Genomic DNA, 118564 nt, shown 5'->3' on the forward strand with positions numbered 1-118564 from the left:
GTATTTCGTTTAACCATTGTTAAAGGATGCTCATCATGGGGGTACTCACGTTTTCCGTTCGTGTTTCACTATTAAAATTATAACAGAAGTAAAAAAATGAAGTAATCATTTTAAAACAGTAGGTAACGCATCAAGGGCTATTCACTCAAATTTTCTGTACGCCTGTCAAGTACAGTACGATGTGGCTACTATTACGAGCCCAAACCTAGGGTCGCCTTGTTCTTTCCTGCGCCACCATCGAAGAACCTTTTACGTATTTTTCCCCTTTCTTCGTTACTTTTGTAAATTATCTATTTTGTGAGCTGAGCAATTATTTAAATTATTTCAAATTATGACGAACACCCTGAATAAAGCTTATCAAGGAATCATACAATGCAACTTCAGTGTTTAATGACGGGACGTCAGTAACAACACGAATTCAAAATGATATTTCTTTCTCCGAGGATTGCGACTTCTGAAAATACACTTCCATTGAATTTTTAAGTTTCTTTTTGTCTTTTTCTTTCTCTCTTTATAAATTGCCATAATGTTTTTGGGTAACGGGTTTTTCAACATTAGGCTGCCGTTACATCTCACCTGGCTTTTCCATGGTGTCAGTGACGTTATGTTTTGGTAGAGAAAGAGGGGGAAATATATTTTTGGGTTTTTCATTTTCTCAATTTTTGAAAACTAGCTTATTACGGGCCCCTCAGATATCCGGGCCCTAGGCAATTGCCTAACTTGCCTAGTGGTTAATCCGGCCCTGGCGCCATCTAGTTTTAGTATCAAGAACTAAAGAGCAATTTTATAAAAATTGGGGATGTTTTAATTTTTCTGTGCTTTATAAAATAAATGAAAACTAAATCATGAATTTTAAGTTTCTATCTCCTCTAGAAGTACCTTAGAATTTTGATGATCGGTGAGTGAGAGAGTGACAAAATAAGGTAAATTTCACCTGCGATATTTCGAAAAGTATATAGGGTAGGAACTTGAAATTTCGAAACTATCGCTAGGATTGACAGTCCTCGCGGCAAGCCAAATTTCAGACTTTTATTTATACCCATCCAATGCCTACGAGATAGATAGCCTGAGCACCCTGCTCATAAAATATATATTTTCTGATATTTTAATTCGCCCGCTTAGGCCAACAGAGGCGCTCTTATGTGTCACTATTTTATATTTGAAATATTTTCGCGGCATAACGGACTCTCCATCGTCTGCTTCAGCGGGGCACGGACGAAAATCACGAGATGAGTTGTGTTGGCTCGAAATTTTAGGTAAGCTAAAGAAAATTACAAATTGTATAAATAATATCGAATATCTTTAAAATAACTATAATTTTAATCACGATTTCATTAAACGCGTTATTAAGTGGTTTTCTAGTTGTTTGGCTTTGACAACTTTATTATAGCCAAGGCCTAGCAATTTAAATTATCAGAGGCTGATGCTAAAGGCAGTATATTTATTTCTTATTTCAGTGTAATTTTCTGCAAATTTCTTAGATCTGGAATATTATTAAAATATATTAGTTAAAAATGGTCAAATGCATCGTGCCAGCTTGCAATGAATGTAATCGAAAGAAGAAAAAGAGAGGACTAGACGAAAGTCACGAAAATGAAAATGTTAGTTTTCACTCTTTTCCGAGCGATAAAGAGTTGAGATACAAATGGATTTGTTCTATATACGGGATTACAGTAGATGAGGATACAATAATTTATGAAAAACTAATAAATAATGATACCAGAATTTGCAGCAAACATTTTAAAAACACTGATTTCAGTGTATCCTGTCCAAAGAAAAGAAGGTTATTGCCATTTGCGGTTCCAGTAATTTTGAACGAAACTGAAAGCTCACCAGCCATGGTTGCGAAAAAACGTAATCGCTGTGACTCAACACCATTATCACCAATTGCAAATTGTCAATTAAATAAATTTTATGGTGCTAGGAGAAATCTAAGTGCCGCTCTCATCACATGCTCCATCAATTGTACAACTGAAAATTTTGACGTATCCCTGGATGACAAAAATAAACACTATCGCGAGAAAGTTATTCTTAACTCTACTCCAGATGTTACAAATGAAATTCAAGTTACTAATCGAAACATTTTCACATCAAGTCTAATCTTGCCATACAATGTACCACCAATGCCAAATTTTGACATATCTCTGGATGAAGAAAATCATCACTCTCCCAAAGCTGTTCCTAATGAAGAGGATGTATTTGTTCTCAAATCAAATATGATTGATGTTCCTAACAAAGATGAGATTCCTGTTTGCAATCAAGATCTGATTGATGTTCCTAATGAAGATGAAATTCATGTTTTCAAGCAAGATCTGATTAATTTTCCTATTGAAGATAAAAGAAATGTTCCTATTGAAGATAAAAGAAATGTTCCTATTGAAGATAAAAGAAATGTTCCTATTGAAGATAAAAGAAATGTTCCTATTGAAGATAAAAGAAATGTTCCTATTGAAGATAAAAGAAATGTTCCTATTGAAGATAAAAGAAATGTTCCTATTGAAGATAAAAGAAATGTTCCTATTGAAGATAAAAGAAATGTTCCTATTGAAGATAAAAGAAATGTTCCTATTGAAGATAAAAGAAATGTTCCTATTGAAGATAAAAGAAATGTTCCTATAGATATTACTACCACTCTTAAAGATGCATCAACACAAGCAAGTCCTTGTGTCAGGTCTAGGCGCCCAAAGACACTTATTCAGAAGGTTGGGAGAGCTAACTACAAACTCAAGAATAAAATAAGAGTCTTGGAGAAGAGGCTGGAAGATCTCAACGATATAGTGAAAAAATACCAGAAAGGAGAGATGGGAAAAGATTATAGGCAATTTAAAAAAATCAACGAAGCATCTATTTGCTCTATGAATTGCTTTGACCCGAAGATGATAAAGCTTACACCTTATCTGCAATCAATATTATTCAGAATGGAAACACTGAAGAAAAATGGTAAAAATATATATACGGGATTTGAGAAATATCTGTCAGAAATTAAAGGGGTGTACTTCTGTTTCATAATTAAATTTAAGGGGTCATCCGTAAACACTCCAATCTTAACTTGAAAATGGTGGCTCGGACGCCAAAACGTCACAGAACATTTTCGACTAGCAATTGGACAAAGAACACCCCCTTTAATTTCTGACAGATCTTTGAGAAACCCCTTTATATGTTTAGGAATATTGTCTCATTAAATTGTAAATTTCAGACCACACTTCAATATCTGTTAAAAATATAAGCGTTGCCCATGTTGGAGGTTATGTTCTCTAAGTTGCCGAGGAAAACACACAATGCTTTGATTGCCTAGAGCAAATTAGTGGTACAATGACCAATTCACCAATTAACACATTAATAAACGCCAATGATCGTGGAGGATTAAAGTATCCGAATCGATATCTTGTGAATTTGTTAAGTTTAGTTTTAGATTTCATAAGCGCATCCTTACACCTGTTTCCAAGGAACAAAACATTAGATGCTTACAAGAGCATTATTTTCCCTCACTTCAAAATCGCATTGTCGTGCAAATGTGGTGATAGTGCATTAGCAGAAATTATGCTGGAAAAATTTATTCGTCCTTTACTAACAAACCATGCAAATAATACTACAGATGAAAATGATCATAGGAAAAAGCTCCACAGTAAACCTTTATCAAGGAAAGTCCTCAAACTTTAGACATACATGATTTCTTTATGTTAAGACTTTAATTATATTTGGTTTGTATACCTAAAACTATGTGATTTATTTAACTCAAACAATGTGATTTATTTAACTCAAACAATGTGATTTATTTAACTCAAACAATGTGATTTATTTAACTCAAACAATGTGATTTATTTAACTCAAACAATGTGATTCGTTTCCTCAAACTGAGTAATTTGGGTGAAATTTTTCGTTCTTTCTAAGTCAATTTGCAATCCATTTGAGCAATTAGTGATATTTTTGGTCAGTATATTAAGTATTTGTTAGTTTTAATTCACTCAAAATTAGTAATTTGGTAAAAATATGCATTTTTATACCTAATTTGTAAGAATAATTAAAAGCAATAGTCCAAAGTTTCGTTAATTTAGTTCATACACCTTAAGGATTAAAATTTTTTTAATATTGTTGTGATTATGAGAACTTCATAATTAAATAAAAAAAAATTAAAACATGTTTTAATTAAACTTCTTGAATTAATAAAAATGTTTTTAATTAAAATTTGTAAACTGGTAAAAATGTCTTTTTTTTACCTAACTTCTAATAATATACCACAATTTGTCACGAGTTTCGGTAAGTTTCTTTATCCAACTTAAGAATTTATTTAAAAATTAAAAATTGTTATGAAAAACATTTTTGTGTAATAATTTCGAAAGATTTTTTCGTTCTAACATTTTTGGCGGGAAACGAAATATTTAAAAAGAAAAGTGTCATATAAAAGCGCCACCTGAGGCCAGAAACGCGCAAAAACAAGCAGGCCAGATCCCCTATCTTTCCCCAGCTCAAAGGGGACCGTGCTCAGGCTTTCTATCTATCTCGTAGGCATTGACCCATCACGAAGTTACAGTGGGCTTAAAAGTGTCGTGAGTTGCTTCGAGAAAAGGATGTCAGTGCTCGACTTGGCTGGGAGCACTGTGCTCCCAGATTAGCACATAAATAAAATAAATAAATATAAAAACCCCAAACATACAAATTCATAAGTATCCGACCCCACAGATAAAAATTCAAAAGTATCCGACCCCACAGATTAAGAGGTACCCCACCCCACATCACCCCGACATTTTAGAGATAAAACTAAACGATAAAACCACGCGGTTTCTATCAAGTCTCTATGGCTCGGTGGTAGAATGTCTTATTACTGTGTGAGCGACCCGGGTTCGATTCCCGGCTGCGTTCTTAAAAAATTTTAATTAAAATTATATCTCTAACCGAACTCAGTTACCCCTATTGGTGGTTTAAGGTATTTTAGAGTTCCTTTTAAGCTAAAATCTTACGATAACGAAGCGAAAACTCCGGCCACTACTACTACTACTACTATTACGGCTCGGGTCAAACTAAGAGCCTATCGTATAACGAGGAACTTAACTTACTTCGTAATTTAATTCTTCGTGATAATAAAAATTTATCAGCTTTGAAGTATCGCAAAACAATGTCCCAGCTACCACTGATACTGTATGAGTGGATACAATCTTGAAGACTTTTGCTGTCGACGTTTGTTGATTTGTCAGCAGTCGAAGTACCTTTCCGTTTAACATCCGATTTCTTTGGTGGTTTTGTGAGTGTTGTGACGGGATTTATTAAAGTCAAGCACTGGGTGGAAACTGATTTAAAGCACGGCAAAGGCTTAGCTATTTTTTCCGATTTTTCGTTCCTATTTGTCGGATTTTTATCTATATGTTAAAACCTACATACTTATTTCTCATATTTTGCTTCACCATTAAATAAAAATTACATTGAGGTGATGCTTCTTCTTAACTTTTAGAGCTGTTAATTCTCATAATAGGTCGCGAATAGTTTTAAAGCTTAACTTCGGAGGCCATTTTGTCAATATCCCGTGTTGTTTCTCTTAACATCCACCAGGTAGGACCTTAATCTTACTCCGTTGATAGAGGGGAGAAATTTCAACCCACCCAGCCGTTCCTCTTCCTCTCTCTCGTAAATGAAATGCCCCCACAGTGAGCCCTATGGCTCGCTCAAAACTTGCCCTAATCCACCTCGGTTATTAGGGGTTAGGTTAAGGTTTCTTCTTTTCTTCTTACTCGATTTAAGGGTTAATTATATTTTTTCTTTTAATATTTTTCACACTCGCGCTCCTTCTCTTCTTTTTTAAATATTAGTGGTTAAAAAAGACACATCCGAGTTTCTTTTCCGAAAAAAATAGTTCAAAAATTAATAAAATTCAAGGGTTTCGATTAAGATGATACTTCGTACTTCGTTGGTTTTTAAGGATTTCTGAGAAGGAGCCGACAGGGTTTCATTTAAGGATTTCAGTTATCGACTGAGGGTGGGACAGGTGGGACTACGTATTTATAACTTCTAGTTTCTCGCAAGGATCCCCTGGACAATGGCGTTTGTTGATTGGCTTTGGTTTGGCGAATAGTGGACTATATTCATGAAGTAGCCGGGCGGATTCATGTTTATCAGCGTATAGGCAAAACATTTAGATTTAGGACCAAAGACGGATCAATTGGTCAGTTTAAGGGTTCAAAAAAATCTTCTAGAAGTTCCTCGGGCCAGGTACCAGGATAGTGTCTAAAGGTCTTGTTGCTTGGGTTCTAACTAAGCGAGGCATTCTTCTGGGTTCTTCAAAGATACGTTAGTGGCCAGGTATTTCAATTTGGATATTGCGGTATAGGACAGTTCTAGAAAGTTCGATGTCAATTTTGATGGGCTATTTCCTCTTTAATTGTAGTTGTCTTTAGAAACCGGGAATTTGTTTTCAGTTTATTTTAAAGGAATAGGGTTGAGTTTAAAGGGCTAGTATCATCTTTATAATGGTAATTTAATGTATTTCGTTATTAATTAATGATTAATTGTATATTTAATTTGATTTTTGAATAAAGATGCTTATGGTTTTTGCAAACATTTCGAGGGGTTAGTTACAACGAGTATTGGTAAGTTTGTAAAAAAGTTGGAAAAAATCTATTGGCAAATTAGGACCTCCCGATCACGGTCACTATACAGAGAAGCTACTTCTGGTTTTTAAGTGCGAGATCGATAACCCTTTATCTTGAAAGAAGTGGCCTACACTGTAAAAAATAATGGTTTACTTCTATTCCATTAATGGATATATCACTTTTGTCAGAAAACCAAACCCTATCCGGTTTGGTTTTGAACCCTTATGGGCATATGTAATGGATCGGTACAGCACCAATATCATTCCCATCATGGATGTTATTTAAACCATTATGGAAATATATAATGGATCGGTAAAGCACCAATATCATTCCCATCATGGATGTTTTTTAAACCATCATTATTCCCATCATAGATGTTATTTAAACCATCATTACTCCCATCATGGATGTTTCTTAACCCGTTATTATTCCCACCATGGATGTTATTTAACCCGTTATTATGGCTATCGTGGACGATATTTTAACAGTTATTATTCCCATCGTGGATTTTTCTTAACCCGTTATTATTCCCACCATGGATGATATTTTATCCATCATTATTCCCATCATGGATGTTTCTTAACCCGTTATTATTCCCACCATGGATGTTATTTAACCCGTTATTATTCCCATCATGGATGTTCTTTTAACCGTTATTATGCCTATCATGGACGATATTTAAACCGTTATTATTCCCATCGTGGATATTTTTTAAACCGTTATTATTCCCATCATGGATGTTTTTTAAACCGTTATTATTCCCATAATCGATGACATTTTATCCGTTATTATTCCCATAATCGATGATATTTTATCCGTTATTATTCCCATCATGCATGATATTTATACCCTTTATGATGAAAGCTACATTACCATCTCGATTGCCATGTAAACACCATCCTCTCGTTTCACCCCAACTATATTCATAGTAGCTAGAATCTGATTACGACCGGACCTTTCAATAATCCGATGACCACCATATAGCTTTATTTTAGTTTGAAATCTAAACCCGATTATTTAAATGTATATTTGACTTTCGGCTCACTCTGAACCGTTAATGTCTCTTCATTACAGAGACGAATAACAAAACCCATATTTTAATTCACCTCGGGCCTCAATTGTCTACTCTTTGATTCTCTAGGCCTGGGAGTCGTGGCGTTTCTCCTGTAATCCAGCCTCTTGGAAGCTAGAATGGAGTTAATCGACAAAGTATAAGCCTTCGCGTTCTTTTAGTATTATCTAAACCAAGGATTATTCTATATACAGATGTAGTATAGCTTAAGTAATATATAAACAGCCATTTCAAATAATAATATTTAAGATTATCCTTGAAATATCAAAATGAAACAGAGCTTTAAAGCTACAAAACTACTAAAGGCATCGAAATTACGGAAATATTTCCATACAATCACTTTATATTAGGAAAAAAATGAAATATTGAGGTTTTGTAAGATTTCTTTACACAAGCGAGCTCCTAACGCGGTGCACTAGTATAGCAACGGACAGACACACAAACAAACACATTTACTGCTGTTTAACTCTTTCTGTATTAATTTTGAGTTGAGAAACCAGATTGTCTTAAATTCTAAAATAAATATAATTAATATTGTATATTTTCTTTGTTGGTTATTGACTTTATTGAGCGTTACATCATTTTAATTAAGAATAATTAGACAATCTTGATAGACTTGACCAGGAACCGATACCATAACTTGACTAATATTGACGTTTGAAATGAAGGATACGCGTACTGTTTCGTCCTACTCAAATCGGTAGTATATAAATGTTTCAAATCTCAAGTATTGTTAAGAACAGAGCAATTGCGCGAACCTTTGGCGGAAGCCCCACCACTGGGAGGCTAGACGTTTGTCGTAACCCTAGCTGTTTACCGCGTATATCTTAACCTTAACGATGACGATGGAGATAGAAGCCAGTACGTACAGACTGGTGTCCATGTGGGATGGACAAAAGACCGGATGATGGTGGTGTTTAGAAGCCAGTAAATACAGACTGGTGTCCATGTGGGATGGATAAAAGATCGGATGATGGTCGTGTATAGAAGCCAGTAAATACAGACTGGTGTCCATGTGGGATGGATAAAAGACCGGATGATGGTCGTGTATAGAAGCCAGTAAGTACAGACTGGTGTCCATTTGGGATGGACAAAAACAAGAAGTTGGTAGTGTTAGACAGACAATGGAGTAATAGCAAGTGTAAGAGGAATACAATTTTACAAATTCCCGGGAACTGTATATGCGGTTTGGAAATTGAGAACACATTTGCTCCAGTTTGAAAACTGAGAACGCAGTCCCCTGGTGTGTAACAACAGACACACACGTCGAAATTAGGACCTCTCTGTGGCATAATTCACTCGGAGAGGTAATAAAAAATAAATAGTAAATTGTTTCATGAAAAGTTGGGAAACCAAAATAAACGTCTCCGGGTGTTCCGAGGGCGTACTCTTTCAAACAAAGATTTACTTTCTAGACCCAGGTCCATTAGCCAATGAGAAAACCGGAAATACAGGATTCAAATTTACGTTTACACTATATATAAATGAAGTAAAGCTGAATTAATAAGTAAACACCAAGTTTGAAATGTTAATATCAAAAGATGTTCTTGCAACATTGAGATGAAACAGAGCTTTATAGCTACACAACTACTAAAAGAATCGTAATGCCGAAAAATATTTAAAATATTTCCATTTAATATTCTGCAAAAATAAAATGTTGTAGTTTTGTAAGAGATCTTTTCATCCTACTCGCTTTATATTAACTTTGATATGCGTGTAGTGTTTCGATTCAGATGCAATCGTCATTACTCGTTCTATATAAACTCTCACTTGTGTCATTACATAGAAAGACGTTTATCTTAAATAATTAAATAAATATAACTGATATTAATTATTTTAATCGTCAGTATTTTACGTTAATTATAGTTAAGTCGGTTTAAGAAACTTAATTCCTATAATAATTTTAAACATATCTATCTTTAACGTTATACTTCTAGGGAACACCTATGTCAGAACTGTTGTAAATTTAGGGTATATAAGGCGATTGATTCACACTAAGGGATAAGAAAACATTTTAAGTCCAACGACAATGATGGAGTAGAGGCCAATGTTGCAGATTGGTGTGTATGTGGTATAGAGGAAAGACCAGTAAATGGTGGTGTAAGAAACCAATAAGAACAGATTATTGTGTATGTGGTGTACACGAAAGGCGAGTGCACAGGGTTGTTGTTAGAAGCTATTAAATAGCGGTTGGTATTGGGTGAAACAATGGCGGTTGGACAGCAGATGAAGGTGTAACGGATAGTTAATGATTGGCGTTAAATAAGATGGATAAAGCAAGGAAATAAAATTTCCTGAAATTCTGTATACTGCGAACTCGGTCCGGAAATTGTGAACACGTTTGCTCCGATTTGGAAAGTGCGAACGCGGTGACAGACAGACAGACACGTCCAGTGAAATACCTCTCCGTGACGTCATCTTCACTCGGGAGGTAAAAACTATGGCTACGTCAACAGTTAAAATTTAAACTAATGTGCCAACGTTTCAATTTTATGCCTGTTGTGGAATAGAGTAAAAATTGTTAACTATTTTTAAACCAAATTTTAACCATACACCCTAATTTTCCATTATCAAACCTAATATGGAATATAGAAAAAATTTTAACTATGTTTATACCATATTTTAACCATATATCCTGACTTTCCATAACCAAACCATATTTGGAATAGAGAAAAAATGGTTAAATATTTTTAAACCAAATTCGAACCATATATCCAACTTTAGTCAGGCGGCATAGCCCAAAAAATTTAATTAATTGTGCGTTTTGTGATTAGAGTGTCACACTTTTAGAGGAGCTTGCACACATGAGGAGGATAAATTTTTTTATAGGAGGCTTTTTAAATTGTTGTTGTGAAGGCCGCCATCTTGAAAAAATGGCGGTAGACTGAATGATAATTTTAAATGGCTATATCTCTGCAAGTTACCGTTAGATCATTTTCATTCTTGCAGAAAACGATTGCTTAAAATATAGGCATTATTGAAATGTTGGTTTTTCCATTATAATATTAATTAATCTTTAAATGATTACTAGTCAAATAATTATAGTTTTGCCAAAAAAAGGCAAGCTATTAATTTTCTCTAAAGGAAATTACCATGTTCATGTTCATTTTCTTTTTCAAGTTTTAAACTACATGATAAGTCAAAAACGCTTGGTAACAATGGATATTCCCTTTTTTAAACATAGGCGCGAAAACGTTTTGATTTCACTTAATAAAGGATTATTTCGACTGGTGTTGGATTTTTCGTAAACTGTAACTAAAAGCTATCTGTTTCTCTTTTTGAAAAAGAGACGAATAAAATAGAGTTCGCGTTGCACCGCGTGCGTTGGATTTGGTTTCACTGGCCTATATTAAAGGATTATTTCGACTGGTGTTCGATTTTTCGTAAACTGTAACTAAAAGCTATCTGTTTCTCTTTTTGAAAAAGAGACGCATAAAATAGAGTTCGCGTTCAACCGCGTGCGTTGGATTATGAATTATGACAGGTTTTGTTTGAATATCAATAATATCAAGTTCTACTAAATGGTTTGCGAATAAAATATATGAAATTCATATTATGAATTTTATTTAACTTAGCCTATATATTCATTTTAAGCAATATGGCGGCACATTCATCTTGCAAAATAAATTGGGAACTATGTGTTCTCTGTCAATCCAATATTGTCAGCGAGAATTTAGTATGTCCTGATAAAGGACGAACTAAAAGTGCAGGCATGGGATATTTGTCACTGGCTGAACATCTAATGGCTTTCCATAAAATAAATCAGTTGCCGAAAACAATTAATATTGAAAACTTAGATGAGGGTGAAGGGATTGAAACGACGCTTAAGATTCATAACGCGAAGTGGCACAAATCTTGCCGTTTAAAGTATAACAACAAATCTCTGGAAAGAGCTAAAAAAACTACTGATCTCAAATCGGATAATATGCTTAGCACAAGATCGCGTAAATCACTTTCACATAAAATTGGCGAAGCTCTGTGTTTCTTCTGCGGTAAAGAAGCCAGTCATGGTAACCCATTACATAGCGTAACTACTATTGAAATGGAAAAGCGCGTTCGGGAGAGCGCAGAACGTTTGCAAGATACTAATCTTTTAGGGAAACTGAGTTCTGGTGACATGGTAGCACTTGAAGCTCGGTATCATTCAAAATGCTTAGTTCAACTACATAACCGAGCTAGAGCTACTAAATCGCAAGATACAGAAGCTAATATAGAAGATCAGAGGAACATTTCTGGAATTGCTTTTGCCGAACTAGTTAGCTACATCGAAGATGCAAGAATAGAAAGTAGTGGCCCACATATATTTAAGCTATCAAAGCTCGCTGAACTCTACGATTCCCGAATGATTCAATTGGGAGCGGAGAAAACCACGAAAGTTCACACAACTAGATTGAAAGATAGACTCTTAGCAAATATTCCGAACATAGAGGCAGTGAAAGAAGGAAGGGATATTCTTCTGACATTTAGAGACGTGATCGCTGAAACACTGAAAAATTCCTTAGCAGAAAATCTCGACAGTGACGCCCTTTGCATCGCTCGCACCGCAAAAATTATTCGGAGACATTTATTTTCAAATACACGGCCATTCAACGGGTCATTCGGACAAAACTGTGAAAAAGAAAGCGTTCCGGATGTTTTGATAGCGCTTGTTAATATGATTCTCCAAGGACCAAATATCAAAAAACAAGCTCAAACAACTGTAACCAAGGCTACATTAACCATTGCGCAGTTACTGAAGTTCAACAGCACCAAGTATGAACGAATGAAGGCTGATTCCTCTGTTACGAAACACAGCATTGGAAATGAAACCCCTCTTGCTTTATATATTGGGTTATTATTACATGCAACTACCAGAAAACGACAGCTAATAGACAAATTATCACATTTTGGAATCTGTATTTCTTACGATAGGGTTTTGCGTCTTTCATCTCAGCTTGGAAACAGTGTATTGCATCATTACGAAACTGAAGGCGTTGTTTGCCCTCCAAGTCTACGTTCAAATGTCTTTACATCTGCCGCTGTGGACAATATAGATCACAATCCTAGTTCAACAACGTCAAAGGATTCCTTTCACGGAACCGCTATTTCATTAATTCAACATACGTCACATGTTGAAGAAGGAATAATCAGGAACATTGAAATACTTGTGGCAGATAACGAACAAAAGTCCATTAAAAACCTTCCATACGATTACACTACCGTTCAACCAGTTAATGTTTCCCTACGAAGTTCCAAGGTTCCGCCAACCAAATCAATATTGCCAAATGAATCAAATTGCGACACATATAAGAAGAAAGAGAAAAAATGGCTGGACATGGTAAGAGACACCGTCGAAGAGCCACCTAGTAACATATACAAAAATATATCATGGGCGGCTTATCATGCGAGTTTGCAATCCAATATAGATAAACCTGTACAATCTATTGTCTTGTTGCCCTTCTTTCACGATGCTGCACATTCGGTGGCAATGATTAAACATGCAATGGACGTTATCCAAAAAGCTACTGATTATTTGAACGCTTGTCAAGCACCGGTTATTACGTTCGATCAGCCGCTATATGCAATTGCCAAGCAGATTCAGTGGCAATGGCCTGATCGTTATGGTGAAGACAAGTTTGTTATATTTTTTGGTGGATTGCATATTGAGATGGCAGGTTTGAAGACAGTTGGTGATTGGCTCAGAGGAAGCGGATGGACTCAAGCCCTGGTAAAAGCAAATATTGCCAATTCTGGTACCGCTGATTCGTTCCTTCGAGCTAGCCACATATCGCGTACAAGAAGAGCTCACCAAATTACAGCTGCCGCTTTGCATACGCTCTTACATAGAGCTTACAGAAATTACGTATCTAAAACTGAAAATACGGAAGTTCTTGATTTTGATACTTGGACTAAAGAAAGGATGAAACACTCGCCGCATTTTCATTATTGGTCCATTGTTTTGTCACTTGAGCTTAACATCTTGATATATGTTCGCTCAATTAGAGAATCGAACTTTTCTATGTATCTTGATTCTCTTACAGAACTGGCTCCGTGGTTTTTTGCACTCGATCACACCAACTATGCTCGTTGGATAACCATCCATCTTAGAGATATGGCAGATCTTTCAATAAAACATCCAGATGTGGCATTGGCTTTCAAGAATGGAAAGTTTACAGTAAAGAAATCAAAACGCTCATTTTCTACCATTTCAATTGACCATGCTCACGAACAGATGAATGCATGTATAAAAGGAGACGGTGGCGCTGTCGGCTTAACCGAAAACCCATCAGCACTACGCAGATGGATGATAGCTGGTCCCGAAATCTCTCGCTTGATAAACGAGTTTGAAGATTCTCAAGAAGCGTCGAGCACATTTCAAAATTTTAAACATCATGAACAAACTTTCAGCATTCAAGATTCATTTGAAACGGACGTAAGATCTCTAACTGACGCCTTTGAAGAATTCGGAAACCCATTTGAAGAAGACAGTAAAGATTTGCTTGTACTAGATACTAAAGTAATTGCACCGGATTCAGTAGCGGAAACCATTCGCAATGCTGAACGAATAGGACAAGAACAATTTAAATCTTTTATTAAAGATCGACTTGTTGATAGAGTCAAACCTACTGACGATGTTTTGCCTCGAAACAAGCTCACTCTGTTTTCGACCCCTATTGCTAAAGGTCAGGGAAAAGTCAAGTCAAAACTAGCATCGATCAAAAGTGATTTAGGACTATTCTCGCGATTATACGTTGCTTGCCAATCTCGACAAGGAGATATTGAAGAGTTCTTCGCCCACGAAAACCAATCATATCCACCGTCAATATCGGAAAACGGGAGCTTGCGGCATGGAACAAAGTCGGATCTTTTATTATGCATGGAGGACTACTATACTTCTGGAGCAGGTCGTCCATTAAGCACATGCTCAATATTAGACGGGCCAGTGATTGTTCAGATGCTTCAACCAGGCGCTGCAAAAACATTTAAAGAGTATGCTAATTCTGTTTTTATACCATACCTGAAAGAGCAAGTTCAGAATGCTTGTCGTTTGGATATTGTATTTGACATATATTTACCTAAAAGTCTAAAAGCTTCAACTAGAGGAAAACGTGGCTCTGGAGTAAGAGCACGAGTTGCAGATTCTTCCCCAATACCACGAAACTGGCAAACATTTCTTCGGGTCGATGAAAACAAATCAGAACTTTTTAAATATTTGTCTAATTCTGCTTTAGAAGCATTTAAAATGGATGATAAAGAATTTGTGGTTACCAATGGTTCAGACATCTTCTCTGTTCCTTTTAGAGAAGATAAACTCTCACTAGAGCCTTGCAACCACGAAGAGGCAGATACACGTGTTTTGATTCATGCAGCTGATGCTTGTGAAAAGGGTCATCTCAATATTCAAATCCGAACAGTTGATACTGATGTTGTAGTTCTCTCAATTATGGCATTCACAAAGCTAAAGCTAGACGAGCTATGGATTGCATTTGGAACTGGAAAGGGATTTCGATACCTTCCTGTCCACGAAATATCGATATCTATAGGACCGCAAAAGTCGTTGGCTTTGCCACTGTTTCACGCGTTGACTGGATGCGACACAGTCTCATCATTTGCAAATCATGGAAAGAAAACTGCGTGGAAAATCTGGCGTTCATTTCCAGAATTAACGGAAGCGCTATACTAATAAACATATCACCAACGAATACCAATATCACAGACTTGCAAATGTCAATAATAGAAAGGTTTGTTATCCTAATGTATGACAGAACGAGTACATGCACCAACATTAACGAAGCCAGAAGGGTAATATTTTCAAGGCACTGCAATTCACTAGAAAATATCCCACCTACGAAAGCGGCTTTGGAACAGCACGTCAAGAGAGCAATTTACCAGGGTGCTATTTGCTGGGGACAGACGCTCAACCCAATAATGGATCTGCCACGTCCGGAAGATTGGGGATGGCGATTACTTGATAGCTCATACGAACCTTATTGGACATCATTACCAGAAGCATCAAAAATCTGCCATGAATTAATTCACTGTGGCTGTAAAAAAGGATGTGGCACTCTCAGATGTAAGTGCAGAGCTTCTGACTTATCATGTACAGCCTTATGCGAGTGTGATGGAAAATGTGATGGAAATTAAAATTCATTTTGTAAAACACACTTTCCATTAATTAATTACTATCGAATTAAAGCTTAATTAACTGAAACAATTTTTGATCCAATTTCATTATCATAATTTTGTCTCTCAACGATTTCGAAGTGGGCCTGAGAATAGAATAAGGGAAAATAATACCCTATATTAAATTTTGATTTGCTAATTTTCATAATTTAAATTATCATTCGAAACCGAAGAAACCGAGCTTTCTAATGCCTCATAAGTACGTTTTATATCTTAAACGGTCATTGTAATAATTTAAATATCGGTGTAAAATTTAAAAAAATTAAATATATAAATTTGATTAAGTTGATATGGGTATATTAAGTTAGATTACATTAAATACTTTCGTTTGCTTTAAAAATGAAGAATATCTAACGATAACTTTCAGAGATATAGCCAATTTAAACTATACGCACATTCATCGCCATTTTTTCAAGATGGCCGCCGTCTTAACAACAATTTAAAACGCCTCCTTTAAAAAAATAAGCCTTCGCCATGTGTATAAGCTACCCTGAAAGTTTAATACTTTAATCATAAAACGCATGATTTTATTGCTATGCCGCCTAACTACTTTCCATTATCAAACCATATATGGAATGGTCAAAAGTTTTAAACATAAACCATTTCTTAACCATATTTTAACCACTTATCCTAACATGCCATTATCAAACCATACATGGAATAGTCAAAAATTTAAGATAAACCATTCTTACACCATCAATGGTTTGCCATTTAAAGCAAACCATAATCACACCATTGTCTAGCCAAATTTAAACCATTAATGGTGCAGCGGGAGAGGATATACTCTTTTTATACCATTTATGGACCATTATTTTTAACAGTGTACTGTCAATCTGATCATGATGGAAGCGAAAATCTCGAAAAGATATTTAAAATAAAATCCCTTGTTTATCAGCATGTATAGGTGATTTAGTTTTTTAATTTAATTACTCTCTGCAACAGAAAATTTGTACAGAAAGTTTTTACTTATTCATTTAAATTGCAAAGTTTGTTTTTCTTAGTTGGAGCGACTTCTATTTGTTGAGAAACGTCACTCGTGAAGATTCAGTTACATTTTTACTGTGCTCCTTTAGTTTTATGTAAATACCTATTCATGAGCTTGACAAATGGTTTTCTAAAAGGTTAAATAACTAAAAACTTCAGAATGAGTGATTGATGTTATATTAATTTTTCTTTAATGCTTTAAATTACAAAGGTTAATTTTTGGCGTAGATTAATTTCTTTCAATAATACACCTTTAGAGACAACTGTATTTCTGACGAACAATTTGAAATTTCTATGAAGGCATATTTTCTTCGCTAGTTGTTCTTCAAGTATCCAGCGTTTTCTAAAATGAGTCCAATGCTTGGCAGAACTTCGGGATTTTCCACAATTCCTGTTGCCTATAGAAAAAATTACTCATAATAAAAATATTCTTCTATTCACAAATTTCAGCTCTAGTAAAAATAGTGTTTCGGTAGTGGTAGAAAGATGATTTGTATATATATAATTATATCCCAAAAAACACCGAGAACATCCAACCATTGGTGTTCTTGTTTTGATAGATATTGTGAAACTTCCACAACCACGACGGAACACCATCCTGGAAATGATAATCAAGAATGTGGTTTTTCTCTGAATTTGCGAGAAAACATTTTTAAAAACTAATGCTAAAAGTTTATCCAATTTCTGAAACCTTCACCAGTCTGAGATGCTAAAGAATAATCCTCCTTCGCCTTCTCCACAGGGGTAGGTCTGTTTTTCGAATTTCAATTAATATTCTTGGCACATTAGCCGTATACAAAACTGGTAAAAATGTGAGGTGCCAATGACGGGCGACCGTTTTTTAGAACTCGTCGCAGTATTAGCTAATAAATCAATTTCACTGTAAAGAAACCGTACTGTCCAGTACCTTTTAAGGTATTTTTCTACGCATCCCCAGTAGTACCTTTAAAGGTACCACAAAATACCTTTCTGTGAAGGTACTCTTAAATGCCTTTATGTAATGGTACTATAAAATTGTACTAAAAAAGAATGTATTTTTAAGGAGTATAAGGTATTTTGCTTTACCGAAATGGGTATCATTTAAGCCCCAACAAAGTTCAGAATAATACTTAAAATTTTGAGATGTGCTCCTTATTACTGAAAGAGGTACCTGTTAACAATCAAAAAGGTTCGAGATTATACTTATAAAGCTATGAAACGTATTTTGGGCTACCGCAATAGGCATCAATTAAAACCCAAAAAAGTACGGAGTTATACTGTACTTATTGTTATCGAAGTGGGCACCTGTTAACACTCAAAGAGGTTCGAAGATATACTTTTACGGGTATTTTGTGCTACCGAATAAGGTGTCATATAAACTGGTCGGGATTATACTTATTTGCGCCAACAGAAATATGGGCGGGATAATTGAAACTGCCAAACTGGTAAGCCTTGCCCTAATTACCCCGGGCTTTAAGCATTCGCACACAAGGTATGCACTTCGATGTAAACTCAGACCACCTCACCGTCATGGACTGGCAACTGAATAGGGAGGTAGGTTTGCTTAGAGCAACGACTGACACTAGCGCTGTGGCGGCGGATGTTGGAAATTGTTCACCAAACCGTGGTAAAATTCGAGCCATTTTGTGTTTTGAGGAGAAGAGGTCTCCAGTCACCGATATGGGGAGAAAATCTGACTAAATTATAAAAATTAGTTAAATTTCATTATTTATTCTACAGGGCCGGTAGGCCCTTGTAGATATGACTTGATACTCTTTTGTAACGTTAAAGCAAAATTCACATGCTTTTGCCAATTTTCCTATGGAGATTAACATGGGGTTTTTCGTGATATTTAGCCACCTCTAACCGAAAAACTAGAGCGAAGTTACTTTTCGGAATACTCTTAATTTAACAATTTAGTATTCAGGGTGTGCGATCCGCTAGTCTAATCAGAAACAATTAAGTCTAAGTATGTTCATTTTAGTTAATTACGGAAGTACAGCTCTTCAGTTAAACGTCAGGTTAACCTGTTAGCGCGCTGATACCCATTTCTTCAATTTTCAAGCATATTGAGAACAAGGGAGGGCCTAGCTTTGTGCCTAATAACAAGTTAAGTTGACATTTTCAGTTTGATTCATTCTGTGGAAGTTGAACCATGGAGCATGAATCTTAAAAAGATACAGGCTCCATGGTTGAACTTGTTTTTGAGCAGTCGACGCTTGTTTAGTATTTTACCGGCTTAAAATATTTATTTCATTTTATAAATTTTCTGTAACACTCTTGCTAAGAAACACTTTGCTATCAGGTCGAAATTTTGTTTAATAAAGCAATCCAGGTATAAAACTAAAGGTAATTGATTTCATTATATTATAAGATATTGGTTTTTGGATGTTCTTTAAGACCAAGGCTTAGGTTTCTTATGTATTGTATTTGTATATATTCTTGATTCTCGGAGTCGGGACTCGGGAGAACCCAGTTACACTTAAAGGCCCGTTTTCAATCACGCTTTTCATGAAGCTTTTGCTTCAAAAACTGAAGCAAAAGGCTAAAGCGAAATCGGAACCCGTTTTCAAACGCGCTTTTTTGGGCGCTTCTGAATCAGATTCGCGTGAAATAATCGAAAAGCTGGTATCTACCTCGGGTAGATATTTGCTTTCGCTTTTATCCGAAAAAGCGCTTGGCCTAGTAGTCACGTGGGTACGTTATATCTCTCGCGCAATTTTTTGCGCCGCGTGTTTTAAAGTGAGAATAGGCCTAATTTTCAAAAACAATATCGAGTGTTAAGGATATTTAGAAGCATATTAATGGTGTTTTTAACTATTTTAAGGATATTTATGAGTATTTTTTAACTAGCCTAAATATTGAACAGAAGACAACTGATATAAACACGGGTCCTGACGAGCGTGGAGAGGCGAGAGAAGTGAATTTGAAAACGGGTGAAGAGTTTCGCTTTTGCTTCACCATTTGAATCGCGTTTTTGTCAGGCAAATCGCGATTTACTGTTGAAGCGAAGCTCCTAAATAAAGCAACTAGAAAAGCTTGATTGAAAACGGGCCTTTACCCAGCTTCCGAGCCTCCAGTTTGGCTTACGCTCTCGTCACGTTCTTAAGCTGAAGGTTATGTTGCAACGTTTTTGGTTTACAGACTTGGATAATTTTAATAATAGTGATGCTTCTTGATCTTTACTCTTTAGGATAGTAACAGTATGTTGTAGAAAAAGAGCTGCTACTTGAAGGACTTATCTTTATTATATTTTAGAAGTATTATTAAAATTTCAGAAGCTCCGCAACCGTTACAATAACTGTTTCTATAGCAGTTAATTCAACATTCCTTTGAGGTATACAGGGTTTTAGTATTTGTTAATGTCACTAAAATGCTACTAATTCAGAAGGTGTGTGGTATAACTCCTGAAACTCAACCAATGTAGAGGACGACATGATTCGTTAAAACAATTCTTTCCTGTTGCAACAGTCCGTATATGATATTTCGTTTTATAAATTATTTGTTACCAAGAGTGGATTGTTTAATTCAGAAATATAAGTAACAGTGGTGCTGGTTAATCCAGGAGAACATAGTCTTTACGTAATTTAATTAGTCAAATAAATCACATGTGGAGATTTTTTCAACGTAACCATGTGGGAAACAGAGGGTTACGTTCGCTATTTCCACAGTCCTCATTGCCGTTTGTTTATATGTCAGAATTGCTATGAATTGTTTAGGTATTTGATTTAATTACTGGTATTTAAGCGAAACTATGGAATCACATCATTCATTAACATTGTAACCTTTGTAGTGATCCGTTGTAACGGGCTCCTCGGTACAACATATTTTATTGTTAATCTTCACGTTACCGCAAATTTATCACGGGGCTATGTGTTGGAACTAATTAAAAACTCATCTAAACAAGCTCAATTTATAAGCTAAATCAATATTGCCAAACCATAATCCATCATTAATTTCAACTCAATTAAGCCTAAAACCTTTAAATGAAACTTAATCAAGATTAAACCTTTAAATTGAACTTAATCGAGATATACCTTCAAATTGAACTTAATCGAGATATACCTTCAAATTAAACTTAATCGAGATATACCTTCAAATCAAACTTAATCGAGATATACCTTCAAATCAAACTTAATCGAGATATACCTTCAAATCAAACTTAATCGAGATATACCTTCAAATTAAACTTAATCGAGATATACCTTCAAATTAAACTTAATCGAGATATACCTTTAAATTAAACTTAATCGAGATATACCTTTAAATAAAACTTAATCGAGATATACCTTCAAATTAAATTAAACTTAATCGAGATATACCTTCAAATTAAATTAAACTTAATCGAGATATACCTTTAAATTAAATTAAACTTAATCGAGATATACCTTTAAATTAAATTAAACTTAATCGAGATATACCTTTAAATTAAATTAAACTTAATCGAGATATACCTTTAAATTAAATTAAACTTAATCGAGATATACCTTTAAATTAAATTAAACTTAATCGAGATATACCTTTAAATTAAATTAAACTTAATCGAGATATACCTTTAAATTAAATTAAACTTAATCGAGATATACCTTTAAATTAAATTAAACTTAATCGAGATATACCTTTAAATTAAATTAAACTTAATCGAGATATACCTTTAAATTAAATTAAACTTAATCGAGAGATATACCTTTAAATTAAATTAAACTTAATCGAGATATACCTTTAAATTAAATTAAACTTAATCGAGATATACCTTTAAATTAAATTAAACTTAATCGAGATATACCTTTAAATTAAATTAAACTTAATCGAGATATACCTTTAAATTAAATTAAACTTAAATAAAATTAAGGTGAAATTAACCCAAAACACGATTTTTTTGGTTCAATTCATGGATACCTTATTTAATTAAAATTAAAACTAAATTTATCTTTCACCCAGTCTCAATTTTCCATTTTAATCTTTACAATTAAATGAGGATTCAAGTTGATATTTACACCCATTTCAAATCTATATTTACACCCATTTCAAGTCGATATTTACACCCATTTCAAGTCGATATTTACGCCCATTTCAAGTCGATATTTACACCCATTTCAAGTCGATATTTACACCCATTTCAAGTCGATGTTTACCCCCATTTCAAGTCGATATTTACCCCCATTTCAAGTCGATATTTACCCCCATTTCAAGTCGATATTTACCCCCATTTCAAGTCCATATTTACCCCCATTTCAAGTCCATATTTACCCCCATTTCAAGTCCATATTTACCCCCATTTCAAGTCCATATTTACCCCCATTTCAAGTCCATATTTACCCCCATTTCAAGTCCATATTTACCCCCATTTCAAGTCCATATTTACCCCCATTTCAAGTCCATATTTACCCCCATTTCAAGTCCATATTTACCCCCATTTCAAGTCCATATTTACCCCCATTTCAAGTCCATATTTACCCCCATTTCAAGTCCATATTTACCCCCATTTCAAGTCCATATTTACCCCCATTTCAAGTCCCTAATTAAAACCCCTATTAATCTCATATCAAACCCCTGTTCACCCCATTTCAGGACCATACGCCTGATTTACAGGATAATTCATAGTCGTGTTCAGTGGGACTTCACTACCTTTCCTATTGTGTATGTACACGTTGAAGGCTTTCTTATTATATCAATCCTGAATGAACACGATTATAAGTTAATGCCGTTAAAATTATCCAAATGAACTCTTTTGGGCAACAACTAATGGAGTCAGATTGGTTTTAATAATGAGCATGTTTTACTTTTTAAAACATCACTTAAAAACCTTTCTGAGTTTTGTATGCACAATTTTTTAAAAATACATGCTTTCAATTATTGCTTATTGGAAAATATTTCATGGCACAAAAATTTTATTTTTATTTTACAAACCGATATTTAATATTAGGTCATTACTAAACAACGCGCCAACGCGGGCCTTTTCCAAAAAAAATCGTTTATTTTTCAAGGTCCTTCAACTAAAAACGTTGAAAATATTGCTTGTTTTATAGGTCGGGTTAGGTAAGGCATATGTTAGTTAGGTTACGTTTCATTGAGACACAAATTTCAAGCATTGTGCCTCTTAATAGTAGAAGTATTTATCCTATAAATGCTATAAATTTAATAAAAAAATAGTTCAATAATAACAAACGTTTTATCGTTGACAGCGTTTAAAAATAAAAATATTTGCTTTTAATAATATGTAATAATATAGGCACTATATTACGTTAGAAAATTATTTTTGGGAACTCATTCTATGTTCAAACTTCGTTTAAGTTCGTTACAGTGTTACGTAATTTGACTTAAAAATTAAAATAAGCGAATCGCTTTATAACGGTCCATTTCTGCGACTTGAAAATATTTCATTCTTCTAAACTATAAATTTTGCTTAATGTTTTACAAAATAGATGGGATTTTTGCTCATTTTACATAACCACTCAATCTTTATAAATTAATCAGACCTAAATGGGTCAATAGGGCCTTAAAACGGGGGAAATAGGGTCTTTAAATGGGTAAACAGGTACTTGAAATGGTGTATTAACGGGTTTGTTTTACACCATAAACGTGGTGCTAAATATGGAAAAAAAAATATTTAACAACTATTTCTCAGTTTTTCACTTCACTTGGTTTAATAATGTGACATAGGTAGCGTACTTTTTCCCTACTTTTAACACCATTAAACTAAGTAATATTAGAAGTTCAACAGATTGCCTAAAAAAGATGTTAAAAACCACTGTAAATGGTGCATAAATGCCTAATATTTCCTTAATACTTGCAAATAATATTAGAAAATGGCGTCAATTGATCATAAAAATGGGGTTAAAGTACACCATAAATGATGTCTTTTTTGGCACCGGAAAAAACAGCATAAATGGTGTTTGAATGCACCGTTATATTTTAGAGTGCAATGGTATGACGGTAAAGCAAACATAATTATTCAAAAATTTAACTACATTAAGACTGAAGTGACAGATATTATAAAAAATGTCTTGGTTTGGACCAAGGCCGAAAAAACAAACGATATGTGTGAGGTTTATCAATTGACTGAAGTTTCAGATATTTAAATTTTTTTCTAGTTATTTCTATCCACTCAATCTTTAATCAATATTTAATTCAATCAACTGATTTTACTGTTAATCGATCTAGTCCCTCTAAATTAATTGAAAAAATTACATATCTACGCTTTTTCAAGAACAATTACATTTTCCGAAAACATTTTATCATGAAATTAATTATTTTGAAGGGATTTCGTGTCGATGGTCACTAACTTGTAAGCACCTAGACCGACATAGTTTCAATTGTTGCTGGCTTGACAAATTTTCAAGTTTGCACCAAAAGAAGTTTAAATCTGTTTTAAGTTGTTGATAACTGTCGTTTACAGTGAATGTCGTCTACTTAAGACAAAGCAACAAAGTTTATCCTGTGTGGTAAAGGGTAAAGATCACATAAACAGAAATACTTCTCAGTACCAATGACTTGTTATATTCATTTCCCGCGGAAATAATATGGTTAAACACATCATTCATTACTAGTTATGCCAAGAAGGTCACATTTAACTCCGACACCCCTTCCCTTCCTCTATTTTCCCAATATATGCCGTTTTATAATAACCAGTGGTTCCAGTGTATGGGTCATCTGAGCCGTCGCAACACACTCAGCCAATAGATCAAAACCTTTTCACATTAGTAAACGGTACATGACACTCCGGACTTGCCCACCAACCTTATTAACCCAACACTATAAAACATTCGTGTACATGAATGATTATGGTTATGGCTTGACACTCGCTAGCGCCCGAACGACCGATCACTCAGTGTAATCGGTGTACATTTGTAAGTGAGTAGACCATTTTGGAAATTACATACAGAGAAACTAAAACACAGGTGTGATCCCGCCATTGGGGTGTTTTCTCTCATTCTCTCGCTCGCTTAGAAACACCGCTATAGGCAGTGCTAGTTGACTAGCCTCCTGCCCGTAGTGAACTTTGGCACCGTCTGGCGATGACCCTTGGTGCGAGGGAGAATACACCTCGCCCCTGATCTTTGCGCTTGCTAAAATGATTACGCGTAATACGTAACCGGTGTAAAAGTAGCGCCAACAATGTAGAAAGGGGTGGTGACGTTTCAAATGAAGACTGAGTTATGACCAAGAAATTCTAAAGTACGGAAATGGAAGTTCCAGTGCAACTTTACCTTCATAGAGGCGGCAATAGAAATAAAGAATTTCTATATACGAAATTAAATGTATAAATTCGCGCAACACCCTGGTTTGGCATCTATTAAATATTTATATTTTCCATTCGAGTTATACCAAAGTTCGCTTGCTCTTTTTAGACATCCAGTAGAACATTTCAAGTATTCAATACTAATCCCTCAACACGTACTCCCTTCAAAATAATTAATTTCATGATAAAATGTTTTCGGAAAATGTAATTGTTCTTGAAAAAGCGTAGATATGTAATTTTTTAAATTAATTTAGAGGGACTAGATCGATTAACAGTAAAATCAGTTGATTGAATTAAATATTGATTAAAGATTGAGTGGATAGAAATAACTAGAAAAATATTTCAATATCTGAAACTTCAGTCAATTGATAAACCTCACACATATCGTTTGTTTTTTCGGCCTTGGTCCAAACCAAGACATTTTTTTATAATTTATTTTTGTCTCCCTCTCATTAAAGATTAATAATCGATCTCTCAAGTTAGATTTTTTAACTATCACTCTGCTATTGTTTATAAAGTCATTATAACACTAAGCCTTGGCTAAAAAATATCCCGAACCATTACAGAGTGAGTTTTTCTTTACGGAACATTTGGCGATAAATTGCTGTCGGTAGACGTGTGAAGGCTAGGGTTCGAAAATTACGGTAATTTTGGAAAATGGCAAATTACGCGGTAATTTGCCGCGCAAATTACCGTACATGGTAATTTTCGAAAATTTAAAAATAAATTATATTGATCGTTTTTAAGCTAAATAATGCAAAATACCACTTGAACATAGCTATACCTTATAAAGCTTAGAATCTTACATTATTATTGATGTTTGCAGCTCAAAATACTTTTGAACGGCAACATCAACTTAGTTCTTCTCGCCCATTTTGCGAATTGTTGCTATTTTACGATTTTACAACATAATTCTGACAAATACAGCGTTTCCAACTGACGCAAAGGAATTCGACAACAAGAATAGACGACAAAAGATAATTTTATTTCTTTTTTCAATTTTTTTCCACTGATGCAGTTCGCCCTTGTTTGACTTACTCATGTGAAATCCTAATTTCGCAAAATCATTATTTCATTTTTATATTTTTTTCTTTCCATCATGAAAAATAAAAAAAAACATAAATTATGATTATGTGAAATTAAGATTTCACAGGCAGAACATGGAGCTCTTAGACCATTTTCCAAAAGAATGAAACGAGAATTCGGTTGTAAAATACCATTGTAGTTACCGTTTTAGTAGTTTAAAAAAAATCCTAAATAAAAGTAACCTGGTAAAATACTATTGTAATTTACCGATTTAGAACCCTAGTGAGGGCGCTAGTTACGCATTGCCATTTGTTAACGCGCTTTTAACATGGCTTTGCCTGTCCATGGTCTAGGTGGTCTGAGATGTAACTGAGAGGGACAACCACGAGGGTGAAATTTTGCATTCCATTTCGCCTTTTAGCGTCTGGTCTGTAGGTCTCAGGGATCATGAAAGATCGAAGAGTCAACAAGGGATCAACCCACATGTGTGTCCCGATACTAAGTTTTGCCTACCTCTTTTTTAGATTGAAAACGTCAAATTCAAGAGTTTAGGAAGACCTGATTCTGTTATTGTATGAAACTATGAATGCAATTGATGGTCACATATACAAGGATATTTTGAGATCGGCGACTGAAAGCTCATGTTCGGATTCAAACCAGTATATTAATTATATAGACTTTATATCATAATTGTACTACCTTTTAATAATGTTACGTATGCTAATGAACGTAACTGTTGAAGAAAATAATATGTATTAAAATATTTATTAAAAACCGAAAACTAGGATAACGAGATTGAAATCTTAGTTTAATATTTGACCTCTCTGGTATCTACTTGGCGAGAGCTTTAAATCTCGGGTAGAAAATCGCTACCCAATTAAGTGGCAAAACCAAACCTAACCTAACCTATTCTTTTTGTTTATATACAATATTCCAATAGAAATTACTTCTACGCTGTCACTACTTGTGCTAAATAGTGAAGTGAACAGTGTTAGAGAACTTGGGGTAGTAATTTACTTCACTGTAAAAATCAGGCGTTCACAAACCGTTCGAAATAGATAGTCGCGTTCTAGATTGAACAAAACTCAAAATCTGTTCAGAGCAGTCAATAGTTCGTTCAATGACTATGAGTTTGTTCAATTTAGAAGCAAAAAAATAAATGACGTCATTGACTAGAATCGTTCGAGGTATGTCGTTCAATTTATATCGAAAACAATAATTGACGTCATGGACTAGAATCGTCCTAATTGTTCGTTCAATATAGAACCAAAAAAAATTACGTCATGGACTAGACTCGTACAAAGTATGTCGTTCGCTATCGAACAAAAAAATTATGACATAAACTAAAAAAGTTGAAAATGGAACGGTAATGTTTTTTGATCCGTGAACAAAGATTCCATCGAAGATTTTTCGTTTGCTTAATTTTCAACCAAGGAACCAGCACAGGAAAGTGAGGTCACATATTATATAAGACAAAAATAATTAGTTAAAATTTTATATGGACGTTACGTTTAAAAGAGTCATTTTCGCAGTTCTATGAAGGTGTGTTCAAATACTATATTTCGTTAAATTTTAAGTCATTTAGGTTAGCGCTATAGACTGGATAATTTTTGCCAAAAAAACTCGCGTTTTCATTTCATTTACTCATATACGAGTGATAGTAAGTATCAAAATCATTACATGTCGTTTCATTGAAATTAGAAAGTTGGGAAACCAAAATAAACCTCTCCGCGTCGAGACCGAATTTTTTAAATTATAAAACAATAAAATAAAATAAATTAAATTGATTTTTACTATTTTAATCGTCATTAATTTACCTTAAATCTAGTTAAATTGTTTAAAGAAACTTTATTCCTAAAATCATTTTAAACATAGCTATTGTTGACGTTTGAATTTCAAGCGTAGGCCTTCAACAATTTTTGGAAATTTAGGGTATATAAGGCGATTGATTCAAAATAAGATAAGAAAACCCGCAATTGCGTGAACCTTTAATGAAAGCGCTGCCATTGGGAAGCTCGACGTTTCTCGTAACCCTAGCCGATCGGCGCATACTTCGTAAGTAGAAGCCAACAAGTTGGAAAAACCAAAAGATTACCTCTCCGAGTCAAGAAGAGGACTACTACTACAAACTTATTTTCCTAGATATGGAATTATTTCTCTTTTTTTTTGAAGTAAAAGTTTACGAATTATTAAAGCAGTATTCCAAGCATAGCGAATTTACAGTAAAGCAGACGACATTTTATATAAAATAAGGATAAATCTTGGGCACATGGAAACCAGTCAATGGGGAAAAGAACAGGGAATGAAGTGTATAAATTTTGGAGAGATATAACCTTTATGTGTTTGTAAAGGCCCGATTGTCTACGCTTAAGCTGGAGTCAAACCCCAGGCGCTACCTCCCTAAAGGAGTTGTTTCTTAGTTATGAATTTATACAGTGTATTTCTGATCCCACAAGAGAAACCTTTACGTCTTCTACCTGTATCGACAATGTATTTATGAAGTACGACCCATATGCTAAAGTATTGAAAGGGATCGACGCGTCCGACCATTACCCAATTTTAATACCTAGGAACTTCAGACCAAATACAACCCCCAAAATAAAAATTCGATATTTCAGTTCAAAAATTTGTTAACCTTTGCCGGAAAGATACCTAAATTGAAAGTATTTATAACCAACTACGTTAATTTGGCTTACGAGATTTTCGAAGAGATCATAATCACATCCTATGAGTCCTCATTCAATTATCGAACTATTAAACCCTCTGTAGAGACATGGCTCTCTCAGGATATCAGATCCGCGATTTCCCTCAAAAATAAATATCACAAAATTGCTAAGAAGTACTCCACCCCTGGGAATAGAAACAATTATATTAATTCCAGAAATAAACTAAATAACCAAATTAGAAATAAACGTAACTAATACTTTTACAATAAGCTGAAAGATCCACACACCGTGAAAGAAAAATGGAAAACCCTAAATAGCTTATTAGGAAGAGATTCCCCCATTGCTACAGAGATCCCAATCGCCCCGGATAAATTAAACGATCATTTTACTAACACCAGCGAACCAGCCTATACAATAGTAGTTTGAAACCATCCGCTTCGATTGAAATAAATGAGCCAACTATGGCACTATTCCGATGCACCGAATCAGAAATAATCAACTCAAAACCAATGAAGTACTGCTTACCCCTTTTGGCTAAACCCTTAACATACTTGATAAATTTATCCTTTGCAAGTGGAGTATATCCTAGAAAACTAAAAAGGACTATCATAATCCCTATTCATAACAAAGGAAATCTACATGAAGTTACTAATTATAGACCTATTTCCCTCCTCTCTTTCGTGGCTAAGATATTCGACAAAGCGTACTTTAACAGACTTAAAGATTTCTGTGATAAATTCAAACTACTGAGTGATAGACAATATGGCTTCCGTGCAAACAGAGGAACCATAGACGCAATCGCTAGCTCATACAATCATATTCTTAACTCACTAGACGCGGGGAACAAATGCCTCGGATTATTTCTCGACTTAAGAAAAGCCTTCGATAGTGTCCCTCACATTAGTCTTATAGCCACATTGCGTCGACTCGGGAGTCCGCGGAAAAGCCGGGGATTGGATAGAGAGCTATCTACTCAATAGACAATGTCATACAAGAGTGGGAAAGACACTATCCTCTAACCGTACCTTGCTGGCTGGAGTACCACAAGGGTCGGTTATCTCTGCACTCTAATTTAATTTATTTATTAACGACCTGACCTCCATTAATGAACCAAGTTCAATTTTTCTATACGCTGATGATGCCCTATTGTTATATTCGGGTAAATGCGTCAATGACATTGTTGACTCAACCAACATAAGCTTAGCTAAAATTTACTCCTGGTTGCTGCTAAATGGATTAGAACTCAACACAGACAAATCGGAATATATCATATTCTCCAACAACAGCAAACGACAAAAACACTTACGAAAAGGTTACTATTAATAATCGTATTCTTAAACGAATCACAAATTATAAATACTTGGGGGTTTGGCTAGATGAAAACTTAAAATGGAATACTCAAGTCGATATGGTATGTAAGGGATTAGCTAAAGCCTGTGGACTAATACATCACTGCAAAAACTTAGTCCCGAGAGCTACTCTGTTTGAAATTTACTACTCCCTATTTTACTCAACCCTCACATACGGTATATCCATCTGGGGCTGGACTTCTAATCATAACCTAAAAAGGATACAAATTATCCAAAAACGCACCATAAGAAATATTTATAATGTTCCTTTCCTTGCTCATACGGAACCTCTCTTCGAAAAGTCTCGCCTGCTAAAAATAACCGATGTAGTAAACTTCGTAACATTAACATTATTCTACAGGGCCGGTAGGCCCTTGTAGATATGACTTGATACTCTTTTGTAACGTTAAAGCAAAATTCACATGCTTTTACCAATTTTCCTATGGAGATTAACATGGGGTTTTTCATGATATTTAGCCACCTCTAACTGAAAAACTAGAGCGAAGTTACTTTTCGGAATACTCGTAATTTAACAATTAAGTATTCAGTGTGTGCCTTTTGCAAGTAGCATGAAAAACAATTAAGTCTAAGTATGTTAATTTTAGTTAATTACGGAAGTACGGCTCTTGAGTTAAACGTCAGGTTCTTGTAGGTACTTGTGGGTTCTTGTAGGTACTTGTGGGTTCTTGTGGGTACTTGTAGGTACATGTGGGTTCTTGTGGGTTCTTGTGGGTACTTGTAGGTGCTTGTGGGTGTTTGTAGGTACTTGTGGGTGCTTGTATGTAATTTTGGGTACTTGTGGGTGCTTATAGGTACTTGTGGGTACTTGTGGGTGCTTGTAGGTACTTGTGGGTACTTGTGGGTGCTTGTAGGTACTTGTGGGTGCTTGTGGGTACTTGCCCCGGGTGCTTGCCCAGGGTACTTGTAGATGCTTGCCCCGGGTACTTGTGGGTGTTTGTAGGTACTTGTGGGTGCTTGTAGGTGTTTATAGGTACTTGTGGGTTCTTGCCCCGGGTACTTGTGGGTGTTTGTAGGTACTTGTGGGTGCTTGTAGGTACTTGCCCCGGGTGCTTGCCCCGGGTACTTGTGGGTGTTTGTAGGTACTTGAGGGATTATTTAGTGGTTCCAAGCAATCATTTTAGCACTGTTAAAAGCAACGCGTCGAGGGGCTATTCACTAATGAAGATTTTCTTTAATTGGTGATTTTTATTGATGCTTTTAAATGTGATAGGGATTTATTGATGATTTTAAATGGATGGGGATTAAGGGTAACTAATACCTATTCCAAAGATAGAATGTCCTCGATAGATGGAGCCTTACAAACGATGGGGCTCTAATTTGGCCGGGGCCATCTTGTTAAACTTTCATAAATAAAGTACAACATTATATGCTTATGAAAATCAATGTTATTGGATATAAGTTAAATGTAATTAACTATAATTAAGTACTTCTTTAAGGAATTAGAAATAGATCAACTCCAAATATATGACGGTAAAGCAAAAATAAAATTATTCAAATTTTAATTACATTAAGACTGAAGTGACAGATATTATAAAAAACGTCTTGGTTTAGACCAAGGCCGAAAAAACAAACGATATGTGTGAGGTTAATCATTTGACTGAAGTTTCAGATATTGCAATTGTTTTAGTTATTTTTATCCATTTAATCCTTAATCAATATTAAATTCAATCAACTGATTTTACTGATCCATTCCCTCTAAATTAATTGAAAAAATTACATATCTACGCTTTTTCAAGAACAATTACATTTTCCGAAAACATTTTATCATGAAATTAATTATTTTGAAGGGATTTCGTGTCGACGATTACTAACTTGAAAGCACCTTGACGGGCATAGTTTTATTTAAGGCTGGCTTGACAAATTTTGAAGTTTGCACCAAAAAAGTTTAAATCTGTAGTAAGTTTCTAAAAGACTGATGTTCAAGAAATTATGATAAATAACTTATTCCGGACTTGCCCGCCAACCTTAATAACCTAAAACTATAAAACATTCGTGTACATGAATGATTACGGTTGTGGCTTGACACTCGCTAGCGCCTGAAGGACCGATCACTCAGTGTAATCGGTGTTCATTTGTAAGTGAGTGGACCATTTTGGAAATTACATACAGATAATTAAAACACAGGGGTGATGCCACCATTGAGGTCTTCTCTCTCTCTTGCCTAGAAGCGCCGCTATAGGCAGTGAGAGTTGACTAGCCTCTTGCCTGTAGTGAACTTTGGCACAGTCTGGCAGTGACCCTTGGTGTGAGGGAGAATACCCCAATGGTGGCCTCGCCCCTGTGTGTTTTCCGAAATGGTCTTTATGCGTACTAAATTGATTACACGTAATACGTAACCGGTGAACAAGTAGCGCCAACAATGTAGAAATGACGTTTCAAATGAAGACTGAATTATGACCAAGAAATTCTAAAGCACGGAGAGGGAAATTGCAGTGCAACCTTTTCTTCATAGAGGCGACAATAGAAATGTACCATTTCGATTAACGAAATTAAATGTATAAATTCATGCAACACCCTTGTTTGGCATCCACTATTAAATATTTACATTTTCCTTTCGAATTATGTCAAAGTTCACCTGCTCTTTTTAGAAAGTCAGTAGACTATTTCAAATATTCAATATTGACCCCTCAACACGTACTCCCTTTAAAATAATTAATTTCATGATAAAATGTTTTCGGAAAATGTAATTGTTCTTGAAAAAGCGTAGATATGTAATTTTTTCAATTGATTTAGAGGGAATGGATCAGTAAAATCAGTTGATTGAATTTAATATTGATTAAGGATTAAATGGATAAAAATAACTAAAACAATTGCAATATCTGAACTTCAGTCAAATGATAAACCTCACACATATCGTTTGTTTTTTCGGCCTTGGTCTAAACCAAGACGTTTTTTTATAATTACATATAGATTTAATAACGAATTGCTTCTTTACGATCAGAGCTAACAAAATCATATATACTAGGTCAAAAGACACACTTAGTGTAAGCATGTGCAACACCTCGAAAAAACTAAACTCCGTATTTTATATGGGTTCGATGTTATATAACACCCTTCCCCCGGAAATCCGAGCTTTGGATAATATTAAACTATTCTAATTCAAATTAAGAGAAATTATATTATTAAATTGGATAAGAATTTAAATTGGGACCCTTCTTTATGATAATAAACCCAATTCAAGCAGTATTATAGTTGAAATAATATAACCGTCTCAACTTTTTGGTTTTAAGTTTTGTTTTTACTATTAATTTTGTTTTTAACTTTATTTATTTATTAATCTATTATCAGTCTTTATCTACTAAAATTTTATTATCTGTTTTGTTAATAAAACCTCTGTGAAGCAGGGCCAAAAAGTCGCTAGTTGACTTAGGCCCTTACGAAACGTAACAATTGTATGCATGAATTTGAAATAAATTTGAACCTTCATACTCAATTCTATATCTACAAAAGTAAGTATTCATTTTTTACATGTTCAATATATCTAACAATCTATAAGCACGAGGTCTTTGAAAAACGAAAATCTGTGCGTCATCGAACAAACACAAGTTCTTTTATGAACGAATACGCGCGCCATAGATCAGATCTTAGTTTTTGTTTGATCAAACACGAGTTTTTGTTTTGAGCAACTTAACGTGCGTCCTAGAACTAAAAGCATTTTCTTTTTTGAGCACTTGTTTCGCGTTCAGTTTTGAGCACTTGTTTCTCGTTAAGTTTTGAACAAAACGCTGTGCTCGTACTGGGACACTCCAATGAACGCCACTTTGTTCAATATAGAACATGTTATTTTAACAGTGTTAATTAGTGTTAGTATTAATCAGCAGAAGTTAAAAATATCACTCTAAAGGGATCTGTTAAGCCCTTTTCTATTACTAGGGTACGATTATATACCTTTTGAAGTGCTGAAACTATAAAAGCTTTCATAATATAACGTTTTTCCATAATAACTTAATACCCGCACAGTGAGAAAGCGGATTGAAAACGTTCAGTGGCGCCGCCAGGATTTTTTTGCAGATAGGCTAAGGAAGATTTGGGGGCCCCTTATAAAATTTCAAGAGAAAAATTTAGTTTCACAGCGTCGATAATATTAAATTAACAACTATTTTTTATCATATTATTCATATAGGGAAGTTTAATGTATTAAAGTTCAGTATTATCAGAAGCCGATTAGGCTTCACACATGAAGTACACAACCAAAAATAAATAATATTTAATACAAAATGTGTGGGAGAACTCTTGCGAGCTTGTACGCGATATTTACGGTGAGTGGGCAATAATGCGTTCCCTCTTCGAGTAGTTAAAAATCAAGCACTACGCCTTCCATTTCCGAGACCTATTCACCAAATACATAACCCGACAAATCAAATAGAGCCTAAGTCTGAAATTCCTACTGCATAGGAGGAAAATACTATATATACATGTATGTCGAGTTATATTTCACTCCTAATGGATTTAAGCTGAATATATATGGTAGTAAGAGGTGGAACCATGGGATGAGAAAACATGCGTTGGTTGTTTACATTTTTATCTCCGCTTTTGACGTTACTGCGGCTCAGTTTAGCAGGCTCCTGGCCCATTCGACCAAAACCCTTTCGATAGAATCCTATTCGACCGTAATGTAGCCGAATTTGGCGGTAAATTATTGCAATAATTTGGTCTAAAAAGCCTCTATAAATATCTTCTTATAAAAATGTATTAGCCAATTAATGTTTTTTACCTAATTCGTTTAGTATATAATTAGCGTTCATATAAAATAAAATTTTATATGGACATCACCATTAACCCTTATCTCTATAGTTCACTCTACGTGTCCGGTTAGTTAACTTTTTATACTGTTCCCGATCACTTTAAGTACCCTGATATTGCATAAAAATAGTTACGATATGCCACGATTCGCTAGCGTACTATGCCTTGGGTACGGCGCTCTACGGCGGTACCATAGTATCTCTACGGGCGCTACCAACGTAACTTGTCGCCGGAGTTTACTTTTTAGTAGGAGCTTGTCCTATAGATACCTCGGCCAATAAGATGGAGGACAGAATTAATATATGAGAGTGACGTATTGCACACTCTCTCTTTCTCTCTCTGGCTATGCGGAAAAGCGCCATACAGGCGCCAAAAGGACCTCAATTCAATTAGCTTTTCTGATTTAAGTTAAAATATACTTAATATAAAATTTTTCAACTCTCGAAATCTTGGTTTTGGGTGAAATTAAAGGGATTACAGCAAAACAATTTATGGGTGAACCATTTCTTTAAGGTGAACCCCAACTTTAACTCCAAAATTTAAAATTTAAAAAATATCTACATCCTATGTCTATTCATTCAGCACACGCAAAGAGAATTTCTCTACATTAGGGTTTGGCGCTCATAGGTCGCGGGAATCGCTATGTGAACATCACGTGGTTTGTAAGTTCAAATACATGGTGCGGTGACGATTTCAACACCTTCTTCCATTTAAGTCAAGCAGAAAGACCCAGAAAATGGTCTGTTAAAGATTCCATGTAGAAAAATCTATGTATTGCTGATACTACCAAAGGCATTTATTGTACATTAAAACAATAAACAATAAACAGGGCAGGCCAAACTAATACCCACATCGTAGATGTTCATCATACGATGTCGCTAAAAATCAAAATGCGAGATAACTTTTCAGGCTAGTCAATAACTTTTACCACGAGTGTGTTAACCCATTTCCCATTTTGTAGAATATTGTAAAAAGCAAATACTAAAAGGGTCATCATCCTTGCCTTGTAGATCATAATATTGTAATAATGGTATTTTAGTATTTTGGGAACCTCATTTCGGGGCCCCTCTGAAATTTACGGGAAGGCTACAGCGTACCCGTAAATTTTGCAGAATATTAAATGAAAATATGTTAAGTATGTTTCGGCATTACGATGTTTTTAGTAGTTGTGTAGCTATAAATCTCGGTTTCATTTCAGTATTCCAAGAACAACTTGATATTAATATTTCAAATTTGGTGTTTAATTTTTAATTCAGCTTTACTTCATTTAAATGTAGCGTAAACGTAAACTTAAACTTTGCTAGATTCAATGGATGTTGATTAGAGATGGCCGATACCAGGTTTAACCCGATACCGATCGATACCGATACAAACATGAACCGATACCGATCGATACCGATATTTACTCACTATGATCCAAAATCCGATACTTCAACCGATACCGATATGGTATCGGTTCATCCCTGGAGTAGGAGGCGCGTACTAAGAAAGATTTTCGCTTATTAGTTGTTAGATAAACTGAATTCAGGTACTTTTTATATAAATGAGAACTCGTCACGATTGAAATCCATAGAAATGAGATATTATCACCATCATTGCGTTACTAAAAGACCTAAAAATGTCATGTAGCGCCATATAACGCATTTTAAACGAGTATCGGTTTAGTATCGGTATCGAACCAACCGATCCGATACTCTCGGGAAACCCCGAGTATCTAAGTTTTATTCCGTTGTTCACGACTATGAGAAAGTATTTTCCCCTGGTTCCCATACCTCCAACAAACAATCGAAGTCGACACTGACGCTCTCTAATGCGTTTGGTCACTTTGGTGTCACCAATGTACACTTTGATCATTTCACTTGTGGTCCATTAGTTTGCTTATAACGCTACTTCTTGTTGATCAAAGAAAGGTGCTGCATTTTTACTAAAATCCAAGCAAGTATTTAACTTAGACCACACCATTTTTTAAGTAACGGGGTTAAATCTAAAACATGTAGCGGTACCACATTAAACGAACGAGATGTGACGCATGTCTCTAATAAAAAGTAAAAACGTAAATGGTCCTAAAAATGTTGATTCTACTCTTGTAAACGATATTCATGGAGTAATATTATTTTTTATGGGCCGATATATCGGCTGTACCCATATCGGTGCATCCCTACACTGCAAAAAATTGTGGTGTCTAAATAGTGTGTTAAAACAATGTGCACTATTTGTGCACCTTGACAAGGTGCGGAAATAGTACGGAAATGGTTCGATATTTTAAAAACACCATTAGCTTAAACGAATGGTGTAGAATTGGGTTTATAAAGCATAATTCTTTAAAAGGTGTACAAATGATACCTTAATTATATAAAATAACCCCATAGAATACCCCATTAAATGGTGCTCAAATGGCATAGAATTAGTGCGATATTTTTTAAACACCATTCGCTTAAATAATCGGTGTGAATAAGGGTTGAAAAAGCCTCATTCATTAAAAGGCGCACAAATGATACCCAAACGATATAAAATAACACCTTCGCAAGGCCCATATAAAAGGTGTTCAAATAATGTGAAAATAGAGTTATGTTTTGAACACCATTGGCTTAAATAGAAGGTGTAAATAAGGGCGGAAAAAACCTCATCCTCGGAAAGGTGCGCAATTGATATAAAATAACACCTTCGCAGGCCCTTAAAAAGATGTTAAAATATTGTGAAAATGGAGTTATCTTTTAAACACCTTTCGCTTAAATAGAAGGTGTAAGAAACGACTGAAGAAACCTCATCCTCGAAAAGGTGAGCAAGACTCATATAAAAGATGGTGAAATAACTTGAAAATGGAGTTATGCACTCTAAATTAAGGTACCTAAAAAGTGTTGTAGTGGTGTAAAATTTATTCCGCAGTATTTGTACACCTTGACAATGTGTTGAAATTGTATGAAAATAGTGCGATATTTTACAAACACCATTAGCGAAAATGAATGGTGCAAAAAACGGATTCATAAAACATCATTCGATAAAAGTTGCTCAAATTATACATAATTGGATTAAAATAACCCATTCGATTATACCATTAAATGGTGTTAAAATAATACGAAAATACACCTTTGCAAACCCCTATTTACCCCATTTTAAGTCCTTAATTAGCCCATTCCTAGTCTATACACAGAAAAAAAAGTGTTTAGAAACTAAACACTTGCCTAAACACGACAATGCAACAGATATTTTATCATGTTTAAAAACACTCATATTTAAGTAAGAATGGTGTTTAGGTTTGCAACACCTTGTGTTTAGGTTCAAAATGTGTTGATCGCTTGTCATATCTAGTATTTAAACATGTTTAAGGTGGTATATGTCATGTTATTATATTATATTTTTTTAGTAACAAGACGTGTTTACACGATTATATGCCTAGTTGTATAACATGTTTTCAGGATTACATGTTTAGGTTTAAAACATGACTAAAGGTTTATAAGCTTAGCTTCCTATCGTGTTTATGGGTTTATAAGCTTAGTTTTAAAGATATTTGCAGGTTTATCTTGAAATATTTTGAATGGTGTTACGATGTGCGTCGGTTTAAATACATAGGTTGAAATAATTCCTGCGAAATAAGATACATTGTTTTCAGAAAAACCCGTGCCGCTTCTAGAACAGCGTAAACAGAAAATTTCCATTGAACTTCAAATTAGCTTTATTTGAACACTTAGCATTGCGCCGAATCCCATTCGACCGTAAAACCCTCACTTTGGCGGATTTACGATGCTGTCCAATGGGACAATCCATGAATTTATTTATTAATTTAATTAATAGATTCATGGACAATCCCATTTCACCGAAAAACCCGCAGTTTGGGTTTTTCCATGATGGAATGTAAATTAAATTAACTTAAAACAATTCCCGGCCTACGTAAAATGAACACTAGATCCAAACATTTTCTAAATTATTATTTTAGAACTGAGGATTGTAAGAACAAAATACTAATAAATCAGCAAAATATGACATAATAAAACCAATTGCTAATATTGATTTATTTTTTAAGTTATATTCTTTATGAAAATACTTTAAGCCAACCGTTTTACTTTACTTGAAGTGTATACCAACGTATTAAAAACAGGTTACATTAAATAACACCTTGTAAACGTTGATGTTTAGCTTAGTGTTAAGATTATTCTGTGTTTACCTCTTAAACGTGATAAAATAAGAAGTGTTCCTATTTGCAACACATTTTAAGGATCCTTATAGAGAAACAGAGATGTAATTAGACATCAACATTGAAGCAATAAACATTACCTCACACCAATGCTTAACTTTATAACATGTTCAGATGTTGCAAACCTAAACACTTTTTTTTCTGTGTATTTACCCCATTTCAAGCCCTATTTACACCATTGCAAAACCTCTATTTACACCATTGCAAAACCCATATTTACACCATTGCAAAACCCCTATTTACACCATTGCAAAACCCCTATTTACACCTTTACAAAACCCCTATTTACACCATTGCAAAACCCTATTTACACCATTGCAAAACCCCTATTTACACCATTGCAAAACCCCTACTTACACCATTGCAAAACCCTATTTACACCATTGCAAAACCCCTATTTACACCATTGCAAAACCCCTACTTACACCATTGCAAAACCCTATTTACACCATTGCAAAACCCCTATTTACACTATTGCAAAACCCCTATTTACACCATTGAAAAACCCCTATTTACACCTTTTCAAGCCTTATTTACACCATTGCAAAGCCCCTATTTACACCATTGCAAAACCCCTATTTACACTATTGCAAAACCCCTACTTACACCATTGCAAAACCGCTATTTACACCATTGCAAACCCCTATTTACACTATTGCAAAACCCCTACTTACACCATTGCAAAACCGCTATTTACACAATTGCAAAACCCCTATTTACACCTTTTCAAGCCTTATTTACACCATTGCAAAACCCCTATTTACACCATTGCAAAACCCTTATTTACCCCATTTAAAGTCCCTATTTACCACTTTTCCAGCCTTATTTACACCATTGCGAAACTCCTATTTACCCAATTTCAAATCTATATTTATCCCATTTAAAGTCTCTATTCACCCCATTTCAACTACATATCTACCCCATTTCAAGCCTATATTTACCACATTTCAAGTCTATAATTACCACATTTCAAGTCTATATTTACCCTATTTCTTGTCCTATTTTCACTATTGCAAAACCCCTATTTACCTCATTTCAATTCCTTATATTTCCCCCATTTTAAACCTATTTACGCCATTGAAAACTCCTATTTACCTCATTTCAAGTCCTTTTTTATCCCATTTCAAATCTATATTTATCCCATTTCAAGTCTAAATGTAACCCATTTCAAGTGTATATTTACCTTATTTCAAGCCCTATTTACACCATTGCCCATTTCAAGTGTATATTTACCTTATTTCAAGCCCTATTTACACCATTGCAAAACCCCTATTCACCTCTTTACAAGTCTTTATTTACCCCATTTCTTGTCACTATTTACCCATTTCAAACCCCTATTCACCCCATTTACTGGGATCATTATTGTAGTGTTCGGTGCGACTTCACTACCTTTCCTATTGTGTATATACACGCTGAAGGCTTTTCTATTATATCATGAGTGAATAATATGTTAGCTCCCTAACATATTATTAACTCATGATTATATCAAGCTCGAATTAACACGACTATAAGTTAATGCCGTTAAAATTATCCAAATGATCTCTCTTGGGTAACAACTAATGGAGTCAGATCGGTATTAATAAAGAGCACATGTTACTTTTTAAAGCAACACCTTTCTTTCTTAGGCATTAAACTAGATTCCCACTCGACCGAAAAAAATCGGCGGAAATCACACAGCCAACGGTAAAAATTTTAACATACGCTGGCGTCCGGCGGTAGACCGTTCAAACTACGACTGAATTTTCAGTTAGGCGGTAGATATTTTTGGGTCACGTGACAGATTTGAGTTGTTTCCTAAACATCTATTTCACACTCTATGTCCCCTTGTCGCTTGGATCGTACTAGAAGGGATATTTTCTAGCTTCCTCAGTAAACTTTTCCTTATTAACATCTTATCTCTTTTTACTTCCGTTAATTTAATTTTTCTTTCTTGGTGGTATGTTTCCGATAAGCCTTGGTCAACCACAAAAAATGGCGGCTATCAATCGATCTCGCGTGTGCGTGCGCTGTTGAAATTTATGACGTTGTCAGTGGGATAATTTCATTGGCTGAGACACCGGCGTAACGCCGAACACGACCGAAAAAATAGAACACAACTTACGCCCGACCGAACGGAAATTCCGTCGGTCGAACCCTTTTCTGCCGGGTTTCCGTCGTTTTTTCCGTGGAGTGGGAATCTAGCTTCATAAAAGCGGGCCTATTCGAAAAAATGCTCCATTTCTTTAGGTCCTTGAACAATAACGCTATATTTATTAAGGATTTTGAAGAATAAGCGTCTTCCTTTTCCAAAATATTGCTTGTTTTATTGATCAGATTAGGGTTAGGAAAGGCATAGGTTAGTTTTGCTTAGGCGTCTTTGAGACCTACGGTTCCTAAATTAAGCATTTGACCTCGTGATAATAAGCGTATGCATATATTCATATCCTATAAACGCTAAAAATTGAAAAACCATTTCAATGATAACAAGTTAGAAAAACCAAAATTTTACCTCTCCGAGTCAAGAGGTCTACTACTACAACCTTATTTACATAGATATGGAATTATTTCTCTTTTTTTGAAGAAAAAATTTACGAATTATTGAAGCAGTATTCCAAGCATTGCGAATGTACAGTAAATCAGACGACATTTTACATCAAATAAGGACAAATCTTGGACACATGGAAATCAGTCAATGGAAAAAAAAAACCGGAAATGAAGTGTATAAATTTTGGAGAGATATAACCTATATGTGTTTGTAAAGGCCCAATTGTCTTCGCTTCAGCTGTTTACCCGATCATGGATGAAAAAAAACTAACAGGGATAAATCACGGCGGTAAAATGTTTGTTCGAAACGCACCCTCGCGGCCGAAATTATAAGAACCGGAAACATTCAATTTACCGATTCAATCACGGGGTCAAGTCGGTTGTTGTTTCGTCTGCTTTTTGTACCCACGTAATCGTAACCGGGAATGTTTGCTGTTCTCGCGGTTACGGCAAGCTCAGCCGCCGGCGGCTCGGGAATCGGGATACCGCTGATACCTAGCCAAGGCTTAGTGTAGTTTTCGTCGAGTCTACTATAATTCGCAGAGCTATTTTTCTGTTGGAATTAGGGAACTACTATAAATATTGAGTATAGTGTCTGAAATATTCTTTAGTTAAAACTATTCACAATACGAAAAATTATTTGGGAGTAAGGCACGAAGATCTTATCAATCTGGGTAGCTTTTGCTTGGCCTATTTAAGACGCCGTGTATCTGTTTTTTACGAGGAATGTTTTCTATTCCCGCGGCTACGGGGAGCTTAGCCGCCTGCGGCTCGGGAATCGGGATTCCGCTGATACCTAGTCAAGGCTTAGTGTAGTTTTCAAGTCTACTATTAATCGCAGAGCTATTTTTCTGTTGAAATTAAAAAAAAACTTTAAAGTTTCGAAACTTTAGCTTTAAAACGTTGAATATAACGTATGCAAGTTACCAACCCTAACAAATCATACGAAGATTCTCAAACGTCTAAAGTTGGAATCGACATTTTTAAATTAAAGTTCCCGAGGTTACCACGAGATGGCAAAATTTCTATAAATCTACTTCCGAATTTGAATCGGTAAATGAGCTAAAAAATAAAATCGAAATCAAATCTGGCAGCCTTGTTGGTAACAAACGTGTTTCCCTCTTAGTAATGTAAAATCTACGAGTTTGATTTATCCCTGTTAGTTTTTTTTCATCCATGGCTACATTCACAACTGGTTTGCAGTGTAAACACTATCGTCTTGTCTCACCCCAAAAATGTTCTTAGTTTGCCAACATGCGTGTTAATGTTAAATAACACCAAAACTGATTTGTGGCTAGACGCACTGAAAGTCTTGCGCACCTTAAAAAGAATGAAAACTCCGTAGCTAATACCCGTTTACCATTAGCCCTTTATCTCGGCGGCTCCGATTATAATATCTACACCTGATTATTTAAACGTGTATTAAAGTTTCGGCTCACTCTGAACCGTTAATGTCTCTTCAATACAGAAACGAAAATCAACACCCATAATTTACTACACCTTGGGCCAAAATTATTTACTCTTTAATTCACTAGGCCTATTACGGATAATACTTGATTTAACCGACAGAGTGCAAGCCTTAGCGTTCTTCTTGTTATAACTAAAGCAAGGATTGTTCTATATACAGATGTAGCATAGCTTAAGTAATATATAAACAGCCATTTCAAATAATAATATTAAAAAATGTCCTTGGAATATCAAAATGAAACAGAGCTTTCAAGTTACAAAACTACTAAAGGCATCGTAATTACGAAAAATACTTCCACATATTCACTTTTTATTATGAATATAGCGAATATTAAAGTTCTGTATGATTTCTTAACACATCAACACAAGGCTAACTGCTAACGCGACGCACTAGTGTAACAATGGACGGACACACACAGAAAAAAACATAGACTGCTTTTTAACTCTTTCCGAATTAATTTTGAGTTGAGAAACAAGATTATCTTAAATATTAAAATAAATATAATTAATATTATATATTTTTTTCGTTAGTTGTTCGCCTTATTGAGCGTTACATCGTTTTGATAAAGAACAATTAAACATTCTTGAGAGACTTGACTAATATTGGCGTTTGAAATGAAGCATACGCCGGTTGCTTCGCCATACTCAAATAGGTAGTATATAAAGGTGTCGAACTACAGTTAAAAGCAAGAACAACCGCAATTGCGAAACCTTTGGTGGGCAACCCACCTTAGGGAGGCTAGACGTTTGTCGTAACCCTAGCTGATCGCCGCGAATGTCTTAAACCAAACGATGACGATGGAATTAGAAGCCAATGAGACAGATTGGTGTCTATGTGGAATAGACGGAAGACTAGTAGATGGTGGTGTATAGAAGCCAGTATGTACAGACTGGTGTCCAAGTGGGATGGACAAAGACCAGAAGATGGTGGTGATTAGAAGCCAGTAAGTACAGACTGGTGTCCGTGTGGGATGGGCAAAGACCAGAAGATGGTGGGGTGAGAACTCAAGTAGAGGAGCCATTTCCGTGACTGTGAAAGCAGTTCGGAAATGGCGAACACGTTTGCTCCGCTTTGGAAACTGCGAACGCGGTCACGTGGGTGTAACAACAGACACACACACGATCGTTACAGAAATGTTTTTTAGAGGAACTATGTTACGTTAGAAAATATATTTTGGGTACTCATTCTATGTTCAAACTTCATTACAGTGTTACATAATGCATATGACTTAAATATAACAATTTGCTAATCGCTTTATCAAGGTACATTTCTTCGATTTGAAAATATTTCATTCTTCCAAACTCTAAATTTTGCTTAATATTTAAAAAATACATGGAATTATTGCTCATTTTACCTAACCACTCAATCTTCATTAGTTAATCAGATTAACTCGGTTATAGAGTCTTCGTGTTCCCGAGAATTACTGCATTTCCATCGGGAACTTTTAATCATAATATTCCGAATCCAAAATCCGCCAAATTGCGGGGTTTTTCAGCCTAATGGAAGACAATCTGTTAATTGCCGTAGTAAAATCAACTTGGAATGGGGTGAACAGGGGCTTGAAATTGTTAAAAGGGGACTTGAAATGGAGTAAATAGGAGTTTGAAACGGTGTAAATGGGGGTTTGAAACGGTGTAAATAGGGGTTTGAAACGGTGTAAATATGGGTTTGAAACGGTGTAAATATGGGTTTGAAACGGTGTAAATATGGGTTTGAAACGGTGTAAATATGGGTTTGAAACGGTGTAAATATGGGTTTGAAACGGTGTAAATATGGGTTTGAAACGGTGTAAATATGGGTTTGAAACGGTGTAAATATGGGTTTGAAACGGTGTAAATATGGGTTTGAAACGGTGTAAATATGGGTTTGAAACGGTGTAAATATGGGTTTGAAACGGAGTAAATTGGGGTTTGAAATGGAGTAAATTGGGGTTTGAAATGGAGTAAATTGGGGTTTGAAATGGAGTAAATTGGGGTTTGAAATGGAGTAAATTGGGGTTTGAAATGGAGTAAATAGGGGTTTGAAATGGAGTAAATTGGGGTTTGAAATGGAGTAAATAGGGGTTTGAAATGGAGAAAATAGGGGTTTGAAATGGAGTAAATAGGGGTTTGAAATGGAGTAAATAGGGGTTTGAAATGGAGTACATAGGGGTTTGAAATGGAGTACATAGGGGTTTGAAATGGAGTAAATAGGGCTTGGAAATGGAATAAATAGGGCTTTGAAATGGAGTAAATAGCCGCTTGGAAATGGAGTAAATAGGGCTTTGAAATGGAGTAAATAGTCGCTTTGAAATGGAGTAAATAGTCGCTTTGAAATGGAGTAAATAGGGCTTTGAAATGGAGTAAATAGGGCTCTGAAATGGAGTGAACAGAGACTTGAAATGGTGTATTAATGGCTTTGTTTTACACCTTAAACGTGGTGCTAAATATAGAAAAAATATTTAACACCTTCACTTCATTTGGTGCAGTAATGTGATATACGTGGCGTAACTTTGCCTACATTTAACACCATTAAACTAAGTAATAATATTAGAGTTCAAAAGATTTCCTGAAAAAGATGTTAAAAAGCACTATAAATGGCGTATAAATGCCTAATATTTCGTTCATACTTGCAAATAATATTTGTAAAAGGCGTGAATTTATCATAAAAATGGTGTAGAAGTACACCATAAATGGTGTCAATTTTGGCACCGAAAAAAACAGCATATATGGTGTAACAATGCACCATTATTTTTTACAGTGTTGTTCTGAGTGAGCCGAATGTTAAATGCACATATAAATGATATACATTAGGTCCTTATATGAGGATATACAGTAAGGATTAGACACTTCAACCTTTAATAATGCAAAAGTATAATTTTTGGTAAAAAATGTTAGCACTAGTCTCGAAGAGGTTTATTTTGGCTTCCCAACTTGTTTACCTCTCCGAGTGACGATGACGTCAGGGAGAGGCATTACACCGAATGTGTCTGTGTCTCTGTCAGTCTGTCACCGCGTTCGCAGTTGGCCGATCGGAGCGAACGTGTTGGCAATTTCCGATCCATGTACGCAGTTCACATAAATTCCGAAAATTGTGGTTCATTACGATATCTATCTCACTTAAGCGCCACTCATTAACAAGCCGATATACCTTCAACAGTCAAGTCTTCTTCAACACCCAATCAATTTATTGAATCCTACAACAACACAGTGCACTAGTCTTTCGTGTATACCACATACACACCAATCTGTACTTATTGGCTTCTAACACCACCATCTACTGGTGTTTCGTCTATACTACATAGACACTAAACTGGAAAATTGGCTTCTACTCCATCATGGTCGTTAAGGTTAAGATCATAAGATGTACGCAGCGAGAGGCTGGGGTTACAAGGAACATCTTGTCCCCCAATGGCAGGGTTTCCACCGAAGGTTCACGCAATTGCGCATCTTCTTATCTCTTAATGCAAATCAATCGCTTTATATACCCTAATTTACAAAAAGTCTGAAATAGGTGTTCGCTAGTTAACAGTAGCTATGTTTAAAATGATTTTAGGAATAAAGTTTCTTAATTCGACTTAATTATAAATAAGGAAAAGACGGTTGGATTTTCATAATAAATTAAATTAAAAACGAAAGCCATAGTGGGATACACTTTGAACTTATTTAAGGAACTGTTGACATGCAAAGCATAGGCCTAAGTAATAAAATTTTATAATTTTAAAATGCTTACAGTTTCTACTCCTTGGTTCATACTCCCTTCTTGTTTTTATTTTGTGCTGGCATGAAAAGAACTCTTACAAAATCATAATATTTTCTATTTCGTAAAATATCAAGTGAAAACATGGTAAATATGTTTCGGCATGTAAGAGATGTGATTATGGGTTGGAAGAGTCGTCTGCTTTACTATATTTCCTTTTTCTAGGCAGGGAAGTGATATATAGACAGTGTTAACCACGTGTTAACCAAGAAGCAGAGTGCCGGAAGCAGTTTCAAAGAATTAAAATAGAACAGAATTCAACATGGATCAAATTTTCTGTTGTTTATAATAGAACTAAGAGTCATGACCACAATTAGTTAGCCGCGGTTATGGATCTTATTGGCCAAGCTACCATTCTTTGTTGCATGTTCTCGTTTTGGAGAAATGTAACAAACATGTAATATAACTAAGAATATTTTCTAGATGTGACAGGCCAATGGAACTCTTAATAAGGCTTGGATAATTATAATTCATTATTTAAAATTTTATCAATATATAGCGATAGTTGCATTTTCAAAAAATGATGTAGGTAGATAGCCCTAGTTTCGACTTGGAGAGATTTTATTTGGTTTCCCAACTTGCTACATTTAAATATTCCTGAACAACCTAGTTATCGCAGAGACAGACATGTCCAGTGACATAATCGTCAATCATAGAGGTATAAATATATCCAGCCCGATCCGAATTTGACTAACAAAAATATATACATTCAACTATGCCAGTTGGGGGTAAAAATATATATAATTTTGAAATTAGAGTGACTCTATCCTCAAGCTTGAAAATGTTTTCGAACCTATTTATCGTATTAAAACAGTAGGTGCATTTATTTTGGTTTATTTCTACCATGAGTTTTCAAAATTCCGCTATGAATTGGGAACATAATTTGTTGAAATAGGAAGGCTCAATTTTTGTTGATGAGAACAAAGCATGGGAACATAATTTGTTGAAATAGGAAGGCTCAATTTTTGTTGATGAGAACAAAGCATGGTGTAAGTTTCAACGGTATTTCTATTTAACGAGTAAAATCGATGTAAGCAACAGAGAAAAATGTTTTAAAAGAAATTAGTGGTGGTAGTGGAAAATACAAGAGTGAGTTCATTGCCGGTTCATCAATTGCAGACAAAAACTGTGACTTTTGCGAATTGGGTTTCAAAATATTTGAAATCGAGGCGTTTAACGATTACGGATGCCTGGCAATATAAAACTAGATCATGTTATTGTGTCAGTAGCAACGTTGCTTCACTTTCCTTATTTTTCTTCAGAACATTAGTTAAATAGTAAATTCAAATTATCTGTAGAGGTATTTTATTACATAAAAAGTGAATAATCATACTTACATATTTTTTTACGCCTTTAATTAAATCATTAATACTTGGTCTATGAATTTTTCCTGTTCGTGTTCTGGGTAAACTTTCGACTGGCAAAATTCTTCCAAAGGTGACAGACTCTCCAAAATGATTTGAAACAGACTGAAAAATGTCCCAAGTGATGCTATCCAAACTTTGATTGCAGTCTTACAAAAGAAAAGATGTAAAAAATTTAATTATAAATACATGTAGTTCCAGAAAAAAAGGTTATGGGAATTTTCTATTTAACCTGATTTTTATAATTAATTCAGTTAAGCACGTATAAAGTATTAAACATCATTTTAACTAATTGAATCTGAACCTTATTTGAATTTTAAAATCATTCGGAGGTATTTCCTGAATGTTTCACTATGCAGGCTGGTCTTATAATTAGTAGGAAAATCGACAAAAAAATCACTTTATCTTCGATTTCATCCTCTTTTTAAGAGAAAACTCGCGTCTCTTGAAGAGGAGAAGCGGTTCGAAAATATTGTTATTAGGGACTCATATTGATTATGTGTGGGTCTTCAGCCCGACTCATTGCAGCCCAGTGGAAATCCCATTCATGATGGCATATGCCCTGCACGAGAGCCCTTCAAATAGACAAATTCCACTACTCCATATATAAAACAACTTCAGAGGAGATAGCTTCCATTCTAAGAACATTCGTTACGCAATTGAGCGTCGCTAAACGTAGCTTGGGGTTGCTATAGCCTCCCACGTTTAGCGCAAATCTGAGGCTTAATAATAATGCCAACCGCAAATATAAGGCTTAATAATAAGGCAGACTGAAACCAAAGGCGTATTTCACGATTGACGTTCAAAGCTACCGATGGAAAACCCTTAAAATTAAATGGGAAAAATGCAAGCCGGTAACAATGTCCACAACTGAAAACGGTGGTAATTTTGTAACTTTTTAAACGAGTTATCGCAAGTGAAAATAATCGTCTATAGGGTTGAAACAACCTCGTGTGTTCTATGAGAGCGCGATATCTAAATAGGTGATTAGTCATCGTGCTAATAGAAACAAGGTGGTCAAGTTGAAATTTTACGGTATTTTGTTATAAAGAAAGCGATAACTTCTCGATCAGTTTAACCATTTTGCTATATTATCACTCGTGAAAATTAAACACGGTAAAATTTTAATTTGCCCAACTTGTTTTTATTAGCGCGAGGGGAATTCGCGAGACATCGGCCACGTTTCGTTCAAAGTTTGATGACACCTAAGACCAATCATTTAGGTATCGCGTCCCATAGAACACATAAGGTTGACATCAACCCTTTAGATGGTAGGTATAACTTGCCATAGCTCGTTTAAAAAGTTAGAGAATTGCCCAAAATAACAGCTTACAGCTAAAACCAGCCCAAACGGTAAAAACTTGAAGTTGGTCTCTCTGCGATGCTGGCCTGCTACACTATTCGTTTATTTTCTATGGAAAGAACCCTAACTTCGGGCCATCGAGGGGTAGGAAAAAAACAAGCAGTTACGAGCTCGTTCATTTATATAAATATAATTACCTAGGGCGTGATAAATGTAGTTAGGGAGTGATTGGGATATTAGAGAATTTTGTGCTTTAAGACGTTTATTATTAATAAAAGATTAAGACTGTGTTTAAAAGCTAGGGGAGGTCCAATAAAATATTAAGCAACAATTGAAACTGAAACTGACAGTCTTGTTTGTAAAAAAATATTCAATGAAGCAAACGAACATTCTTCAATTTGAAACACGAAGGAAATCTTGTTATTTGAAAATTTTCGACCAAATTTTACCAATATTTTTCAAGTAACTAATTATCAATAAAGATATTACAAGTTCTCCAAAAAACAAAAGGAGTAGCAGGCCAGCAGCTCAGAGAGACCAACTTCAAGTTTTTACCGTTTTGGTTTATTCTAGCTTTAAGCTGTAATTTTCAATTGTGAACATTGTTACCGGGTTTCTTTTTTTTTGCATTTAATTTTTAGGCTTTTCCATCGGCAGCTTTGAACGTCAGTTGTGAAATACGCCTTTGCTCATCCCTTGGTTTTGGTCGGCGTAGCGAATGCTCCTAGCATGGAAGCTATCTCCTCTGAAGTTGTTTTATATATATAATAGTCTAATTTGTCTATTTTGATGGGCTCTCGTGCAGGGCATATGCCATCATGAATGGGATTTGCACTGGGCTGCAATGAGTCGGGCTGAAGACCCAAACATAATTAATATAAGTTCTCAATATTATGATATCATGTCCTAAATAACAATATTTTCAAACCGCTTCTCCTCTTCAAGAGACGCGAGCTTTCTCTTAAAGGGAGGGTGAAGTGGGAGATAAAGTGATTTTTCTACTAATTATAAGACCAGCCTGCTTAGTGAAACATTCAGGAAATACCCCGAATGAGTTTTAAATTCAAACTAGGTTCAGATTTTAAGGATAATTTTAAACAAGGATCTCCGACCAATCGCGTAACGCCCACCTTTATGTTAACAATATTCTCGTGGTTAGATTAGTTGTCATGCGCCCTAACTTGACAGAATTGTTATCTTTCGAACAGGATGGTTCTCTGACTTTAGCACTTGTTTCGGTAGACCCATCTTAAAATGTTCCGTGATAATACAGTGTAAACTACCAGAGTTTGTTTGTCAAAAGTAACATATTGACTAGTAAGTCAAAATGATTTTTAGAACTTAATGTTAACAAAATTCTCGTGGCGCGCTCCATGTCACGCGCCAGAATTGTCACATCGCACAAATTTTACCAAATCTCACGATAAATTTATTGCACACGGAACGTGCCTCGAGAATTTTGATCATAAAATGCAGGGCGTCACGCCATTGGTCGGATATCCTCATTTAAAATATATATATATATACATACATCTAACAACCATTATTGAGACAAAGGTTCGTTATACTCGATTATTAATTATCGCCATTTAAAACGAAGTTGCCATATTTATAATAATAAAGGCTGATTACTCGAGACCTACTCATCCGAACTGAATTTGGTGAAAAAAATCGCATTTATAACTGCGAGAGTCGAATATTTAATAAAATGTTAATTTTGACTCTTCCTGGTTCCGGTAAATGTATGCAAAGGACAACTTTGAAACGGGTAAAATATAAAAGAGGAATGAAAACCTATTATAACGCACTTCATTTCAGAGTGCTAGATTGAATAGTCTTTGGCATATAGTAAAATATTTTCGAAAACTGCAACGCCCAAAGACTTTTTTAACAGAATGTACCTGACCTTTATTCAAGTGGACCATACACTGTCTTTCTTCAAATCATTCGCCCGAAAAAGGAGGGGGTTAGAAAGAGATTATTTTAAAAGCCAAAATTTTCAAGATAATCATAACTATATAAACATTAAATGCAAAACATTTGAAAAATATAACTATCACACTTAATAAACATACCCTTATTGACTGTGAACAAAATAATGGGAATTTCTTCGAGTATTAAATCAGGAATTGATACAACCACGCATTCTGCCACATAAGGATGTCTCAAAACTATCTGAAAATTTAAGGAATAATAAATACATACCGAAATATAACAAACAAAATTATTTATTTGTTAGAAAAAAAGCCACTACTTTAATGACCGAAGTTTACAATAATATCGCATTGAAACGAAGGTCTCTTGACAAAACTTATAAGGTTCGTGATTACCCCAATTGCTATTGAAATTACAAATTTTACATAGCAAATGACAATTTCGTCAATCATTAGCCACTCCCTGATGGTTATTAACGATCCTCACACATTGGTTACCAGTCCTTTTCCTTCTAGTACTGGTTCTTCATTAACATTTAAGGTTTAAAAAAGTTTTTCCAAAAACAATTAGATGAACACAAATTATGTTAATCTCTTCGTCATTAATTTACGTTATTTAATATGAAATCGTGTTATGAAAAAGTATTTGAAATCGTGTTATGAAAAATACTTTATACAGGGTGTATCTGAAATGGACGTAGGAGCGGAAGTATTTGGGTTCCTGGGGCCAATATAAGGCAAAATTGTCGTATGTCATTTTGTCGTACGTCAACCCATTTGGAAGTTACTTGAACCTAACACTTGCTACTTTGCATAAATTACAGCATGCTGACTTCGTCTAAAACTAGGAATTAAGTTCAAGATAGGATGATTTTTGCAAATTAGTTGTTGCCAGCTAAAACAAAAAACAAAAAGCCTCAGCCATAACCATAGTCAATTTTTAAGGAGTAGAAAATTGTACATCTGGTGACTCATAACGAACATCATTGTAAAACAACATGTTACGATAAGTTTGTTGAAATAACTGACCGATACTAACGGGAAACTGACAGCGATAAGTAGCGGCAACTAATAAGGAACACCGACATTTTGCTTCATTCTTCAAACAATCGAAAGGTTACAAAAGCGTTCATTTTGGTTTGTGTACAAGACTTCATATCCGGCGACGTCTTGTTTCCATTAAATTAGCAAATTTTTAACATGTTGTTAAACACTTTGAAACTTAAAAGAACCTTTTTTACCGTTTATATTGGCAATTTTCATAGAATATGAACGAAAATTTCTTCTTCAAATTTTTCTCTGCTATTACTTTTGGTGGTACCTCGTGATAAGTGTAGGCCAATCACGAGCCTTTCAACCCTTTCTTGAACAAGTTAGTAGTGTGTGACCTTGAGAAGTAATGCTAGATTTCATGAAGCCCACTCCTAAGTACGCTATTCAACATAGCGTACCTAATTTGTTACGGAAGAAGTTTCGGGTGAGGCCCCAAGAAAAACGCCATTACTCCCTCACTGTAATTTTTTTGAGAAAGGAATGTTCCCTTTTTTGGTCACTTTGAACCATAACAAATTTTATTTCATTTTCAACATTTAGGTTTCTTCATTATTTGTTGTATTTTATAAGGATTCAATTTTACAAATTATGCATTTGACTACTCAGTTTTAACAGTTTAAAATGTTTTAGGAAAATGGAATTGTTGTTGAAAAATCTGAGATAAGTAATTTTTAATTTCAATTAATTTATAGGAAATAAATTCATTACCAGTAAAATCAGGAGATTGAATTAAATTCTAAAGAGTAGTAAAATACGGATTGTCTTTAAAATTATTTGGAAAAAAAAATATCCGCGCTTCAGTCAACTGAAAAAACTCTTATCGTTTTGTTTTCAAGGCTTGAGCAAACCAAGTCCTTTTTATATAATATCTGTTTCTTCAGTCTTTATTCGTATTAATCTATTATAAAATAATTTTTTGCCTCTATAACGTCATTCATTCGAGGTTTCAGTAAGATGTTCGTGAGCATATTGGCTCAAACCAAGTGTCAGAAATAATTTTATGGGAAAGTTTAAATAATTTGGTAGGCGATTGGTAACTTAATTCACCATTGATAGGCTAGTGGTAAATTAACTCACCATTGGTAGGCGTCTGCTAAACTAAAGAAGTGAATAATTAAAATATTTGAATTAATGTCTGGACTCTGGTTACCCTTAAATATGTCCTTCAAAGCTTTTACAATCACCCATTACATAGACTCACCATGGATTAACTAACGGATAGCGTTAGTTAATCCATGGACTCACTCAATAGTCTGCCTAAGTTAGGCAACTTTAGCCTTGGTCGAAACAAACATCTAAAATATAAATTAAAAAGGTATTTTAAGTAAAGAATTTCAACCGAGACACATAATTAAACGAAAACTAGACCCGCCAGTGAAGTTTTTAATAAATATAGTGTTATATTTATTGAAAAATATCAAGTTAAAGTTTCAAGGATGGCAAATTATCATCGTCTACTGTAGAGTAATGAGCATTTAGCGTCGTCTGCTGTAGAGTAATCTTTTGAGGTAGTTAATTTTTAATTAAATGATCATACTTAGACTTTATTAACTTTGATGAAACCTGAAAAAGGCACACCTTGAATAGTTACTTGTTAAATTGAAAGTATTCCGAGGACCACTGACTCCCCTCCAATTTGGTTTTTAAACTGGTCCAGGCAATTTTTAAACTGGTATTTACCCTGTGCTACCGCCATATTTCCCACGCTGGGTGGCACCGTGGCCAGTTATTTTAATTAAAATACCTAGGCCACTGGTCCAGTTTTAAAAAAATCCTTATTTCCCACCTTGATCCATCTATCCTTCAAGCTTTTATAATCATCCATTGCATTATACTCACCATGGATTAACTAAGGGATAGCGTTAGTTAATCCATGGACTCATTAATCTGCCTTAGTAAGGCAACTTAAGCCTTGGTCGAAACTAACATCTAAAATATAAATAAAAAAAGGTATCTTAAGTAAAGAATTTCAACCGAGACACACAATTGAACAAAAATTAGACCCACCAGTGAAGTTTTTGAAAATTTTAGTGTTATAGTTATTGAAAAATATCAAGTAAAAGTTTCAAGGCGGTGAAATGGCAATTTAGCGTAGTCTACTGTAGAGTAATCTTTTGAGGTACTTGCATTTTAAATTAAATTAACATACTTAGACTTAATTAATTTTGATGAAACTTGAAAAAGGCACACCTTGAATAGTTACTTGTTAAATTGAAAGTATTCCGAGGACCACTGACTCCCCTCCAATTTGGTTTTTAAACTGGTCCAGGCAATTTTTAAACTGGTATTTACCCTGTGCTACCGCCATATTTCCCACGCTGGGTGGCACCGTGGCCAGTTATTTTAATTAAAATACCTAGGCCACTGGTCCAGTTTTAAAAAAATCCTTATTTCCCACCTTGATCCATCTATCCTTCAAGCTTTTATAATCACCCATTGCATTATACTCACCATGGATTAACTAAGGGATAGCGTTAGTTAATCCATGGACTCATTAATCTGCCTTAGTGAGGCAACTTAAGCCTTGGTCGAAACTAACATCTAAAATATAAATAAAAAAGGTATCTTTAAGTAAAGAATTTCAACCGAGACACACAATTGAACAAAAATTAGACCCACCAGTGAAGTTTTTGAAAATTTTAGTGTTATAGTTATTGAAAAATATCAAGTAAAAGTTTCAAGGCGGTGAAATGGCAATTTAGCGTAGTCTACTGTAGAGTAATCTTTTGAGGTACTTGCATTTTAAATTAAATTAACATACTTAGACTTAATTAATTTAGATGAAACTTGAAAAAGGCACACCTTGAATAGTTACTTGTTAAATTGAAAGTATTCCGAGGACCACTGACTCCCCTCCAATTTGGTTTTTAAACTGGTCCAGGCAATTTTTAAACTGGTATTTACCCTGTGCTACCGCCATATTTCCCACGCTGGGTGGCACCGTGGCCAGTTATTTTAATTAAAATACCTAGGCCACTGGTCCAGTTTTAAAAAAATCCTTATTTCCCACCTTGATCCATCTATCCTTCAAGCTTTTATAATCACCCATTGCATTATACTCACCATGGATTAACTAAGGGATAGCGTTAGTTAATCCATGGACTCATTAATCTGCCTTAGTAAGGCAACTTAAGCCTTGGTCGAAACTAACATCTAAAATATAAATAAAAAAAGGTATCTTAAGTAAAGAATTTCAACCGAGTCACACAATTGAACAAAAATTAGACCCACCAGTGAAGTTTTTGAAAATTTTAGTGTTATAGTTATTGAAAAATATCAAGTAAAAGTTTCAAGGCGGTTTAATGGCAATTTAGCGTAGTCTACTGTAGAGTAATCTTTTGAGGTACTTGCATTTTAAATTAAATTAACATACTTAGACTTAATTAATTTTGATGAAACTTGAAAAAGGCACACCTTGAATAGTTACTTGTTAAATTGAAAGTATTCCGAGGACCACTGACTCCCCTCCAATTTGGTTTTTAAACTGGTCCAGGCAATTTTTAAACTGGTATTTACCCTGTGCTACCGCCATATTTCCCACGCTGGGTGGCACCGTGGCCAGTTATTTTAATTAAAATACCTAGGCCACTGGTCCAGTTTTAAAAAAATCCTTATTTCCCACCTTGATCCATCTATCCTTCAAGCTTTTACAATCACCCATTGCATTATACTCACCATGGATTAACTAAGGGATAGCGTTAGTTAATCCATGGACTCATTAATCTGCCTTAGTAAGGCAACTTAAGCCTTGGTCGAAACTAACATCTAAAATATAAATAAAAAAAGGTATCTTAAGTAAAGAATTTCAACCGAGACACACAATTGAACAAAAATTAGACCCACCAGTGAAGTTTTTGAAAATTTTAGTGTTATAGTTATTGAAAAATATCAAGTAAAAGTTTCAAGGCGGTGAAATGGCAATTTAGCGTAGTCTACTCTAGAGTAATCTTTTGAGGTACTTGCATTTTAAATTAATTTAACATACTTAGATTTAATTAATTTTGATGAAACTTGAAAAAGGCACACCTTGAATAGTTACTTGTTAATTTAAAAGTATTCCGAAACGTAACTTCGCTTTAGTTTTTAAATGATTCGATGTGCTAGAGTCCCAAAATCCCCATGTTATTCCTATGGGAAAATCAGCGAAAATCTGTGAATTTTCATTTAACATTACGGGAGGGTGTGGGATCTTATCTAGAAGGGCCTACCGGCCCTCTAGAATACTTCACAGAGAAACTTCGCCTGCTTTTATTTATTTTCCACCCACAAATTTTGTATATAGCGACTCCAGTGGTCAAAATGTCACACATATTTATGCTCCCGATTTAGTGGAATTAGGTTCTAAAGTTAAGAATATATTTAATTGCTGTTGCTTTAAATAGTACTTTCTTTATATATCTAGTCGATAACAAAATAATTTTCCACAAGCAAACCTCGGCACCAGCTTGTTTTGCTCCATAATGTTTTTCACATTCATATTTTTCAAAATTTACACCTACTACTTTTTACCTCTCCGAGTGACGTATGTCACGGAGAGGTTCTAATTACGACGTGTCTGTCTGTGTGTCACTATTGTTATTTACTTACACCCCAGGGGACTGCGTTCGCAGTTTTCAAATCGGAGCAAACGTTTTCCCAAATTCCGGACTGGATATTTGGAAAATTGTATTCCACTTACAATACCTATTACTCCATTTTCTGTCTAACACCCCTATCATCCGGTCTTTTGTCCATCCCACATGGACACCAGTCTGTACTTTCTGGCTTATAAACACCACTTTCATCTGGTCTTTTTTCCATCCCACGTGGACACCAGTCTGTACTTACTGACTTCTAAACACCACCATCATCTGGTCTTTTGTCCATCCCGCATGGACACCAGTCTGTACTTATTGACTTCTAAACACCACCGTCATCTGACCTTTTGTCCATTCCACATGGACACCAGTCTGTACATACTGGCTTCTAAACACTAGAGACGAGTCGGGCCCCCGATTTAATCGGGCTTTTTCGACCCGACCCGACCCGAACCCGTTTAATTTCAAAATTTTCTGGGTCGGGTCGGGTAGGGTTTTCATGCCCTAAAATTAAAGTCGGGCCGGATCGGGTCGGGCTTTTTGTAGATCAGCGGTCCAACCCGACAATTTAAGGTTGGAAAAATACAACTCAAGTCTCACAAGTTTCGGGCGAGAAAATGGGAGGAGGGCGCAACGCGCTAGATGCTAAGCTCAAAATACGGGAATACTCCGTTTCTTAAAAGAGGTTAGAAAAACAGTAACAGTTGACAAAAAAATGTACAGCTTGGCAACCCTGTTAATGCACGGCGTTTCGGTTATCGGTTTCGCGGCTAGGGTCCGGCTACTTTCATGATTCTTTCTCTCGTCTCTGTTGATTCGGCAAGCTTCGTTTTGAATCTTTTTGTATTGGAAATTCAAATAATTGACGAAATGCGTTAAGTGCACAAACGACATACATTGGTTTTGTATAGCTATTAGCTTGAACGTGTAATTTGCAGCACCGGGTCAACGCTTGGACCACGTCGAACTAACCTGAATCGGATCGCACGACTCTATCCAGCCGTACTTTTGGGCCAAAAATTTGGGATTAAATACATCCTTTATTGAATGAATTTTTTATGCGTCAGAGGTTTTTGGTCCGTTTCCGATCCGAGCCCGTTCGTGAATTTCGGGTCATGACGGGTTTTTTAAATTCCATAAAAAATTTGGGTAGGTTTTGGTCGTTCTCGTTCTCAAATTAAAGAAGTTTGGGCCGAGCCGGGTTTGATTTTAGTTATTTTTTTCGGGTCGGGTCGGGCTCATTTTCAATAGGGTTGTGTCGGGTCGAATTTATTTTCAAATTTAATAGGGTCGGGTCGGGTAGGGCTCATTTACAAATTTAATAGGGTCGGGTCGGGTCGTGCTCATTTACAAATTTAATAGGGTCGGGTCGGGTCGGGTTTTTATTTTAATTTTTTATTTCGGGTCGGGTCGGGTCGGGTTAAGTTTATAATTTTAAAGTTGGACTCGGGCCGGGTCGGGTCGAAAAGAAAGTCAACCCGACTCATCTCTACTAAACACCACCATCATCTGGTCTATTGTCCATCCCACATGGACACCAGGACACCAGTGTGTAAAAACTGGCTTCTAAACACCACCATCTTCTGGTCTTTTTGTCCATCTCACATGGACACCAGTATGTACATACTGGCTTCCATCTCCATCATCATCGTTAAGGTTAAGACATTTTATAATAGAAGGTTGGCTATTAGATCAGTGAAAGGGCTAATAGTAATCGGGTTGTAGCTTCGGAGTTTTCAGTCTTGTTATGGTGCGCATTGACTTTCATTGCATGTAATCACAAATCAGCTTTGGTGATATTTAACGTTGAAAACTAAGAATATATATGAAGTGAAACGAGACAATGGTGTTCATACTGCAAAACCAGTTTTCCCCCAATGACCAAGGCACATTCTTAATGGATGTAAAATGTCATCTGCTTTACTATATATTCTCTCTGCTTGGAATACTGCTTTAATAATTCGTAAATTTTTACTTAAAAAAAGAGAAATGATTCCATATCTACGTAAATAAGTTGGTAAGTAGTCCTCTTTACTCAAAGAGGTAATATTTTGGTTTTCCAACTTGTTTAAAATTCGAATAACAAAATTGTTATGACAAGGTGTAAAAAAAGTTCCATTATAGAACGAAATATGAGTTCATGATAATTACGACTGCATTATTGTTTTCAAGAGCAGAACGGAAAACGCGTATGGGGAACAATAGCTAATTAAAGTGTCCGTTCTTTCCAAGCATGTAGTTTCCCACGCTTTGAGAGGTAAAATTTTGGTAAAATTTAAAATTTTATGGGCCTACAGATTAAGTAAATGCTTTAACGGTTCAAAACATCTGACAATATTTTCTCGAGAAGGTCTGATGGGAGTGTTGGAGCTATCCTCCATTCTTTTGATAATTTTTCTTCCTTAATTGTAGTTGTGAGGGTGCACCTCAACGCCATCAATGGCGTAGCCAAATATATAAATTAAAGGTATGGATGGCCCAAGGCCCCCTATAAGGTTATTAAGTAAGCCGAATATAAGATTTAAGAATCACTACAATTACATAAATTAAACCTATTATTATTGTTTGTCCGTAACACCCGGGTGGCCTTGTTCCAATGGCTCACGATTCAATAGCCTGTATACCACACCGAACCGACTCTGCCGTCTACTATTGCCATTAAATCCTGCAATTAATGAATTTTCTTTGTGTGGAGTATATAGACAGTCGACGGTAGTAACTGGTGTTTGATGGGGAAGGTAATGTCGCTTAAAAATATTTAAAACATGAGAAAACGAAATAAACTAGTTAAAGATGTTGTGCTTAATCTTGGGCGGGGTCAAGCAATTCATTGAGACGCTGGTCGTTCAACTTTTTTGAAGGGTGGAGGAGCCCCAAGACATGCTAGAAGGCTTGGGGTTTACTGGTTCGGCATCCCTCTAGTAAAAGCATCTAGGCATCGCTAACACACCCTATGGACATAACAATTGACCCACGCGTCACCTGAATGTCCTATAGAATTTTGAAAACCATGGAAAATTGAGGTTGTCAAAGCTCTAAAGATATTTTTAAGTTTACTAGTTCTTTGATAAATTTATCTTGTATATATTTTGAATAAGTGTTTTCTTAAATTCAATCGAGAACGCGTGGGTAAAATATATTAACCAATCACTTGAAAATCCATGAACTATCCATGAACTTTATAAAAAGCAAGGAGAGTAGTAGAAAATAGACAAGGAGATCATCAATCGATCAGAGTGGTCCGAGGTGAAAACCAATCAAGACGCACAACGACTTCTGGTCCACAACTGCACTTATTTTCCAATGGATTCGTAAAAAACCAGAATGTATGCAAACTAACGGCGGAGCGAGCGAGTAAAACGCCCGGCAAAAGACATCTTTTGGGAGCCCTGCAGCAACGAAGCAGCCTCGACATGGCTCCAGTTAAAACAGTGTCGGAAAGTATTTAATTTAAGGGATCTTCCCCCGAACTAACGAAGAAATTGCAAATGAATTCAAAAAGGTTTTCTCGAATATATCGAATGATGACTCTATACTTCTACCCTTTACACCTAAAAACAAAATCCAATGTGAATTTTATCAATACATAATATCAGAACAGGAAGTAAAAGATACAATTAAGAAACTCAAACCTAAGCTATCATCCGGAATAGATGGAATTCCAAACTTCGAAGTAAAAGGCTGCGGAGACCTACTTTCACCAATATTAGTGCATATTTTCAACCTATCACTAGAACTTAGGCAATTCCCAAGTATGTGGAAAGAAGCTCTGGTTTCCCCAATATTTAAACAAGATGGCTCCGGCCGTATACTTTTTGTGCGACGTCTAGTGACAAGAATTAGTATTACTATCTTCATTATAAGATGACCCCAGCTAATTTGGAATTTCGGTTTTTTTTATTGTTTATAAAATAGCATTCCTATTATGAATAAAATAAATCTAGTAATAAACTACAGTAACTTACTCATTAGGTCCATTTTAAACTTAACCTACAGAACTTTATCTTAATTAAATTACAGAATAATATTTATTAAACTAGGGTTGGTACTGGTAAATGTGAACGATTCTATTTTTTCTTTAAAATTTTGCAGCTAATTTTTGGGCGGCTTAAATTCCTTTTAAAAGGGCTCTATTTGTAGATTGAATATCGAGAATTACGATAAAAATGGTCCAAATATTGTAGGAATTCGTGGATGAAAGATACGAACCTATATACACACCAACTCGGACTGATCAACTTAAGTTGATGCCAATTTTAGGTGTTTCTTAATACAATACCATCGGGTAATAAGCTTTAGCAAGAATTACAATAATCCCACGATAACAAACCTTTAATCGTTAGATAGATCACGTTTTTCGCTAGAAAATTGATATTAATATCTGTGGTTTCGATTCGGAATTCGATTTTATAAATAGAGTTGGAAAAAACCAAGTAAAAATTGCAAATGTTTCAAGGTTAATTAGGATCCTTTTTAAGCTATTTTACTATAAAATAAAAAGTAAAAGTGGTGTAAGGAATCTACGTTCGGATAATATTAACTTTAAAATACATCATTGACCCAAAAAAGACTCAAATTTCGCGCCATTAGTAAATTTATCAATTTAGCGGTAAGAGGGCGGTAGCTACCACTACGTATTGGGCGGGAAAGCGAGAAAACGAGACAGCTGTTATGCGAGGTATCGAAATAAATAGGACTTCTCAACCAATTATTGAACATTTTGACTCGGGTATTGTTTTAACTATATTATCCTATTATCCTATTATCACTTATCACATCTGCGTAAACTTTAATCTAGGTGCATGCATTTAGGCCCTACGTAATGGTAGCTCCTTCAGGGTTGCCGCGGAATTTTCAAAACCAAATTCCCTGACTTTTCCAGGTTTTTCCTGACCTTTTTCTCTGATTTTCCCTGACCTTTTAGGCCGAAAGTGTGAATGTTTACAGCACGTTTTAAGTGCTTATAATTAAATAAACTCTCTACATTAAGTTTTCCCATGTATTTGTTGCACCAAAACAAATAAGAAACATTTTAACTATAAATAACAGTCTAAAAGAGCATTTACTTTACAAAAACAATTCTAGACATTTTTAAGGATTAGTCTAGAGTTTTCTGTGTTGAGAGAGCATCAGGAGAAACTTTCATTACTCTTTCAATAAAGACTTATTCCCAGAAGTTTTACCCACTAAATTCAAATTCCCTGACCTTTTCGGCCCATTTTTAAATTCCCTGACTTTTCCAGGATTTCCAGGTACTGTGGCAACCCTGTCCTTTCCTAGGGCCTTTTTTATTCCTCCCATTTGATTATCATTGTTGTTCACATTTGGGTCCAGTGTTCAGTCACTACCTCCTTCAGTATTTAGGGTCAGGGTGTTTACATTTACCAGCGATTGTTCTCATTTGGGGTCCTCTAAGGGGATTGGGAAAATTGTGCAAAATTTAAAAGAGTTAAAAAGCTGAAAACAGCGAATTGTGTCTAAAGAATCATATTTCATATCCTGAAAGTTTCTGGTGACTTGTGTCTAACGTTAGCTCCACGGAAGTTATTCAAAGATTTGCAAAAAGTGTTCACAATTACCAGTACCAACCCTATAGTAACTTCCTCAATCGGTTAGTTTTAAACTTAACTAAACTACATAATTATTTGTAAAGTTATCATAAACTACAGTATCATGATAATATTAATTAAATTAAAGTATATTATTAATTAAATTAAAGTATAATATTAATTAAATTAAAGTATAATATTAATTAAATTAAAGCATAATATTAATTAATCTAAAGTAAATTCCTCAATTAACTTACTTGAAACATCATTATTTATTACTATCGTCAATCTCACTCGTGAATATATATTTATTTTAATCTTAATTAAAATACAGAATAATATATATTGAACTATTGTAACTTCCTCAATCGGTTAATTTTATTAATTAAACTACATCATTATTTATAAAGTTATCATTAATCTCACTTGTAAACGTGGACTGCTCGCTTGACTAAGCAGAGTAGCAAACGAGTTTTCAAGAGACGATATCATTGGCTGATAAGGTTTTAGGAAAAGAACTTTAAGCTTCAGACGTGACTTTGAGGCCGACTTAACGTCATATTAACGTGGTAGTGGGCGATTATTTAATTTCTCTCTCTTAGCGCGAAACGCGCCTAGACTCGAGATGGATTTGTCTATCTCAGCATTTATCTTATGAAAGCAATGGCTTATATAAGTATTCGGTGGCGCAGACCTAGCGTACCGGGTTTCCGAACCGTAGCGTTAACGTTGGTACGTTCGAGTCACATCGGGGACTTGGAAATTTTCGAAATAAAATAATATAAAGTTTAGCTACCCTAGGTCCATCTGTTCGCGTTTTAGAGCATTATATGAATAAATTTAAATAAATTAACGCGAAAATGGGCGGGGATAGGTCGGGGTTAAGGCTATAATGGGGGAAAAAAGGGGGTAATATAGGGGGGAAAGGCACTAAAAAGGGGGTAAAAATGGGGTAAATCTTCGGTATAAATGCATAACTTTTTGTCGCCAGATGGCGCACAAAAATAAAAAGGTTTGGAAGCCGATCCGACGAACTACAGACCAATCTCCCTTTTGAATTGCTTACCAATGATATTTGACATGTTAATGAGTAATAAACTGTACAACTGGTTCAAGGTTAACTTATCCGAAAATCAGCATGGCTTTGCCAGGGGTCGATCTGTTGAAACTAATCTCCTAAGTACTCTTGAATATATGGCTCCCGAAATAGATGATAGAGGACAGGTGGACATCCTATATGTAGACCTATCAAAAGCGTTTGATAGAGTCTCCCACCGTGGTGTACTTAAAAAACTTAATTTTTACGGCCTAACGGGAAAACTATTGGTCTGGATTGAAAGCTACTTAAGAAACAGGAAAACCACATTAAAAATCAACGGAGAAATATCGAAAACAAGCTATGGAGTTACTATTCAACATATACACCTCCGATATACCCTTGCAAATTCAGGACTCCAGAATATACATGTTTGCCGACGATAACAAATTATGTAATTACATTCGCAATGAAGAACACTGTGGAAAACTAAACACTGACCTAATGAACCTTCAGAAATGGTCTACCATAAATAATATACCTAAAACGAGGATAAAACGTATGTGGTGTCTTACACCCGCAAGAAAAATAAAATTATTTATCCCTACAAACTGAACGGAAAAACACTGAAGAGAGAAAAGAACATACGCGACTTAGGAGTCTTGTTTGATGACTGATGAACGATTACATTTCATAAGCCAAGTTGAAGACACCTCAAAAAGCTGTTTAGGAACTCTTAGTTTAGCACAGTTTAGCACTGAAAATCGCTAAGGATATAAACTCACCCTCATGTTTTAAAAGATTATACTCAACTTTAGTGAAACCGAAGCTGCTATTCGGTGCCCTAGTATAAAGTAGCTGTAGCCAATACCAGATATCTAAGCTCGAGCGTATTCAGAAGAAATTCGCTAAAATTTACCATCAATACTTTAGCATCAAAACCCCGTTTAAGTACGAAACAGTCCTTAAGACATTAAAAATCGACTCAATAAGGGACACCTTAATAAAACTAGACATACTTTTCCTAAAAAAATTAATTCACAACTCTATTGACTGTAAAGAACTCTTAAGTCAAATCAATTTAAATATCCCAAATCAGAAGACAAGAATTAAAAATTACCAAATTTTCAAACCACAATTGTCTACAATACACCCTATGAGCCGTATAATGAGAAATTTTAATATTCATGGAAACAATGTTGACATTTTCAATGCTAAGAAGTTAAACGTGAAAAAAATTGACCTTACTTAACATGAACCAAAATGAGCATAGTTTTAAATTTTAGACCCCCTAATAATTTAAAACCACACAAACGACGTATCATTATACCGATTGTCCCCGCGTGCAAATACTTGAAGGTCACACCTACGCTGTACTGTTTATTCGCACGAAATAAAAGCTTTATTATTATTATTAATAACCGCGAAACTGTGCGTGTACGTGTCACATCGGAAACAAACCACCTGATTTGGACGCCAGGACTCTCTATTCATAGAAAACTGCAAAAATAGTCTCGTACCTAATTTTAACTTAAAAATTATCGTTTTTCAAATTCCATGTTTATTCATGCGATACATTCTTCTTGGGTTTGTTCCCGGAACTTTATTTACTAGCTAATGTGTAATTATCTCCCATGGAAGTGTAGTGTATGATAAGGTTAAGAGTGTTTTATTCATTAAAAACTGTTTTAAAAATTAATGCCATGATGAATATTATACAAAAAGTCTTGGTTTGGACCAAGGCCGGAAAATCAAACGATATGAGTGAGGTATATCAATTGACAAAGTTTCAGACATAGCAGTTTTTCTTTAATTATTTTTTATTAATTTAATCCTTAATCAGTAATTAATTTAATCAACTTATTTTACTGTTAATCGATTTATTCCCTCTAAATTTATTCAAAAAACTGTATATCTTCATTTTTTCAAGAAGATATCCATTTTCAGATAACATTTTATCATGAAATTAATTGTTTGGGATTTCGTATAGATGTTCACTAACTTTTAAGCACCTTGAAGGACACAGTTTTAAATGTTAGTGGCTTGACAAATTTTCATGTTTGCACCACAAGTAGTTTTTTCAACGGTTACAATTTGTTGAGAAGACTGATATTCGATAATATATGATAAAGAGAAACTTATTTTATTCGGACAAATTAATAAAATAATGTCGTTTACTTAAGACAGAGGAACAACGTTTGTGTTTTTTTTAGTTCGTAGCTCTTTTTCATGGACAGGAAAAATATTATATAGCCATAACCAGAACCAAAGATTAGGGTAAAGATTCCATAAAAAGAAAAACTTCTCAGTACCAAAGACGTTTTATATTCTTTTCCTGCGGAATTAATACATAAACCACTTTATTCTAAACGAGTTATGCGAAGAGGAGCACACTGAAGATCGTCCCCTTCCTAAATTTTCCTGAGATATAAAATTTTGCAAACATCAGTGCTTGCAGTGTATGGGTTATAAGAGCAGGCAGAGCCAAATCTTTCCACATTTTAAATGGTACGTGAATCTTCGACTTACGCGTAATCTTTAAAACCCTGCCCATGACAGTGCTAAAATTATTACGCGTAATTCGTAACTGATGAACAAGAAGCGCCTACAAAGTAGCAAGAGTTGGTGACGTTTCAAATGTTGGAAGAAACTCCAAAGTACGGAGGCAGAAATTCTTTGATAGTGGCGACAATGGATATGTAGTATTTCGATATCCGAGGTTGAATGCATAAATTCTTGCATCACCCTAGTTTTCCATCCGCTATTAAAAAAATTACATTTTACTTTCGAATTATGTCAAAGATAGTTTGCTCTTTCTAGACAGAATATTTCAAATATTCCTTATTGATCCCTAAAAACGTACTCCCTTCAAAAATTAATGTCATGATAAAATGTTTTCGGAAAATGGAATTCTTCCTGAAAAAGCGGAGATATGCAATTTTCTGAATGAATTTAGAGGGAACAAATGGATTAACAGTAAAATCAGTTAATTGAATTAAATTGTGATTAAGGATTGAATTAATAAAAACAATTAAAGAAAAATTGCAATATCTGAACTTCAGTCAATGTAGTTTAATAATTATGTCGCCTGGATTCATAGTTCTAATATTACAAGCTAAACTACACGTAATTCTATTTGGTACCAGTGGGCTGTGTCTTAAAACGACCAATTTTACAATTAAAAAGCGCTTCTGTATAAAAATTCAGTACTATTTTAAAATTTAAGTAATCTCTGTCGCCAAACGTATGTTCAAGGTGTAGAGGGGAAGTTTCAAGAACTGGGCGAGAGAAAAATCACGTGACGTCAAAATAGTATGCTATTTCGAACTTTATCGTAACTTCAAACCACCCTTTCTCTTCCTTGGGTTTTTGGAGATCACATTGGGAGTCGTCAGCTCAGGCCATACAATTTAGACCACCAAAATTCACGTCACGTCCCTGTAGCTTCTCCCCTTTCAGTACCACTCGGTTCTGAGCCGAGATTGTTTTGTCTATTTTAAAGAAGGACTTCAGGCCCAACATATTTTTATGAAACAGTTTCAAATTTAAAAACCTTAACGAAATTTGTTATTTTACTACGCAGTTATTTTCAATTGTAAATGTCAATTGTTATTGGATGCTATTCGCTAAATGACTTGCATTTACCAGTGCTTGATATTTGGAATACTACACTCTAAGAAATTGGAGTGTGATTTAACACCTTTATAAGTACTTTATATGGGTCCAAATTTGACACCGTTACAGGTGTACATTTACACCCCTGAAGGGATTTAATCACACTTACGCTCTAAGAAAATGGGGTGTGCTTTAACACCTTTAAAAGTAGTTTATATGGGTCCAAATTTGACACCGTTACAGGTGTTCATTTACACCACTGAAAGGGTTTAATAACACTTATTTGAGCAATGGGTGGCGAAGATAAGTATAAAATTGTGCAACAGAGGTGCAGTTTAACACCTTTTTAACTCTTATATCGCACTGAAAGTGAATTTTTACTCTCATATTAGTGTTGTGCAACTCCTTAAAGGGTGCGGCATAGCACCTTTCAGAGTGTCGCTTCACACCTTTAAGAGTGTCGCGTAACACCTTTAAGAGTGGGAGATTTTTTGGAAGGATAGTAGTAGAAATTCTAGTACTTTTCCTAGACTTAAGAGCATTACCGATGACGTAAAAAACACTATAGTAGCTACATTTTGACCACTCATGAGGCATAACTCAATTATCGAGTATGGTTTCCCTGTTTAATTAAATTTTGATTATCCGCCATTCCGCAGTATTATTAGCAATCAATGCTATATTCATAGCAGGGTTCCATCTTGAGAGAAATTCATCACCTATAGGGAGGAAAGTTCTCACATGCAGAACTATACCTCTTTAAGCGAGGGTTGTTGCATATAAAGTCATATTTACGGGTTTATAAACTTCTGAAAAAGGCAGAAAGTTTTCAATTCGTACATATGCATAGGGTATTAAATTAGTTTTGGATGCTATAATATTCAAGCAGTAGATATAGACGTTCTTGTTAAATTTAATATTCTCTTTTCACTAAGAGTTTTTCGAGCACCAGAAACGCGTTTAATCTAATTTGCACTACAGATTTTACAAAAAAAAAAATCCATTTAGTACTCTAATTTTTCTCAAAATAATGATAAAACATGTCACAAAAGCAAGTGCCCCACTTTGGCTTCTCAAGCTGGCCCTACTGTGAGGCCAGTATCTAACCTAGTCTCGTTTTTTAAGAGTATCGCTTAACACCTGTAAGAGTGTCGCCTAACACGTTTAGCATAGTTTTATGAAGGTACAACACCGCCAGATTACCAATTTCTTTGTTAATTTAATTTAAAGGATAAAACTGTTTTCTTTCATGAATATAATCTTTAAAAAAAGGTTTAACAAGTACGTTTTTCAATAATTTTTTACAGTTTGTATTGACTTTAATATTAAAACATTAATGAAAAATAAATGTAAGACCTTATTTAAGAAACCAGCAGTATTATAATTTTTCATGTTTAATTTCGAACGGTGTTTTAATAGTGTTATTTTACACCGAATTTACACTTTAAATTGGCCTCTAGAAACTCAAGGTAATAAAACACTCTTTTGGGTGTTTTTACGGTGTTTACACCGTTTTAACACCTTTTTAACACTTCCATTTCTTAGAGTGTAGTTTAGCCTGGCTAAAACATACAAGACTTTTGCATTCTAACGAACCAAATATAATTTTTAAGTGTAGCTTTACTGGATGTTCAAATATGTACAAAATCTATGTTTCCCTTAAAAGTCACGTTTACAAAAAAACATTTTCGTAAAGGGTTCGAGGTTGTTTCATTAGACTTTGCCGATTCAAATTGCTTAGAAAATAATAACCATTTTGATTCTGAAGAGTTAATACCATTGATGTGGTTATTTCGGAAACAGCCGAACAGATATTTGTTAAAAATAAATAATATGAGAAAATGTTGAACCAATTACAAAAAGAAGCAGCTTTGATGATATTACAACTAGGAGAGAAACATAAATTGCCCATGAATGTTTTCTCTCTAGCATATAAAATAGCTTTTTCTGGATTACTGGAAAATACAATAGAATCGTGAGTTAAATTCAGGGCAGTTAATGAAGATAATTCAAATTTGGGACATATTTATGCAAGTAAAATATCACACTGAACATTCTGAGCATGGTGAAAAGTAACCACGTACTTGAAACATATTGTAGAGAAAATTTAAATCTCATTGAACCGATCGAGTTTTTACTAAGAACTAACAGAGTTGCTGGAAAGGTTTTTAAAAAAGCTCTTAATTATGTACCAATAATAGATGTTTTAAGACATTTATTATCACACTACGATGTGTGGAGGGAAGTGACCCAAGAAAAAAAGGCTAATAGCTCGCGATTTTTGACAGATTTTGACGATGGTGAAATCTGTAAAAACCATCCAATATTGACAACTGACCCAAGATGTCTTAGGCTTTTTTTACTTAGAAGAAGTAGAACTTAACAACCCTTTAGGAGCAAAGAGAGGAAAGCATAAGGTTACTCTAATTTATTTCGATCTGAGTAACTTAAATCCCTTGAATCGTAGCAAGCTAAGCTGCATTAAATTAGCGTTGGTAGTAAGATACAAATTTGTCAAAAAGTATGGCTATAGCAGATTTTTGAAACCGCTAATAGACCATATAGAAACTCTACAAACAACTGATTTCGAATTCAAAGGAAATATATTTAAAGCATGTTTAGCTTCGATATTTGGTGATAACCTTTCAAGATACAGTATTGGTGGCTTTATGCAATCTTTTTCTGCAGGCCGTATTTGCCGGTATTGTGTGATTAATAAGGAAAACATATCTTCTTGTTTTGAAGAAAAAAGAAATTATTATAAGAGATGAATACCATTTAAATGCTGTGCTTGAAAACACTGAAAATTCGCCAATTTATGGAGTGAAAGGCCCTTCACCATTTTATGTTTTAACTCATTTTAAGGTTACTGAAGCGCTACTCCCCAGACATAATGCACGATGTTTACGAAGGAGTGGTCCGCAGAGCACTGAAATTAATTATCATTCATTTTATTAATTCGATATTACTAACGTTGGACCAAGTTAATTTTAAAATTCAAAACTTTTGCTATGGAGATTTGCATATAAAAACGGAAACGTTCCAATAACAGATCACGTTTTGGAAGGAAAGGGGATGTTGACTGGGTCAGCAGCTCAAAAAAACTCTTTTGTACTTATTTCCTTTGATTTTTTGGACCAGTAGTTCCAAGCGGTAAGAAATATTGGGCCAAGTTTTTGGTTTTAATAGAAATATCTGAAATCATAACAGCACCCTGATTTAGACTGGCTACCATATTTGTATGAACGAATAATTGAATTTTATGAAATTATAAGTGATATGCCCGAGGCGACGTACACCCGAAAGGTTAATTAGATTATATGGGCCCTTAATACGTCTGTAGTGTATGCGATTTGAAGCCAAGCACCAACACTTTAAGTACATTGCGGGTATGTCAAGAAATTTCCAAAAAAATCAGTATGACTTTGGGAAAACGGCACCAATTCCTTCAGTGCTGGGAGCAAAGTAGTGAAACTGGCCTGGAAAAGGGTGATTATGTTAAGCCCTCAACTCTCAAGTTTCATAATCTTCCTGAGGGGCTTAAAAATAAGCTTAGGGAAATCTGTACACCAGAATGTATCGACAAGATCTCGGTAGAAACCTGCTTAAACTTAGTAACCTACAAAACTGGACGTGTTTATCATTTAGAATTAACAAAATATTGTACATTTCTTAAAGTCCATTACATTGTTCAAATGAATAGGAACTGGCACATATGTGGTAGAATTGTATACGCTACGAAAGATTTAGAACACTACAACGCCTATACAAAGAGTCAAATGGCTGGCATATTATGAATCCATGCGACGAAATTGGAAACTGGACAATGCAAATTTATAAACTAAACCAACAAAATGTTCTCATTTTCAATCACAAATTAATTTGCCAATAATTAGTATACTGAAATTAATAGGATGTCTCTTCACCATCCATGTTACGTCATAGGAAAATAAGCAACTATTTCAATGTCAAGATGACATAACTACAAATGAATTTGTTAAACTTTTGGAAGCCACATTTCATTTACCTGAATCATCCATAAAAGCTGTTCCGGTGTTTGAAAGAAAAACTTTGCAAGATTGGGTTGATTACTATTTCACAAATGGAACTCCACCTACAGAGTCAAAATTAAACCTCGTTTTGAAAATTCCTAAGGAACAACATTATGTACCTCATGTGTAAGTCTGAATATTAAGTCACTCTATACCATCCTCCAGTCTTTGTACTAAACTATGTACCCTGGTGTTATGCCGGTGCGGTATTAAGCTTTGTAGGTGTTTCATCTACAGACTTTAGGGTAATTGTGCGCCAAAATCTGGTAAAACTTGTCCATAAACCCAGACTGGTTGAAGGTGAAAATCATTACCAGGTTAATTCAATTAAAATTTGTCTATTATGTATCAGAGTGGTATACGACTCATCTCGGGAAGAAGAGATAATCTCAAGCGGAAGAGATAATCCATCTGGCTCGGATCCAAACAATAGCATGCACGAATTTGGAAAATTGCCTCGAGTATATTGTCCACCCAGATTTTCTAGACCATTCATGGACTTGATTTCAAAGAAAGATCCAAAAATATTTGACAGAAAAGTGTCAACCCAAATTGTTGAAACATTATTAGAAGATGCTAATAAGTATACATGGTACCCTACTCGAGACGACAACAGGAAAATTGGAGGTGGTCTCATTAAAAAATAGCCAGCTTTACAAGATAGACATCCCTCAAGTACCTTTGTAAGCTCACACTAGGCATTGTTTTTCTAAATTTATTTTTTGGTTTTAATTGCAAAATCTTTAATAGGGAAGCTGGATTACTGCTTAAAAACAAATTTAGACACGAACGCCTTAATAACCCAGATGTTCCAGAAATCAAAGCTTTAATAGGTCGTTTTGCTCGAAAGAGACCAGCTGAGGTAGTTGAAACTAACAGTGACTCCGGAGCTAAGAAGGTTTCTGCGAAACGGCCCACCCCTATGGTGATATTGGTATAAACTACTCGTTTCGAGCAATATAACATCTCTCCATGCTTATTTTCCAGTGAATCTCTGCAATAGCTGAAGACGATGACTCAATTGCAAGCCATTTCAAAACTTTGGCTAAAGAACTTGAAAAGGCTCAAATGAGCAGAAATGATAGCCTCGTGGAAGAGAAGATGTTCAGGACTGCAATATTCCGCCAGAAATTGGTTTTAAATATTAGTACGTCTGTCGTCGTTAAAAAATTTCCAATTTTGTGCGAAAATAATCAGGTGATGAATACAGAAATATTTTTATCATTTCAGAGGGCCAGTTTAGATGCGACAATGTTTTAAGTTATTTTTAACCTAATACAGTATCTGTCTTCTCAATACAGCTGGTTATGGAATTTAACAGAACTCAAAACATACGACCCTCTGCTGAGAAGATTTTGGTACACCACATGAAACCAATCGCGAAAAGAATAATAATGATAGCCGAAAAACAAGCTGCAAATAAAAAAAATGCCACCACTAAAAAAGTACTCGCTTTAGTCAAAAAAAGAGAAGACGTTTTAAGTATCGATGCTTTTCAGGGTATTTAAAATTCAAACCAGAAATTCATAAGATTTCTTCAACTTTGAATCTTTTATAAGACATTTTCTGGGTCTTTCTGCTTGAATATGGGTGGTGTAGAAACAGTCATAATAACGTCAAACATAATTTATTTGAGCTTAGAAATCTCTTGATATTGACGCAGCTTGTGACATAAGCTGGCCGCAACAGAATTATTAAAAACCATCACATACGTTCGAATAACCAATGAGATGCGAGGAACTAAATGTTAGTATGGGTTCTATGGTCTTTAACGGTTCCAAGTGAAAAAGATCTATGTATTCCTGTTTAAGCCATTTGAGCTAACTGTTGTTTAGTATTAAATAAACACAAATTTGCAGAAAGAGAACTAGATGCCAGCCTTCTCATACTTCCATCAATTTTTAATGGGATAACTGATTTATAATATGATTACAATGTCAATTGATCGATCAGTTGTAGCGTTATAGCTGAGCTATTCATTTGTTAAAATTTAATTTATGAAAGTCTAATTAAAAATGTTTTATGCATAGAAAACGGCGAATGAAACTCCTATGTCATCTTTAGCGAAGAGGGATATTTTCTCATCACCCTTCAAAATTCATATTAAGGGCCAATTGTTCAATTCAATTTCCATTTTATTTTGTTTCAAGTGAATTCTATCAAAATGGCCGTTGCTTCACTTTTTGCGGGTTATTATGTGTTCCAACTTCCAAATGCATTATCTTAAAGGTCTGGAAAAGACAATGGAATATTTCCAAAAAGTGATCTTCAAAATTGGAGCCGAAAAGCTGTCTCAAGCTATGGTTACTGCTGTAAATAAATTGAAGGCCTAGGCCTTTAGTTCAACAAATAGATTGAAGGCCTAGGCCTTTAGTTCAACAAATAAATTGAAGGCCTAGGCCTTTAGTTCAACAAATAAATTGAAGGCCTAGGCCTTTAGTTCAACAAATAAATAACCTTCATATAATTGAATTATTATTTAACACAGCGATGAATGTTATGAGTTTCAAGTTTACCCGCTCTCAGAAAATGGAGAAGCTTTAAACACATTAGATTTCTTCCTTGTCAGTGTCTACATTCAATATAGTATAGCCTAACATAATACATTCAGAAACAAATGCCTTAGAATTAAAATTATAAATCAAATTTCTCTCTTCAAAATTCAACGCCATAGCTGTTAAATTACAATGTTTCATCTAACACTTGTCCACCATGTTTTATCACTTGTCCACCATGTTTTATTGAATGGTGAACTGCTCAATTTTGAACTCAAGCAATTGAAATTGAACCCTTGATGAAACTGTCTGATGTTGGTCAATAATGAATGCATAAAAATTCAAATTTTAAATCAAATTTCTCTATGTTAAATTTCAACGCTTCATCTAACACTTGTCCACCATGTATAATTGAATGGTGAACTGCTCAATTTTGAACTTAAGCAATTGAAATTGAACGCTTAATGAAACTGTCTGTCAGTAATGAATGCATAAAAATTTAAAATTTAAAATCAAATTTCCCTATTCAAAATTCAACACCATAGCTGTTAAATTTCAACGCTTCATCTAATGCTTGTCCACCATGTATTATTGAATGCTGAATTGCTCAATTTTGAACTTAAGCAATTGAAGTTGAACGCTTGATGAAACTCTCTGATGTTGCAAAATAATCAACATGCAATATTGAAAGTTTAATTTTCCAATTATATTTGAGTGGTTTCATGCTTAAATATACATGGTGTATTTACCTCTTACGCACCGTTCAAATATTAATTTGTGAGCGTTTAATTTTGAACAATATTGTTCTGTTCAAATTTGAACGCAAAGAAATGATTCACATTTGCACGTTAAAGCGTACCACCAGAGTTTCGGGACTTTGTACGCCTAAGCATTCAAAGATGAACCTCACATTTCTACAGTGTAGACTTGATTTTGTTTAAATTTGGAAAAGCCATACCCTGAATAGTTACTTTTTAAAGAAAAGCGCGTGTAAAGTGGATCCCCAACAACGTGACTTTCCTTACGAACTGCAAGTTTGGCTTGGCGAAGGCAGGAGGCATTTGAGCGGGATTTGTAAGTGCTCTTATAACCACACCCATTAGCCTTCGCCAAGCCAAAATTGCAGTTCGTAAGGAAATTTAACTTGAAGGGGATCCACTGGACCCGCGCTTTGCTTTAATTTAAAGGTATCTGTGAATTTTTCCATTATCATTGCGGAAGGGTGTCAGTTCTTATCTACCAGAGTCTACCGGATCTGCAGAATATAGGTTATGGTGCATTCCAAGTAGGGGTGTGTAGGCATAATGAACAATAAAACACCATTTTTTGTATGTTTCTCTCTAAGATAATATCAATAACTTTCAATAGAGCTCAAAGAAATTCAAACTAACCTCTTCAACAGCATATGCAGCTAAATAAATTGGACCATGCTTCATTATATTATCAGTTCGACCCTCTATATATAGGCCCCCGAATTCGTTCATATATCCTTGATCTTTGGTGTCGAAGTAACCCTGGCAATAAAAAATTGATTATATTTCATTATCAGTAGTTCGGGTTCATCAATTAACAGTCTCTGAATTTTAAAGTAGCTCTATTACCCCCAATCGAGCCCAAACACAAGTAGTTTCCTTCCCGTCAAGCGAAAAACCATTTAGTATAATCAAACGTTCATAGAATGAGACAAAAAGTATACTTCATTAAAGCTTGCTCTCTGTATAATATGAGAAACCCTCCTTTACCCTCAGAATAGTGTCGATCTCTCTGTGTTTTATTACTATCACGACCGTAGCACATCGAACAGCTTGTGAATAGGCTCAATATAGTAGTACTATGAAAACAATTTTGGATCACTGTCATATTTTCTACAAACATTTGACCTCAAAAAAGCTCTTCTCTGTTTGGTTGGTTCGTGTACGGGTTCAGAGCAGGGGTCGTTTACATGGCGTCTACAGCCAAAAGGTGGGAAATGTGAACGAAGTATACTCTTTGTTTTTATCTATGAATTTTTGCCACAATATCATATTGTAAATCATGCGCAACATAATATCACTTTTTTACATCAAAGCTGTATTCCTTTACAACTAGAAAAGGACTAAAATTATTTTAAAACGGTTTATTCATTAGGCTTTAGAAATATAAAACCGAACATATAAGAACAGTTAAACACCTTATTGTTGAAGCGCAGCGACTGAAGTGACCGGAGCCTCCTTTGTTTTCATTCACATTGTTAAATTACCTCGAAACAGGTTTTCTCAAACACTACTGCCATATCTATATAAACTCATTTTTATAAGCTAGAATTTAGTATAAGCATGTGAAGTGCAAAGAGGGGGATACGGGTTCCATTGGACTTTGGGTAGACTAGTGGCAAAATACAAACATTATCTTATCATCATTTTACGAAAGCAAAGCACTTAGCGCAACCAAAACCGAATTTTCATATCGAATAGATCAGCGTAATCGATAATATTCGCCTTGGACGATGCGCATTCAATGTTAAAAGATAGGGACGGTTCCGAGGTTTAGTGATGCTCTTGAAAGCCTTAACCAACAAAGGTCTGTATAAATCTCGGCGCAAAGGTATCTCAGAACATGCTTATATTTGGTGACCTCCCATTGGATAGAATCCCATTCGAACGATTTTATCTGAAATATTATTTTAAATCCCCCGTTTGTGCGGTTTCTACCTATTGTGATTTTTATCAGGAATATTATTACTTATAGTGCTATATAATACTTCATCAAAAGTTAATTGAGCGATAGGAGATTTCGTCTCACCGTGGCACAGTGGAAGAATATCAGACTATCGTGCGACATTCCATGGACCGAATCCCCGAATGAAAAAGTTAATTACGTTATCTCGGTTTCATGCTATTGATTATAAACTTCATTTAAACTTAATTCCAGTTACGTTGGACAGTGTGGGAAACTATAAAGTAATCAAAAAATACACCTATTGCAATAAAGGCCTTTGAGTATTTAAAATATTTTTGGTAAATTTTATTAACATGACGGTAATATTGTTGTGGGTTATGGTAAGGTCAATTTAAGTTTGGTTAGGGTTAGGTTTCGTTAGATTAGGTTGGGTTAGGCTAGGTTGTGTTAGGTTGGGTTGGGATAGGTAAATTTAGGTGAGGCTTGAAAGTGGTAGGATCACTGTTTTCCCAAATATTTTTATTCTCATTGACGTTTTCCATAATAAAAGTGGGCCTTTTCCAGCAAATTTTTAAGATCCCGGAACAAAAAACGCTATATATATATATATATATATATATATATATATCCTTGAACAATAAATATATGCGTTTTCTAAAATATTGATTGTTTTACAGGTCAGGACAGGTTTGCTTTCGGTTACAATAGAGGCATGCTTTTAAACTTGGGATTTCACCATCGCAGTATCATTATTTTTTAGAACAAGGGTAATTTTTTTAACCAAAAGACATATTTTTTAATTCGGTTTGTAAAAACAGCGTTAAAAATATATCGTTTAACAGCATTGATAAATTTTAAGATCATAAACCGCACCTTTTGGCTATATTCGGTCCAATGGGACATTCGGTCTAATGGGATTCGGCCCAATGGGCCACAGCTTTAAAATATCCTGAAAGTTTGTTTTTGTAGGAACTAGCAGTATTAATGTAAGAGATAAATATAAAAACGTCATGAGAGCCTTATCAAGTTTAAATCCTGTTTGAAAATACATACTCGGAATTTTGTTGAAAAAAACTGAAAAATTTAATATATAATTCTAGAGGGCCGGTAGGCCCTTCTAGATAAGAACCCACACCCTCCCGTAATGTTAAAGAAATAATTCACAGATTTTAGGCTTAGCGTCCCATAGAAAAAGCATGGGATTTTTGGTGGTCCACTCCATCGAATAACTCAGAAACTACTTCGAAGTTAAGGTTCGGAACACTTTTGAATTATCAAGCAACTATTGAATGTTGAACTTCTGAAGTTTGATTAAGAACAATTAATTCTAAGTATTTTATTTTAATTAATTTATAAATCATGGTAAAACCGTTACATATATTACACTGTTTGCATAGCATTTTATTCAGCCTTCGTCGGGTTTGTGACGCATAGGATAACGCGTCTGCCTATGGAGCAGAAGATTGCAGGTTCAAGTCCTGGCAAGCTCGGTGTTTATTTTTACAGATCTTTTATTCAACATAAATGAAATAATCCTATAAATACAATGTTTGGATAATTTTTTTGTTACGAAATACGGGCTTGTGGCATAATGGATAACGCGTTTGCATTCGAGGCAAAACATTGCAGGTTCGAGTCCTGGCAAGCTCGGTGTTTATTTTAACAGATCTTTTATTCGACATAAATGATATAATCCTATAAATACAATGTTTGGATAATTTTTTTGTCACAAAATACGGGCTTGTGGCCTAATGGATAACGCATTTGCATTCGAGGCAAAACATTGCAGGTTCGAGTCTTGGAAACCGCGTTGTCTATTTCTGATGAAGAATCTTAGTATATAAAAGGGAAAATTCTTAAATAACAAGCTTTCAATGAAATAGGCGCGTGCTGGCGCGTGGTTTAGAAATAACGTTTTTTTTAAACCTATACAAAAAGGTCAACTAAACTTAATTGAGTCACCAACCGCCTTTTTGTGTGAAATAAGTTACCACCCGCCCATCTATGGTGAATTAATTTACCACCCTTCTACCAATTGTGAATTAATTTACCACTTCCCTGCCAAATGATTTAAAATTTTAATCTTTCCCATAAAATAATGAGAGGCACTTGGAGTGAGCCAACTGGAACATCGAATTAATGACGTTTGACAAGCATATTATTATTTTTATAATAGGTTAATACAAATTAAGGCTGAAGGAACAGATATTATATAAAAAAGACTTGGTTTGCCCAAGCCTTAAAAACAAAAGGATAAGAGTTTTTCCAGTTGTCTGAAGCGCGGACATTTTTTCTATTGAATTTTAAAGACAATCCGTATTTTACTACTCTTTAGAATTTAATTCAATCACTTGATTTTACTGCTAATGGACTAGTTTCCTAAAAATTAATTGAAATAAAATAATTACTTATCTCAGATTTTTCAACAACAATTCCATTTTCCTGAAACATTTAATCATGCATTTATTATTTTGAGGGATATCGTGTAAACTCAACCAACACTTCTAAAACCTTCCCCACAAGTACTGATATACACAGTTCAATAATTGTGACTGTGCTTAAAGAAGAAACGAAACTCTTTATCAAATATAAGAAAGGTGATAACAGCCCCCTTTTGTATTCGAAAAGACCGCATATAATACATAATTAATGAGAATATTATTTGAAAATTAAAGTACGTTCTCCATTGAAAAGAAAAGAAAATTCATGATAAAATGTTTCAGGAAAATGGAATTGTTGTTGAAAAATCTGAGATAAGTAATTTTTTTTATTTCAATTAATTTTTAGGAAACTAGTCCATTAGCAGTAAAATCAGGTGATTGAATTAAATTCTAAAGAGTAGTAAAATACGGATTGTCTTTAAAATTCAATAGAAAAAATGTCCGCGCTTCAGACAACTGGAAAAACTCTTATCCTTTTGTTTTTAAGGCTTGGGCAAACCAAGTCTTTTTTATATAATATTCACATGCTCTAATTCAGCCAATCGATTTTGTCACTTAGCTTTTATTTTTTCAAGTCTTTGTTTATGAAGGTATTTTTTCCTAATGCTTGTACCTTTATTCTTAATTTTAACTGTGTTGAGAAAGTGACGTGTGGTATAAACCTTAGCAATAAAGGAATGTGCTAAAATCTATTTAACAAGCTGTTCTCAAGAGTTGTGGAAAAGTGTCTTTAAATATATTCCTAAATCTATCCCCTAAAATCATGCTTGCAATGAGCCTATGCAAATTATCTCAAAGAAGATCATGTGTACATTGATTATGGCAAAAAAACTCAATCTGACCCCGATTTCAGCCTAATCTATTTCGAAACCTAACCGAAACCAAATCTAGCCAAGCCGAACATCCTTGACCATATCCAAATATTACCTAATCTGATCACTCGCTCTAGAAATCCAATAAGAATATGATTGCCGTTTTTATCACCTTGACGCTCATACGTACTTGTTATTTATGATAACTACATGCATAAATGTTGAACTTACAGTTTTGATGACCAAAAAAAATCCCAGATTGCGTTCTTAGAGTGCATCATTATAACAGTGGCGTCGCTAGGCCATTTTTGGGGGGGCTATACCCCCCCCCCTTAATTCCAAACTTAGCCCCCCTACCAAAAAATTGCTGTTAGCAACCTAAAATTCTGTAGCAATATATAAAAATTTTTCAATATGAAACAGTAGAATTTTGAAGAAAAAAACAGATGGAGACAAGTAAAATGTTTCATGTCCTTTCGAAGGGAGTCCCAATAGTGTGGACTAAAAGCTAACCAAAACTAAAAATAAACCTAAGACGAGTGAAAATCCTTCATAATCGGTTCCGTAGTCCTTATCAATAAAAGGTTGTACATCTTTAAAATACGAAAAATTTCATGTTGACACAAATTTACGGATAGTTTTAAAGGTCTACACATTTTCCAAAGAACCCATTATGCAATTTTTAGCCACATCGTAGTATACGATAGGCTCTTAGTTTGACCCGAGCCGTAGTAGTACTGGCCGGGGTTTTCGCTTTCGTTATCGTCAGATTTTAACTTAAATGGAACCAATAGTTCAATTGAAAAAATTTTCACACCGCACCCGGGAATTGAATCCGACTGGCTGGTGCAGCAGTAAGATACGCTACCATTGTGGGGTCGGACACTTCTGATTTTTTGTTTAGGGTCTTTGAATTTTTTTCTTTTTATTTATGTGCAAATTAAATAGATAACGATGTGGCTACTATTAAGTCCCAGCTATTGGGCCATCTTGTTTATATTAAGTTCTTATAATAACTTTCAAATAGTTTGCCCAGATTTAGCCCCCCCCCCCAAATTTCGAACCCTAGCCACGCTACTGCATTATAAATGCTCGCTTTGAATAGCTAATTTTTAACTAAATTTATTATAAATGGCTCAAAACTATACATAACTATAACATTAGTTAATGAATAAGAATAGTCGGGTTATAACGTTTCAGAAGTTCAGAATAAATTTTTGCGAGTAATTCTCGATACTCTAAAAGGCTTGTAAAAAGCACGAGAACGAGCTTTTCGTGTGTTAATGCGAATCCTCAAAGAGATAGTGTAATGTCGAAAAAAATTAAAATTTAATTTTGAGTTGCTAATTAGTGCCAAAATCATCAATAATACTTAGGAAACTATGTCCATTATAACTTTATATATTTATAACATCAAAACATTAGCATCGTAAGCATGACCCTTTTTACTTCTCTTAATTAAAAATGTTTTAAGCTGCTCTTTCCACTTTAGGAATATATTGGAGCTTCACGTGATTTGAATTATAATCAGTTTACCAAATGAAAAACCATTTGTCAACTTAACTTGTTAGCACACATAAAGGCAGGCGACCTTGTTTCTCAACAGGAACGAAAATTAAAACTAACTAGCTTTGAACGTGCTAACATTTTAAAATAACTTTGTTCGGCGAATAACGGTTTTAAATTAATTAAGATTAAAAACTTTTTTTTTCGTAATGAAACTTCATAAGATCAACATTTAAAAGTTGCTAATTAACTTGAAAGTATTCCGAATCTTAACTTTGCTGTAGTTTCTTAGTTATTCGATGTGCTACACCTAAAAAAACAAGGTGTTTTCAAAGCGACGCTAAGGATAAAATCCGTGATTCTTTTCTTTAACATTATGGTCGGGTTTGTCCCTATCTAGAAGGGCCTACCGACCCTTTAGAGTAAAATTTGACGCTATAGGGTTGTTTTGCTGGGCATCACAGAGACTTTTAGAAAGCGAACCCTAATCACGCTTAAATTATTATTTCTTACGTACTGGAAATTCTTCGAAGTAATTACTCTTGCACCTTTCATGGTCGTCTAGTAAACTTATGATACTTCCAGGTGGTAGAGGCAATCTAGATTAATGAAAATGTTTAACAATATTGGATAAGAAGTTAGAAAAACTTTTAAACATTAACAATAGTTAGTCGCGGTCTACAGAAAAAGGACATAACATTCTGAAATAACTGATCGTATGAACGTCTTAAACATTTCTGAAAGTGTTCTGAATAAATTTTACTTTTCATGTGAGATTTAAAAATGAAAAAAATAAACCTGCCTTTGTAGACAAAGACTACAAAAAGTTAAAGATAAGCGAACAGTATGCAGTGACTGAAGTCCAGAAAATGATTTATTTTCAGTTTAGAAACACGATTTTAAAACATCAATTATTTAAACAAAATAGTTATCTTCGATTTATCACCAAAATTACATTTTCCCATAGGCCTAGTATTGTATCGTGAAATATTAAATTATTTTAGAAAGACCACGTGGAATTTCAGTCTTGATTTTGCATTCACTTTTTACCTCTCCTAGTTAGGATGACGTCATGGAGTGGTATTACACTGAACGGGTCTGAGTGTGTGTCTGTCACCGCGTTTGCAGTTGGCAAATCGGAGCAAATGTATAAGCAATATCCGGACCGCGTTCTCAGTTCACTGAAAGCGATATAGGCTTCCACTCCAATATCATCGTTAGGTTAAGAAGTACGCGGCTATCGGCTAGGGTTACGAGAAACGTCTAGCCCCCAACGGCTGGGTTCACGCAATAGTGGTTTTTCTTATGATTTACCGTGAATCAGTCACCTTTTATGTCCTAAAATTTCCAAAAATTGTTAAAGAGGTATATACGCTACAATTCAAACGTCAACAATAGCCATGTTTAAAATTATTTTAGGAATAACGTTACTTAAAACGACTTAACTAGAATCAATTAATTACGATTAAAATAATTATTATCAATTATATTTATCTAATTATTTAAGAAAATTCTCTTTGTTGGGTCTCGGCTCTGAGAGGTTTATTTTGGTTTCTCAACTTGTTGATATTAAAAGTGTTAACATGAGCTTTAAGCAAGGTTAGGAGGAACGGTGTTGTTATTCACTTACAACTTGTCGCGTCCTCCTAAAATTTAGCAATTAATGAACTAGATGGCACCACTAATTAATGTAAACAGAAACACACCCCCTTTAGAAAGGTATAAAAACAGGACCCCTTGATTAGATAAGGCATTCGAGTACCGGGCACGCGACTCTGCAACTTCGGACTATGAAATATTGGACTCTAATACGTACGGGTATTAACTAGTAAACTCGCGCTAGTATTATTTTAGTATATCTTTTACTTGTTATTTAATAAACTATAATTATTGCACATTCGCCTAATTATTCACGTTTATCAGTACATAACACAACTAGAAAGGAAAAGGGTTGCTTTAACGGAACTATATAAAATCAAATAACGAAACTTCATCTTTCTTAATGATTTTCCACTTAAAAAAAACCACTGCAGTGACATTTGTTCCGCGATTGCGCTTTCACGACCATGGTTACATTGATTTCCAATTTTTTTGTCGGCGGTTTAAACTAACTCAATAATCGATCATTAAAATTTGGATTAAAGTGATTATTAACCTGAAGTTTCAATTTATTTTGCATTATCTTGAAGAATGTTGCGCTGGTATGACGTTGACTTTCTGTTTTGCAAAGAACACACAAAAGATCAAAAGTCATTTATAATGGACAGCTTGCGGTTAATGTAAACAATGTCACATGTGTTTCTTAAATATTACTGGTTTGACATGAACCCTTTACAAAATGAATGAAATTTTCATAAAATAGTTTGGGTAAAAAAAGGCGAAAAAAAGGAAACAAGTACTATTTTAATTAATTGATGTTTTTAAATAATGTTTCGAAACTCAAATAGAAAAATCAAAATCTGGCTCCTAAGTCATTGCATTTTGTACAATTATCTTTTGTAGTTGTACTCCACAACAACAATTTTTACCTCTCCGAGTGACGTATGTCAATGAGAGAGGTTCTAATTTCCACGTGTCTGTGTGTGTGTGTCTGTCTGTCTGTTGTTACACCCACGTGACCGCGTCCGCAGTTTGCAAATCAGAGCATACGTGTTTTCAATTTCCGGCCCGCTTTTATAGTTCCCGGAAATTGTATTCCACTTACAGGCTCTTACTCTATTGCCTGTCTAACATCACCAGCCTCTGGTCTTTGTTCATCCCACATGGACACCAGTCTGTACACACTGGCTTCTAATCACCATCATCTGCTACTCTTTGCCCATCCCACATGGACGCCAATCTGTACATACTGGCTTCTATTCACCACCATCTTCTGGGCTTTTGTCCCCGCAATTAAAAACTTTCTCTCTCGCGACGTCTTGTTTCAACAAAAGTCGCAAATCATTGATCTGATACAATTGATAAAAAAAAACGTCTTATATGGTTGTTTTAATAAAGTTTTTAGAAAGCGTTTTTTTTAAACTCGCCACTTTCCGTTTCTTACTGCTAAATAGGGGGTTTTGAATGATTGGGATGATTTTGAAGAGAAGGCTAGCAATTGAACCATGTTCATAATTAAGAATAAATGTTCGATAGTAATTAGCAAAGTGTTTTAATTATTTTTTTAACTTGTTATTTTGGTTGGGTTGTTCTCAATGAAAGATATACACACTGTGCAATGCGTCCTTACTTAACCTTGAAAGATGTTATACTCAGCAGATTCCATTGATTGTTAAAAAGACCAAAATATGCCATCAGATACACTGCGGCGGTGGGACTTTAGTTTAATACTAATTTCGCATTGTAAATATGAGTGTTCCTTGAGAAAGGTTAGTCATCTTGTTTATGGCGAACCCCAATTAGTTGAATACAGTGAACACAACCACTTTCTCAAATGTTGGCACCATTTTGTGACCCATGCTGTACTTTGAATGTGGGTTCTCTCCTTTTCAGTAAACCTTTATTTCCGCCAAGCGGTTTTCAATGGGTGACATATTGAGGGAATTGATTGGCCATTGAATTTCTAGTTGGATCTCTGCGAAATGCGCCGTTTTCAACCAAACGTTCGTGCAAACTAATTTTTAAATTGACATCAAGAATCGCCCACTAATCTAGATAGAAATCTTTCTCCACCCCCGGCATTTTTAAATCATAGTGGAACAGCATGTCGCTCCCGTGGCCATATATTCACCGGAGGAAGATTTGAAGTTTCATTCCACTTAGGCCTATATATTTGTGCAACAATAAAGGGTATCTCTATCCATAAGAATATGTCTCAAGACATTGATTCCGTGGTGGACGTGTATTCAAAACATGGCAGTTAACATCACTTTCCCTTTACTGGACGAGCTATGCTCAACTGTTCACCTTCTCTTTAAATTCATCCCAATCATTCAAAGCCCCCTATTTGGCATTTGGAAATGGAAAGCGGCGAGTTTAAAAAAATGCTTAGTAAAAGTTTTTTATCAATTGTATCAGATGAATAATTTGCAGCTTATTGTTGAAACAAGACGTCGCGAGAGAGAAAGTTTTTAATTGCGGCGACTGTACCTATTTGAGTAGGGCGAAGCAACAGGCGTATGCTTCATTTCAAACGTAAATATTAGTCAAGTCTCTCAAGAATGATTAATTGTTCTTTTTTAAAACGATGTAACGCTCAATAAGACGAATAACTAACGAAGAAAATAATTAAAATTAATTATATTTATTTTAGTATTTAAGATTATCTTTTTTTTTTCAACTCAAAATTAATACGAAAAGGTTAAAAAGCAGTCTATGTTATTTTCTGTGTGTGTCCGTCCGTTGTTACACTTGTGCGCCGCGTTAGCAGTTAGAATTGTGTTGAAGTGTAAAGAAATCCTACAGAACCTTAACATTCCCTTTTTCTATAATATAAAGTGAATGTGAAGAAATATTTTTCGTAATTACGATGCCTTTAGTAGTTTCGTAGCTTTAAAGCTCTTTCATTCCAAGGATATTTTATAATATTATTAATTGAAATGGCTGTTTATATAATAATTAAGCTATACTACATCTGTATATAGAATAATCCTTGCTATGGTTATTTCAAGAAGAAAGCTAAGGCCTAGACTCCGTCGGGTAAATCAAGTATCATCCGTAACAGGCTTAGTGAACCAAAGAGGAAATAATTGACACCCAAGATGAAGTAAATTATGGGTTTAGATTTTCTTGTCTGTAATGAAGAGACATTAACGGTTCAGAGTGAGCCGAAAGTTAAGTACACGTGTAAATAATGTCTAGATTTTAAAATAGAAGTAAGCACCATTGTTACAATTAGATCAGTGGAAGGGCTAATCGAAAGCGGGTTTTGTTTTCGGTGTTTTCATTCTTGTTATGGTGCGCATTGACTTTCATTGCGTCTAACCACAAACAAGAAGAAATTTACTATAAGAAGACCTAAGTAGCGAGATTTTATGCTTCTACTCTTACGCCCGTGATAGTGGACAAGTAAGCCCCAACCCTTTCATGTCCGTCATTGCTCTGCGCATTCCTATTGGATCCCGTGGGGATAGGTCATACAGACCTAAATGACGTATTCCGACTAGAGAAAAATAAACCTCGAACAAAGTAAACAAAAAATGCAGGCTGCCAGCGGTGCTGAAACGGTACGCGAATGGTTTTAGATTGCCATTAACAATTTAGTTAAAGGTTTTGAACCTAACTTAATGGATTTTGAATACGTGTCTCTACGTGAAAATCGTTCGATCTACAATTGTTTCTAAATCGAATCAAGTGTACTATGCGTATGATTTCGTTAGTTCCAAAAACCAAACCAATGCTTGACGAGAAGGTAAAAGAGATAGATGGTGGAAATCATAGAGTAAGATAAAATATTAAGTCCCGCCTTGGTTTCCAGCCTCCTCCCACCCATGAGTTGGGATTGTCGACTATCACGCGCGCACCGGAAGCCTTTTTGGCCTTCTTATAGTAAATTCCTTCTTGCCACAAATCGGCTTTGGTAATATTGAACGTTAAAACTCGTGTTGGCAAACTAAGAATATTGTTCAGGTGAAACGAGACAATAGTGTTTATACTGCAAACCAGTTGTGAATGTAGCTATGAGAATATAGGGTTTACAGTTGAGGCGTAGACAATTGGGCCTTTTCAACACGTAAAAGTTATATTTCTCCTAAAGTTATACACTTTATTTCCTGTTGTTTTTCCAATTGACTATTTTCCATGTGTCCAAGACATATCTTTATTGGGTGTAAAATGTGTTTTTCTCTACTGTATATTCGTTATGATTGGAATACTGCTTTAATAATTCGTAAATTTTACTTCAAAAAAGAGAAATAATTCTACATCAAGATTAATAAGTTTGTGGTAGTAGTCCTCCTATTGACTCGGAGAGTTAATATTTTGGTTTTTCCAACTTGTTAATTATATCTGTTCCTTCAGTCATATTCTTAATTATTGTCTTTTTAAAGTTTGAACTTTTCAGAAGCGGATAAAGGAATTTTTTTATTAATTTCTTAACTCAATTAATAAGCATCTTTCCAATATCGGAACAGGAAAATATGGTCTCGCTGGTTTGGTCGCGGGACTAATTGGTCTCACCGATTTGGTCGCGTGATTTTAGACCAATTTGTCCCAAGACCAAATCGGCGAGACCAAATTGTCACGACTCACGTACCGTTCCAATATAGCGTTGTTAACGTTCAGGTCGTTAAACAAGAAAACATTGTTACACCAACCTGTACTTAATGGCTTCTAACACTACCGTCTTCTGGTCTTAGTCTTTCCCACATAGACACCAATTTTAAACATAACTTTATCATCACGGTAATGGTTAAGATTTGAGCAGCAATTGGCTAGTGTTAAGAGAAACATCTGGCCTCCTAATGGCTGGGTTCCCACCAAGTTTCCATATCAATGCACCGAATCATAAAGTGAGAACCAGAAATGCGTGTGGTATTAACCCCAAGGGTCGACCAATAATATCATATTGTATTCAATTATGTGGAATATTAGAGCACGCGTTTTTGATCAATAACGCCTATTACCGACTTGTTTTTTTTTCTATGTTCAAGAATTCAAACATTTCATCCAGCATGCGATAAGTTTAAATGCTACGGAATACACGCCAATTATACATCAAACAGTCCACATTTAACACTAAACAGAATAATAAAACTTTAAAAATACGAACCTGACTAAAATTCTACCACTTTCGTAAGGATTCGCAATTGATTGGTCCATTTTTTTTATTTTAACTGCAATAATAACGTTGTATTGATAAAATTAATTACACATTGTTATTATTTATTGTCAATTTTAATATTATTTTCTTTATTCAAAACCCTTAATTTTATTTTAAAACTTCAAAACTATTGGACCTCTCACCCTCGGTGGCCTTTGTTACTGATTATCCGTGACTGGTTCATAATTTTATAATGCGATCGAGTTTTTCGACTGCCGGATATTTACTTTACGCAATAGCAAAGAATTATGAAATATCACCTCATTTTTGTCGAATTCCCTTTCATCAAGAATAAAACTATGCTATGTGTAATTCTTCTTTAAACGTTGAATATTTACAAGAGTTTGGGACTTAATTTCACATTATTCGTTCATTAACTTACTTTCCAATCCAGGATAAGGAAAGCAGGAATCAAAATATCTCTTGACGTTTTCTGAACATGTAGGGTTTATTCCACCAGTTACCAAACCAGATAGTTCTATACCATTTGATTACAAAAATTTCTCACAAAATATAGAAAATTATTAATTTCGCCTGAAAGGAAGAGTAATATTGAAAATTTAAAATACCTACTAGACACTTATATAATAAGCTTTTATTACTCTTTCTTTCGACGAAGTACAAAGCAATATTAAAAGGTTAGTCGGAAACGATTTCCAGCCCCCATACTCAAAACCGATAAGTACCAACATCCGGAAAATATAAGCGTCATTCGCTTCAGGAGGTCCGCCGATATTTTTTAGGTTCCAATAAAGCGTTAACGTCAATGTTTTTACGTTTTTCTCGATAGCCCTTAAAGGGATACTATCAGCTGAAAATTTTTGGGCGGTGTTTTATTTTTTCCTGGTTTGTTTTAATTAAAAATGAAGTCTCTAATTTTTTCTGATTTTTCAAACATTTTTTCAATGAAAATTTAATTTTTTAAAATTTGTTAAGCTTAGCAATGGGTTTCGATTTTAACGCACTTACCTACCGGCGAATAAAAACCTCTTTAGGGATAGAGACAAATCAACCAATCCCGTGAAGTTTAGAGAATATTTAGTCGTAAGCTGTCTGCTTCAAATAGGAAAAGCTGAGTTTCCAAGGGCGGGAAATAAGTATTTTATTGGAGTGGCCTACTGGCCTCGTCACCATTGACTCCCCGGGACCCGTCGTCTGCTAAAGTTTGAGGACGATAATAATTGTGTTATTGATTGACTCTACTGAGGTTTATAAGACGGGTTTTTCAATTTTTTCAATCCCGAACGTCACAAAGAACACTGATCTTCCCATTCCTAAGACTAGTAACTAGACACTCAGATTATCAGATATACACCAAAATTACGACACGCCGCATTTTAATATAGTAAGTTTAAGAGAAAACTTTGAGTGTAAGTGAAACGTAAAAGCATAAACCTGCTAATTATTAATGTACCTTATCCGCTATTTGTTAAATGATCAAACCCGTGCCCTTCTTTTGAGTTCTAAAAAGTAGAATATAGATTTCCGAACCTATTGCAGACGACGTAAATGAGACTCGACTGAGAAAATCTTTGGGGCAGGCTAGGAAATAAGACGGGTTTACAGGTCAAAAACCAGTTTATTAATAGCTTGGACCAGTTTTTTTATTCAAAACGTGAGGGTCACTGGTCCCAATGACTAGTTTATTAATTCCTACTTTTATTAAAAATTGATATGGGACCTCTTTAATTATTTTCATTTTAACATAAATTTCGACTCCATGAGTCCAGTTGTGTATACAACCCTAAGCCGAGAGAGATTTTTTTAGAAGAGAGAACGACCACAAGTCCTGGGACCAGTAGAAAAATAAATAGGGGAAGGGTCACTGGTCCCGGGACCAGTTTCATATTTAAGACATCAGGGGTCACTGGTCCGGAGGACTAGTTCAGAAATAAACCTTATTTCCATGCCTGCTTTGGGGATTACCTCTTATAAATAGCGGGCACTGATTGGCCGGTAGGTCGCTTTACCAAAAAAATGTTTTGACACAAAACTTCAATTATTGTTTAATACTATAAATAGCTCTTCAAAAAATCTGAAACTTCAAGGCGGCATATTTTATCATAAGGAATCAGAATAAAAATACTTAATTTCTGCCATTAATGTCCCTTTAAGTCGTGCTTAATCAATAGCAAAAATAATTTTGCATTACTGTGTGTGGTTTTCAATTTGCTAATGTTGTACAGCACTCAATAACGATCTAAGGCATGCACTGTAAAGTTACGAATAGTGCCACATAAACTTGACAATTCCCTGCCCAATTCAATACAGTGACCACGACACTATGAGGTGCAATTCCAAATTTTGCCAACATTTTTCTCTTTCCGTAAATCGTAGAAAATCAACACAATTAGAAATAAACCCTACAAATTTTAGAATTTCGTTAGAAAAAACTAAATACATCAACTTACTGGCCTATTGAAGGTGTTTCCGATGTCTATGTAATTTGGAAAACAACACCACGGCAACAAATCGTCTCCCAGTGAGGGAAGACTTTCTATACATGTATAAGTATGTAAAACTGGTTCTGGTGCAAGAATGATGGAAGTCAGGGACAGTATAGGGACTATCAAAAAATGTGAAATTATTCATTTCCAGGACGAGGTTAAAAATGATTCTGCACTTCTGAAAACCCTTATAGGATAGGTTTCACAACTCGTCTTAGAACCTGAGCTTTATACTGAATTTCCAAAACCGCCACGATATATGAACTATCAAAGCTGTCACTTTTACCAGTCCCCTTTCCTATAAAAATATCCATGGAATCGCGTGCACTGCCCTTGTACGTGCCCCACAATAACTAAATAACTAGTTATCAGCTCATTACTCCTTACACGGAGTAAAAATCGTTGTACCGCCTAAAGCAGACGATGCTTGTACGTTTCGGAAGTGAGAACCTATCGGTTTGGAAATCGCTGCCGAACTTTTAGTATCGGGCTTTACTGCTTCATTTACCTGTCTGCCCATATGAATTCCAAAGCGTAGTTTTAAAAACTTCCAGCGTCCAATCGACTGTCTTTTTATCCAGTGTCTCGCCTCCAAACTTTATTTGACGCAGGCTGAACATATAAATATTTTAGGGTCTGTAGTTGCTCAGCAGCTAGCAAATTACATGGTTATGATGCTGCAGCTTTAGCACGTTTCACGGAAAACGGTCATCAAAATACCCGCAATACTCTAATATCGTAATTTTATTACGAAGAATTATTCTAATTATTCGTGTATGTAAATAACGATAACTTAATTTTGCTGTAGCTGCGATTTTAATTTTTCACAGTTGCTTAAGTCCAATGGATTAGAAATATCTTTCTGGAGCATAAAATTACTACAATCTTGGAACTGTATCGTTCTTCGGATTTGAACTATGGTCACACCATCATATAGTTTGAGTGACGATTGAAATATAAAATGTTTAGGAAATCGCATTGCGTCAAACAATTTAAAATTGAGGAAATAACTTTTTATAAAGATAAATTAAATTGGATTATTTAAAAGAAAATTTGACCAATGCACACATTTAGCTTGACATTAAAGGTATAGTCCCATTGGACCGAAACCGCTTTTTGGTTTTTTATGGAGAATATATTTAAATTTCCAGCCCAATGGCGGGTTTCTGCTGAATGGGAATTTATTTGAAAGAATTAGTTAATTAAATGTCTGTGAGGATTTCGAATCACCGCAGCAGGATGGTAGAATATCAGGCTTTTAATTCAGAGGCTCGGGTTCAAACCCAGAGAAGGAAATTGTAAGTTTGGTTAGGTTAGGTTTGGTTAGGTTAGGTGTGGTTTGGCTTGGCTTGGTCAGTTTAGGTTAGGTTAGGTTTGGTTTGATTAGGTTAGGTTTGGTTTGGTTTGGTTTTGTTAGGTTAGGTGTGGTTTGGCTTGGCTTGGTTAGGTTAGGTTAGGTTAGGTTTGGTTTGGTTAGGTTAGGTTTGGTTTGGTTTGGTTTTGTTAGATTTGGTTTGGTTTGGATAGGTTTGATTAGATTAGGTTAGGTTTGGTTTGATTTTGTTTTGCTAGGTTAGGTTTGGTTTGATTTTGTTTTGTTAGGTTAGGTTTGGTTTGGTTAGGTTAGATAAGATTAGGTTAGGTTAGATAAGATTAGGTTAGGTTAGATAAGATTAGGTTAGGTTAGATAAGATTAGGTTAGGTTAGATAAGATTAGGTTAGGTTAGATAAGATTAGGTTAGGTTAGATAAGATTAGGTTAGGTTAGATAAGATTAGGTTAGGTTAGATAAGATTAGGTTAGGTTAGATAAGATTAGGTTAGGTTAGATAAGATTAGGTTAGGTTAGATAAGATTAGGTTAGGTTAGATCAGGTTAGGTTACTTCTATTATTCGAACCTTACAGGAGGGATTTCTACAATTATAGTAACTAGTTTTATACTTTTTCTTATTCAATTGAAACAAGTAGCCATTATTAATGTAAAGAAAGCCGCCTTTATAAGCAATTCTCTCCATTATCAATCACTCTTAAAATTAAATTTTGCATTTCAAACATCAATATATATATACAACGAAAATTATAGGGTAAAAAAAATACCTTAAAAAAAGTGAAAACGTTTGCTTTTCAAATTTTGATATATATTTTCCCAAAACCGCACATTTGGGCTGTTTTCGGGTGAATGGGAAACGCTTTCGGTCGAATGGGACACAAGGACATTAAAAGTCGCGTTATGAAGATACACTTCATTCAATCAAATATGGGAATTAAAAGCCAGGCACCACAATAAACGCAATTTTGAAATATCTCTGCTATAACTTACGTTTTCAAGTTATAATTTTTAGCTTCACTTCCGTCTGGATCCTAAATTATCATTCAAAGAAAATATAAAAATGCATTTTTATATTTTCGAAGAAGCCTTGGAACAAGTTTGATTTTAAATCTTGGTTCTTATCATTCTAAAAAATATACTACGCAGGCAAAGTGTGCGCAATTCTCGATTTTTATACTGTATAGTATAAATGTTAATTTTGGAAGTTTTGAAAATATTAAATTGTAATCGCTATGACGAACACTGCGAAACTACACGGTTATAATTGCCCTAACCAAGCAATAAGAACATTAAAATTAACAGTGATACGAATGTAACGAGTTTTGCCGTAAATAAAAGTCAATTTTGTGGTTTTCCTGGATCATGTTAACTTGCCATTATAATCAACGGCAAAAACCACAGTAGTCATTCATGACTGTTAAAACAACGATCGAAATGCAGTTATTTTTGTTGGTGGTAACAAACCATTAAAACTGTAGAAGGAGGAAATGGATTGTCACTATGATAATTTTCATCTGACGGTAAAAATATTAAAAAAGTACACCGTTGAAAAAAAAGAGTATTCAGTGTAAAAATAGAAGTCAAATAGCACTTTTTTTTCGACGATGACAGAGGTGAATATGAAATCGAATATAGTAGAAACAAGGGTCCCAAGAGGATCATTACAATTTCTGCGCCACATTTCGTATAAATTAAGCACAGATTATGAGTCCTATCTCCTATTATAATAAAGCAATAAATATGAAATAAAATTAAAAATTAGCTTATCTCGCTGGATTAATAAATGTAGAACCATGAATTCATTTACTAATAAATGAATTCATGGTAGAACTTGGTCTGAGACTCGATTTTCGCCAAAAACGGACATTTTCGCCGCAAAGTGGAAACACTGGCGACATCTCGTATATTTTAGCAAAATCAACACCTGGCATTTTCCAAAATATATTTAAAATTATATTTCAAATTACTAATTAGCCACATCGTAGTATACGATGAGGCTCTTAGTTTGACCCGAGCCGTAGTAGTAACAGTAGTAACTGTAGTGGCCGGAGTTTTGCTATCGTTATCGTTATATTTTAGCTTAAAAGAAACTCGATAGTACCTAAACCCACCAATAGGGGTAGCTGAGCTCTGTTAGAGATTTTATTTTAACTAAAAGTTTTTCGCGTCGCACCCGGGAATTGAACCCGGGTCGCTGGCGCAGCAGTAAGGCTCGCTACCACTGAACCATAGAGACTCGATAGAACAGTGGAGTTTTTATCCTTAAGTTTATCTCTAAAGTGTCGGGGATGGGGGAGGGTACCTCTATATCTGTGGGGTCGGATACTTTTGAATTTTTATCTGTGGGGTCGGACACTTCTGATATTGTTTATTTTAGGTTTTTATATTCATTTTCTTTTTTTTCTACTCATTAGGGTAGGGTAGGGTATAGAGGGGCTATTCACTCGTATACGATGTGGCTACTATTACGAGCCCTTGGGCCGTCTTGTTAAAATATTATTTTTTCATATTATTTAAATTAATATTTTGTAATTAAATTAAATAGCTTAAAATAAGTATAAATTTTTAACCAGAATTTCAAGGTAGGCTCGAACGCGCGAGCCACTGTTTTAAAACAATCCACGAGGAACAATTTGTCGAGCGTTTTACCACTGGGCTAAGACTAGCTCTGCAAATTCCCTTCTGTTTGCGTACTGTATACATATTCTAAAGCTAGAGTTGACTGACAGCTGAGGGTGAAAATTAAGGTGGGGTTTTCGACGCCGTCCAATAAGCGGTGTGACGAAGACGAAACGAAGGAGGAGTTAAACTCTCGTATATGCTCCCTATAAATTTTTTCGCCATCTACCGATGGGCGCAATAATTAAAAACTAATATATAGATATACACATCATTCTAGATTTTTTTTCTACAGTGAAACAACATCTCTACAAAATTTATACTCTATTTTTTTCCACAAGGATTTATTTCAATGTGTACAAGACATATCCTTATCTCGTCTGCTTTAATGTCTGCTAAGTTAATTTTTATATTTACGGCGAAATTGGTTACAATCGTATGACTGTAAAGTTTACAGTTTTCTTACTGCTTTGTTACGGCAATTTCTCTTTTTGCAGAATAGATGTTGTAGTTCTTAACTTCATAAACCTAACCGCCACTCTCTGCATGAATAGCAGGGTTGGACAAATTACTAATTGACAATTACAAATTACCAATTACAATTTGTAATTCAATTACATTTTTTCTGAACTTAATTGTAATTGATAATTGTAATTTAACAAATATTGTAATTTTTAATTGGTAATTTGTAATTGACGTTTTTAAAACATTGTAAAAGTATTATAATTAATAAAAATTAATTACCGGACTACTTGCGTATAAAATACTAGGTATTTACAAATAATTCAACTTTATTTACGCAATAAAATTTTAAAACTCGGAAAAACAATAAATTTTAGAGAGTTCCTTTGCGAGTTTCAATCTTAGCTTCCAAAATTGTTTAGTCACGTTTCCCGTTTGAGGATGATACATTATAATTAATAAAAATTAATTACCGGACTACTTGCGTATAAAATACTAGGTATTTACAAATAATTCAACTTTATTTACGCAATAAAATTTTAAAACTCGGAAAAACAAAAAATTTATTGTTTTTCCGAGTTTTAAAATTTTATTGCGTAAATAAAGTTGAATTATTTGTAAATACCTAGTATTGTAAAAGTAATTCAATTACATTTGTCAATTACAATTACAAAATATTCAAACAAATTCGGAAATAGTATGAATTAGATTCTCTGACTGAAATGTATCATCTTAAGTGGGTATGAATTTTGTACAGCATAAGGCTAGGTTGAATAGCTTCTTTGCAGTGTAAGCTACATTTGAACAAAATGGGCAGTAAAATATTTTCTCACAGTAGCTCTTGGCGTTGGAGGATAGGGTAAGTTACCCCTGGTTACCCTATAAAAAAAACCTTGGTTTTTCAATTTCCTTCGTGAGTTTTATTTCTGTGATATGACTGATTTCGTAATTTAATCACGGATCTCTTGTTTATCGTACGGATTTCGTGATTTTTCATTTTATCAATGTTTTCGTATGAGTTTGTAGTTGACTACTAGAAGCGTACGACATATGCATATCGTCGAAATTGATAAGGGATGAAATTAATGCATTCCTTCGATCTAAAATCATTACGCTACATAATTTTCCCCATGTCAAGCAATCATTTCTAAAGTATAACACTTTGTAATTGTAATTTATAATTTGTAATTGAATGATTCGAAATCTGTAATTGTAATTTATAATTGAATGATTCCGAATTTATAATTGTAATTTATAATTTATAATTGAATGATTCCGAATTTGTAATTGTAATTTATAATTTATAATTGAATGATTCCGAATTTGTAATTGTAATTTGTAATTTGTAATTTAAGGTTCATGTAATTTGGCCAACCCTGATGAATAGATGATAATATGATTATTTAAAATATTAAAAGCGCCATCTGCGTATTATAAATAAAGTGGCGCCATCAAACGGACTATTAACTAGAGTCGGTTTAAATACACCGATCTTGTACTGTCGGGAAACACCCAGCAAAGTCATGAATTTTACTCTAAACAACAAGCTCTTTCTTAACTCTTCTTTCTATTAACTCCCATGGTTGGTTCCCAATTGGTAGAAAACTTAAGAGCTGCGTGAAAAAAAATTGCATTTTACGCCAGTCTCGAAAGGAAAATTTTTACCTTTGTTCACATATACCACTGAATTCCTAAAAAAGTTAACTTGGGCCTTCACCTTTAATTTTTCTTTTTTAGCATTTCAATTAAAGAAAAAGTGTAGGTAACTATACATTATAACTTATAATGGCCTTTTCAAAATATAAAAGAAGAAATATGGAGCGCAAATAAATGATTGCTTATTACGAAATAATAAGCATTTAATTAGACAAAAAACGAGGACTACTGTGCCATCATAGGTAAACCGAACCGCTTAAAATTATTTTCCTCAGCCTGTTAGAATTCAACCAATAAAGTAGTCCTCGTTTTTAACATTAATTAAATGTTAATTAATTTGTAATAAGAGATTATTTAATTTTTAATATTTTTCAATTCATATTTAGAAAAAAGCCGTTCTTTAAAGGTATAATGTTATGTTACCTAAAATTTTCCCTTTAAGCTTCTCGTGTCATGAATCCCATTTTGATGCTTCTTGTAAAAAATAATCACAAATATATGATGTGTTTTAAAAGGAGTCCCTTGTATCAACTGTTGCCAAAATAGCAATCGCAATTCCAAAAAAACCAACGGCGTATTTCAAAACTTCAGTTTTAAAAATAGCGACTGCGATTTGAGATATAGCAGTGTTTAACTCAAATTTTGAAAATTCTAAACCCTACAGTTTACCTTATCTATTAAGTACATTTAGATCATCATACACTAATCTAACCAAAACTTACCTAACCTTATACTATTTTGGTTATACAACAAAACCTAACCTGACACTAATGGTGTTCAAATAAAAAAAATTACCTTGACCTAATAATATTTGGGTTCATATAGCAAAACTGAACCTGTTCTATTAATACTAGGGTTCAAATAATCAAACCTAACCTTACCTAACACTATTGAGGTTGAAATTGCAAAAACTAGCGTGATCTAATACTATTTTGTTCAACTAAACTAACAAAACCTAACCTGACCTATGGTAAGTAGGGTTAAAATAACCAAACCTAACCTCCAATGCTTTTGTGTTAAGCTAACCTAACAAAAGCTAAACTGACCTAATGTAAGTGGGGTTCGAATAACCAAACCAAACCTAACCTCACTTCACCTAACCTAATCAAACATTATTTTGTTACACAAAAACAAATTTAACTTTATTAACTCACCTAACCTTAGGCTATTATTGGTGAAAATAACCTAATTTCACTTAACCTAATACTAATGGGGTTCAAATTCCCAAATCTAACCTAACCTAATATAATAGCGATTTCCACTGACTGCACTAGAGCACTCTAAGTGCACTCTCGGCGCGTTTTCGTCCGCCACTGGGAACACAAGTGCAACACGCGCCCAGAATCGCGTTTTCCACTGACCCCAAAAACTGCCCGAGAATTGCTCTTTCGTGCTCTGAAAAATTCGACGGAGCGACGGTGCTCGAGTATGACGTAATAAAATCAAAATGGCGGACCACGCGGTATCTCATAGAAGACAGGCTCTCGCTTATGCTTATTTCTGGAATCATCTTCTGAAAGTTCTGAAGATATTACGCCTCGTCCTAAAACCAATAATTATATCAGAGACGTTGTCGATCATTACTCAAAATAGATTTTTGGTAAATTAATTGAAATGTTAATTCTACTAATTGGTTTCAGCCCATTTGCGTCAAGATATACACACTTTATTACAATTTCGTCTCAAGCGCCAATTTTGATTATTCAGAGCGCACTCGGACCTCTCGATCGTGTTCCACTGACTAAACTATTCTCTACAAAACTCGCTGAGTGCAGTTACGTCATCCTAACCCTGAGAGCACTCTTTGGAGCAGTCAGTGGAAATCGCTATAAGACTATACTGGTACAAACAACCAAATATAACCTGCCTTAATTAACCTAATCTTAACTAGTACTATTTGAGTTCAAATAACCAAAAATATACCATCATAAACGACTATAGTTTTTCACATCCCGGTTGTGCTGCTCTTTAGGGAACTGCTGCATAAAGAGACATTTTCACCAGTAGAGCGAGGGGGTAAAATTTTCGATAGATGAGTGTTGTATAATGTAGAAACTGAACTCAATTGACTTGTATGATGGAACTGAACTTGGTAGACTTTAGGGTGTGAAATAAGGATTTTTTAAAACTGGACAGCGACCCCCCCCCTGGTCTAGAGTAAATAAACTGGTCCATGACCATTGACCAGGCCGCGTCGTCTGCTAAACTAAAGAAGTGGATAATTAAAATAGTTGAGATAATGTCTGAACTCTGGTTACCCTTGAATTTTCTTAGTGGTCCCGTGGACTACTGACCCCCCTCCGATTCAATTTTTAAACTGGTCCTGGCAATTTTGAATCTGGTCATTTGCCCTGTGCCACCGCCTTATTTCCCACGCTTCTTGGTACCTTGGACAGGCCTATATAAGAAGAGTACGAGCTAACAAGGAGTTAGTCATCCCTTAACCTGTAAACATGTCAGAACGAACACTGAATAAAGTCGATATTTTTACGCTTTAATTAGTCTTGTTATTAAGGAGCCGACAACACATCATGGTGTCAGACGTTTGTTCGACCGGTTTATAAGTACGTTTTCTTTCTTTTTTCCCGCGCCCTGCGTTCGCGTCTCGCGTTACGATCGACCGAGGCTCAGTGTGGTTTTGCCCGCGCCGTGGACTTGTATCTCACATTCGCGCGTCTTATATCTCGAGTCGTGTTAAAGTTAAACCCTGTCAATTAGAACCTTCATGGCTCCACCAGCGTATCCAACCGTTGCGGCAGTGGCACCGGCAGCTTTTAAACCTTTACCCTGCCGCGTAGTAGCTCATAAAAGTGTTAGCGAATACTTTTCGCTCTGTTAATGTTACTTATATTATTTTCTTGGTCTTCAGTCTATAGACTTTGCAGTAAGAAATCGATAATAATAACATATTCTCAGACTTCATTCGAAATTTTGTAGTTCATTACCATTGATTTGAGAATTTTTAATAATCCGGGCCTTATAAGTAAACGTGTAATTCCGTAGTTGTCTATTAATTTGTAGAGAGTGCTCACATCGGTTGATAGTAAATGGTCACCCTTGATAAGTGTAAAAAATCCACTTTAAATATAGTCAAAGATTTAAAAATTTGGTACTTTTTACCTCAAATAAAACTGTTTTGTGTCGCATCAAGAGAGGCATGTAAATTAGAGTACTGTGACTTGCTATCCATCCTAAATTTGACGTTGTAAAGAAAGTTTCGTTCTCCTTATCGGTTAGCAAATTCCTAAAAAAAAGTTCTTATTCAATTATAAATATCAAAAGAAATTTATATCAGTGAAAGGGAAAGAAATATACACTGTGTCTTTGTCCGTTTATTATTATTATTATTTAATCTGGAAAATGTTCCATAACTAAAAAATGTTCACTGCTTAAGCAAGTAAAGATAACTTTACCCATATATAAAATTATTAACTTTAAGAGAATAGGACAGAGTAGTAATATTTTCGATATCAACGGCGTCGATTTATATTACAAACTGCGGAACAGGAAAATATGGTCTCGCTGATTTGGTTGCGGGACTAATTGGTCTCACCGATTTGGTCTTGGTACCATTTGGTCTCGGGACGTTTTGGTCTCCGTACTATTTGGTCTCGTAATTTTTTTGCCTCGGGACCATTTGGTATCGTGATTATTTGGTCTCGGGACCATTTGGAATCGTGATTATTTGGTCTCGAGACGGTTTGGTCTCGTAATTATTTGGTTGACTAATTAGTTGCTACCTTTTCCAAAACAATGGCCTCAATAATTTATTGCCACCTTTTCCAAAACAATGGTCTCAATAATTTGTTGCCACCTTTTCCAAAACAATGGTCTCAATAATTCGTTGCCACCTTTTCCAAAACAATGGTCCCATTAATTCGTTGCCACCTTTTCCAAAACAATGGTCCCATTAATTCGTTGCCACCTTTTCCAAAACAATGGTCCCAATAATTCGTTGCCACAATTTCCAAAATATTGTCCTATGAAAGCAATACTCTGCTGGGCTCGAACCCCTTGAGATTAAATTTACTGCTCTTAAAAACAGAGAGATTAAATTTACTGCCCTTAAAAAACAGAGACAAAATGTGCTTCCGCCAAGGTGTGAAAACTTGCAATTCATTTTTTCCCTAACGGTTTTTCAGTTCTACCCTTCCACAAATCAGTTTTCCACGGCTTGTGAGCCAGTTTTTGAGGGGGATTCAAAGATGGAAAATTACTACTGTCTTTTTCACTCCTATAGGCAGCGCCCTTTCTCTCTCTAGCCGAAGCCCATGTTTAAGCAGAGATCTTCCATGATACGTGTTGCGGTTAGGGCTGTGCGAATCCTCCAATAATATTAGTTTAATTCGAATCGGGGATTTGATTCGATAGAATGAATTTGCCATATGGAGAAAACGAGTATTCGAATCACAAAACGATTATTTGAAAAAATATTGGAATAACCGATTTAAAGACGAATACAGTTTCCTAAACCGAGTAATCGTTTCCAAGGGGTTAAATTCGAATTGAAAACGAGAATTCCATTTCAAATATAAAGCGTTTTTTTTAGGAATTTCAACGCGAGTTTTCAGTTTTGTTTTTCTCTCACGAAATACTAGGTCTTAGCGAGGGAACCAGCGTGAAAGGGAAAATTCCAATATATGTGGAACTACAATATTTTTAGATTCTTACATGTATTTAGGAAAGGAACGAGTATTCGTCTGGTAAAACCGAGTAATCGAATTTTCGAGCACTCGTTTTGAAAAAAAAGGAGTACTCGAACTAGATTTTCTGAAAACGAGTAATATATGTTTGAACGACTACTCGATTCGGATTTCAAATAGGAGATCTACTATTCGATTCAATTTGAAAAACCACTACTCGCACAGCCCTAGTTTCGGTTAATAAAAGGAGCAAGGGAGGTATATACATTGCCTTGGTCGCTTTCTAAATTACAGTGTTCATATAAATCTGGATAATAGCATAAGGAGATTATCTCTCTCTCTAAGGGCCCAAGCGCATCTATTAGCAAAAACATCTAGTTCTGCTAGATGTGACGTAGATTTTGTATAGGGGCTCCTTCCGAATTTTTCGTGAAATTCCCGGGAGAGAAAAATAATTTTCAAAATCAGCCACGACCGATATCCTAAGCCGGTCGTGGTCTAGACGCGAGCTCTGAGATAACACTCCCAAGCGGTTGGGAATCAAACTAAATCAGGCGGGGAGGGTTGAGAGGAAGGACTGGGTTTGTTTACATTTCGCAAGCTCTGGCTCTGTCGTCTGTCGTCTGTCTGTAGTGAGTTATCTGAGACCATCTGTACGGTTGGAATAAATTGTAGCTGGTGGTTGTGCTGCGTGGACAGTCATGGACAAATTAAAAGAATTGATAAGTGAGATAAACGATAAATCAAAGTTAGAAGAACATATTAAAAAAACCCCCACAAGAAATGAAGCTAACATGAGATTATTAGAATCTGATGGCGTGAAGTTAGGCCTTGGCGAGCTTCTAAAATTGGCCTTCCAAAACAAGTCTCTCATGTGTTGTTTACGAGAGGTTACTGGTGTTATTTACGAGAGGTTACTGAAGCCAACGTTAAAGAAAAATTTCATTACGAAAACTCTAATTGGCTCTCAAAATGATTTGGAGGAATTATTTAATTTCTACATGGCAGTAACTTTCAGGTAATATATGCTTTTTATTCTTACCCAATTTGCCTTCAAATACCAGTTTCTACAACATTACCATTTTGGCAGTATCATAACATCATTAAGCACTCTTGTTATTTTGATACCCACAGTACTGTATAAGCATGACTTTTCATTTGATTGTAACTGTTTTTTCGTATATTATTTAGGTTTTCCCAAGAATTTCAATTAGAAAAGCCCAAACCAAAGCCCGATACCGCTACTATTCAAAAGGAAAGTCTCAGTGCTTTGATTAGATTGAGTGGTGGGACATTAGAAGGTCTTCGAAAATTCTCTAAAACACAAATGGCACACCACAGGCTTAAACCGTTAACCAGGAAAAACCACGAAAGAGTGCATCGGTTGACCTTAGCAATTAAAATGACCGATGAAGAGAAAGCGAATGGTGATTTGCCTATAGAACTAGTGAAACGGGACAGAGGAGGCATGTGCTACCCTAAGAAGACATTCTATTCTATCCTTATGTAACTGAGTTAAACGACACAATAAGGCGCATTTCAACTAAGGATGGGTTTAAAAAACATGGAAAAAATATTATTATGGTAAGTCTATAGTTTATGAAAGTCTAATTAGGCCTAACAAATGCGTATAATTATTAATATGGGTTGAATTCATAATATAGAATTGTGTTGCTGGAGTAAAACATAATAAAAACATAAGGAAACTATTTATGGATGGAGTCGCCTCTCTCAACATTGAAAACCAGCTGTCTGATGATGCCGTAAATTTATGTTTTCAAGTATGGACCCGAAAAGTAACTCACGCCAGGATTCAAGAACTTTTCTCTGTGTACTCTAAAAATTTACAATTAGGGGGTCAAACACTCCGAGATAAGTTATACCAATTTGCCAAAAAAGCAGAACTGAAAAAGAAAATCAAAGCTTTGGAGGATTCAGAGAAACTCATAAAACAGCCAGAAAAAGCAAGGCCAAAAACTCAAAGGTCCAAGAAAAAAGTGAAACAACTAACAGAAAAAGATAGTGAGCCCATTATCTTAAGAAAAAAATGTGAAAAGCTGTCAGCTAAAGCTAATAAAGAATCCGAAAAGCTAACAGCCAAAGCAAGAAAGGCAGCAGAAAAACAGGAGCTTAAAGTCAGAAAGGAAATCGAAAAACAGTCAGTTGAAGCCAAAAAGGCAGCCGAGAAACAGGCTGCGAAAGCCAAAAGTGAAGCTGAAAAGCAACTAAGGAAGGCCAAAAAGCAGGCACCTAACCAATCAACAAAAAAGCTGATTAGAAAGGCCAATTACAGGAAAAAACGTATTCCTTGCAATGAAATTAACGACAATAACTGTGATATTATTATGCCAAGTCAAACAAATAATTATCGTATAGTTAGTGAGCCTAAAGGAAATCCTAATAATACTTACGAAAATAGTCAGCTTACGCTTTGTAACAATGCACTGAATTTTTCACCTAGCATTTGCAACTATTATCAAGGGTCTAATAGTCAATCAACCGACGTTGATATGACAAATTATACTACAGCCTACAACTATTCTAGTGCAATAAGTCAAGGATCTAATATACATTCAAGAGACGATAATATGACTAATTATCCTACAAAACCAATCTCTACCTACAACTACTCTAGTTCAATATTTCAATCAACCGCTGTTGCTACGACTACAGAAACTATCTGTTCCTACAACTACTCTAGTCCAATTAGTAGGAAATTTATTGATACTGAAACAAGTGATACATCTCTTTCTGTTTGAAAAAACTTTTATTTTTTGATACTAGCACTTGTGATTACAATATTTTTTTGATACTAGCACTTGTGATTACAATATTTAAGCTGGTTTAAAAGTTAAACTTTTTATTCACATTTTAAAAAAGACAATTATATAACAAATTCAGATATCTTTCAAGGAAAGAAATAACTTTTCGTCGCGACAGTCATGATTAGAAACATTGTCACTAACCATATTATGCTTAACATAAACAGATTTAAGTGCTGGAGTGTAATTTAATCCACTTAATTTGCTTCCAGTAGCGTATTTTAGCTGTGAAAAATAAGATTCGATTGCGCTACCATTAATCCTTAGTGGTGCGACAAAATAATCTGGATAACGAGACAAAAAATCTTTGACAAACATCTGGAAACCAAAAACAGAAATCCTCAGAAGATCCCACGTTTCCCATGAAAGAAAGGACCTCTGTTGCGGGTCTTCTAAGTTTATTTCCGGATCTTTGCCCTTGATTTCACAGGCCCATTCGACGAAATAGCAGTATCCTTCCTTAATTGAAAGCATCGCTTTATTGTCTGGGCTTTGAATTTTTTCGTGTGAAAGTAGACCATTTTCAAAGATTTTATTACAGGCGCGTAAATAGTTGCAGCACTCCCTAGCTCGCTTTCTGGCTTCGACTAAATCAATTTCCTTACTGTGACCAAAGGCATACAGCTCTGCTAGAACAGCTTCCTGTTGCATGATTTTGCTAGGTTTCACATTCAATTTGGCCCACTGATCTCGAATTATGTAGCTATCATGCAATCGGGGAACGGATCTAAGTAGGCCAGCTTTGGCTCTTTCGTCGTCCCTAAATTTCATTTCACGGATGTCTTCCCAGCCAAAAAAGAATCATTCTTTTGAAAACTTTTTGTTCCATTTTGTCTAGATGAATGCAGGGCACTAATCATACTTTTAAGTTCGTGGGTTGGACATACCACCCAGTATATATTCCTATTAAGTAAAAATGGGTTGCGGAAAAATGGTTCAATTTCAAATCCTTTATCTGCATCAGCCATACTGGTTCCAAAGGAACCCTTGTAATTCATGGTTGCTTTAATGGTAGCAAGGTTGGTACTCGCACCGTCGCAAACCAAGCAAGAGGTTTTAAATCCAAATGCGTTTAGGACTCTTATAGTTTCCATTATGCAACCCATCAGAAGGTTTTGTTTAGCAGATCTGTCTAAAGTGAAATAAGGCCCTATCAGAGCGAAACCTGAAATTAGGTCACACCACATGAACTGCAGAACATACGAAGTTGGCCTTGGTGCCATTGAATTAGTCAAAAGATCGCTTAAGAATGGATACTCTGATTTGTCCATCGCAAAACCTTGAAGCATATGATTACTTGAATTCCATAAAACTTTCTCAATGACCTTCACTTCGTCAAATATAAGCGCACCATCACCCTTTGGGGTTCGCTTATTTTCTTTACGCGTCTTTTCTTGAAAAACGTTACGTTATACCTTTCTTGCTGCTCGCTTAAATAAACTTGATCGATGCCAGGCTGGTTGTTAAGGTGCTTTAAGCGGATTTCAAAGTATTCGTACATGGTAGATTTAAAATCTTGAAAGATTTTAAAGCCTTATACGCTGCTGGACTTCTATGGTATATGGCCAATGCTATTCTTAAGGTGACAGCATTCCATCTATTGGCCATGCTTGAATTGTCGCACTCAATTTGATTTTTGAAAAATTCAGCTTTATCGGTTCGGAATGAGTCCTTGTCCCAAACATTTCTTAGAACTTCGCTGTGTGGTCCAACATCTTTTAAAGCCTTATCAACTTCATCTTTATGGTCACGGTTTATAATTTCAGTAATTGTTCTCATTTCTTCTGATTGATAATCCCCTAACAAAATACTTCTGTGCGCAAGCTGTGACTCTAATTTCTTAACTCGGTGGTTTAAAAAAGACCTGGCTTCAGAAATTCTTCTCAACCTGATCCTTTTGGTCTGCGGAGTAACATTTGTTAATGGACATTTGCTGTTGATTTTCCTTCTTTTTTCTTTTTTCGTTGGTGTTTCTTCCCGTTTTCTTTTTAATGTCTTTGCCATCGAATTTGTACTTCTATTGCAGTTAACACACTAACCCGTGTTTTTTGTGAAATTTCTATCACTCGTGTACCACACTGGACATGAATCAGACCCAAGTCTTATAAACGGGTGCCTGTGCAAAGTTGCTCCGTGGGGGATTCGTTCAGTTTCATTAAATTTAATGCCAGGACAATAAACGTAATTTTTGCCACTAATTATTTCCAGAATATTCTCAAGATCAACTCCCCAATTAGAATTAGATGGTGACAAATCCAAAATACAAACTGGTCGAAAAACAACATATAAATATGTTTTCCCACTTTCATGAAACACCGCATAAACAGGATCAACACTATCTTGAACTTTCCCAAAATTATTGTTGTTTGAAGCTGTTACAGTGCGTTCTCCCATAATATTTCTACGAAACTAAAAGAAATAATATCAAAACTTTAATTGGGAGTTCTATTAGCAAGGTTGCCACAAAATTTCAAAATAAAACTCCTTGACTTTTCCAGGCCAAAATTTATCAATGTTAAAGGCTTTTGTTTTTAAAACGTTGGAATTGCACAAGAAAAAAATGTCTATTTGTTTTTCTTTTCCATAAGGGCTGTTCATGAATTACGTCACGCGTCCAGCCGGGTTTTGCCAAAGTTAAAAAAGTCCAGTATTTTTTTGTTAAAAATTGGACATTTTGTTGGCTATTTTAATAAATAAATTTGTGAAGGGTAAGATTTTGGTAAGTAATTTTAAGGTGGTTGATACATGTGACGATGTGTGAGGGGGGGGGGCAAATCGGATTTTTTTATGTAACGTAATTTGTGAACAGCCCTTAAACACGACAAGATGCTCCTCTATTTTCTCCTGACAAACCCCAATGTCTCGTTTCTTTCAGCCCATTTTGAAATTCCCAGATTTTCCCTGGCCTGTGGCAACTCTGCTTAATAACAATTAATGCTAGTAAATAATACTTTCAAATCCAGATTGAGACGAATACATTTTTCATCAGTTATCGAAAAAATGTTCTGTGTAGTTTTGACACTATCAATGATATTAACTAAGGTCTCTTTCTCGTGTAATGAATTAAATATGTCGAAAACATCTGTTTGCACACTAGCATTCTCTGACATAGTCATGCATGCATAATTTCCTTTAAAATCTGTCTGCATTAATTTGTTTGAATCTGAAATAATATATTTAAATTTCAATAGATTAATTAAATTAGCATAGGTCTATATCAAAAACTTACATGCTTTAAGTATAGGTTCGGTAATCTTTACTGGATTAGTTTGAGTTCTTTCATTCTTCTCTAAATATATGTAAACACATTTAGATTTTATTTAAGGACATCAATTTGAAAAGTAATTATTTTATAAATTTTATTTTATAAATTTTATTGTAAAGACCAAACTTACGAAATTTTTTAGGATTTAGTTCCGCAAACTTTACTGGATTAGTTTGAGTTCTTTCATTCCTCTCTAGATATAGTTAAACACATTTCGGATTTATTTAAGACAATCAATTTGAAAGGAAGTAATTATTTTATAAAAAAAATTGTAAAGACAAAACTTACGAAATTTTTTAGCTTTTGGTTCCACAAACTTAACCAAATCTGTTTGGGTTTTTACATTTACACCTTGAAATATAATTTGGACCATATGTTAATAACGGGATTTATTTATAATAACAAAAATAATGCTTTGTTTTAAACATACAATGAGTTTTTTTTCCTCCAACGTTTGCGTTTCTTTAAACGAAGTTTTAGTCGTGATATTCACTTGAAAAGATTTTTCAAATTTAGGCTTTGGTGGAGGAAGCAACGTTTGCGTTACTTTAGCTAAAGTTTTAGGTTTGATATCCATTTGTAAAGACTTTTCGCGACATTTTTGGACTTTCAGAATAGACTTTTCTGCCGCGAAATTGCACTGAGTGTGTTTTGAGAATAATCGTTTATCCATTTCTATTTAATGTTAAATTTTGACGCTAAAGGGTGTGTAGAACTAGAAAAGCCAAGTGATTCGAATACCGCAAGCCTCGGTTCCAAGGTTCCCCGAGACCCTTAAACGTACGTGACCGTCCGACTAAACAAAATCGTCTACTTTAAGGATCCCGCCTCTCTATTGGATGCTTCATTTATCACGTGTGTTGCAAACCGCCAATAAAATATTTGAAGTTTCTAGACTATTAGAGGGGAAAAAATAAGTAAGAGAATTTCCAGAACCCCCAGTTCTCTCAGACACAAGAGGTAAATTCGCGCTTAGTAAAAATCACGAAGAGCTCTCGTGAGAAATCTTTGAAGGAGGGAAAAATGTTCAATGCCGGGTTACTCTGCAGCGAATGCGCTCGGCCTCTGTTTAGGCTATACAATTATTATACCACTTGAGATGAGACGGATGGCTAACCAAATCGGACATACATACATTTCAACCGTAACATAGAATCAGGGCCGGATTAAAGGGGGGGCCGAGGGGGCACTGGCCCCCGGGCGCAAGGCTTATTGGGGGCGCATTGAGTTAAACTGTTCCCCCTTAGCGACACTTGCTGTTCAGTTTTTTCTGACTTAAGGGGGCGCACAGTATCTCGGCCCCCGGGTGCAAAATTGCTTAATCCGGCCCTGCATAGAATCTTGGGCCCTTAGAGAGAGAGAAAATCTCCTTATGATAATAGGGAAAACCTGGAAAAACCAAGGAAATAAATAGTTGGCAAAAACCTCATGGAAAACTCAGAGAAATTTCCAATTTTTAGTATAATTCAGGGAAATCAGGGAAATTTGCGTCAAACAGGGGCCGAGTAATTAAGCAAAATGTTCATAAACATGCCCTCCACTAAACTTTGGAGGCTTATAACTCTGGTTCTACTAGAGATACCGGGATGTCCTTCGAGTACCTTAAAGTCATATTTGCCCCCCATCAAACGACACTAAAACTTGGGGTTTCGTCAAACAGGGGCCGAGTAATTAAGCAAAATGTTCGTGAAAATCCTCTCCATAGGATTAACATTACTCCCAACTTTTGAGGCTCATAACTGTGGTTCTACTACAGATACGGGGATGTCCTTTGATTATGTAATAGTCCCATTTGCTCACCTCTTTCGTTAACATTTGCCACATACGATACTCCATATTAGGGAAAAACCTAGAAAACTCAGGGAAGTATATGGGGAAAAACCTGGAGATCTCAGGGAAATTTTTTTCCAAAAGTTGTACTAAACTAATGGCACCCCATGTTATATCTTCGTAGAGCCATTACTCATTCAGTAGGTACAGAGTAGCTATGATAATGTTTCTTCAATATAAAATGCTGAAAAAATTAATCAATGAGGCAAATATGGACATGCAATTAACAAATACTAATTTTCACCTCAAATTACACAATTCCTTCAAGTGAGGTTGTTTATTAGTTAAAATTGTAAATGTACACTCCTAAAATTGAGGTTTAATCATTCAATACAATTTGTGCACTCTTTAACACTGTTAAAATTAATGGTTCATAAATGGTATAAAAAGGGTATATCCTCTCCCGCTGCACCATCGATGGTTTAAATTTAGCTAGACGATGGTGTGATTATGGTTTGCTTTGATTGGCAAACCATTGATGGGGTATGAATGGTTTATCTTAAATTTTTGACTATTCCATATATGGTTTGATAATGGCATGTTAGGATAAGTGGTTAAAATATGGTTAAGAAATGGTTTATGTTAAAACCTTTGACCATTCCATATATGGTTTGATTATGGAAAGTTGGATATATGGTTCGAATTTGGTTTAAAAATATTTAACCATTTTTTCTCTATTCCATATATGGTTTGGTAATGGAAAGTCGGGATATATGGTTAAAATATGGTATAAACATAGTTAAACATTTTTCTATACTCCATATTAGGATTGATAATGGAAAATAAGGGTATATGGTTAAAATTTGGTTTAAAAATAGTAAACAATTTTTACTCTATTCGATAACAAGCATAAAATTGAAACGTTGGCACATTAGTTTAAATTTAAAATGTTGGCACAGCCATAGTTTTTATCTCTCCGAGTGACGATGACGTCACGGAGAGGTATTACACTGGACGTGTCTGTGTCTCTGTCTGTCTGTAACCGCGTTCGCAGTTGGAAAATCGGAGCAAACGTGTTCGCAATTTCCGGACAGAGTTCGCAGTATACAGAAATTCAGAAAATTTTACTTCCTTGTTTTATCCATCTTATTTAATGCCAATCATTAACTACCCGTTACACCTTCATCTGCAGTCTAACCGCCATTGTTTCCCCAATGCCAACCGCGATTTAATGGCTTCTAACAACAACACTGTGCAATCGCCTTTCGTGTGCACCACATACACAATAATCTGTTCTTATTGGCTTCTAACACCACCATCTACTGGTCTTTCGTCTAAACCACACAGACACCAATCTGTAACTTTGGCTTCTACTCCATCATCGTCGTTAGGCTTAAGATGTACGCGGCGAGCGGTTAGGGTTACGAGAAACGTCTAGCCTCCCAATGGCAGAGCTTCCAACAAAGAATCACGCAATTGCGCATTTTCTTATCAATTATATATACCCTAAATTTACAAAAGTTCTGATATAGGTGTTCCCTAGAAGTATAACGTTAAAGATAGCTATGTTAAAAATTATTTTAGGAATTAAGTTTCATAAACCGACTTAACTATAATTAACGTAAAATACTGACGATTAAAATATTTAATATCAGTTACATTTATTTAATTATTTAAGATAAACCTCTTTCTTTGGAATGACACAAGTGAGAGTTTAAATAGAACGAGCAATGAAGATTGCATCTGAATCGAAACACTACACGCATATCAAAGTTAATATAAAGCGAGTAGGATGAAAAGATCTCTTACAAAACTATAACACTTTAATTTTGCAGAATATTGAACGGAAATATTTTAAATATTTTTCGGCATTACGATTCTTTTAGTAGTTGTGTAGGTTTAAAACACTGTTTCATGTCAATATTAAAGAACATCTTTTGATATTAACATTTCAAATTTGGTGTTTACTTTTTAATTCAGCTTTACTACATTTATATATAGTGTAAACGTAAATTGTAACTTCAATAGACAATGTGTAAGCTACTACTTTATTTCCCCAGTGTTGAAACGATTGGGTCTATGAAATAATATACTTTAGATATAAACGAAAATTGACCTTGTTTCGTGTCCTCTTTTAGGAGGTCCTTACGGTTCAGAGTGAGCCGAACGTTAAATCCACATTTAAGTGATAGATATTAGGTTCTCATTAGAATTGAGGATACATAGAAAATGATTTTACGCTTTAACCTTTACGTATGCCCTTGGCAATAACTCGCCAAATTTGAACAATGCATTTCCTGTGTTTAGAAAGTTAATTTTTGTTTGAATGAATACGCCCTCGTCTCAACACGGAGACGTTTTACTTTGGTTTCCCAACTTTTAATGTAACAGTTTTTTATTTATTTTTATTACCTCTCCGAGTGAATTATGTCACGGAGAGGTCCTAATTTCGACGTGTGCGTCTGTTGTTACACCCCAAGGGACCGCGTTCTCAGTTTGCAAAACGGAGCAAATGTGTTCTCTATTTCCCAACCGCATATACAGTTCCCGGAAATTTATAAAATTGTATTCCTCTTACACTAGCTATTACTCCATTGTCTGTCTAACACTACCAACTTCTTGTTTTTGTCCATCCCACATGGACACCAGTCTGTACTTACTGGCTTCTATACACGACCATCATTCCGTCTTTTGTCCATCCTACATGGACACCAGTCTGTATTTACTGGCTTCTATACACGACCATCATCCCGTCTTTTGTCCATCCCACGTGGACACCAGTCTGTACGTACTGGTTTCTATCTCCATCGTCATCGTTAAGGTTAAGACAAACGCGGTGATCAGCTAGAGTTATGAGAAACGTCTAGCCTCCCAGTGGTGGGGCTTCCGCCAAAATTTCAGGCAATTATGCTGTTCTTATCAATACCTGAGATTTGAAACATTTATATACTATCGATTTGAGTAGGGCGAAACAGTAGGCGTATCCTACATTTCAAACGTCAATATTAGTCAATTCTATCGAGAATGTCTAATTATTCTTAATTAAAATTATGTAACGCTCAATAAAGTGAATAATTAACGAAGAAAATATATAATATTAATTATATTTATTTAAGAATTTAAGATAATCTGGTTTCTCAACTCAAAATTAATACAGAAAAAGTTAAACAGCAGTATATGTGTTTGTCTGTGTGTCTGTCCGGTGCTATACTAGCGCACCGCGTTAGCAGTCGCTTGTGTAAAGAAATCTTACAAAACCTCAATATTTCCTTTTTTCGTATTATAAAGTGTTTCATTTTGATATTTAAAGGACATTTTTTATATTATTATTTGAAATGGCTCTTTATTTATTACTTAAGCTATACTACATCTGAATATAGAATACTCCTTGCTTTAGATAATACAAAAAGGACGCGAAGGCTTTGACTTTGTCGATTAAATCAACTAATATCCGTAACAGGCCTAGATAATCAAAGAGTAGACAATTGAGGCCAAAGGTGAATTAAAATATGGGTTTTGATATTCGTGTCTGTAATGAAGAGACATTAACGGTTCAGAGTGAGCCGAAAGTCAAATACACATTTAAATAATCGGGTTTAGATTTTAAACTAAAATAAAGCATTATGGTGGCCATCAGATCAGTGAAAGGTCCGGTCGTAATCGGTTTCTAGCTACTATGAATATAGTTGGGGTGAAACGAGAGGATGGTTTTTGCACGGCAATCGAGATTTTAGTGTAGCTTTCATCATAAAGGGTATAAATACCATCCATGATTGGAATAATAACGGTTTAAAAAACATCCATGATGGAAATAATAACTGTTTAAATAACATCCATGATGGGAATAATAACGGTTCAAAAAACATCCATGATGGGAATAATAACGGTTTAAAAACATCCATGATGGGAATAATAACGGTTTAAAAAACATCCATGATGGGAATAATAACGGTTTAAAAAACATCCATGATGGGAATAATAACGGTTTAAAAAACATCCATGATGGGAATAATAACGGTTTAAAAAACATCCATGATGGGAATAATAACGGTTTAAAAAACATCCATGATGGGAATAATAACGGTTTAAAAAACATCCATGATGGGAATAATAACGGTTTAAAAAACATCCATGATGGGAATAATAACGGTTTAAAAAACATCCATGATGGGAATAATAACGGCTTAAAAAACATACATGATGGGAATAGTAACGGTTTAAAAAACATCCATGATGGGTATAATAACGGTTTAAAAAATATCCATGAAGGGAATAATAACGGGTTAAGAAACATCTATGATGGGAATAATGATGGTTTAAATAACATTCATGATGGGAATAATGATGGTTTAAATAACATCCATGATGGGAATAATAACGGTTTAAAAAACATCCATGATGGGAATAATAACGGTTTAAAAAACATCCATGATGGGAATAATAACGGTTTAAAAAACATACATGATGGGAATAGTAACGGTTTAAAAAACATCCATGATGGGTATAATAACGGTTTAAAAAATATCCATGAAGGGAATAATAACGGGTTAAGAAACATCTATGATGGGAATAATGATGGTTTAAATAACATTCATGATGGGAATAATGATGGTTTAAATAACATCCATGATGGGAATAATGATGGTTTAAATAACATCCATGATGGGAATGATATTGGTGCTGTACCGATCCATTACATATGCCCATAAGGGTTCAAAACCAAACCGGATAGGGTTTGGTTTTCTGACAAAAGTGATATATCCATTAATGGAATAGAAGTAAACCATTATTTTTTACAGTGTTCTGAAATGAAATGTTTACGTAGGTGTAACGTCAAATATTCTCGTAAAGCGACGCCTGGTGAGGCGTGTCAAACGAAATAGGAAGATGGTCTGCAAAACCGAGTCTGATATCTGCAGCACAGAACTTTCACATATATTACATGAAGCATTTTAGAGAAAAACTATGCACCGCGCTTCCTTCGAAGCAAGCTGGCCGCAAGTTTTGTCAAGATTGCGTAATGTGGAACATATGTACCAAAACCTTTACCTCATTCGCATTGTAAAATTCATGAAAACTATAAACGTTCTTAAGATAAATGTTGTTATCATTACAAATTTTTTATCTTCAAAAAAAAAACTACTTTGCCAAAAGGGGGTACATTTTTATTTAACCTTCTGAAGATGAAAATAGCTTTGGCTTTATATAAATATTTGTCTTGTGCAAATTTGGATTTATGTTCTTCTCGAAAAGGAAATATTGGAAAATGTGTATTTTGCGAATATGACCATCACTTATTCGGGTATGTTGGCTAAATTGATATAAATTGCTATACTTTTGTCTTAGTATAACTGGTTCGAATATGTTTTATCAAATTGTAAATCGAATTATGATTTTGCATAAAAACAAACAACGAAATAAACCACTTTCTGACACACAATTACTTAAGATCACAGTTACTTTATAAAGTATGGGTGAACCTTCATCTTGGTGGGCTCTGTTTGACTAGAAAGATCATGACTTTCCCGAGTGTTCTGAATATTTATTTATTTATACAATACAATTGCCCACAGAGCCAGCTGAGTGGCTTAAGCATGAGCAGCGATAATAACATGCGTTTCCTATGAGAGATGACAGAATATATATATATATATATATATATATATATATATATATACATTTTTAAAGATACAATTGGAATGGAGGGGCCTGCTATAGGGGGAGGCAAGTATGACGAAACAAACGATCAAGAAACTAAGCTAAGGTAAAGACTTAAAATACTCGGATAATTTACGGCGAAATTGGGACTTATTGGTAATAATGAGATCAGGGGGTAAAGAGTTCCAGTCATCAATGACGGCAGTAGTAAAATGAGTTTGACGATAGATAGTTAGAGCCCTAGGCTTAAATAATTTGTGAGAGTGACCACGGGTGCGAGTGCTTGAATTACGGGTAAAATAGTCGGAGAAGGCGGAGGCAAGGTGACCATGAATAAAGTCGTGAACGAGGCAGAGTTTATTAATTTTGAGGCGGGTGGGGACAGGGTCAAGGTGTAGTAATGAGAGCCTAAGCGGGGCTGGGCGATTGCAGATTTGATTGGGGAGCTTCGAGTGGGGAAGTGAACCTGTCGTGGAACTTCGTGATTAACAGCATAATTAGCAATATTTTATGCGAATATAGTGTAACAGTATTTTTTGAAACTATCCCTTTAAACTGGCACTCCCCCTTTATTTTTCTAACCTGGCTGGTTTTACCGATTTTACCGTGAAGTTTCTTCACTATTCAAAGTTAAAACTCTGACGTCAATGGAAAAGCCGAAGAGTTTAGGAACGTTCACATCGTGAAGATGGACCCACGAGTGGGCCACTTGTTTGTGCGCGAAATAGAAACTCCCTCGTGGTATAAAAGGGGTCCCCGACCTTTGTCAAGCTCTCTCTCTGACTCTCACCCTGCTCTGTCGCTGCGGGGGTTCCCATTCAACCGAATCTCAATGGACAGAATCGCATTCGACAGAAAATGTTTGGCTAGAATTTCTAAATCTAGCCCAATGGCTATATTCCCGATGGACCGATATCCCAATCGTCCGAATATGCCCTAAAAATACATCAATATAACTTGAAACACGATAGCCGTCAGCGATTCGGTGGTGCAGTTTTAAAATATATAAATTAAATGTTTCGTGATACTAATTAAAACGCTCACTTTCATTCCTTTCAAGGCAAGAGATATTTAGAATTAATAAACAAATTGTGTTTAAAATGAAGTATAATCTTAATGGTAGTCCCATCAATTTTTAAGTTTTAAATTAAAATTTTAATATTTTGGTTTCGGGTAGGTTAGGTTCGGTTCGGTTAGGTTATTTTCCTATTAATTAGCTACCACCTTTTCCAAAACATTCTCCTACTAATTAGCTACCACCTTTTCCAAAATATTCTCCTAATAGTTAGCTGCCACCTTTTCCAAAACAATGGTTCCAATGATTCGTTGCCACCTTTTCCTAAATATTTTCCTATTAATTAGCTGCCACCTTTTCCAAAATATTCTCCTAATAGCTAGCTGCCACCTTTTCCAAAATATTCTTCTAATAGTTAGATGCCACCTTTTCCAAAACAATGGTTCTAATAATTCGTTGCCACCTTTTCCAAAATATTCTCCTACTAATTAGCTGTCACCTTTTCCAAAATATTCTCCTTATAGTTAGCTGCCACCTTTTCCAAAATATTCTCCTAATAGTTAGATGCCACCTTTTCCAAAACAATGGTTCCAATAATTCGTTGCCACCTTTTCCAAAATATTCTCCTATTAATTAGTTGCCACCTTTTCCAAAACAATGGTTCCAATAATTCGTTGCCACCTTTTCCAAAATATTCTCCTATTAATTAGTTGCCACCTTTTCCTAAATATTTTCCTATTAATTAGCTGCCACCTTTTCCAAAATATTCTGCTATTAATTAGCTGCCACCTTTTCCAAAATATTCTCCTAATAGTTAGCTGCCACCTTTTCCAAAATATTCTCCTACTAATTAGCTGCCACCTTTTCCAAAATATTCTCCTTATAGTTAGCTGCCACCTTTTCCTAAATATTCTCCTAATAGTTAGATGCCACCTTTTCCAAATCAATGGTTCCAATAATTCGTTGCCACCTTTTCCAAAATATTCTCCTATTAATTAGTTGCCACCTTTTCCTAAATATTTTCCTATTAATTAGCTGCCACCTTTTCCAAAATATTCTGCTATTAATTAGCTGCCACCTTTTCCAAAAAAATCTGCTATTAATTAGCTACCACCTTTTCCCAAATATTCTCCTACTAATTAGCTGCCACCTTTTCTAAAATATTCTCCTAATAGTTAGCTGCCACCTTTTCTAAAATATTCTCCTACTAATTAGCTGCCACCTTTTCTAAAATATTCTCCTATTAATTAGCTGCCTGCCACCTTTTCCAAAATATTCTCCTATTAATTAGCTGCCACCTTTTCCAAAATATTCTCCCAGTAGTTACCTGCCACCTTTTCCAAAATATTCTCCTATTAATTAGCTGATAACGTGATAAATATGACTTAAAATAATAAAAAAAAACTACAATTCCCTTTAAAAAGTAAATTTTCGGGGATCTGAAAGTATTTGGTTCTTTTAAACTAAAATAGGTGCTTAATATTTTACAGAATGTTCGCGTATGGTGCTCAATTTCTTTGACCATTATTTTATTATAAGTCAAAGAAATTGTTAGCTTGCAAAGATGCAATCTTTGCACTCCCGGGAATAAAATTCATTTTAGTTCCATTAGGTGTACATGTGCATGCATTCTTGTCCCAATGAACCGAATCCGAAACCTGGAGAAGTGCGGGTTTTCGCTCCAATGGGACTGTCCCATTGGACCGAATCCGCCAAAAGTGCGGGTTTTTCGGTTGATTGGGACTGGTTTCGGCCGGATGCGATTCGGTCCAATGGGGCAGAGCCGTCGCTGCCCTTGGGCTCTACGCCCTCGAGTCTGGATCATTCGCCGCGGTTATCGTGAAGTCTCCGGACTTATAATTTACCAACGCGCCGCACCTGGACGAATGTACATTTCGCGCCGTGTGTATTTTTATTTAAATTATACCCAGCCAGGGTAACTTTAATTTTATTTCAATTATTAAAACTATTATTGTTATTAATATTTCAATGACGAAAGTAATTTACAAAAGCATTAAGCTTTATTTCTTTGAAATTATTTCCCTTAGACCTTTAAGTTTAATTTCTTTGGTAAATTATTAAAATATATATAAAAACTTTCTCAATAGTGGGCGTTATTAGCCACTTGAAAAGTAGAATAAACATTCCCAAAAAAATTTTAAGATGACAGTATCAACGGCTAGGTAATGTTTTAAGTGAATGATTAAAAACAGCAAATTTATGTATGTCTATAAATTTTATGAAATTTAAATTCAGTCTACTAATTCGTCATAGAACTATAGAAAAAAACATCCTGCAACAAATATTTATTAATAAAAACTTTCTTACTGTACACAAAGATGCCAAAAATAAAGATATTGAAATTATCAGTTGTAAAGACGTGATTATAAAACACCGATTATTTAAAAAATTCTTATCTTAGTTTATTCTCCAAAATTCCTTTAATAAAATCTAAACATTAGGGTTCGTTCCTTTGAAGAGGGTGCTAAAAACCGAATTCTCTAACTCAAATCCAAATCGACATTTGAATCTCCCGCCAAACATTTATCCACCCCATATGTAAGTTACTTCCTCTTTCATTAGGTAATTTTACTTCATCATAAATTACTCTAAGGCTATAAATTAATTATCTAAGATAAATTAATTACCCCATATATTTAAAATTGGAATTGAACTCATTATTGAAATTATTTGGTTTAACATTTAGTTTTGGCCAATAACATATAAGATATCCGTATAGAAGTAACATTAAAAAATTAAAAGAAGCTGCCAGTTTTTGTATCAGAAAATTAGAAGATTTATCTTCTTTTGAAACTTAAAATGAGAAATTTAAATTAAAGAACAGCTTAATATCTTTTCCAGTAGTGAATTGGTGGATATTGATATTTTAGTTTCACTGAGTTTAAACCGTTCTCTTGGAATATACTTCAATTTTAACTTCTTGTGGTACTTAGATGATTTTTAATTTTATAAATT

The 118564-nt window shown here is 34.9% G+C and overlaps 2 protein-coding genes and 1 long non-coding RNA gene across 3 annotated transcripts; 1 reads left to right on the forward strand and 2 right to left on the reverse strand.

Moving 5' to 3' along the window:
- Positions 1 to 1199: 1199 nt before the first annotated feature.
- On the forward strand, positions 1200 to 2524 carry LOC149720191 (uncharacterized). The gene is made up of 3 exons (XM_089864415.1): positions 1200 to 1256; positions 1363 to 2465; positions 2510 to 2524. The coding sequence occupies exons 2-3, from the start codon at positions 1515 to 1517 to the stop codon at positions 2522 to 2524; spliced, it is 966 nt and encodes a 321-aa protein (XP_089720541.1). The 5' UTR covers positions 1200 to 1256; positions 1363 to 1514.
- Positions 2525 to 16987: 14463 nt separating this feature from the next.
- Positions 16988 to 84248, reverse strand: LOC149720192 (acyl-CoA synthetase short-chain family member 3, mitochondrial-like). The gene is made up of 8 exons (XM_089864425.1): positions 84186 to 84248; positions 84006 to 84090; positions 82773 to 82788; positions 81660 to 81741; positions 75117 to 75239; positions 51490 to 51589; positions 48085 to 48260; positions 16988 to 17198 (listed from the first exon to the last, which is right to left on the reverse strand). Exons 1-8 carry the CDS (start codon positions 84246 to 84248, stop codon positions 17115 to 17117), a joined length of 729 nt encoding a protein of 242 aa, XP_089720551.1. The 3' UTR covers positions 16988 to 17114.
- A 22667-nt stretch (positions 84249 to 106915) lies between these two features.
- Positions 106916 to 107905, reverse strand: LOC149720193 (uncharacterized). The gene is made up of 5 exons (XR_016381434.1): positions 107576 to 107905; positions 107434 to 107496; positions 107276 to 107338; positions 107110 to 107169; positions 106916 to 107043 (listed from the first exon to the last, which is right to left on the reverse strand). It is a non-coding gene; the product is annotated as an uncharacterized LOC149720193 (long non-coding RNA).
- Between the last annotated feature and the right edge of the window lie 10659 nt (positions 107906 to 118564).

This window comes from Phalangium opilio, unplaced genomic scaffold (genome assembly GCF_054372755.1).
Source record: "Phalangium opilio isolate 3A_F unplaced genomic scaffold, DU_Popi_V2 ptg000002l_1, whole genome shotgun sequence".
Classification (NCBI taxonomy): Eukaryota; Metazoa; Arthropoda; class Arachnida; order Opiliones; family Phalangiidae; genus Phalangium; species Phalangium opilio.

Excerpts from the sequence above, each read along its gene's own strand:
- LOC149720191 (XM_089864415.1), top strand. The coding sequence starts at position 1,515 with ATGGTCAAATGCATCGTGCCAGCTTGCAATGAATGTAATCGAAAGAAG.
- LOC149720192 (XM_089864425.1), bottom strand. The coding sequence starts at position 84,248 with ATGGTTCAATTGCTAGCCTTCTCTTCAAAATCATCCCAATCATTCAAA. Across the intron at positions 84,091-84,185 it reads TCAAAACCCCCTATTTAGCA|ATCAATGATTTGCGACTTTT; the intron begins GTAAGAAACGGA and ends CAATTGTATCAG. Across the intron at positions 51,590-75,116 it reads CTGCATATGCTGTTGAAGAG|ATAGTTTTGAGACATCCTTA; the intron begins GTTAGTTTGAAT and ends TTAAATTTTCAG.